The 144,179-nt window shown below is 34.2% G+C and overlaps 1 protein-coding gene and 1 pseudogene across 4 annotated transcripts in view; both read right to left on the bottom strand.

The window, feature by feature from the left end:
* Window positions 1–34,460: 34,460 nt before the first annotated feature.
* IBTK (inhibitor of Bruton tyrosine kinase) lies at window positions 34,461–124,146 on the bottom strand. Of its 3 annotated transcripts, none has more exons than XM_079146944.1 (29): window positions 122,854–124,146; window positions 116,391–117,082; window positions 110,784–110,880; window positions 109,599–109,723; window positions 104,941–105,051; window positions 103,566–103,736; window positions 101,683–101,800; window positions 101,414–101,594; window positions 99,190–99,313; window positions 94,652–94,829; window positions 92,725–92,899; window positions 90,966–91,565; window positions 90,063–90,149; window positions 89,165–89,247; window positions 89,042–89,079; window positions 88,592–88,688; window positions 79,863–79,964; window positions 77,683–77,800; window positions 75,678–75,738; window positions 71,375–71,496; window positions 69,169–69,281; window positions 65,740–65,843; window positions 64,139–64,302; window positions 62,310–62,402; window positions 61,603–61,749; window positions 48,929–49,078; window positions 41,056–41,127; window positions 40,488–40,620; window positions 34,461–39,712 (listed from the first exon to the last, which is right to left on the bottom strand). In XM_079146944.1, exons 2-29 carry the CDS (start codon window positions 116,709–116,711, stop codon window positions 39,581–39,583), a joined length of 4,017 nt encoding a protein of 1,338 aa, XP_079003070.1. In that variant the 5' UTR covers window positions 116,712–117,082; window positions 122,854–124,146; the 3' UTR covers window positions 34,461–39,580. The 3 variants fall into 3 exon arrangements, with proteins under 3 accessions (XP_079003070.1, XP_079003069.1, XP_079003071.1); XM_079146943.1 differs by having other exon boundaries at window positions 65,740–65,888; window positions 122,854–123,064; XM_079146945.1 differs by lacking the exon at window positions 41,056–41,127 and having other exon boundaries at window positions 65,740–65,888; window positions 122,854–123,068.
* Window positions 124,147–141,980: 17,834 nt separating this feature from the next.
* The window catches only part of LOC306666925 (eukaryotic translation initiation factor 2 subunit 3, X-linked-like), a 5,490-nt pseudogene continuing 3,291 nt past the window's right edge, over window positions 141,981–144,179 (bottom strand). Inside the window, exon 2 of the transcript in view lies at window positions 141,981–142,886. The product of the transcript in view is annotated as a eukaryotic translation initiation factor 2 subunit 3, X-linked-like (transcript). The remainder of the gene's footprint in view (window positions 142,887–144,179) is intronic.

The following is a 144,179-nucleotide window of genomic DNA, read 5'->3' as shown; positions in this document are numbered from 1 at the left end:
AACTGGGAGCATCGTAGAGGAGGCCGCTCAGCACAGTGCTTGGACTCGGAGCAACCACTGGGGCTCCAGGCGGCTGCCCAGAGGAGGAGCTGTGAGGAGAGCTGTTTGGACTCAGAGCAACCACTCCTGAACACCGGGGCCTGCCTGGAGGAGAAGGAGGAGCGCAGAGGAGCCCGGCAAGACGCTTGGACTCAGAGCAACTGCACCAGAGCTCCAGGCGGCTGCTCAGAGGAGGAGGTGAGTGGTGAGTTGTTTGGAATCAAAGGGACCGCTCCTGAACACCAGGGGGCTGCCTGGAGGAGGAGCGTGGTGGGTCGCTTAGTCACGGAGTGGCCACACCAGAGCTCCGGGGCAGCTGCCCGGAGGAGGCGTGCAGCAGGTCACTTGGACTCAGAGCGACCGCTCCTGAACACCTGGGGGGCTACCCAGAGGAGGAGGAGGAGGAACGGGGCGGGTCACTTGGACTCGGAATGACTGCCCAGGGCTATGGGCAGTTGGCGGGAGGAGGAGGTACGCAGTGAGTTGCTTGGACTCCTAGTGACCGCACCAGAACACCGGGTGGCTGTCTGGAGGAAGAGGTGTGCGGCAGGTCGCTGGGAATAGGAGCAATTGTATGGGGCTCCAGATGTCTGCTCAGAGGAGGGGCTGCATAGCCAGATGATTAGGTGCAGAGCAGGGTGCCAGGACCTAGGAGGCTTCTTGGTGGAAGAGCCGAACAGAGACACGCTGAGGGGTGGAGCGAAGGTTCCAGGACTGCGGGCAGATTCTCTGAGGAGGGGCAGCCTAAGGAGACTCCTCTGGGAAGGGCGAGGCTCCCAGGCCCAGGAGGTAGGTCCGGGCCCCTGGGAACGTTGCAGAGGAAGGCAGCCCAGCCCAGGCGGTAGCTGTAGATTGAGGGGAACCTCTAGGAGGGGAAACTGACCAGCGAGACCTCCACACCAAGTGAGACTTCCCTGACGGGTGAGGTTTCCCCACAAGGACGGTAAAACCAGAGACACAGGCCAAAACAAGCCATGCCTCACCCCGCAGCCTAGATCCCCTTTAGATGACCATTGGTCAACAAGTGGAGGTACCTCTGCCCACTAGCAGGGAATATACCCCACCTGAAGGCCACCACACCTAGAGAGGCAGCTTCCTTGTGAAGCACCGCATTATCAACTTCCTCCAAGACTTCAGCTTACTGAAGGCTAAAAAGGGATATACTCAGGGACATTATAAGTCAATAGAGGAAATCTGCAATATCTCAGCGGTCCACTGATACCTGAACAATATGAGAAAACAAGGGAAAAAAATGCCCCAAACAAATCTAGATGTTACATCAATGAAACCCAATGACAGTATGGAAGAAGAAATGATAGAAAAGGAGTTTAGAATGTACATAATTAAAATAATGAGGGAAGCAAACGAGGAGATGAAAGAGCAAATGCAGGCACTGAATGATGAGATGAAAGAGCAAATGCAGGCATTGAATGATCGCCCCAATCAACAGTTAAAAGGGCAAATACAGGAAGCAAAAGATCATTTCAATAAAGAGTTAGAGATATTGAAAAGAAACCAAACTGAAATCCTTGACATGAAGAAAACAATAAACCAAATTAAGAACTCCATAGAAAGCATATCCAATAGGATAGAACACCTGGAAGACAGAACCTCAGACATTGAAGACAAAGTATTTAACCTTGAAAACAAAGTTGAACAAATAGAGGAGATGGTAAGAAATCATGAACAGAATCTACAAGAACTATGGGATATCATGAAAAGGCCAAATTTAAGAGTTATTGGGATTGAGGAAGGCTTAGAGAAACAAATCAAAGGAATGAACAACCTATTCAATGAAATAATATCAGAAAATTTCCCAAATCTGAAGAATGAAATGGAAAAACAAGTTCAAGAGGCTTATAGGACTCCAAATAAACAAAATTACAACAGACCCACATCAAGACACATTATAATGAAAATACCTAACATACAAAAAAAAGAGAATTTTAAAGACTGTGAGAGAAAAGAACCAAATTACATTTAGGGGAAACCAATACAAATATCAGCAGATTTTTCAATCCAGACCCTGAAAGCTAGAAGGGCCTGAAACAACATTTTTCAAGCCCTGAAAGAAAATGGATGCCAACCAAGAATCTTATACCCAGCAAAACTTACCTTCAAATTTGACGATGAAATAAAATCCTTCCATGATAAACAAAAGCTAAAAGAATTTACAAAAAAAAAGCCAGCATTACAGAATATTCTCAGCAAAATATTCCATGAGGAAAAGATGAAAAACAAAGAAGCAAATCATCAAAGGGAGGAATTATCCTAAAGGAATTGTCAAATAAGGAGGAACCAAGTTGTGTCAAATAAATAAATAAATAAATAAATAAATAAATAAATAAAATAAAATGAACCAAATGACTGGGAAACCAAATCATATCTCAATAATAACCCTGAATGTTAATGGCCTGAATTCATCAATCAAAAGACATAGACTGGCAAATTGGATTAAAAAGAAAGATCCAACAATATTGTTGCCTGCAAGAGACTCACCTCATAGAGAAAGATACCCATAGACTAAAGGTGAAAGGATGGGAAAAAACATACCATGCACATGGACTCAGCAAAAAAGCTGGAGTATCCATCCTCATTTCAGATAATGTGGACTTCAAGCCAAAGTTAGTCAGAAGGGATAAAGAAGAACATTTCATACTGCTTAAGGGAAGCATAAATCAGCAAGATAAAACAATCATAAACATCTATGCCCCAAACAGTGGCTCATCCATGTATGTCAAAGAAATCGTTCTCAATTCCAGAAACCAAATAGAACATAACACAATAATACTAGGTGATTTTAACACGCCTATCTCACCACTGGACAGATCTTCCAAACAAAAATTGAACAAAGAAACCATAGATCTCAATAACACAATCAATAATCTAGACTTAACGGACATTTATAGAATATACCATCCAACCAAGAGCGAATACACTTTCTTCTCAGCAGCACATGAATCCTTCTCTAAAATAAACCATATATTATGCCACAAAGCTAATGTTAGCAAATACAAGAAGACAGAGATACTACCTTGTATTCTATCAGATCGTAATGGATTGAAGTTAGAAATAAATGAAAGAGTAAAAAACAGCAACTACTCTAACACCTGGAGATTAAACAATATGCTATTATATGATGAATGGATAACAGAAGATATTAGGAAGGAAATTTAAAAATTCTTAGAGGTAAATGAGAACAAAGAAACATCATATCACAATCTCTGGGACACTATGAAAGCAGTACTTAGAGGGAAAATTTATTTCATGGAGCCCATTTAATAAAAGAAGTAAAACTCAACAAATAAACGACCTAACACTACAGCTCAAAGCCCTAGAAAAAGAAGAGACTAGCACCAAAAGTAGTAGAAGACAGGAAATAGTTAAACTCAGAGCTGAAATCAACGAAATTGAAACAAACGAAATACAAAAAATTGACAAAATAAATAGTTGGTTCTTCGAAAAAATAAACAAAATTGATAAACCTTTAGGCACACTAACAAAGAGAAGATGAGAGAAAACCCAAATCACTAAAATTCGGAATGAACAAGGAAATATCACAACAGACACGATTGAAATACAAAACATAATTAGAAGCTATTTTGAAAATCTATACTCCAACAAAATAGAAAATTTTGAAGACATCAACAGGTTTCTAGAGACATATGAGTTACCTAAAATGAACGAGGAGGACATACACAATTTAAATGCACCAATTTCAAGTAATGAAATAGAAGTCATCAAAAGCCTACCAAAAAAGAAAAGTCCAGAACCAGATGGGTTCTCAGCCGAGTTCTAAAAAACCTTTAAAGAAGTGCTCATTCCAATACTCCTCAAAGTATTCCATGAAATAGAAGAGGAGGGAACCCTCCCAAACTCATTCTATGAAGCCAATATCACACTGATACCTAAACCAGACAGAGACACATCGAGGAAAGAAAATTTCAGACCAATATCCTTAATGAATATTGACGCAAAAATTCTCAACAAAATTTTAGCAAATCGCATACAAAAACATATTAAAAAGATAGTGCACCATGATCAAGTGGGTTTCATCCCAGGGATGCAAGGTTGGTTCAACATCAAGAAATCAATAAATGTAATTCACCATATCAATAGACTTCAAATCAAGAATCACATGATTATTTTGATAGATGCAGAAAAAGCATTTAAAAAATACAGCACCCCTTCATGCTCAAAACACTAGAAAAAATAGGGAGACTGGGAACATTCTTTAATATTGTAAAGGCCATCTATGCTAAGCCCATGGCCAATATCATTCTAAATGGTGAAAAACTGAAAGCATTCCCCCTAAAAACTAGAACAAGGCAGGGATGCCCTCTTTCACCACTTCTATTCAACATTGTTCTTGAGACTCTAGCCAGAGCAATTAGACAAACCAAGGAAATTAAAGGGATACGAATTGGAAAAGAAGAACTCAAACTATCCCTGTTCGCTGATAACATGATTATATATTTAGAGGAACCTGGAAATTCCACCAGAAAACTCTTAGAACTCATAAGTGAATTCAGTAAAGTAGCAGGTTACAAGATCAATGGCTCATAAATCCAATGCATTTTTATACATAACTGATGAATCTTCAGGAAGAGAAATTAGGAAAACTACCCCATTCACAACAGCATTGAAAAAAATAAAATACTTGGGAATCAATCTCACAAAAGAGGTGAAAGACCTCTACAATGAGAACTACAGAACACTAAAGAAAGAAATTAAAGAAAACCTTAGAAGATGGAAAGATCTGCCATGTTCTTGGATAGGCAGAATTAATATTGTCAAAATGGCCATACTACCTAAAGTGCTATACAGATTCAATGCAATTTCAATTAAAATCCCGATGACGTACCTTACAGAAATAGAGCAAGCAATTATGAAATTCATTTGGAAGAATAAAAAACCAAGAATAGCTAAAGCAATCCTCAGTAGAAAGAGCGAAGCAGTGGGTATTACAATACCAGATCTTCAACTCTACTACAAAGCAACAGTAACAAAAACGGCATGGTATTGGCACCAAAATAGACAAGTAGATCAATGGTACAGAATAGAGGACATGGACACAAACCCAAATAAATACAATTTTCTCATACTAGACAAAGGGGCCAAAAATATGCAATGGAGAAAAGATAGCCTCTTCAACAAATGGTGCTGGGAGAATTGGAAATCCATATGCAACAGAATGAAACTAAACCCATATCTCTCACCATGCACAAAACTCAACTCAAGATGGATCAAGGACTTTGGAATCAGACCAGAGACCCTGCATCTTATAAGAAAAAGTAGGACCAGATCTTCAATATGTCGGCTTAGGACCAGACTTCCTCAACAGGACTCCCATAGCACAAGAAATAAAAGCAAGAATCAATACTGGGATAGATTCAAAGTAAAAAGCTTTCTCTCAGCAAAGGAAACTATCAGCAATGCGAAGAAAGAGAGTACAGAGTGAGAGAATATCTTTGCCAATCATACTTCAGATAGAGCACTAATCTCCAGAATCTATAAAGAACTAAAAAAACTCTACACCAAGAATGCAAATAATCCAAATCGACTAAGGAAATAATCCAATGGGCTAAGGAAATGAATAGACACTTCACAGAAGAAGATCTACAAGCAATCAACAAACATATGGAAAAATGTTCAACATCTCTAGTAATAAGAGAAATGCCAACCAAAACCACCCTAAGATTCCATCTCACCCCAATTAGAATGGCAATTATCAAGAATACAACAACAACAGGTGTTGACAAGGATGTGGAGAGAAAGGTACACTCATACATTGCTGGTGGGGCTGCAAATTAGTGCAGCCACTCTGGAAAGCAGTGTGGAGATTCCTTAGAAAACTTGGAATGGACCCTCCATTTGACCCAGCTATCCCACTCTTTGGCCTATACCCAAAGGACTTAAAATCAGCATACTACAGAAATACAGCCACATCAATGTTCATAGCTGCTCAATTCACAATAGCCAGATTGTGGAACCAATCTAGATGTCCTTCAATTGATGAGTGGATAAAGAAACTGTGGTATATATATACAATGGAATATTACTCAGCCGTAAAGAATGATAAAATTATGGCATTTGCAGGCAAATGGATGAAATTGGAGGATATCATGCTAAGTGAGATAAGCCAATCTCAAAAATCCAAAGGACGAATGATATCGCTAATAAGTGGATGAGGACACATAATGGGGGATGGGAGGGGTTAGCGTTAGGGTTAGAGTTAGGGTTAGGGAGGGGGGCAAAAATGGAGGAAGGACGGACTGTATAAAGGGAAAAGAGGTGTGGGGGGAAGGGAAAAAATAACAGAATGAATCAAACAACATTATCCTATGTAAATTTATGATTACACAAATGGTATGCCTTTATGCCATGTACAAACTGAGAAACAACATGTATTCCCATTTGTTTACAATAAAAATAATAATAATAAAAAAGAAGCAGCCACCCTCCAACACTCCTTTACCTCCATTTATGCCCAGCAAACATTTTTATAAAATAATAAAGAGCACTTTACAATGTTTTAGATAAGAAATTTACTGTAAATAAAGAGTTAAGATGGTGGAATGAGACAGACATCATTACCCTATGTACATGTATGATTACGTGAATGGTATGAATCTATATTGTACACAACCATAGAAATGAAAAAGTGTACCCCATTTGTGTACAATGAATCAAAATGCAGTCTGTAATACTAAAGAACTTTAAAGAATAAAGAGTTTTAGAACTCCAAGAACATAAAAGACAACTTTCCAAGAGCCTAATAAAATTTCTGCCTATAAAGGAGTATGGTTTAAAGAACTAATGTTTAAATCACATTCTTTCCCTACATCCTAACTGATAAAGATCATTCATCCTTGACCAAGAAAATAAAACAAATTGTTCCATCTTCTTGTCACAAATTCACAAATCTACTTTTATCCATACCCATGTTCTTGTTCCCTTTTTTGATAAGGGAAGTGTCTCTGTGCCTATGAAATATCTCCTTTTCTCCTTTAGCCTTGACAAGGATGTTTTTCTTTCCTCTATTCTCCCATGGATCATTCTATCAGCACATGGTCATGCTCATGTTATCCTTTCTCAAAAAACAAATAGCAATAGCTAGGAAGCAAACTCCTCTCATGTCGGCCTGTATACCTAACTCACTGATCTCTTCCTAATGAAAAAATTTCTCAAATTTGTATCCACTAACAGTTTTCACTTTCTAACCCTCTTTTACCTTCAGCCATCTCCTATCAGTCTTTCATCCTACTCTCCACTTCTGCTCTTGAAGTCACATTAACAATCTGTATGTTGCATTTCCAAGGATCAGTCCTTATGTTACCCAAACTCCCAATAAATCACAAAGAGGTGACCACTCTTTTCTTCTTGAAGAATTTTTTTCTATGGGAGTTCATGGTTTTATTTTCCAGTTCCTTCTCTCTCTCTCTCTCTGTTTGCAGGCTCTTTCTTCCTTAGCCACATTTGTAAAGTTACAATGGCTCATAATTTGATCATCCTTCTCTACATTTTCTCTGTGAATTATTTAATCCAGTCTCATGATTGAAACACTACTTACATGCTAATGACTCAGGCAGGAGTTATCATTTAGGACTCTCATACTACATATAAATAAATATCAAACTCATCTTGCTCCAATTAGAATGGCTTTTATCAAGAACACAAACAACAATATGTGGGGAAAAAGGCATACTTTTACATTGCTGGTGGAGTTGCAAATTGGTGCAGCCACTCTGGAAAGCAATATGGAGAATCCTCAGAAAACTTGGAATGGACCCACCTGCTGACCCAGCTATCCCACTCCTCAGTTTATATCCAAAGGACCTAAAATCAGCAAACTACAGTAACACAGCCACATCAATGTTTATAGCAGCTCAGTTCACAATAGCCAGACTGTGGAACCAACCTAGATGCCCTTCAACAGATGAATGGATAAAGAAACTCTGGTGTTTATACACAAAGGAGTGCTATTCACCCATAAAGAAGAATACTATTATGGCATTTGAAAATAAATGGATGGGTTTCAACATGGCGGCCTAGAGGGTGGCTGCATTACGTGTTGCTCCAGAACTCAGGATTCAAGAGAGGAGATACTGAGATGCTTGGAACCAACTCAAAGTAGCCGGGTGACTCTCACCCCCTGGGGGGGCATCCCGGATGGGACGGGGGTCCCAGAACGCAGGAAACTTTGTGAAGTAGAACTGCCGGCGAGACGCCCCTCCCCCCGCTGGAGCGCCATAGTGGAGGCCGCTCGGCACAGCGCTGGGACTCGGAGCAGCCACTGGGGCTACGGCGGCTGGCCGGGGGAGGAGTGGCGGGGAGAACTGTGTGGACTCAGGACACCGGGGCCTGCCCTGAGGAGGAGGAGAGGAGCGTGGCCACTTGGATTCGGAGAGACTGCGCCAGAGCTGCAGGCGGTTGCCAGAGGAGAAGCCGCGCGGCGAGCTGTTTGGAATCAGAACGACGCTTCTGAACACCGGGGCCTGCCCTGAGGACGAGGAGGAAGAGGAGCGGCCGCTTGGATTCGGGTGACTATACGGGAACTACAGGCGGTTGCCAGAGAAGGGGCTGCGTGGCGAGCTGTTTGGACTCTGACCACTTCTGAACCCCGGGGCCTGCCCGGAGGAGTAGGAGAAGGAGGAGAAGGAGCGCGGCGGGTCCTTTGGACTCGCAGTGACTGCATTAGCGCTCCAGGCGGCTGCTCAGAGGAGAAGGCGAGTGGTGAGTTGTTTGGTCTTAAAGTGACAGCTCCTGAACACAGGGGGGCTGCCTGGAGGAGAAGCGTGGTGGGACGCTTGGTCTTGAGGGACCACACCAGAGCTCCGGGCGGTGCCCAGAGGACCCGTGCAGCGGGTCACGTGGATTCAGAGCCACTCAGAGGAACTGCTCCTGAACACCCGGGGGGTTATGTGGAGAAGGAGGAGGAACGGGCAGGGTCACTTCGACTCGGAGTGACTGATTGCCCCGGGCTACGGGTGGTTGGTGGGAGGAGGAGGCACGAAGTGAGTTTCTTGGACTCCTAGTGACCGCACCGGCATACTGGGCGGCTGTCTGGAGGAAGAGGCCTGTGGCGGGTCTCTGGGACTCAGAGCGATTGTTCGGGGCCACAGGTGGCTGCTCAGAGGAGGGGCCACGCAGCCAGGCGATTAGGTGCAGAACAGGGTCCCAGGATCTAGGAGGCTTCTGGGTGGAAGAGCCGCACAGAGGCTTAGGGCGGAGCGAAGGTTCCAGGCCTATGGGCAAATTCTCTGAGGAGGGGCAGCCTAAGGAGATTCATCTGCGAAGGGTGAGGCTCCCAGGCCCAGGAGGTAGGGCCGGGCCCCTGGAAACTTTGCAGAGGAAGGCAGCCCAGCCCAGGCAGTAGCTGTAAATTGAGGGGAACCTCTAGGAGGAAACTGACCAGCGAGACCTCCCCACCGGGTGAGTCTTCCCTGCTGGGTGAGGTTTCCCACAAGGACGGTAAAACCAGAGACTCAGGCCCAAACAGGCCTTGCCTCAGCCCACAGCCTAGGTCCCCTTTGGATGACCATTGGTCAACAAGTGGAGGCACCTCTGCCCACTAGCAGGGAATATACCCCACCTGAAGGCCACCACTCCTAGAGAGGCAGCTTCCTTGTGGAGCACCGCATTATCAACCTCCTCCAAGACTTCAGCCTACTGAAGGCTAAGAGGGGATATATATAGAAATCTTCAGGGTCATTGTAAATCAACAGAGGAAATCTGCAATATCTCAGCGGTCCACTGATATCTGAACAACATGAGAAAACAAGGAAAGAAAATGCTGCAAACAAATCTAGATGTTACATCAATAAAACCCAATGACAGCATGGCAGAAGAAATGACAGAAAAGGAGTTCAGAATGTACATAATTAAAATGATCAGAGAAGCAAACGAGGAGATGAAAGAGCAAATGCAAGCATTGAATGATGAGATGAAAGAGCAAATGCAAGCATTGATTGATCGCACCAATCGACAGTTAAAAGAGCAAATACAGGAAGCAAAAGATCATTTCAATAAAGAGTTAGAGATATTGAAAAAAAACCAAACAGAAATCCTTGACATGAAGGAAACAATAAACCAAATTAAGAACTCCATAGAAAGCATATCCAATAGGATAGAACACCTGGAAGACAGAACCTCAGACATTGAAGACAAAATATTTAACCTTGAAAACAAAGCTGAACAAACAGAGAAGATGGTAAGAAATCATGAACAGAATCTACAAGAACTATGGGATATCATGAAAAGGCCAAATTTAAGAATTATTGGGATTGAGGAAGGCCTAGTGAAACAAGCCAAAGGAATGAACAACCTATTCAATGAAATAATATCAGAAAATTTCCCAAATCTGAAGAATGAAATGGAAAATCAACTTCAAAAGGCTTATAGGACTCCAAATACACAAAATTACAACAGACCCACACCAAGGCACATTATAATGAAAATACCTAACATACAAAATAAAGACAGAATTTTAAAGGCTGTGAGAGAAAAGAACCAAATTACATTCAGGGGGAAACCAATACGCATATCAGCAGATTTTTCAATCCAGACCCTAAAAGCTAGAAAGTCCTGGAACAACATTTTTCAAGCCCTGAAAGAAAATGGATGCCAACCAAGAATCTTATACCCAGCAAAACTTACCTTCAAATTTGACGATGAAATAAAATCCTTCCATGATAAACAAAAGCTAAAAGAATTTACAAAAAGAAAGCCAGCATTACAGAACATTCTCAACAAAATATTCCATGAGGAAGAGATGAAAAACAAAGAAGCAAATCAGCAAAGGGAGGAATTATCCTAAAGGAATTGTCAAATAAAGGAGGAAACAAGTTGTGTCAAACAAATAAATAAACAAAATTTTAAAAATGAATCAAATGACCGGGAAACCAAATCATTTCTCTATAATAACCCTGAATGTTAATGGCCTGAATTCATCAATCAAAAGACATAGACTGGCAGACTGGATTAAAAAGAAAGATCCAACAATATGTTGCCTGCAAGAGACTCACCTCATAGAAAAAGATACCCATAGATTAAAGGTGAAAGGATGGGGAAAAACATACCATGCACATGGACTCAGCAAAAAAGCTGGAGTATCCATCCTCATTTCCGATAATGTGGACTTCAAGCCAAAGTTAGTCAGAAGGGATAAAGAAGGTCATTTCATACTGCTTAAGGGAAGCATAAATCAGCAAGATATAACAATCATAAACATCTATGCCCCAAACAGTGGCTCATCTATGTATGTCAAACAAATCCTTCTCAATTTCAGAAACCAAATAGACCACAACACAATAATACTAGGTGATTTTAACACGCCGCTCTCACCACTGGACAGATCTTCCAGACAAAAATTGAGCAAAGAAACTATAGATCTCAACAACACAATCAATAATTTAGACTTAACGGACATTTATAGAATATTCCATCCAACCAAGAGTGAATACACTTTCTTCTCAGCAGCACATGGATCCTTCTCTAAAATAGACCATATATTATGCCACAAAGCTAATGTTAGCAAATACAAGAAGATAGAGACACTAGCATGTATTCTATCACATCATAATGGATTGAAGTTAGAAATAAATGAAAGAGTAAAACACAGAAACTATTCCAACATCTGGAGATTAAACAATATGCTATTATATGATGAATGGATAACAGAAGATATTAGGAAGGAAATTAAAAAATTCTTAGAGGTAAATGAGAACAAAGAAACATCATATCAAAATCTCTGGGACACTATGAAAGCAGTACTTAGAGGGAAATTTATTTCCTGGAGCGCATTTAATAAAAGAAGTAAAACTCAACAAATAAACAACCTAACACTACAGCTCAAAGCCTTAGAAAAAGAAGAACAGAACAGCACCAAAAGTAGTAGAAGACAGGAAATAGTAAAACTCAGAGCTGAAATCAATGAAATTGAAACAAAAGAAACAATACAAAAAATTGACAAAATAAATAGTTGGTTCTTCGAAAAAATAAACAAAATTGATAAACCTGTAGCCACACTAACAAAGAGAAGACGAGAGAAAAGCCAAATCACTAAAATTCGGAATGAACAAGGAAATATCACAACAGACAGGATGGAAATACAAAACATAATTAGAAGCTATTTTGAAAATCTATACTCCAACAAAATAGAAAATTTCGAAGACATCAACAGGTTTCTAGAGACATATGAATTGCCTAAACTGAATGAGGAGGACATAAACAATTCAAATAGACCAATTTCAAGTACTGAAATAGAAGAAGTCATCAAAAGCCTACCAACAAAGAAAAGTCCGGGACCAGATGGGTTCTCAGCCGAGTTCTACAAAACCTTTAAGGAAGAGCTCATTCCAATACTTCTCAAAGTATTCCATAAAATAGAAGAGGAGGGAACCCTCCCAAACTCATTCTATGAAGCCAATATCACACTGATACCTAAACCAGACAGAGACTCATCAAGGAAAGAAAATTTCAGACCAATATCCTTAATGAACATCGATGCAAAAATTCTCAACAAAATTTTAGCAAATCGCATACAAAAACATATTAAAAAGATAGTGCACCATGATCAAGTGGGTTTCATCCCAGGGATGCAAGGTTGGTTCAACATCAGGAAATCAATAAACCTAATTCACCATATTAATAGACTTAAAGTCAAGAATCACATGATTATTTCAATAGATGCAGAAAAAGCATTTGATAAAATACAGCACCCCTTCATGCTCAAAACACTAGAAAAAATAGGGATAGTGGGAACATTCCTTAATATTGTAAAGGCCATTTATGCTAAGCCCATGGCTAATATCATTCTAAATGGTGAAAAACTGAAAGCATTCCCCCTAAAAACTGGAACAAGGCAGGGATGCCCTCTTTCACCACTTCTATTCAACATCGTTCTTGAGACTCTGGCCAGAGCAATTAGACAAACCAAAGAAATTAAAGGGATACGAATTGGAAAAGAAGAACTCAAACTATCCCTGTTCGCTGATGACATGATTATATATTTAGAGGAACCTGGAAATTCCACCAGAAAACTCTTAGAACTCATAAGTGATTTCAGTAAAGTAGCAGGTTACAAGATCAATGCCCATAAATCCAACGCATTTTTATACATAAGTGATGAATCTTCAGAAAGAGAAATTAGGAAAACTACCCCATTCACAATAGCCTCGAAGAAAATAAAATACTTGGGAATCAATCTCACAAAAGAGGTGAAAGACCTCTACAATGAGAACTATACAACACTAAAGAAAGAAATTAAAGAACACCTTAGAAGATGGAAAGATCTTCCATGTTCTTGGATAGGAAGAATTAATATTGTCAAAATGGCCATACTACCTAAAGTGCTATACAAAGTCAATGCAATTCCAATTAAAATCCCAATGACGTACCTTACAGAAATAGAGCAAGCAATTATGAAATTCATCTGGAAGAATAAGAAACCCAGAATAGCTAAAGCAATCCTTAGCAGGAAGAGTGAAACAGGGGGTATTGCAATACCAGATCTTCAACTCTACTACAAAGCAATAGTAACAAAAACGGCATGGTATTGGTACCAAAATAGAAAGGTAGATCAATGGTACAGAATAGAGGACACGGACACAAACCCAAATAAATACAATTTTCTCATACTAGACAAAGGGGCCAAAAATATGCAATGGAGAAAAGATAGCCTCTTCAACAAATGGTGCTGGGAGAATTGGAAATCCATATGCAACAGAATGAAACTAAACCCATATCTCTCACCATGCAGGAAACTAAACTCAAAATGGATTAAGGACCTCGGAATCAGACCAGAGACCCTGCAGATTATAGAAGAAAAAGTAGGTCCAAATCTTCACCTTGTTGGTCTAGGACCAGACTTCCTTAACAGGACTCCCATAGCACAAGAAATAAAAGCTAGAATCAACCACTGGGATAGATTCAAACTAAAAAGCTTTCTCTCAGCAAAGGAAACTATCAGCAATGCGAAGAAAGAGCCTACAGAGTGGGAGAATATCTTTGCCACTCATACTTCAGATAGAGCACTAATCTCCAGAATCTATAAAGAACTCAAAAAACTCTACTCCAAGAATTCAAACAGTCCAGTCAACAAATGGGCTAAGGAAATGAATAGACACTTCACAGAAGAAGATCTACAAGCAATCAACAAACATATGGAAAAATGTTCAACATCTCTAGTAATAAGAGAAATGCAAATCAAAACCACCCTAAGGTTCCATCTCACCCCAATTAGAATGGCGATTATCAAGAATACGAGCAACAACAGGTGTTGGCGAGGATGTGGGGAGAAAGGTACACTCATACACTGCTGGTGGGGCTGCAAATTAGTGCAGCCACTATGGAAAGCAGTGTGGAGATTCCTTAGAAAACTTGGAATGGAACCACCATTTGACCCAGCTATCCCACTCCTTGGCCTATACCCAAAGGACTTAAAATCTGCATACTACAGAAATACAGCCACATCAATGTTCATAGCTGCTCAATTCACAATAGCCAGACTGTGGAACCAACCTAGATGCCCTTCAATTGATGAATGGATAAAGAAACTGTGGTATATATATACTATGGAATATTACTCAGCCATAAAGAATGATAAAATTATGACATTTGCAGGCAAATGGATGAAATTGGAGAATATCATGCTAAGTGAGATAAGCCAATCTCAAAAAGCCAAAGGACGAATGATATCGCTAATAAGTGGAGGTTGACACATAATGGGGGGGAGGGAAGGGTTAGAGTTAGGGTTAGGGAGGGGGGCAAGTATGGAGGAAGGAACTACTGTATAGAGGGTAAAGAGGGGTGGGAGGGGTGGGGGGAAGGGAAAAAAATAACAGAATGAATCAAACAACATTGCTCTATGTAAATTTATGATTACACAAATGGTATGCCTTTACGCCATGTACAAACAGAGAAACAACATGTATCCCATTTGTTTACAATAAAAAAAAAAAAAAAAGAAAATAATATGAGGGAAAAAAAAAGAAAATAAATGGATGGAACTGGAGAATATCATGCTAAGTGAAATAAGCCAATCCCAAAAAACCAAAGGCCAAATGTTTTCCCTGATAAGTGGAGAATGATATATAATGGGGGTGGAGGATGAGAGAATAATGGGGTAACTTTAAAATATGTAGAAGGAAATGAGAGGGAGGGGGTATGAAAAATGGTGGAATGAGATAGACATCATTACCCTATGTAGAGGTATGTATGAATCTACATTGTGTACAACCATAGAAATGAAATGATGTACCCCATTTGTATACAATGAATCAAAATGCAGTCTGTAAAAAATTAAAAGCTAAATAAAAAAATTGAAAAAATATATATAAATATTTTCCTAAAAAGATTATACAGCTGAAATTTTATTCTTTTTTTGTCTTTAGAATAAAATTTAAAATTAAAAAAATCAAACTGTCATAAATATTACAGGAAAGTTATTAGCTTACACAACTGAAAAGTCAAGAGACGAGGTGGTTCTTGAGGCTCAATGATGTCATCAGGGGATCAGTTTCTTTTTACCTCTCTGTCCTACCTTTCACGTTATTAGCTTCATCCTCAAGCCAGTGTCCCCTCGTTGACAAAGTGATAGCAGCAGTCTCACACTTTATGTCCACAAATCATGACATTGAAAATGAGAAGGAAGATTGATTTCTGGTAGCTTTCTCAGTGTTCTGAATGTTTCACATGCCCAAATTTTTTACAATCTTACTCTTGATCTAATTCCTTCAGATAAGGCAATACCATGTGCAGAGTGGCTTAAATCTAAGTTCACTGAGACAGGAAGAATTATCCTGATTGAGATAAAACAATCAATATCAATTCTAATCTCCAAATGAGGAGTCAATTCCCTCCAAATAATACGGGTGCCACACAATGGCAATGGAAAAAAAGGGGCACCCATGAGAGGTAACTACTATCCCACATAGACCTTCAAAAGTTATGTACTTGATACCTTCATGGGAAATGACAAAACAAGAACTCTTTAATTCTCATCTGCCCAACTAAATCTGATTTATCCTTATCAGTAGTTGGCATCACTGTCACCTTGCTAAATACCAGAACTTAGAGATGATCATTGACTTTTCACTTTTCTTACCTCTTCATCTAATCCATCAATGAGTTCCATTAGTTCTATCTCCCAAATGTATGATAAAACTATTTCTCTGTCTGCTTCCACTAGAACTTCCTAGGTGTTTCTATCATGTAGATTTATTTTCTCTCTTTTCCTTGAATCCTAAAAAGAATTTCAGGCTGTTTTCTAACAATAATCAAAATCATTTTGAATATAAAGATTAATGGTGATACAAAAAGAAAAGTGACTAGAAAGTGATGAATAGTTTTAATATGCTTTTTCTCAAAAACTACACATAAGAAATCATATAGTTATTAAATTCAGTCACAACTAAAAGAAAAAGTGTGTTCAAATAATTTTGAACTTAGAAAGAATGGAAGTATGCAAATAATTAGCAAAAAATAAATATCAAATCCTGGAAATCTTTGTGAAAGCTAGGTTAATTTTATAAAGCTGTATCAACTGTTTTTATACTTTATATTTTTAACGTTTTGAAAAATATATTTAGAAATTCTTTGAAATACCTTGGATTCCTCAGAAATGGGATAGTTGTATGGTCACATTATTTAAAAATCCTCAATTGCTAGTTTGCTTTATGAAAACTTAATAGCATAATTATTTACCATTTTGATTTACTTTACCTTAGGTTGCTCTGAAAAGAAATATTCAAGTCTACTAGAGATGAAATTATAATTAAATAGATGAAATATGTTTTGAAATTTTATTGAATTTTTGAAATAACATAGTATGAAATTATGACAAAATTTAATTATAGTCCAATCTATTGTCTTTAACCTGAATTCCCCTGAGATTGAAAAAGAGTTATTATACAGTCTTCTCTTTTTTCTCACCTAACTATTCCCAAATGGATATCCTGTTCTGGAAAATGGAGGTACCACAGGATGTGTGCTCTGAGATTCCTTTGCCGATGGTAGAAAAGGGACTCCTTGGAAGAATATGGGCTAAAGGGAAATGGAAAAGGAGAAAATGAAGGAGAGAAAAGAAGGGCACCCCACCAGAAGCTCCAATACTTATAAATATAACCCCATGAACCTACCACAATAGGTGGGGAACAAACTTTGCTCTGCCCAAAGTCACATACAATCTTCTTGCATCTTTTATCATTTCTGTCAAGAAGAGATCTCATGTATGTAGTATTGTTCAAGGGTGCAAGTTTGGAAAAGAAGAGGCTCCTAGACATTGTGATGTGCCTGGAGCCCCAAGGCCCGAGAGCTCCACATTCTGATGGTAGTTTCCTATTTTTGTTTTGGAAAGAGAGGAGAGAATTAAAATCACGCCATTGAAAACATTCATTAGCTTAAAGTGCTCTTGGGGTTGGAAAAGAGGTAGCTGTGGAGATATAAAGGGATGTCTTTGGAATAGATTTCGGAAATACATTGACATGCACTGTGGTTAGAGGAATAGCAAATAATAAAAGAGCTAAGAATTACCCTGAGGCTTTTTTTTTTCCTTTGAGTAACTAAGTTTCTTTGAGTGTATGCCACTGGCTGAAAAACAGCCAAACAGTCAAGAAACGAGGGTAGGGTGTGGGGAACAGGAATTAAGAGTTCTGATTTTGTCTATGTTAGCTTTGCAGTATCTTTAGCAGTTCTAGTGAATGCAGACCTCAAGGGTTCCAGTGCCGCTCTTGGGCTGACCTATCCCTTTTCTCAGTGGAACACCACCACCATTCAATACTATCCCAGACCAGGCCTTCCCCTTCCTACCAGTCCTTTCCTCCAATCAGTTCAAGCTTTCTCCACTTCACTGCCCTGTTATTGTATCTGAATTCTCAAATCCAACCCACTTTTTCATTCCAGCCCCAACTCCCACTTGCCCCATGCCACCTGTAATCATTAGGATCAAAGAGTATGGTTGCATATCTGCTCTTGGGCCATACACATCTTAGCACAAGGTGCAACCCAACAGATGATCTTGTGGGGGTGGACTTTAAAAATTTCTTTTAAGTCTTTCCTTTTCGTATACTTCCAAAGCATTCTAGTACCATCACTATTATCTACAAACTACAATAATTATTATGTGATATCTGCCCCATACATTTGGTTACCTGGACTGTGCAAATGATGAGTGACAATAGGTAATTGTTGCCAAGGACCTAGCAGAGATCTGGTTAAGCAGAACTCCAATTAAGACATCAAAGTTAGTTCCCAAGTCTGAAAATATTTTGGCATCATCCAGTTCATCCCCATCCTTCCAGTTCAGGTTTTTCAGTTCAAGAAATCCAGCTTTGCCTAGTATTTCCTTTATCATTCTTTATCTCTTTCATGCTCTGAGGTAGTAGAAGTAGAAAAAGAAGGGTTATGTATATAACAGTTCATTTCTACCCACTTGAACATTCTAATCATTCTAATATAGTTTGGTGTTTGGAGCAGTTTCCTGTTCTGAAGACCCTCAAAATGGATCTCCAGTGAATGCCAAGGGTATACTGCATACATGATTAATGTTGCTTACAGAATGAAAAGAGAGGAGGCGAGGGTAAGTGATTAGAAATTGTTTCAATTTCTTCAGAAAAGGTTATTGGGATGAGAGGGTTTTCATTGGTATCAATACGGGGAGAGAAACACAGAGAAGGATGGAAAGGAAGATAAAAACTACATTGGATAGAAAAGTGCCTTAAGGTGAGGTGAAATCAATCAGAAGCAGCTCATGAGAAGGTAAGTATCGAGATAGTAGAGTCCATAGACAGAAATTTGAATTTCATGCCTGAAGTAACTGAGAAATCCTCAGAGCAAATATGACAAATTATAATTTAGTCTATTGGGCCAACCAGAGTCAGAAACACTCTCCCAAGTCTGTTCTCCAGACCTCACTTCCATAAGATGTTAATTTGTATTGCACAACGCAGTCTTCTGGTTTAGACAGAAACATTTCATTTTTTAGAAATTACTAAAAATATTTATAGTTTGACTAAGCTAATTTAAAACACACAGCAAGAGCATGCCATCCGTACGTTCTCTGGGCTGCAGCTGTGGGAGGGACTGCACGTCTCTAAGCTGACAATGGCTGGTCAGGAACACTCTATTAAAAGCAATTCTCTTCATTCATCATGACCATTGCATAGACACCATTGGACTTTTCTATTCATTAGGTAACTGTCTAGCACGAGGATGCAAGTATTTCCTGTCACATTTTCTGCAGACTGAATCTAAACTTTCCAGGCATTTTTGGCCTTAAGCAAGATCCTGAGATTATCTCTGGGTATTATACTTTTTTATCCTGACCCAGAAAAATATTTTACAACTTGCTTCCTAATCTAGGAAAAGTTTATTTTTACCCTTGCAAAAATCTAAAATTTTCCCTGAAAAACAAATATGATTAAATCTAACAATTGGGAAAATATTTTCTTTGTTGTTCTGAGGAAATTCAACATTTGGCTGAGGGCCACAGCCAGCCCAGCCATTTGGAATCACAGCCAAAGTATGAAGGTGATCACACTTACCCTGCACACCTGAAGCAGACAATTCTACATTTCTTCCAGGTCCTTCATTCCAAGCAGTAATTACTACTAGCTTCATTAGTATCTAAGAGACTAAAAAATGTCCTCAAATCTCCAGAAAAGGTCAGAAAAGGTAAAGTTTATCAATTCTATGTATAATGGAAAAACTCTTATTTTTCTGATTTAACTAGTAATACTTCTTCTGGAAAAATAATTTTTCATAAATTAGGAAGGGCATGCAAAGAAAAAATATTTTTTTCCTCCAGAATGTACATGGAGAAAAGGAAAAAGGAAGAGGGGAGGGGAAGGGAGGCCATTAGGAAATGAGAACAACCACTAATCACGTCTGTTCTGAAAGTTTCTCTAAGCAGATGTTGATTTCACATTCTGCATTTGATACACATATGTCTCCTGATAAAAGCAAAGGGAACAAAATTATGAAGGCCAACATTGTCATCACCATAAAGCAATATGCAAATTATGGTCTTAAAATAAGCCTCTCAGAGGCCTGGGTAGTTTCACCCACACAAAAGCAATTTCTTTGTCATCTTCTTACTGTTTAACTACACTAATCTCCAGTGAAGTGAGCAGGGGTTCTTACAAAGTGCAATGCTGTGAACCATGACATTTAACAGACGAGGCAGAGTCCTCTCCAGAAATGAGCCACCAGGCTGAGACTGGGCAGAAAATAGCCTGAAATGAGTCACACAACGTAAGGGCACAAAAGATGATTCACCAGGTCCCAAGGAAAATAACTAGGAGTGAGTGGCTCGCCTACCCAGGGAAACTCAGTCCCTATGGGCAGAGTTTATTGGTCTGCATCACACTGAACCCCGTCACTGAGCTGATGAGATGAAGTGACGGTGCAGGAAATGCTGTCTGGATGGGGTTGAGGGAGCAGCTCCTTTTGGGGTGGCAACTCTGCCATAGCTGCTTGTTTTCTGTTAAGGACCTCTGTGGCAGAGCAAGACATCTGCAGCAACTGCTCTGAAGTGTATGATGTGAAATGATTTATCCAGAAGGCTGCACAGCTGGCATCAGATAAAACATTTGGAATCATTTTAGTTGTATGTTACCTAGAGGCAGCATTCCCTCCCCAGAGCTAAATTTAAACCATGCCTGTCATTTCAGACCCTCTAATGAAATCTTTTTCTCACAGGATGTCTCTGTCTTGGAAATAGTATGTGATCCTCCTACAAAATGGAAGGGAATTTAAAACATGTAAATCACCTATTCTTCTAACTCCCTCTCCCTAAACATGGACACACAAACAACCTCCCTTTTAAGAAACAAATTTAGGACAGAAGTAGGAATGCACTGCAGTGATGAAGATGTGCTTTCCCAGATGGGGAAGGGGAGTGGGCCCAGTGCCTGCCAAAAGTCCACAAGTAGCAGGCTGACGCTGACTGACTCATGCCAAAGCCTCCATGGGATCATTCCCTCTGTCACCCTTGAGGAGAAGAGGGGCAGAAAATGTGATATTATAAATGTTCCCACAGAATCTCAGCTTTTCCTGGACTTAAGGGAACCACACCCTTCTGCTCACCATGCCAGAGTACAAAAAAGTTGATATGCCCTTAGGTTGCTAAAAATTTAGCAGAGAATATTCAGTGTGCATGCATGCAAGCAAGATGCAAGATTCAAGATTCAGTGGAAAAGTAGTGATAGTCTGATTGAATCAATTCAGCTCTATGATTGGCTATTAAATTTTAAAACTTTATGATATTGATGCAATTTAAAAGTAAAATCAATACTGTGATATTACTATCCTTATTTCAACCACAGATTCCAAAACTATTTTAAGAAATGAAAAATGAAGTATAAACAAAACCCAGGAAGAGTTCCAGTTTGAAGTCCAAACATTAACACTCTGATTTGGTAAATAAGGGTCTTGTTACATGCATTATAACCCGCAGTCACAAGAACACCACATTTAAACATTTCCCATATGTCTTGGTTTTGCATGGTGACAATGCCATGACTTACCATAGATCTTCACCTCACCTGGGATTGGTTAGCCTAAGAATTGGATGCTATTTTTAGGGTGTTAGGAAAGATGCCTAGGATTCTACCCCATTAGCCAGAGTGTTCACAAATGTCCATAAATGCAAGATAGAGTTAGCAGGCATTGTTATGCCTGAGTCACCTCCCTTCTCCCCATAGTGTGGCTATGAAAAGGCTAAATGGAGGCGTCCATATTCCTCTCTTAAGCTGAGCAGACAAGACATCAGGAGACATTATGAAGTTTCAATGACAATTGAGAAGTCTTTGTTCCATACCCAAAGTAGAAGACCCTCTGAATCCTTCCTTAGAGACTCCAAACTATCTCAATTACTTGGGCTCTTGAGTTTCCAGCATTTTCTATCAAGATCTTTTGTGAAAACCATGGCAGCCCCCATGAATTGTGAGATTACAGTACTCAAATAGTTAATGTTGCTAAAAAGCTGCCACTTGGCATTTTACAGGAGGTGGCATAAAGTAACTAGGGAAGAAAATGATTCTTCATGGGAAAACCTGATATTTTATATCATATATCACTTTGGGTGTCAGAATATTCTCTTCTTAAGTCACATAATCAATGCTCTGACCTTAATTAACACACATGCACACACACACACACAAAAAAAAAAAACACTGTAATCCTCACATAACTGATAGCATTAGTCTTCCTGGGGTTCTAACATATTTGCTTGAGGCACAACTCTTAAGCATAGTTCTCTAATATTTCCAGATCTTTTATTGAGATAGGAAACAGTTTTCCTTCTTTGAGAGCAATTTATAATACTGGCTGTGTCCTGAGGGTTTTCTGTGTTGGGAGGTTTTAGGCCTAGGCTATGCTTTCTACAAAGAAATCAGAGGAACCTAATATCTGTTAACAATGTGTAAGGAGGACAATTAGCTATTTCCTATGCCCCAGGCCCAGTCCAGATTCTCCTTTCATAAGAATGGCTTGTTTTAGAATATAACATGAAAAGTAATTCCCACTTGTGCCAGAGATGTTCAAAAAGCTTGTATTTATCTTAAAAATAACTTTGATTACAAACCACTATGATAAGGAACAGGTGTTTACAAGATTCTTATTGGAAGATCACAACCAAGGCAGGGAAGGCCATGGCATGACCAGCAAGCATACTGCTTGAAAAGCTTGGGTTTTACCTTGGTCCTAATTTCCAGCCCATGTGTTCAAAGCTGCATTTCTGCTGAAACATCACTTCCTGCTTTCTTGCAACATAATGATTGCTGTGGTTTGAATATGTACCCCTCAAGTTTACATGTAGGATGAACCCCAATGCAGCAAGCAGTGGGACCTTCAGGAGGTGATTAGATCTCTAGGTCTCTACCCTCACGAATGGACTAATCTAGTCATAGATTAATAGATTCAAGTGCTATTACAGAAATGGCTGTTATAAAAGTTCTCTCTCTGGCCCATTTCCTCTGTCTCACCAGGTGATGCCCTCCTTCAAATTAGGAAACAGCAAGAAGTCCTCACAACCTACCAGCACCATGTTTTTGGACTTCCCAGTCTCTCATTGTGAGCTAAATAAACCACTATTCTTTATAAACCAACCAGTTTCAAGTATTTTGTTATAGCAATGAGAAATGGACTAAGACAACATTTATTCAATATGCAAAACTAAATTAAAAATCATCTTCCTCTTAAATTAGCATATAATTTAATCTGCTAATTAAAACCCTGATGTTTCTAGCCACTATTGTCATTGTTAAAATGTAACCATTGTGATGTTTGATATTATATTATTATGTTCTCATTGAAATAACCTGTCAGAAATAAATTTCAAATTTAAAAATCATAAGGTCATTTGATCTAGTGAATGTCTCACTAAAGTTATCATTCACAACTACCTTACATTTTGTTTTTCCTATCAATTTATTGAAAAGCATGCATTAAATAGTATTCTACATTAATCCAAGATTTTGAAGTACTATTTATTCAGTCGATAAAAAATGGAAAATATTCCTATCAAATTGATTTTTATCTCTAGGAATAAAATAAGATAATATAAAGGCATTTGGGCTGCTCTGCATGTGTCTACATGCTTTCCCAATAGGTATTTTTGTGGGAATTTCCCACTAAGAGGAATAATACAATTAAGTTTTCCATGTGTGAAGTGGAGGTTCTGGTATACATTTCATTTCCAAGTAGGGAGAAGAAATATCCTGAGAATTATAGGACTACATCAGAATGGTTGTGAGAAACAGAATAAACATCTCAACCATTTAGTGGCTCTTATAGCTGTGACATTCCCATCCTCATGATTCTACTTATAAATTCTCTCCTCCTTCCTACTCTACAGAAAATAAAGACAGAATAATGTGCATGGTAAGTTTTGGGGCACACTTCTATCTGAAGATATGATTCTTACTGACATTTGTTCAATGCAAAGAGTGTAAGTCCAGGATCTGATGTTTCTAACACTGAAACAAGAATAGGAGTTTGAGTCACAGCTATGTGGGGCATAAAGAACATGGAGTTGGGCAACTGAAGAGCAGAGAGTTAACTCTACATGAAACACTCTTCTCAAGGCAAAAGGAAGGGATTCTGAATAAAACATTAATGCATGTGATCATTCACAATTGGGCGTGAACATTCACAATTACTGGAACACTAACTCAACCTACTGGTTCACTCCCAGTACCCTGAGGGTGCAAGAAGGGCCTGAAAAGAAAAGTAATTCACCATTTTTACTATCTTGAAAAAGGAATAAGAGAGTTACGTGGTCAGGAAAATTTTAAGACCCCAAACTTAAATTGGCATAACCTTGTTGGAGGATTACATGGAAATTACTTCAAAAGCTCATCTTTAAAGTCTTCTTTAAAGAAAAAGGGCAGTGACCATAAAGTACATTGCCATTCAGTAAACCCCTTTCCCCAAAGAAATAGAATTATTTCAGTCATCATATGTGGTTTGATTCCATCTAAGTATAATCTTACATTTCTTAGTAAATCAGCATCTTTGTTCTATAAAAAAAAAAAAAGTATAGTACTTTGCAGTCATTGCTTAATTGAAAACATGTGCAAGAGAGTCATAGTAAAGAAAAGGAAGTAAGATTTAGGATTCCTCAGGAAAAGGAAAGTTACTATTTTTTTCTTACTACTTTGACCCCTACTTTGATTTCTATTCTCTGCATTCTCTAGACCATTATCAGGTCTTCTGTGAATTAGAGTCTGTCCCAATTCCACAGATCTTTTGAGAGTCTATGCATTTTATCTGCCTCAGAAGCCCAAAACTACAGGATTTGGTAATAAGTTACAGTGACCAATATGGAATCCATTGACTCATAGATTCCCCCTGCTGAGACCACTCTCTGCCCAAATACCTTGAGTCTGCCTAATGTGCTGTTGCCCATTCCTTTCTCAATTTGGCCTTGTTTTCAGGATTGTGTCTCTGCCTAGGTGCTCCTTTAATTTTTTGGCATATAGTTGTTCTGCCCAGTAGACTCTTCACACTCAAAGATAAGGTGCTAATGGAATTAACAGAGATGAGGCCCTAATGGTTCTTGCCAACCAACATCTAAAGCCGGCCATCCCCTGATTCTTGACAAAATATGGACACATTCTTTGGGATCATGACTAATTTTCTGACTTCAGGATCACAAGTTCTCAATCTTTGTATCACAATTTACTCACTTGGCCTAAGGACTGTGTAACTTGTCTCCAAACTTGTGGCAATAATCCTTTCATGCTCTGTTTAAAACAGAACAAACAGAACTTTTTATTTTGAAATAAGTCTCACAAGAAGATGTAAAAAAAATAGTATAGAATCCTATGTAGACTTCAACCTACTTCCCCAAATGGCAATATCAAAAGTATAATTATAGTAATACCTGAAAGCCCACATTTATATGTAGTAGCACAATTCATAGCCAAATAATGGTTAGGTGTTCATTAATAGATAAATGGATAAAAAATGTGGTATATCTACACAATAGAGTTTTATTCAACCATAAAAGAGCATGAAATTATGTCATTTATAGGAAAATGGGTGAAACTGAAGAGTACCATGTTGAGTGAAGAGTCCTATTTTCTCTCACATGTAAAAGCTAGAGTGTAAAAATAAAAAAAAATAAAAAATAAAAAAAAAAACTCATGAAGGGAGATAAGTAAAGTATAAGAAGGGAATCAGAGGGAGGGAAGAAGGGAGGAAAAGGGGAGGAAATGGAAAATGAAATTAATCAAATTATGTACATATATGAATTCATCACAACAAATCCCACTATTTCATATAACCATAATGCACCAAAAAAGATAGCTATAGTACAATATTACAAATAGATCACAATATAAAGTAATAATAATATAGTATAATATCAAAACTAGGAAATTGGTACCAATATATTACTGATAACTTGACTACATACTTTACTGTTTTTGTTTTTTAGCCTATATTCCCTTCTGCATGTTTGTGCATATAGGTCTATGCAATTTTATACCATTTTCAGGTAATGACCATTACAATCAAGATACCAAACCATTCTATCATCATCAAAGAACTCGTTTGTTGTTACTTTTTTGTATTTCTTCTCCCTTCTCCCACTGGCCTTCTCCTCACTTCCTGTTTCTACCCTGATAACCACTAATCTGTTCTCCATCTCTATACTTTTCTTATTTTGAGAATATTATGTGAATAGAATCATACGGCATGTAATTTATTGACATTGACATTTCCACCAAGGGTAAGGTCCTTTGAGGTCTATCCAAGTAGCTGTCATGTATCAATAGTTTATCCCTTTTCACAAGCAAGTGTTCCCTTGTATGAATATATGAGAGTTTGTTCAGTTAAGTGTGGGAATGGAAGGATTATTGCCCCAATCTGGGAAACAAGTTACACAGTCTTCCAGCTAAGTAAATGAAGAGTAGCAGAGACTGAGAATTATTCACACATAATGTAAGAAATTTAGGTTGAAGAAGATTTTAATTGCTTTCAGTATTTTTCTATTAGAATTAAACATACCATAAACATTTATATACAGGTTTTGTGTGAATATAAAGTTTTAATTTTTCTAGCATGAATACGAAGAGTACAATCCTGGGTCATATGGTAAGTGCATGATCAATTTTATAAGAAACTGCCCAAGTACTTTCCAGAATAGTCACACCATTTTGCTTTTTCACCATCAAATGGAAGACCCAACTTTTCTACATCCTCACCAACATTTAATATTTTCACTATTTTTTCATTTTAGCCATTCTAGGAGGTGTATAATGGTAACTCACTGAAGTTTTATTTTGCATTTTTCTACAGGTTATTGTTGAACATCGTCTTGTGAGTTTGTCATCTGTAATCTTTTCTTATGGAGAAATATTAGTTGTCTTTTGCCTGTGTTGTAATCATTGTCATATTATGTTGTCCTTTATATATTTTAGATATAATCTAGTTTCTTTTTTTTAATTTTTAGTTCAATTTTATATAATCTAGTTTCTAACAACAGGGTATTTTATAGCACAAACATTTGAAAATTTATTGGTTTTCTAAATTTATAGAGAATGATTTTGATGTCATGTTTAGCTCTTACTTATAGAAGAAATTAAAAATGTATATTTGAATGTGCTTAAATCTGCAAAAAGAAATGTGGGGAACATGTGTTTGGAATATGAGGATTTGTACAGGGATAGAAGATGTGAATTTTCATCTTTTTACATTATTTGACTTTTAAACTATAGAAATACATTAATTTTAAAAATAGCATGCGCTTTGGAGTCAGATCAGTTTCAATATAAGCTTCACATATTAAGTATTGGAGCTTGGGAAAGTTAAATAAATTTCTCATCTGTAAAATTAAATGTAAACACAAATGTAAGACCTCAGCAATATTTGTATGAAGATAAATGAGATAATGTATGTGAAAATACTCAGTGTAGTAAATAGTAAATCAATTTTAGATCAAATTATGAATCATGAACCAAGGAAAAATGTGTATTTTAATATAAAATAGATTAAATTTTATTCAATTACAGTATAGCTGTCTTTGGTGATATACAGTTGTTTTTCTAGACTTCTATTGAAAAATTGTATTTTGCATTTGTGATTTGTTTCACCAATTAATACTGCTTTCATAAGCATTGTTTTATGTTTATAATATGCTGTTATTTACTTGAATTAGCAATATTTAGTACTCTGATTAGGTAAGAATTACTATTCCTAATGTTCAGGTAAGAATCCCAGAACTCAAAGCAGTACGATGACTTGCTAGTTTGTCTAACCCAGAGCTTTTATATCTAACTCTAATGCCAGTGTGATCCAGAATAATCTTCTGTAGAACGCCTACAGATGTTGATTAAACACAGGTGTCACTGGTTAAATGAATTTAATATAAACTCTAAAACAAAGCATGTTACAAACATCCCTTCTTTAAAGGTTGCAATACACATTAGCATATTAAAGGTTCCAAGAAGTTCTGCAAAGAGAAGTCTGTTTAACCTAGCATTTCGCAAATTAACTTAACCACAGGACTTTTTAGAAAACTGTAACACCATCAGTACTCCTCATAATTATCATTCCATAGAATACATTTTAAGGAAACCTGCACTGAGCATACTCTCTAGTCTATTTTAAAATGCTTGATGTTTCTGCAAACCATCTAACCCTGATATGAGTAGTACCAAAGTAGTTCACAAGAACTCTACAAATAGTTATATGGCATTGGAGCATGCTACCAATGAAAGTAATAAGCCCTATGCAAACTTGATGAAATTAAATGTATATATATTCCTTTAATCTCTAAAGATAACCCCAAAGGAGCTCTAAGTTTACACCAACCAGTTAGAGAAAAAGTGGCATTAAAGAGAACAAAGCTCCTCTTATTAATCTTGATTTTCACTTTGAATGGTATACTGTTCAAAAAATGTTAGATAATAAAGTCATCTGGGGTTTCCAATTAACTAATGCAAAATAAATGTTTTACATACACCAAAGAATACCTTTATGTTCTTGTGTTTCTACATGACTCTGAAAACATATTACAGTATATTATTCTCTACCACTTTCAGCTCAAATGTCAGTTCTATACTTTCTTTCCCCCATCCTTGAATTCTACCTTCTATAAAATAGCCATTTAAACAAATGCTTGGTAATAAGTGTGATGATCATCATTAACAAGAAAATACATTGTTACAGACAAATATCTAACATGAAATCATCATACATGCTTTTTTCCCTAAAAGTTTTCCATTTCTAATATGATTTGCCAAATGAGTCAAATACACTATTCTATTTTATAGTAACCACATCAGAGTAATGAGAAAACCTAGGCTGGTCCCTGCTGTTATTCTTAGAAGGAAAAGGAAAATTCACCTTTTCATTCCAGCTTCCTGGTATTTCCATTTTGCTGGCCTGGAAATAAAAGGGATACCAGAGTTTAACACTTGAATGTTTTTCTCTTTCTATTGATAAGTGCAATTAAATAATTTTTTGAAAGATATTTCTAAAGCCCATCAGTGACTTACCTGAGGTCAAGAATACAGGTAGCAAAGAGACTTTAGAAATGCAATAATTATAAATTCTTCATTTTCTCAAACAATGTATTAAGAAATGCTCAACTGAGTTAGAATAAGACAATCCTTTGACATTTTTAATAGAACCTTCTGTAATTTCTACCTATAAAAACATTAAGAGAGTCTGAACTAAGACACATAATGGCATCAGGCATACACTGTTATGAACTGAACTTAATAGGCTTTTATGTTCTTATTTTATTATTAAAGATTTTTCTTCAGTGAGGGTGAATGTTATTATTTCTTCTTTGATCTAAACCATTTAAAGTATACAAAATACATTTTTATAATATGCCAGAACACAAAGTCATACAATATACTTTTATAATATACCAGATCTTACCTCTTCCCAGAACTTCAACACACTGGAGCAGAGCAACAGTGAGCTTACTTTGAAGTTCATGATTTTGTTTAAAAGTGAAAAATTGTATTTTGACTTCTAACTTTTTAAGTTTTTAGTTTATTTGGGTCACAATTCAATGACAACAAAGAAAAAATAAATGAAAATCCAACATTATATGATTCTATTTATGTTAATCAGTTACCTTTCACTAAAAGGAGATATCCGAGATAATTAACATATAAACCAAAAATATTTGTTTTGGTTCATGGTTTTAGAGTTTCCAGTCCATGGTCCAGCAAGCATACCCATTGTTTTTAGGCCTCTAGGTTGGTTACTGGATGGCAATGGCTGAGCGAGTGGCAGAGCAAACTTTTGAACAATGACCTGGAAGCAAATAAGAGGAAGGGGATGGGATCTCTGAGGGCATGCCCTTTCTATGACCCAAGTGCCTCCCGCTGGGCCCTGACTTCTAAGGTTCCCCTACCTCAAAAGCAGCATCCTGGGAACCAAGCATTTAACACATAAGCCTTCAAGAAACATTCGACATCCAAACTACAGCACTGTTTAAACACTTACTCACCTAGCAACTTTTGATATTTTCATACAGAATACAAAAACTCTGTTACCTTCCTAAGCTAACAATTTTGATACAATTCACCATTTAAAATTTTAAATTAATATGCCATCTGCTGCTATGAATCTAAGATATTGCCTCATTCGGAAACTTTTACTAAAGCCTAAAAATTTGCACTTTAGAACACTCTATAACCTGTAAAAGACCTCTAATTTCTAATTTCAGAATTCTTCATGGATTCTTGTTTATATGATTTCAGAAAATTTGATGCCCAAATGATTCACAAAATTAAATCAGTTTTAGAAGTGTTCAGTAGAAATCACCTCAGCATTCATAATTCTTAACTGATTTTGTTAATATCCTACTTTGAGTCAATTTATTTACTGTTAGTTCATATAAGATTCAGCAATTAAAGTTTAATAGAAATGAGTTTATTCCAATATGCTGTAACTATATTGTATATTTTGATTATTTGTCAGAATATACAATTTACTTGCTTCTTCATATCATTAATGTATCCAAATAAATTCAAAAGTATAGCTTTAAAAGTCTGAAAACCACTTGAGTTATGAAATCAGATTTAATATATAAACGTTCTAAATGCTTATAATATATTCCACCATAGACTTTGCCTTAAAATACCTCGTAGGTAGAAGACAAGGTGAAGATAGATGCATTCTGAAGCAGAGGCTAATTTTGTGAAAGAAATGTGTTTTAATAATTAGAGCTTTCATGTTAACTACATTTAGGATATTTGCTTTACACAGTCAAATTTATATTGAGCAAGGATGCCTCGTTCTATAAAGTCAGTTATCTACTTACCACATTTTCTTGTTTAATGTAAAATTCTAAATTATTACAAAATATATTTGAAGGGCTCAAAAGTCAAACTTCACTGAAAAAAGATTCGAGCCAAAAACCATTCTCCCCTGATGTCAGTTCATAGCCAATCTCGTTAAGCTTTTAAACTCTTTCTCTGCTTTTGTTGTTTGATTTGGGTCTAGATGATTTTCTAGGAAGGTTATTTTTTGTTAACACTTTGGATTAAAGATTTTAACCAACCTCTGACAGCTCTATGAAAACTCAACAGTTTCTACCTTTCTAAACTGATCAGATAATCCAATTGTTCCCTTTGAGTTTGCCTTTCTGGAACCTGCCATCAATCCCAATTCACCTGGACAGGTTGCTCTCTGGGGATATGATAAAAACTTCCCCTTTGCTATTCACCTGGGAATGTCTGGTGCCTTTCTCTGGTCAGTGTTGGATACTTTGTTTCCTAAATATCATGGCTTCCTCTTCACTTATTTCATCATTTAGGCGTGTATTTTCCAATCACTTGAGAAAGGGTTTAAGGTAGGTTTATTAGAGATCCTGCTTTTGAAAAATAATCTACCTTTATACATAGTGGAGAGAGCACAGTAGGATATAAAGTTATAAATTGGAAATTAGTTTTCCTCCAAATCATGATGGCAATCCTCTAATTTCCATTACTGCTGTTAAAATGTGTGACATAATTTTGAAACCTGATTTTTTGTTGTTGCTTAATAACTGATGTTCTGAAAATTCTCCATGTTGGGTCTTCTTCTGGATCTTCTTTCCTTTATATGCTGGACCCCAGCGAGCGTTTTTATGTCGAAGATTTACATCCCTCAGTTCTAGAAATATTTTAAATTATTTAATAATTCCTTCTCTATCACTTTTTTCTATTCTTTTTAAAGAGAATAAAATGCTGTTAACTTTTGGATTGATAATTTAATGTTCTTATGTTTTGCTCAGATCATCCATCAGGTTTTCTTCTGTTAGATGAGGTTCAATTTTATTAACTTTTTGTTCATTTAAAAAAATTCAGTTATCACATTTGATTCCCCAAAAATTCGTTCTGGTTTTTATTGTTCTTCTTTTCAGAACATACATTTCTTTTTATAGACTCAAGTTTCCCATATTCATTTAAAGATATTAATCGTAGGTTTTTTGAAGTTTAATTCTGCTCTTTATATATCAGTTGCCAAGTGAGGTATTTTTTTGTTTGGTTTTGTTTTTTAAGAGGGATTTCTTTTTACATTGAAGGTTTCCCTCATACATATAGTGATCCTTGGCTGTCTACTCATATTTATGAGTTAGGTACCACAAAGTTGAAACTCTAGACAAGGAAAAGGGACGAGAATATCATTAAACTAGTGAACCTGACACTAAAGTGTCTAGAAACCAAGTAAATTTTTATTAGGAATATCGAAATACCAATGTGCTTCTTTCGGGTACTCGGTTTCTCTGTAGGATAGTCCAAACTCATGTCACAGTTGGTCAGCTTTCTGAATCTGGATGGGGTGGAGAGTCTGCAGTGACTGATAGTTCATCTACAACTGTTCATATACCCATAAAATAAAACCTCTGGAACAGTTTCTACAGAGTATCTCATGCTTCCTTTGTCGATGTGAATAAAGATGTTTTACATGCACATCTGACAACTACTTACATATCACAATAACACTGGTTTTGACATCTTGCCTTGACATGATACCTGGTGGCCCTGATTCTTGAGTCTTTATGGGGGTCAGATCTGCTCACTTCTCTTGGTTCCTTTATGCTATGCAGACACTTGATTTGACTTTACCAAGTGATCATTTTTTAACCATACACATTCTGTCTTCTCATACTGCAGATCAGTCTTATAAACATCTCTTAATGTGATGAAAGGTAAAGCTGCTTGCTTCTTGTTTTTCTTGTTGTTATGAGGTGATTTTTTGAGTCTAAAGATGTCTTGGCCATCTTAAAACTGGAAATCCTACTGCACACTACATTGTACTCCCAAAGCTTCTACGAAATAATAATATAATAAAGTTACACTACCTTCAAATCTTTCTTTAATCATTTCAATGTGCAGATTAAGGAAATGGAGATTCCCTTAATTTTTTCAGTATACCTTTCAAAAGATATCATGTATATTTCCCATCTATTTTAAATACCATTTACTTTTAAAAGAGTCTATCAAATTTTATGCTTTAGGAGTTCCAAGTGCATTCCAAATTGAGCTCCATAGCTAAAGCATAAGTATTTTGAAAAACATTTGCATTGTAAATTCACATTCAAAATGAGAATTCAAAATGCATTCAGTTCACTTTTCTATGCAAATTAAGCTGAAAGAAATTATAGTAGGTAAGGCACATACACATAATTAAATGTATAAAAGATGGGTAAATGAAGAGATTGTAAGAGAAAGTACCTGATTACTTGGCAACTGATAATGTGAAAATTTGACCCTACAATTTTTCCCACACCTTCTTAGTTTGAACCATTCAATTTTTATTTTCTAACAGATAATTTAGCTGGGGAAAAAAACAAAACTTAGTTTCTTAACAGAAGTTACCAATAATTAAGATTACTAAATTTTTTAAGGCACTCAAGGAATCTCAAAATCGTTTTTAGCTTTGCTAAATATTTGAAATGTAAGAAGTAAGCAATTCATAAATATCCCCCTTTTGCTATTAATTAATGAAAATTCCTATTAGGTGAAATAAATTTTAGGGTTTTAAATTTGTATAACAAATGTTTTCCACTCTTCATTACCAACAGCTACTATGCTATTCAAATTCTTTTCACACTAGAAAGCCTATACATATCTCTAGTCTTTTTTCTTTCACTTCAAAGAATATACTTTGACATCAGAATCACCCATGGTGGGGGGACTTGTTATAAGAGATTGCTGGGCTCCATTCAGTAAGTTTCTGATTCATTAGAACTGGTGTGGAGCCCAAGAATGTATTTCTCCCAAGTTCCTGGTTACATTAATTTTGTTAATCTGGGGACTCAACTGAGAACCACTGACATATGATTATCCTCAATTTTTTCCCCTTCAGTTAAAAATAAATAGCATTTCTCTCCTTTCCAACAAGTTTTACTTTTACTCTGTTCCATCTTCATCCCCATTCTGTCATCATTTCCTGTATTCCAGCATCCCTTTATATCTTGACTTCTTCCCTTCTCCCTTCTAGACATAAAAACCTCCACTTTTAAAAAATATAAAACAAGTGTCCCATCTAGTTACCATATTATGACTCTCATGCATTTGTACACTGCCAAATTTCTAGGTAGAACATTCTTGAACCAAAACCTCTATGTTATCTTTTTTTTCTCCATGATTCAGCTCAATCAGTTGAGTTCCAAAAAGGAAGCAGATGCATTTGCAAGTGGAGTAAACTTAAGACTCTCTAGAAGAATGTAGGAAGGATATAAAGAAACAACAATGTAGTAGTAAGCTGAGCTAGAAACAACAGGAGACCATTGCCATTTCTGGGTGTGAATGGATGAGGATGAGAACCTGGAAAGCTAAAGTATTGTGTGAAGATAGCTGTCTGGTAGAAGCGGTGACCTTCCCATGGGTGTGATTCACAGCAACATCGTGGAGGTGGGAAGCAGGCAAATACACACACACACATACACACACAAACACACACACAGTTTCATTCTTTTATTCCTGTCATTATGCCAATATTCTGCTAGTGCTCCAAAATTACTAAAATAACAAGGCACTGGGGGGAATGAGGTAGTTGATAAAGCCCTAAAGTCTAACCCCACAAGACATAGTATGGAAAAAAAAAAAAAAAAGTGGATAATAGATCTGAGGGGCAAATAGGATATATGCAGTTCACCTTTTTTTAAACATCTATTCTTATATTTAAGTAACAAATTTGTGTCCTCAACACAGTAAACAAAGTTCTATAAACTATTTATATATTTATAAGAGGTAGATTTCAATATTATTCTGTTTTTCTCATGTACATATGGAAAATTCTCCAGGACAGATTATATAAAACATGTCTCAATCAATTTAAAAGAATTGAAATAATACAAAATATGTTCTCCAAATTTAAAAAAATTGAGTTAGAAATCAACAACAAAGATATTTGGGGAAAATTCCTGAATGCTTAGAAACTAAATAATGTTTTTCAATATTCCAAGTTCAAAGAAATCACAATGAAATTAGAAAACCTTTTGAACTGAATGAAAATGAAAATAACATAAAATTTTACATGATGCAAGAGAAGCAGTGCTTAGAGAGAAAAAATGCCTATATTTGGGAAGACAGATCTCAAATCAGTAATCTAAATTTAAATATCTAGAAAAAAAATAGCAATATGAAGAAAGCTAAAAAGCAGAGAAAAAAGCAAACAACAAAGATCAGAGCAGAAAATGAAAGGAAACAGAAAAATAGTGAAAAACCAATGAACCCAAAGTTAGTTCTTTCAATAGATCAACATTGATAGTGATGATGAGAGAGAGAGAAACAGATTGTTAAAATTAAGAATGAAAGTGGGACCATGATCATCAATCTCACAGAAATACAAAGGAATATAAGGGAATACTATAAACAGCTTTATGCCAACAAACTAGACAGTTTATATGACTGGATAAATTCCTAGAAAGATAAATTATTAAAGATAACTCCAGAAGATACAGAAAATCTGAACAAACATAATATGTGAAGAAATAGAAATCAAATTAATGATTTAAAAAATTCCAAAGTCCTTATCCTGATGACTTCACTGGTTAATTCTATAAGTATTTAAATAAGAAATAATATCAATAATTAATAAATCCTTTGAGAGGAGTAAATATTTTTCAGTTCATTCCATGGGGCCAGTATTATACTGATGCCAATGTTGGAAAAAGATAGTCAAAACAAAATCACAGATCAAAATCTCTCATCATAATAGAAAAATCCTCAGTGAAGTACAGAAAACCAAACCCATTATCTTTTCCTGGGATGCTCCTAATGGTCTATTTCTTGACCTACTGGTAAATCACTGAGATAAATATTTATGTCTTTTGTCCTTATCTGTATTGTGGTTCAAGATTTTGAAAGACGTAAACATATACATATACAAGAATAAAAGAATACCTATGATCTTAAAGTTAAGTAATTTAGTAAAAGACAAAAATAGAAAAACAAAAATAATGGCAGAATGAGATAAGGTATGAAATGTTTAAGGTATAAAGTGTTATGAGGAAATGAGAATATAGTTGATCCATGCATACTATTGTTTTTGCTTTATTGTGAAGCATTATGGGGAGAGTAGACAAGAAACATATTCGTGAGAAATATCAGGTCAAGTTTGGCATCGCCATTATATGTATACAGGAAAAAAGAAACACCATGCTCTAAATGTAAAGGGAATAAACTTCAGGTTGTAGAACCATGCAAAGATGTTTTTGGAAGTAAGTTTAATTTGGTAGTTAATGAGTAAAACAGACTGGATCTAGGAGACAGATGGAAGAAGGGGTAGCAATTAATGGACTAATGTAATGATTCTCAATCACTTTCTCAATATTTAAGGAGTCAGTAAAATCAAAACTGTTTTTGTAATATGTTACTTGCCTTTTTAATCTCAATCTCTAAAGTTCTCAGAGGTTACATGACTTATATTGCAATAGACTGAATGTACAAGAAGAAATGAGAATCCAGAGGTCTTCTCTCAAATCAGATAGTAACAATCTAAATCTAAAAGTTTTTTTACTTGTGAAACAAATCCCACTCTCCTTACTCATTTTTTCTGTAAAATTATTATTTTCAATAAATAATGCTATGTATGTTAGCATGTGTTGGTTTATTATTTTTAAATGAATTAAATTTTAAAAGTCTTTCAATTGTGAATACATTCAACATGAATAGATGTAATCTATATAAACAAAAGTTCTTTGGGGTTCTCAATAATTTTTGAGTAAAAAGGGATCCTTAGCCAAAAAGAACCTGAGAATTTCCAAAAAGAAATAAGGACATAAAATACAGTAATAATATTAAGAAAAAATGGGAAAAATTAAAGATATGGAAAAGAGAGAATTGAACCCATAAAAGCAGGAATAGGTAAAGGAATGGGGAAAAGGCATTGAAGAAAGAAAATGAAATACCTGTACTTAAGACTGAGATACAATTTGATAGCTTATATGTATAGGTACAACCAGTATGTTTTGATATCTCCACATCATTGAAGCATCATCTCAAGTAAAAGACAGGCATTAGAATGAAGATTTTGAATCATGTGTCTCCAATTCCTCAGCTGAAGGTTGTTGTAGTTTTTGTTTGTTTTTCTGAAAACAGCTCTTATACTACCAAATTTGGAAGTTTCTAGTTACGTTTTTCCCAAGTTTTTCCTTAGTTTTGGCTAAATTGTTAATCAAGTGGCAATTTTAAAGAGGCAACTGACAGTAATTGTAGGGGAATCATACTAAAAAAGAATATCTCATCCTAAGTAGTCCCTTTCTCTGGAGTTTACTTTCTTCAATTTATTGAAAGAAGATAATATGCCTGCACTTAACCAGTAAGTTTCTTCAGATCTAACATTTTATGAAACAGTTATGAAACCCCATCCCAGGGAAAAAATACATATAACCTGCCCTCCAAGAGTTATAACCAACCCACCTATAACCAAAAGTTATATCTTTTTCAACTGATTCTGTTGTTCCTATATGAAGCAAGATTTTCTTAAAATTTGAAGTCATCTCTTTAGAATTTAAAGAGCCCTGGATCCCAGAATTTTGTCAATTTTTACTTTATCTTACTGGTAGTCTTCTTGATTTTACAAATTTTAAGCATAATCTGTTTCTAACATACTCTCACCCTGACACACTACAATCATCATCACCTTTCCAGGACTGAGTTCTATAGGGTTTTGGTCAGTCTTACAGACCTCTCCATTTCACTGATCATTTAAATTGGCCTTTGCTACTTCAATTCTATTCTTTCTTGAGGTTATGGGATCAGAGATGAATGAATTACTGCAAGAAGAATACTACTGTTAGAAAAAAAAAATTTCATCACTTTACAGCCTTATGTGGTAGTTACTACAGGTTGCTATACTCACAGAATCATTTACAAAGATGTATAGCTTTAAATTGCATGACTTTCACTTTACTAGTAAAAAATCTTCTTTTTCTAAATGAAATTTTATATAATAGCTGACTATTTAATACAGACCATGAAGTACAACTGTTCTGGTTAGTTTGTAAAGGATTAAAGCCTCATAGACTTGGTCAGTCTCTGTTCCTCCTTACATATCATCTAAAAAAGACCCCTGAGGGTACTTCCAGGCAGCATGAAAAACACCAAGAAAACCATCGGCTTATAACATCTTTAAATATTAAAGTTGCCAATATGCATGGAATATCAAAACTTCAAATGAAATAAATCAATTACATCAGAAGGCTTCTTTACTGCAACATAAATAAAACAAAAAATTCATTTTTTTGGAACAAAATTTTTCAAAGATTTATATTTGGAAACTGTCCTTTTTTAAGCAGTCTAAGAATGGATATAATATCAACTTAACATATACTGACTAGACATTAGTATAGAATATCAAGAGAATAATTAGTAATTCTTCCCATAAAAGATGTTAACATAGTATAAGATATTAAGCACACATTAGTAGTGAATGGATAAAGATTTTTTTTTTTTTTTTTTATTGCACATTTGCTTACATGTCTCTGCTTCTAGGTAGAGTTAAACCTGAAATACTGAGTAAGCTTCTGCTACTTTCTCATCAACTGAATTATAGCAACTAGTTGCCTATATGTTCCCCCAGGTTTACCTTCCAGAAACTAGAACATGAACCTTCCCAATTTGTCTACATAATGGAGCACAGAGTTAACATTAAGAAAAATTGAACACTCAAAAGCAAATCAAATAGCATACTGTAAAGAAAACAATTTTTACATCTGTACATATAACCCAGATTCACAGAACTTATTATACAATATTGTAAAGATAATTGTAAACCAACTCTCCTCCATTCTTGTGTGTGTAATCAAGGATTTGTTTTAGGAAATTTTAACACTTTGAGAAACTGATTCTTTCAATTAGTCTTTCACAATGTCCTCCCTCCGCATTCCACCCCCCCAAACAAACAAAAACCATCTACAATGACTCCAAATTTTACAAAGAAACTATTATCTTGGAGTAAACTGTTCAGAATAGTTAAGTGTTCTTATTTTCTTTCCACTGTAATCTATCACTTAAAGCAAAAGAAACAATGTACTCTACAAACAAATATGGCATTTGAGCAGGTCATGCTTAAAAGAGACATAAAACATTAACAGCTTGATGGAAAAGCAGTAAGAATAGAGTTAACTATTATAACAAACACAAAATTCTGGCCATTAATGGAGGATCAGAAACAACAACTGATGCTCTTACATTAAGCTCATCAATGCCATATTACAAAAGCAGAGTGACAACAAGTATGTGATAAAAAATTATCTCAAATGAAAAATTTATCTTAATGTATCACTCTTATATTTTATACTTCACTGAATAATCCTCTGTAAGATTATTCAGAAGAAACAATCCTATTTAACTTAGTAAGTTTTTCCTCTGAAGCATTTTCACAAAATTTTCTAAAATTACAATTGTGGTGAATTTCTTTTTAATCAAACAAATGCTATAAACTACAGTGAAGAAATTAGATCATTGTAAGCAATGATTGGCTACCAAATCTTTAAGAACTCTGTTCCACAGCATTGCTTTATGTTGTTATAGCAATCACAATTATGAAAAACGCATCTCAACTCCATAGTGAACTAGCAACCATGCTTATTCCACATAGGTACTGCCAGTGGTCCCTGCGGTGTCCTTTCAACAATGACAAACTCATCAGGGTTGCCAAATGCCTCATAGAAAACCAATAAATCTTGTATAGCACGCTCCTCAATCTGAAAGGAGGGGGAGAAGAAAAAGATTTGTTTTACTCCTTTAAGCATAAAATAAGCAAGATACATTAGTTTTTCAATTTCCTTTTAAGGAACTATCACTTTTCATGAACAAAATATAGGAGAATTAAATCAGGTATCTTATTATCACTTTGAGGCCTGAGTTAAAATAATCAGATATCCACTCTACTTGAATTTGACTCTTAAGCAGAAGGAAAAAAACTAAAAATAATTGTTGTAATTTATTCACTTTGTTTTATCCTGTGAGATACCTTCTGGTATTGTACTAGTCCTTTAAATCTTGCTTCTGAGCTCTTCAGTGCAAATATGGGTCCTGTCTGTTTTTAAGCCTAACTCTTTAGACTTTCAACAAGTTTACAGAATCTTAATATTCCTCAGGTAAATTATTTTTCTTAAGTTAGCCAGAGTGGTATCTGTTGCTTACAATCTAAGAACTCTTATTGATATAGAAGCCAAGAATATCAATAGCTACTATCAAATTCTCTTACTGGTCACTTTAAAATCCTCAGTCTCAAATATTACTAAAGCTAAAACTATGTGCTTTATCATGATTTACTGATTCTAAATTAATTATCTTGAATACCTTCAACTAATACTTAAATTATTAGATACTTCAGTGTAGTTTTACCTGGCTTTTACATTCTAATTTGGTAGATACATTTGTATCTGTTCAAACAAATATAATTTTCTTAAGACTCAAGGATGAAATGGAGTGTAGTTCTTCCCTAGGTTAAACTCTAATAGGTATGCTATATACCTGAATCAAAGCCAAGGGTTTTTCTCGACTTCTGATAAGAGCTGCCTCCTGTTGTAGCTCTTCTTCTACAATAGATGCAAAAGTGACGGGAGCTACCATGGAAGAAGTAGTCAGTGAAGAAGAGAGCCAGGGACTGTAAGAACAATAATAAGGAGTTTTATTCATCTTCCCCAAGTTTTGCCATACAAAATTTCTTCTGAAATACTCTTTAGCAATGCCACTTTTTTTGTTTTGTTTTTGTTTTTGTTTCCAAGTGAATACTAGATAAGGGGATCTGGAAGTTTTTGTAGAGATTATAGAATGATGACTAAAACAAAACAAAACAAAAAAAAGGATAATTATTATTTGGGATCAGTTTTATGTGAAATTTTGGAAAATTACACAAAGTGGGGATGGAGGAGAAGCAATATAACTAAAGAAACTGTGAAGCAGAGAGTATTCAGAAAATAATACATCCTGCTTAACACCACATTATTCTCAATTTCTTAACATTCTCTAAGAACATTAACTAATATTAACATTCTTTAAGTTCAGCTTTAGAGGCCCAAAAGTAATCAATTAACCTTACTTCGAACTGTCTAAAAGTGGTAAATCTGAAATATGGTTGCCTTCTGGTCCTGTGGTACCATGAACAGAGCATCTGCAAAAGAAATGCCAAAACTGAAGACTAAAGCTTCTAGTAGTATAAGTAAAACTGGTTATAATAGACATGGAAAAACTATAAGCTCCTAACTCAGGAGAGAAATTAATGTATGCCTACTTTAAAATTATAAGTAAACAAATAATTTATATTTATAAAATGTTGTATATACAGCAACGTAGAGAAAGATTGCAAAAAACGGTCTACTTTTTCTACTGAGAGTCATATAACAATAGTAATCCGACACATTAGGAAGTACAGAGAACTCTGTGAAGTATGTTTTGCATTAATAAAATTTTATGAATAAAAATTATAAATTAGTACTAACTTTCAAAACACATAGAAACCAGACAATTAGTAGTCAAATCTTGTGAATGACTAATATACTGTGATAAGCTAGGGATCATAAATAGAACAGGAACATAAGGCACAATCTCTAAGAGTTCATAAGGTGGATATGAAAACAATATATAAAATGGGATATAAAACAATGAAAAAGAATTTAAGATATAACAAATCAGTTCTACTGACTCCATGGACTAAAAAACCAAAATATTTTAACAGCTTGAGAGGGCCTGGAGGAGAAGAAAGAATTTGAGAAGATAATAAAAAAGAGGCACATGATGAGGGTGCTGGAAGCATTCTAGTAAGTGGAATACATCTTAAAAAGATACTATAGAGATTGACCAAATAGTGGATTTAAAAGCTACACAGGTCCCCAGAGATTCTCTAGATGAATCAAATGCCTTTCAGCAATGAGAAAATTGAGGCCTACATGAGCAAAATAAGGACTAAAAGGACTGACTTTCTGATTCATGTACACATATTTATTGGGCATGACTTAGGACTATGGTAGATGCTGAAAATCAGGCAGATTAAAACTCAGTCCCCTCCCCTTGAAAGATTCTAGCGGGAGAGATTTTAAAATATTGTATTTAAGCAGTGATAAAACAATGTGTGAGAGTAATGTAACTGGTTATCTATACTAATATGTACAAAGTACCAAAGATTCACAAGAGAGATTAACATAGTATGGAAGAGGGTATATGCTGATGATTTCATCAAAGAAATGGCATTAATGTTGAAGACAGCTACTCTACGACTTTGGTTATACAAATATACAGAATCTATAAAAATAAAGATTTTGAGGGTTTCTTCAAAGGCAGGCTACTCTTTTTAATAAACACAGAATGACAGGCACAAAAGTAAAAAAGAGGTTTTAAAGGAAAATAAAATTAAAAAGAAACAATAGGACCTGGAACACTGAAAGTTAAAATATTTAGACCTGATATGTGGGAAAACAAATTTATTGAGAACCTAAGTATTGTCATCTGTACTATTGCATTTAATCCTTCTGAATTTTTGTGAAGAAAGTATATGTTATTTCTATTAAACAGATTAGGAAACAAAGACTCAAAGAACCTTGTATCATCTCCCTGGATTGGATCAAGGAGCAAAGATATAATTCAAGTTCAAGTCTCTTTCACTCAGAGTATACTGTGTCTTCCATTATCACACAGCTGCCTTTACTGCCATGATTCCCCTTAGTCTGGAATGCATTCTACTTCAAATATCTGGAATACATTCCTTAAGGACTGGCTCAACATCACCTTTTTTCTCCTGCTATAGAACTCCAATCACTATCATAAAGCTCTGCATACTCTCATTATTGCTTACATGTTTGTCTTAACTGCTAGACTAGCCTTTCAGAGTGTAGGATTGTTTTGTTGTTCTTTGTACCTCTCTATCCAGCAGAATACCTAGTACACAGCTGATCATGAAAAACTAAGTGGAACGAAACAGCTACTCAGAGTTCTTTGGTTTCTTTGATATGGGATAAAACAAAAGTAGAATTTTGTTTTGATTTTTAAAGTTCTTTATTGCTTTAAATTACTGATAACTTTTTCTTCCAGGTATAGGTATAAAATACAAAATGAAGTGACAATATCTCTAGCTATAAGGTTTTTAGTTTTAACCAAGTTCTATGACTAGAAACCTACCAATTTACCTGGTACCTAAAAGAGAAATCCCCAGGACAAAGTAGAGGACAATTTCAATCCAGGGGGAAAATGAAGTCAAAGTGATTAACTGCTGTTGGGATAAACTTGTTATGCAAAATTTCCTTGGTAGGTCTTAAAGTCAGTCTAAGGATAGAGAACAAAGACTTTCTAGAGCATTAAAAAACAACACAGATAATGACTTAAGATGCTAAAATATCATCCCATTGTTCTGGGGATCAACAAAACATTCTGACACTTTTGAAGAAAAGCATAAATATTGTAGAACCAGTTATTATTTAATTTGTAAGTAAGAAGCAGCAGCTATAAACTTTATTGGAAAATGTTAAATTATTTTATACAGCCCTTATAAAATCAACCAGAACTTAAGTACAACTTATCAATGTAATGTTTTATAACTTATAAAAGCACTTTCATATAAACTATCTGATACAGCCTCAGAGTAAACATGTATAATAGATATTTCTATTCTCAATTGATATATGATGAGGTTCAGAGAGGGTTATACTGTTAGACTAAATTTCAAATCTGTTTCTTAAGACTATAATCCCAGAATTCTTTCCACTAATATTTTTTCAATGAATAATCCCATTAATTATAAATTTATCCAAAATAACTTAGGGGTCTCAAAATATCACCTTAAAAAGAAGCAAATAAAATAAATTGACAGTTTTAAAAAGTCAAAAACATTATAAGCTTTCAAAAAATAAATAGAATATTTTTAAGTTTTAGATATTAACAACAAAGGAACAGACATTCCAATAGACAATCTCTGTAAAATTTACCTCCCCAAAATAAAAAGTACCATAAAAAAGATTAAAATCTTTTTTGAAAAATTTTTTTTCCAACCAGATGGAATGGCACTTTTCTGTAATTCCAGCTATTATGAGCCTGAGGAAGAGATCACAAATTTTAGGCCAGTCTGGGCAACTTAGTAAGACCCTGTCTCAAAAATAAAATAAAAAGGGCTGGGGATATAGCTCACTAATAGAGCGCTTGCCTAGCATGTATGAGGTCCCAGGTTCAATCCCCAGTACTGCAAAAGAAAGAAAGAAACAAATAAACAAAAAAAAAACACTAAATAAGATTTTTGTTCAAACTGAAGAAAATTAACACTGTCAAATATAGACCTGATGAGAACTAAATTACTTTTTGCTCAATTTTTTAAATTATAATTGCATACTAGTTTGATTACAATAGTTCTAATATAAGATTAGTTGATATAATCATATAGCAATTTTGTTTCATAAGTAGTTTTTCTTACTAATTAAATCACAAGCTCACATTTCCTTGTCCAGAACTACATAAGAAGTTATCTTAAATGAAAGAAAAATTAGAGAAAACACATGAAATGAAAAATAACACTAAACAAATAGAAATTGTATAAATTCCCCTCTTCTACATTTTGATATCTCAAACAACACTGTCTTTCTTGCCCTGGCCTTGGAAAAGTCACTTTTTCTACAATTAAAATAAGAATGTATAATTTGTAGAATTTCTATAGATAGGCCACCCACCCATACCACCCCAACTTCCCAAAGGATCATAAACATTCCTATCTTCTTGCTTTAACTTCCACTATTTCCTCTGTTTATACTGCCCTTTTGCCTCTCCTTTTAAAAATTCTATCCCAAGTTCAAAAGCTTGTGACAAAAAAAAGGGATCGATCATTAAGTGATTTTTTTTTCCTATTATTACTCACATGGTCATAATATAATGATCACATATTTGGAACTGAATATAAAAAATGTTTATAAACTAAATGGCTCAAGCCCTTCTTCGATGAAATCATTCCTAACAATTCTAGTCCATGGTGGTCACTTTTTCTTCTCTGAATTGCTCATTTGGGATTAATCACATATCACTTTGTGACCTCCATAATACTGCTATATTGTATTATAATTTCATTCTTGTCTGTCATTTAACTTCTCTGTGTGCATATTTAGATTTATCAACTAGATTTCAAACACATTAAAGGCTGGGCCTGTGTTTTATATTTATATATACCCAACAGAAGCCAGTAAAACATGTGTTTCTATCAAATGTTCCATAATTTGGTGAATAAATATTTTACTTTGTAAGGAAATATAAAATACTGCAAAGTAACAGATTTATTTTGATTATGATTTATATACCTTCTATGAATAAAAAAATGAAACTTAAGCTATGTTTTCTTTTTGACAGTCATTATCCATGATCACCACAGCTATTTAAAACATTAGCTTTCATACCAAACACATATGGATACATGCTGATCCACACTCCAATTCAAACTTCCAAAGCAGTATATCTATAATGGCACATTTTTCACAATTAAGAGTCCTGATGTTATAGCACACTCTAGCGACCAACTATGAAACCACAGATTCTTAATATTTTGTGAGTTCCATGACAAATACTCATCTAAATAAAAATTTTAAATTTCAATGTACATTTTTAACACTTAAAATGGAAAATATTACAAAAACAATTTTCACATTTAAAATTTGCAACATCTGTGCAACATAACTCACTAAATCAGAAGCAAATATTATTTGAAATAGCTAGTTTTAATTTATTTATTAATTCAGTCATTCACCAAATGTTCATTGGGTCCTACATGATAGGAACCATTCTAAGTATTGGTGATACAATGACTGGCAAAGAAAGACATTTTCCTTGCTCTCATGGAACATATAATTACGTGTACAGACATAAAAATATCTGTAGTAAACAGTAAAGAATCACACTAATAATAATTGTGGAAGATACAATGAAGGAATGATATGAAAATATATAACAGGAACTTCAGCCAGTAAGTGAAGTTAGACTTCTCTAGAGTAAATGAATGAACAGAGTTCGCAAGAGGAGTCAGAGTCACTTAGTCAAAGGATAAGAAGGAAGAAAGAAGGAAATTGTATTTGAGAACAAAGAGAAGGCCAAGAAAGTTAGAACATAGAGATTGTGTTGCAAGAAAAAGCCAAAGAGGTTGACAAAAGTCAATTATATAAGTCTTAAAGGCTATATTAAAAATTCTGGCTTTTATCCGAAAACTAGAAAGCTCCATATTTTCAAAAGAACACACTGATTCAATATATTGGAAGAAAGGGAAAAGGACTATGTATGGCAAGACCAGTTGGGAAGGCTATTCTGGTAGCCCAGGTAAAAAAGCACAGTAGTATGAATAAAAGTAATGGTCTTGGATATAAAGTTTAGTATATGTATTAAAGAAATATATAAGAGTGAAAACTATCATGTCTTGATAAAAGACTAAATATTGGTGAGGAACACAGAGGTGTTAAATGATTTGCAAATGTTATTTACTGAGAAGTAAAAATCAGGAAGAATAGGTTGTTATATGTTTTGTCAACATTTTTGCTGGACTGTCATTTTATGAAAGGGGTATGAAGAAAACCTTAAGTTTGGTTCTGGACATCCAAATAGGATGGAAAGGTCAAAAAGACAATTGGATAACTAAATCTGAAGCTCAGATAGATAAGGGAAGGAGACATAATTATTTTGAGTCTTTTTTTTTTTTTTGCAGTACTGGGGATCGAACTCAGGGCCTTGCGCTTGCAAGGCAAGCACTCTACCAGCTGAGCTATCTCCCCAGCCCAAGTCTTTAGAATATATATGATAAACTAAACACAGGCTTATAAAACAGTATAGAGAGAACATAAAATGAGAAGATGACCTAATTAGAATTAATTCTAATTACTAGAATTAAACTTCTAGTAAGATGAATCATATAAAAAGTCTATGGTATTGGCCTGAACTCAGTCTAAACTGCTTTCAGTTTAATAGTCAGGCTAGAGGCCAGAATGAATTAAAAATGAGTGGGAATTGGCAGTTCTTTTGAGAAAACTGGTGATAAAGGAGGTGTGGGATTGGTATTTATAGGACAATTACTAGAATAAAGTTTGGAAGCTGAATGAGGGATTGATTATCCCACCCAGACCACAAGGGTGGAATCTGAGCATATTTAAACTCAAATGGAAATAAACCAGTCAAAAGGAACAGAATGGGGGCTGGGTTGTGGCTCACTGGTAGAATGCTTGCCTGGCATGTGTGGGACACTGGGTTCAGTTATTTATAGTACCACATATAAATAAGTAGATAAAATAAAGGTCCACTGACAACTAATAAAATATTTCTAAAAAGGGAAAGAATGGTGCCAGGCATAGTGGTGCATACTTGTAATCCCAGCAGCTCAGGAGGCTGAAACAGTAGGATACTAAGTTTGAAGACCTCAGCAACTTAGGGAGACCCTGTCTCAAAATAAAAAATAAAAAGGGCTAGGAATGTAGCTCAGTGGTAAAACACCCTGGGTTAAATTAAAAAAAAAAAAAAAGAAAAATGATGGTAAGGGATAATTAATAATCTAATGCTTCTGAAGTGGGAAGAAGTGAGATAAAATGTAAGTATAGTTCAGGCCTTAGATAGGAGGGATAACTTTTCTATTACAAAACAAGAAAGGAGAATAATATGAATACTACCAACAACAGGTTTCTGTGAGATATCACAGTAGAAAAATAAAGTTAAATGTCTATTTAAAAACAGTCTATAGGACATCACTTACACAACTTATTCTATCAATGGCACTGTGATATTTTTATATCAAAGACTTTCATATTCTATTTTTTTAATATTACAATAAATGTGGAAAATTAGACCTAGGGATTTTTTGGTATTTATTTTTTCTGAAATATATTTTTGAAACTAATATTTTTAATACACTGAAGATCATTAGCATGTTCACTACGACTGCCAAGTTACTTTGCTTTAATATAGATTCAAAAATATAGCTTCTTCTACCACCTCTTTCTAAATGAAGAATGCTCTTAAAATTTCCAACAAATTAAAAAAAAAAAGCAAAACACTTTTAACTATTTTTAAACCAGACTTCTTAATATTTGATAAGACAAAATGAAGAAATTGAATGATGAGTCTAATATACTTCCCCTTCATAATGCTTTATGGACTATTTATTTGCTTAAGCTTTTATCCTCTTTAGACTGTCAGTTCTATATGAGTAGGGGTAGGGGTTATATTGACTTTTCTCACCAATATGTAACTTTAGTAGTCAACGTAAAGTCTGATACAAAAAAAGGTAATCAATAAATATTTGCCACTTTTAAGACTATGTATATCTTACATAGCATCCAACATATTTATAAGCCTATCATAAACATAATTTTTACTTATAAAACTTTTATGTAAAAAGGCTGTTTTATATGTATACATTGGATACCAAAAACAGAGGAAAAAAACTGAAACTACCCCAAAGGTACAATAACAGATGCATGGATGAGTAGATTCTGGTATAACCATACAAAAAAAAATACTATTTAAAACATGGGTGAGTCTTGAAATAATTATGCTGAATGCTGAATAAAATATGAAAGATTATAAGAAAAGGCATATACTACATGGTTCCACTGATGAAAAACTTGAAAAAATACAAGCTAGTCTTTACCAAAAAGGTAAACTGGTAACTGGGGAAAGGGGTATGAGAAAAATTCTGAGAATGATTATTTTCATTATTTCAAATGTGGTGAGGATTTCACATATATGCACATATGTTAAAACTTCAAATTGTATACTTTAAATACAAGCAGTTTATTATAAACCAAATACCTCAGTAACTATTTAAAATTAAAAAAAAAGAGGAGGAGGGAGGGAATAGACATATTAATTTTAATTTTGAAAGTAATAAAACTGCCTCACAAATTTTTTATCCTTTCAGACCATAAAACCACCATAGAATAGTTTAAGGTAAATATATAATAGTTTTGTTTCATTACCTTACAACTTTTGGAGCCTGAGAATTTTCAGTTCCTTTAAAACAAACTTTTTTGACATGATCTCCTGAACTATGACCAATAACAGATTTTTTTTCTTCTAGTAAGAAATCCCGGAATGACTTGGATGAAACTGAATGTAGAGAAGATGCCCTGAAAAAGAAAGCAAAGATCATGTTAGAACATCCATTCTGTAAAATGGAATTGCTGGAATTTAATAGAAGATAATATAGAGAATATATATGTGGAAAAATTTTACAACCATATAGTTTTCAATATAATGTTGGATCCTTGCTATCAAATGTTAACCAGTCAAAACTATACTATAAGAAAAAGAAATCAATGGACAATACTAAAGATAAACCTACATTTTGAAAATAGCAATGATGACTGAAATACCTATTATAACTATGCCTCAGATAACAACAGCAGCAAAAATACACTCAGGAGAAATTAAAGAACTGGTGAATTCAGCAGAGGAAAAGAAATCAAAAAAGAACAAAATGGAATTTTGAGAACTGTAATATAATGTTGAAAACACAAAATTAGCCCTTGAATGGACTTTGTAGACTGAGGAGTCAATAGGCGTCATATAAATGAACAGAAATCACTGAATCTGAAACACAGAAGTGAGAGAAAGTCAGTCTTGAGGATTTTTTTATGGAATAGTAAAAGTACCTGAAGCAGAGGAAAGAGTGAGATGGCAGACAAAAATAGTTAAACAATAGCTAAAAAATTTTCCAAGTTTGGTAGAAGAAAAAAATTAAGAATCTGTTTTAGCAAATATCGAAGAAGATAAATGCAAAGAGAACCACACTTAGGGACATCATAGGCAAACAACTTGAAACTAAAGATAAAAAAAATCTTCATTAAAAGCGACCATGGAAGTATAACACAATACGAAAATGGCTAGCTTGTTTTGGAAATAATGAAGTTCAGAAACCTTCAGTGGAAGTGGAAAGACATCTTAAATGTGATGAAAGGAGGAAAAATGTCAATCCACCTTATATCCATGTGAGTGAGCTTAGAAAAGAACTCTGTGCAAGTCAAGTCTTAAAATTATTACAGTCCTGGACAAACCCTGAGTGCAGCATTGGGGGAAGCTTGAGCTACAGGGATGCAACTAACATTCTTGATATAGAGGAATTGTGAGAAAATAATTGTTTTTTGTTTTAAGTTGCTTTACAGGGACAATTTGTTATGCTGAATCCACATTTAGACATCATTTACCCTCAGTAAAACCTGAGACAATATGAAAAAATTTCCTTTACAGATTTGTATCAGAATCATAACCTACTAAGATATTCATATTAACAATATTCTTTCAAGTGAACTAATCTGACTTTGGCTTTATCACAAAAATTACCCCCAAACATACACATATACAGAACATAATAATCAAATACACATAACTTCAAATTCCCTTCCCACATCCTTTCTCCCCTCAAAAGCACACAAATCAGAGGTTTCAAGATGGCGGCCTAGAGAGTGGCTGCATTTCATGTTGCTCCAGGACTCAGGACTCAAAAGAGGAGATATTGAGACACTTGGGACCAACGCAAAGCAGCCGGGTGACTCTCACCCGTTGGGAAGGCGTCCCGGATGGGACGGTGGTCCCGGAACGCAGGAAACTTTGTGAAGTAGAGCTGCCGGCGAGAGACCCCTCCCCCCGCGGGAGCAGTGAACTCGGACAACTGGGAGCGCCGTAAAGGAGGCCGCTCAGCACAGCGCTGGGACTCGGAGCAACCACTGGGGCTCCGGCGGCTGCCCAGGGGAGGAGTGGCGAGGAGAACTGTGTGGACTCAGAACACCGGGGCCTGCCCTGAGGAGGAGGAGGAGGAACGTGGCCGCTTGAATTCGGAGTGACTGCACCAGACCTACAGGCGGGTGCCAGAGGAGGGGCTGCATGGCGAGCTGTTTGGACTCAGACCACTTCTGAACACCGGGGCCTACCCGGAGGAGTAGGAGGAGGAGGAGGAGGAGGAGCAGCGCGGCGGGTCCTTTGGACTCACAGTGACTGCATTAGCGCTCCAGGTGGCTGCTCAGAGGAGAAGGCGAGTGGTGAGTTGTTTGGACTTAAAGTGACAGCTCCTGAACACAGGGGGGCTGCCTGGAGGAGAAGCGTGGTAGGTCGCTTGGTCTTGAGTGGCCGCACCAGAGCTCCGGGCGGTTGCCCACAGGACCCGTGCAGCGGGTCACGTGGATTCAGAGCCACTCAGAGCGACCGCTCCTGAACACCCGGGGGGTTATCTGGAGAAGGAGGAGGAACGGGGAGGGTCACTTCGACTCGGAGTGATTGATTGCCCAGGGCTACGGGTGGTTGGTGGGAGGTGGAGGCATGCAGTGACTTTCTTGGACTCCTAGCGACCGCACCGGAATACTGGGCGGCAGTCTGGAGGAAGAGGCGTGTGGCGGGTCTCTGGGACTCAGAGCGATTGTACGGGGCCCCAGGTGGCTGCTCAGAGGAGGGGCCGCATAGCCAGGCGATTAGGTGCAGAGCAGGGTCCCAGGATGTAGGAGGCTTCTTGGTGGAAGAGCCCCACAGAGACACGCTTAGGGGCACAGCGAAGGTTCCAAGACTGTGGGCAGATTCTCTGAGGAGGGGCGGCCTAAGGAGATTCATCTGCGAAAGGTGAGGCTCCCAGGACCAGGAGGTAGGGCCGGGTCCCTGGGAACTTTGCAGAGGAAGGCAACCCAGCCCAGGCGATACCTGTAAATTGAGGGGAACCTCTAGGAGGGAACAGACCAGCGAGACCTCCCCACTGGGTGAGTCTTCCCTGCCGGGTGAGGTTTCCCCACAAGGACGGTAAAACCAGAGACTCAGGCCCAAACAGGCCTTGCCTCAGCCCGCAGCCTAGGTCCCCTTTGGATGACCACTGGTCAACAAGTGGAGGCACCTCTGCCCACTAGCAGGGATTATACCCCACCTGAAGGCCACCACTCCTAGAGAGGCAGTTTCCTTGTGGAGCACCGCATTATCAACTTCCTCCAAGACTTCAGCCTACTGAAGGCTAAAGGGGGATATATATAGAAATCTTCAGGGACATTGTAAGTCAATAGAGGAAATATGCAATATATCAACGGTCCACTGATACCTGAACAATATGAGAAAACAAGGAAAGAAAATGCTGCAAACAAATCTAGATGTTACATCAATAAAACCCAATGACAGCATGGCAGAAGAAATGACAGAAAAGGAGTTCAGAATGTACATAATTAAAATGATCAGAGAAGCAAACGATGAGATGAAAGAGCAAATGCATGCACTGAATGATGAGATGAAAGAGCAAATGCAGGCATTGAATGATCGCATCAATCAACAATTAAAAGAGCAAATACAGGAAGCAAAAGATCATTTCAATAAAGAGTTAGAGATATTGAAAAAAAAACAAACAGAAATCCTTGACATGAAGGAAACAATAAACCAAATTAAGAATTCCATAGAAAGCATATCCAATAGGATAGAACACCTGGAAGACAGAACCTCAGACATTGAAGACAAAATATTTAACCTTGAAAATAAAGTTGAACAAACAGAGAAGATGGTAAGAAATCATGAACAGAATCTACAAGAACTATGGGATATCATGAAAAGGCCAAATTTAAGAATTATTGGGATTGAGGAAGGCCTAGAGAAACAAGCCAAAGGAATGAACAATTTATTCAATGAAATAATATCAGAAAATTTCCCAAATCTGAAGAATGAAATGGAAAATCAACTTCAAAAGGCTTATAGGACTCCAAATACACAAAATTACAACAGACCCACACCAAGGCACATTATAATGAAAATACCTAACATACAAAATAAACACAGAATTTTAAAGGCTGGGAGAGAAAAGAACCAAATTACATTCAGGGGGAAACCAATACGGATATCAGCAGATTTTTCAATCCAGACCCTAAAAGCTAGAAGGGCCTAGAACAACATTTTTCATGCCCTGAAAGAAAATGGATGCCAACCAAGAATCTTATACCCCACAAAACTTACCTTCAAATTTGACGATGAAATAAAATCCTTCCATGATAAACAAAAGCTAAAAGAATTTCCAAAAAGAAAGCCAGCATTACAGAACATTCTCAGCAAAATATTCCATGAGGAAGAGATGAAAAACAAAGAAGCAAATCAGCAAGGGGAGGAATTATCTTAAAGGAATTGTCAAATAAAGGAGGAAACAAGTTGTGTCAAACAAATAAATAAATAAAATTTAAAAAATGAACCAAATGACCGGGAAACCAAATCATATCTCTATAAAAACCCTGAATGTTAATGGCCTGAATTCATCAATCAAAAGACATAGACTGGCAGATTGGATTAAAAAGAAAGATCCAACAATATGTTGCCTGCAAGAGACTCACCTCATAGAAAAAGATACCCATAGACTAAAGGTGAAAGGATGGGGAAAAACATACCATGCATATGGACTCAGCAAAAAAGCTGGAGTATCCATTCTCATTTCAGATAATGTAGACTTCAAGCCAAAGTTAGTCAGAAGGGATAAAGAAGGTCATTTCATACTGCTTAAGGGAAGCATAAATCAGCAAGATATAACAATCATAAACATCTATGCCCCAAACAGTGCCTCATCCATGTATGTCAAACAAATCTTCTCAATTTCAGAAACCAAATAGACCATAACACAATAATACTAGGTGATTTTAACACGCCTCTCTCACCACTGGACAGATCTTCCAGACAAAAATTGAACAAAGAAACCATAGATCTCAATAACACAATCAATAATTTAGACTTAACGGACATTTATAGAATATACCATCCAACCAAGAGCGAATACACTTTCTTCTCAGCAGCACATGGATCCTTCTCTAAAATAGACCATATATTATGCCACAAAGCTAATGTGAGCAAATACAAGAAGATAGAGACACTACCATGTATTCTATCAGATCATAATGGATTGAAGTTAGAAATAAATGAAAGAGTAAAACACAGAAACTATTCCAACATCTGGAGATTAAACAATATGCTATTATATGATGAGTGGATAACAGAAGATATTAGGAAGGAAATTAAAACATTCTTAGAGGTAAATGAGAACAAAGAAACATCATATCAAAATCTCTGGGACACTATGAAAGCAGTATTTAGAGGGAAATTTATTTCATGGAGCGCATTTAATAAAAGAAGAAAAACTCAACAAATAAACGACCTAACACTACAGCTCAAAGCCCTAGAAAAAGAAGAACAGAACAGCACCAAAAGTAGTAGAAGACAGGAAATAGTTAAACTCAGAACTGAAATCAATGAAATTGAAACAAAAGAAACAATACAAAAAATTGACAAAATAAATAGTTGGTTCTTCGAAAAAATAAACAAAATTGATAAACCTTTAGCCACACTAACAAAGAGAAGAAGAGAGAAAACCCAAATCACTAAAATTCGGAATGAACAAGGAAATATCACAACAGACACGATTGAAATACAAAACATAATTAGAAGCTATTTTGAAAATCTATACTCCAACAAAATAGAAAATTTCGAAGACATTTCTAGAGACATATGAATTGCCTGAACTGAACGAGGAGGACATAAACAATTTAAATAGACCAATTTCAAGTACTGAAATAGAAGAAGTCATGAAAAGCCTACCAACAAAGAAAAGTCCGGGACCAGATGGGTTCTCAGCCGAGTTCTACAAAACCTTTAAAGAAGAGCTCATTCCAATACTTCTCAAAGTATTCCATAAAATAGGAGGGAACCCTCCCAAACTCATTCTATGAAGCCAATATCACACTGATACCTAAACCACACAGAGACTCATCAAGGAAAGAAAATTTCAGACCAATATCCTTAATGAACATCGACTCAAAAATTCTCAATAAAATTTTAGCAAATCGCATACAAAAACATATTAAAAAGATAGTGCACCATGATCAAGTGGGTTTCATCCCAGGGATGCAAGGTTGGTTCAACATCAGGAAATCAATAAACCTAATTCACCATATTAATAGACTTAAAGTCAAGAATCACATGATTATTTCAATAGATGCAGAAAAAGCATTTGATAAAATACAGCACCCCTTCATGCTCAAAACACTAGAAAAAATAGGGATAGTGGGAACATTCCTTAACATTGTAAAGGCCATTTATGCTAAGCCCATGGCTAATATCATTCTAAATGGTGAAAAACTGAAAGCATTCCCCCTAAAAACTGGAACAAGGCAGGGATGCCCTCTTTCACCACTTCTATTTAACATCGTTCTTGAGACACTGGCCAGAGCAATTAGACAAACCAAAGAAATTAAAGGGATATGAATTGGAAAAGAAGAACTCAAACTATCCCTGTTCGCTGGTAACATGATTATATATTTAGAGGAACCTGGAAATTCCACCAGAAAACTCTTAGAACTCATAAGTGAATTCAGTAAAGTAGCAGGTTACAAGATCAATGCCCATAAATCCAACGCATTTTTATACATAAGTGATGAATCTTCAGAAAGAGAAATTAGGAAAACTACCCCATTCACAATAGCCTCGAAAAAAATAAAATACTTGGGAATCAATCTCACAAAAGAGGTGAAAGACCTCTACAATGAGAACTATACAACACTAAAGAAAAAAATTAAAGAACACCTTAGAAGATGGAAAGATCTTCCATGTTCTTGGATAGGAAGAATTAATATTGTCAAAATGGCCATACTACCTAAAGTGCTATACAAATTCAATGCAATTCCAATTAAAATCCCAATGACGTACCTTACAGAAATAGAGCAAGCAATTATGAAATTCATCTGGAAGAATAAGAAACCCAGAATAGCTAAAGCAATCCTTAGCAGGAAGAGTGAAATACGGGGTATCGCAATACCAGATCTTCAACTCTACTACAAAGCAATAGTAACAAAAACGGCATAGTATTGGTACCAAAATAGACAGGTAGATCAATGGTACAGAATAGAGGACACGGACACAAACCCAAATAAATACAATTTTCTCATACTAGACAAAGGTGCCAAAAATATGCAATGGAGAAAAGATAGCCTCTTCAACAAATGGTGCTGGGAGAATTGGAAATCCATATGCAACAGAATGAAACTAAACCCATATCTCTCACCATGCACGAAACTAAACTCAAAATGGATTAAGGACCTCGGAATCAGACCAGAAACCCTGCAGATTATAGAAGAAAAAGTAGGTCCAAATCTTCACCTTGTGTCTAGGATCAGACTTCCTTAACAGGACTCCTATAGCACAAGAAATAAAAGCTAGAATCAACCACTGGGATAGATTCACTAAAAAGCTTTCTCTCAGCAAAGGAAACTATCAGCAATGCAAAGAAAGAGCCTACAGAGTGGGAGAATATCTTTGCCAATCATACTTCAGATAGAGCACTAATCTCCAGAATCTATAAAGAACTAAAAAAACTCTACTCCAAGAATTCAAATAATCCAGTCGACAAATGGGCTAAGGAAATGAATAGACACTTCACAGAAGAAGATCTACAAGCAATCAACAAACATATGGAAAAATGCTCAACATCTCTAGTAATAAGAGAAATGCAAATCAAAACCACCCTAAGATTCCATCTCACCCCAATTAGAGTGGCGATTCTCAAGAATACGAGCAACAACAGGTGTTGGCGAGGATGTGGGGAGAAAGGTACACTCATACATTGCTGGTGGGGCTGCAAATTAGTGCAGCCACTCTGGAAAGCAGTGTGGATATTCCTTAGAAAACTTGGAATGGACCCTCCATTTGACCCAGCTATTCCACTCCATGGCCTATACCCAAAGGACTTAAAATCAGCATACTACAGAGATACAGCCACATCAACGTTCATAGCGGCTCAATTCACAATAGCCAGACTGTGGAACCAACCTAGATGCCCTTCAATTGATGAGTGGATAAAGAAACTGTGGTATATATATACAATGGAATATTACTCAGCCATAAAGAATGATAAAATTATGGCATTTGCAGGCAAATGGATGAAATTGGAGAATATCATGCTAAGTGAGATAAGCCAATCTCAAAAAGCCAAAGGACGAATGATATCGCTAATAAGAGCAGGATGACACATAATGGGGGGGAGGGAAGGGTTAGTGTTAGGGTTAGAGTTAGGGTTAGGGAGGGGGGCAAGTATGGAGGAAGGAAGTACTGTATAGAGGGTAAAGAGGGGTGGGAGGAAGTGAAAAAATAACAATGAATCAAACGACATTACTCCATGTAAATTTATGATTACACAAATGGTATGCCTTTATGCCATGTACAAACAGAGAAACAACATGTATCCCATTTGTTTTCAATAAAAAAAATAAAAATAAAAATAAATAAAAAAAAAAAAGTTAATTCCCCGTTAAAAAAAAAAAACAAAAAAGCACACAAATTTGAAAGGTGATTATGATATAAATTATGGTGTGTATCATTAATTGTTGGGAACATTGCTGGCAAATATTCTTACTAGAAAATTCCCTGAGTGTTTCCTATAACTCATTTTTCTAAATACAGAAATACTATAACTATCACTATTGAAAAGCACAAGTTGTCAAATTCATTCTAGTGATTAATTTGGGGACTCCCACATATAATAGATTTTTTGTCCTACATGTTCTTTTTTAAGAAGTTACTTAAGATAAAAGCTCTCTAAGAATAAATATAGGTAAGACTGCTTATAAAATATTTATTAAACTCACATAATCATTAATTTCACATAGTGATTAATTAGAAAATGTGGTATGAACAATTCTTTTAATAAATTCCACTGTTCTTTCCACTGATTATGCCATAATTTGCGTCTCTGATTTCCTGCAATTTTACTTTCCTAACTCATAGATATGGGCTATTTTCCATTGGAGTAGCCACAGAAACTTCATGGAAAAATATTTGTAGACATTTATATCCACATGAAAATTAACAAAAAATGTACTTCTCAGCTGAAGCAGCCCTGAAATTTTTGCTTTAATGAATTAAATTTTTGGCTCAAAAAGGCTGAATAATTGAAAACTATTCTCTATATGTTAGCTAGTGCTCAATGGAATTTAGAACAATTTGTTCATACATCAAGCCAGGCCATGAAGATTGCATTCTTCCACTCAAGATGACTGGTAAGAAATGTATTACTTCTCCAAGTAAAACACTTGAAGGTGAAAAGTGGCCAAATCCCATACACACTTGATGTTCTCACATTAGATTTAACATTCAAATGGTTAGAACTTCATTCCAATGCAAAAATCAATTGTCTTTAATACTTTACACTGCCACATCTAATTGCAGGCAACAAAAATAAAACTATAATTGGGAATTAATATACTAGGTGAAACAATGTGTAAACAGACTAGCAAAAATTCTACCAGAACCATAAACAGATTTAGAGGGCTAATTTGTGATCTGCAAATGATGAACTGAACATTAATTTAAGATATAATATAAAAATATCTCAAAGAAATAAATTCTCATTAGATGATGATGATGTATCTGAGAAATATTAAAAAACACTATAATCATGAAGACAATCTATAAACACCATCTACAAATCAAATTAGAATGCTAATTTCAGATTAATTGTTTACTTTTTTAAAGTAGAAAAAGTGTAAATTCTTTCAGTTATTTTTAAACTAAGGTGTACAAGGGATGTTTTCAGGAATTTCCAGCATATATTACATGTATGCTACTCAGGTACTTTGTGTACCTGAGTAAAAATCAAGTTACTATTATAAAGAATACTGTGGTTGCTTCATAATTTTAAACATAATTCTATACATAATTAATATAAAATTATAATAATTTCTAATCATACAAACCAGCATACATTATATCTATTCAACAATTAAGAGTTCAATTTAAAATTCCTTGCAGTTTTTGTAGAAATTTCACAAAGAAAATTATGAATTCCCAGCACTACAAAAAATAGTAGGAAGAAAGAAAATTAAGAACCTGATACTTATTTCAATTTATATTAAACATGTCTCAATGTTCCTATATATCAAATATTAACTATTTAATGTGAATTTGGTCTTTAAATTTATAATAAATGTTTTCTGATTTGTGCCATTAACTTTGTATAAAATCTAACAACAAATTGTACATGTACATTTATTCTAAATATATACTTATATTTACATATACATTTTTACATATATATTTATTTTACAAGTTCCTTCAGTTCACTGTTCAATGAGTATAAATAAAAACAATACATATATTCAAAAGAATTTTGTAGAAATCAACTATAAAAGATTCTTAAACAAAAATGTAGTATTATAAAAATGCATAAATTATTAATTTTATGACAATCCAGACACTTCTCACCTTTATAATTCAAAATAAAATTGCAATGTGCCATAAAATTCATAACTCATTTGTGTTTAAATTTTCCAATGAGGTTTTCATAAAATAAATGTATAATAAACATTATTTAGATTTAATAGTTGCCAAATATATCTCAATGAAAAGTATGCTGATTATGTGTTGGGCCAAATTTCATGGCATTTTTCTTCCTATATTCCTAGACTTCTTAATATTGTCATAGCAGACTCCTTTTAAAAGTTAGTGCCTTCAGGGACTCTGAGCTCATATTGCCAATAATTACTGGGGAAAGATTTTGCCTACATTTGAACATTAAAGTCTGAAGTTTCAGAAAACTAACTATTCTTCCCTTTAATACTTTTTCCTGAAATACATAAACTGACGAGAAAAGCAATCGGAAAGGTATAAGCCCATCTAGCCAAAAAGAATAAGATATTAGGAGATGACAAATTAAAAATAACATGTTTTTGGAGGATAGCAAAGAGGCAGAGTGGTAACAGGTACAGTAGAGTGGGAATAAAAAGAAGCCTGTCATCATTTAGGTGATAGTATTATGGAAAGATCAATAGCCTGGAAAAGCTCATACATTGTATTAAATTATGAATTAAGTACATGGCTAAAAATGTGAAAACTGGTTTTAAAGTTTATTTGTGGTATGATTGAGAATACCAGATATCCTAATTTCGTGTAGTCACATGACTGCACTCCTATACCTTAGGAAAAGGAAAATCTGATTTAAAAACACTAGTAAAATAGAAAGGCAGAAGAAAACTGTTTGCTGTGTACAAGTTCATACAATAAATAATAAAGTGAGTAAAAATCTATGCCAATGATGAGAACTTCAGTCTCTGCCCTAAACTACTTACCCTGATCCGCTTCCAAAATGCTGGCAACCAAACATATATATACATATTACCAACCAAAAATTAAATCTGTTCTTTAAAAAAACTGACATGACCCAGAGGCATGGTGGCACAGGTCTATAATCCTAGTGACTTGGGAGGCTGAAGCAGTAGGATGGCAAGTTTAAAAGCCACCCTCAGTAACTCAGCAAGACCAACTCAAAATAAAAAATAAAAAAGACTAGGATGTGGCTCAGTGGGTTAAGTGCCCCTGAGTTCAATCTCCCATATCCCATCCTCTGCAAAAAAAATCGAAATATCAGAACATGAGGAATAAAGAAAACTCTTTACTTTTTGCTTTTAAATAAGGACATCAATTGATGGCACAGCTAAAACAACATTACAAAGCCAAAAGCTTCCAAATGTAGTGCTCTCAAATTACAATAATTTTAGTATGTTAGTAGTTATTTCAATAATATTTTTTCCCTCTTGGTATTTCCCATACTTTTGTTTGGGGAAAATACAACTTGATGTTGTTAACAGTTATACCATAAAACCTACAAAGACAATGAACAAATTGTCTTATTACCAGAAACTAGAAGAGTGCCTTGCATGTGGAAGATGTTTAAGAAATATTGATAAATTAAAAGAGTTCTGCTAAGACCATTTTTTCAAGTGTTCTTCTCAGTTTTCTTCTACTTCAGTATTCACATTTTTGTTTTTACTTTCTTTTGTCAGTAACTGTACGTTAGACCTCCTAGTGGCTCTGACTGACATTCTGTTAGTTCCATCAGTAACACTCAAAATCGAATGGCATTCCCCTTCAGTAGGAAAAATATTCCCTCTTACAAACAGAATAATGTGATATTAGAATCACTGAAGGGATTTCCCCAAACTAAGGGTGGCTACCAAGATCCTCCTCAATCCCTACAAAAGGAATTGGGTTCTACTTCTTCCTTGCCCGTCACACTACTTATGTAAGTACTTCTCTAAATTGGTTTCCAGATATTCTGATATGGTCAACAAAGAAAAAGAAGGATGGAAGAGAAGCAGAGTACGACCTATTTTACACATCTCAAAATTGCCATTTGAACTCTTTAGAGATTACTTCTATTAATGCTGCCACCCTGGGTAAATTACAATAGAGAAAATGTAAATAATGTAATGTTAACAGCACTGTTTAAAAAGTGACAACAAGCTTTGTGTAACTATGTAAAGATATTTATGATACATACAAAAGAACAAAGAAATTAGGGTACTAAAAATAAAGTTTGCTTTTATGAAAATGTCCTATGGTATATTTTATATCTTAATATAAAATGAAAAAGTAAACTTATTTTAAGTCACTTTGGCAAGAGATGCTAAACAGAATAACAAGAAGAAATTATATTCACAATGAAAACTACATCCATATTTGAAAATTGTGATACAATGTCAATAAATCAAAAATTAAAACAAACACCCTGCTCCCATTTTTAACTTAAATGCAAAGAACGAAATGAAATATCTGCCAATAAAAGCAGGGAAAAACTCACTGATATAAGCTAATTTTAATAAAAGCAATAGCATACCATGCAGTCACTGGTTTGGGGACTTTGGAAGGAGTGGTTTTAAAAACTGTTTCCATGCTACTCGTTCCTGAATTGTTTTCTTTGGTAGTCAATGCAATCATTTTTCGTTGCTTCTGAGAAAGTTTAACTCCAGGAGAAACCATTTTGCTGAAGATTAAATTAAATCAATTAGTTTCTTTCACTGATCCTGAGAAAGTTTAATATCATGATAAATATTTTTGCTAGAAAGTAAACCAATTAGCATGAATTTCTTTAATGAAAGTTAGAGATAATGATGTTTTCTATTTATTTGGTGTGATTTTACTACTGGATCAACATGTTCACAAAGTTTCAACAGTGGCAATATCAATTTATACTATTAATCATTAAGTAATAGTTATAATTGACTCATCCTACATATCATACTTTGCAAGGAGAATTTCCATTACAAGGCTTAAATCTTTGGCTTTTCTTCAGGAACAGACCACATGATCATTTGAGAGGCTGGTTTCAAGCATGTGATACTGTTTTATATAACAGCCAGTCTATCAACTTAGTTCAATATTTACACAGATTTAAGAAATATAATATAGGTTAAATTACCTAGAAAAGGGCTTATAACTATTACATCAAAGGCAGAAAAATAATAGGAACGATCCAGTGGATCTTTCCAATTTGGGGGGCAGAAATATAACATGTTTTTTCTTTTTTTATGATTTTTAACCAACCCTAAATTTGACTTAGGTGTAGCTCCGCATTTTTGTCTACTTTCTTCTATTTCCATGATCGTTCTGAGATCCACGACAGGAGGGCTGACAGGACTAAAAGAAATTTAAAAATTACTGTATGAAAGCATTCATTTACCTCAACCCCAACTTCAATGAAACTATAAATTATATGTAGATTGATAATGAAAGTATAATTCAGAATTATTTAACCAAATGACAACAAAATTCTTATTATTAGTATTAACAAAAACAGGTACTTTCTAGAAAATTTTAGGAATATTCAACAATATTGAAAACCCATGAGAAGTAGCTATACAATAATTAAAAAAACTACAATCTTTACAGTTTCTAATCTAAATGAAATTTAAGATATAGCTAAAAATAAGTAATATTACTATATACTGAAGAATAACCTATTTATTTCCTTTCAAAAATAAATTTTATTTCTTTATATATTATATTTCTTTCTTTATTTCCACTAGGTAATACTTCAGAATGATGTGGAAATGTTTATATATGTATTAATATTAAAAATATTGAGCAATTAATATTGCTAGGCACTTTGTTAATGGGCACTACACTGAAACAGACAGGCTAGTTATATTGTTGACTTTACACCAAGCTATTTTTAAAACATGTTTAGTAAAATATTCTAACATCAGCAATTAGAAAAGATTTCTAGATATCCCCACAAATTGTTATGTTCCAATTTATTTACTTAGAATGGCAAAACACTTGAGACTAATTTCTGAACTACCCTTAGACCATGAAGCAACATAAACTGAAACATTACACACTTTGTTCCAAATGTACATAACAGAGCATATTTCAAAAAGATTACACAAATGCATAGAGTGATAATATAATCAATAAGTCACTTGACAGTTTTAGCCTGTTATCAACCAAAGTAGTTATATAAAGATGAAGCACAAAGTCTATAGCTCTACAAAAGAGTAAACACTGCATTCTATTTACAAATACTCCATCTGACATCTAAATGAAAGAAAAATATGCATATAATAGATAAATGGATAGCATAACATTCAATAAATATCCTCAGACTATTAACAGTGATCAGTACATTTTGAGAGATATTAAATATCCAGTAAGGTGCATAATAATATATTTTGTGAGATTTTAAAATACCCCTTAAGGTGCTCTATTATGCATGTATGGAACAAAGATTCTGGTATTCCAGTTAACACTGCATCACAGTCTAAAGGTAGCTCAGAAAGCATAAAGTAAGCCTACAAATTAAAAAAAAAAAAAAAAAAAAAGTTTTCCTGAAGGAAAATGGGCTTCTTTGAATTTTGTTTTTGTCTTGGTTTTTAAGTTTTTAACTGACATATAAAAAGTACACATATTTATGGAATACCATGTGACCATTCAATACACATATATATTATGAAAGGTTGAAATAAAAGTAAAATTGCCCCCTCGAATATTTATCATGTCTTTATGGTGAAAACATTCAAAATCTTTTCTTTCAGTTCTTTTTTTTTTAAAAATAAGCAGCATATTACCTATAGTTATCCTATTGTGCAACAGAACACCAGAACTTCTTTCTTCTCTGACTTAGTACCTTACTCATGAATCAATCTTTCCACATTGTTACCTTCCTTCTTAAGTGGGAGTTTTAATTAATATACACTAACAAAGTAAAAATATGCTACCATATACTGACAATAATATAAGGACAACTATATTTTGCTTGGGCGGGGGATAATCCTATTATATTAATTAGCAATTAGTATTTTTAAAATTTTTTTCATTTGATTAAAAATGAATGATAGTTCTCAGTGAGATATAAAACAAAATGAAAATTCTACCTGAAAGAGCCAGCAACCCAGCTGGAAGAACCTGTTGTATCAATTTTGTTACTGGGAATGGGCTGTGGAGTAGATACTTTAAGTATTGATGATTTTTCCCATGGTTTTACATCTTCCCTAGAAGATGTAGAAGTTGTACCATTAAGATATGGTTTAACTTTCCCCTAGGGGAAGGAAAAAAAAATTTTAAGTTAATAAAAGTAAATACTTAGTTCAGTAGCAAATGTGTAGTTGATTCTTAACAAATATTAGTTACATTATAGAAAATCTTATGACAATAAACCATCTAACATTTTCAATTACAATCTTCTACAGGTTAATGCTTTAACCAATTCTCAAACTATATCATTAATTATACCCTGATGATAATGAGCTTGGAGAATAATTTTCAGGGATACACATTTGCCTATTAAATTTCTATTTACACAAAGAGTAAACAAAAATATTAACTTTGTACAGTAAGATATGAAGCAAGAATTTTAAATTAATGTCCACAACTTCAGACATGAAACAAAATGAAAATTTGGTATAAATGTCATATAGATAGTCACTCTGAATATAAAGTACTCTGAATAAAATTAAAGTCAAATAATACTGATATTTCAAAAGGGACCCCACTGCTATTATAACAGGTCAAGTAAGTTATTAAAACAGTATCTCTATGGCCAGGATAAATTCTTCTATTATTATAAAACATTCACAATATGTCTTCTACATTTCAGACGAATTTTGTTTGAATAACATTTCCCCCAAACATTAACCCTACATTAAAATAAAGAAATCAATCCTTGTGGCTTAAAATAAGACAGGGTAGAAAACATAAGTTCCCATTGCCATAGGAATTCCTAAAAGGTATGATTTCTTTTTTAAAGCAATACTGGGGATTGAAACTAGTGTCTTGCATGTGCTAGGCAAGTGCTCTACCACTAAGCTACAACTCCACACCTACAATATGCTTTAGGGATGTACAGGGATTAAAGAAAAATGAGTCTGTCTCAATAAACCAGACATTTTCCTTCCCTATAGATTAGAAATTATGGAATAAAATGTCAGAATGTTTGAAAAATGCCCTTCTCAGAGATACCCAGACTAGGAATCCTGCAGCTTAATGTTAATTATGCTAGACTAGAAGAACTGAATCATTCTAGCTTGTTTTGCTCTAGTTGATACCATGAAAGGGACTGGCAGAATTTGAATTAAGACTTATTTTCAAATCACTTTTTCTTTGATAATTTTTACCTTGTGTTCACTGACACTTCACAAAATACAATTCAGTAATTCAGCTACAAATATATTTTTCACTGTCTACACAGTTACTATATTTTATATCATTATATTTTATATCAATACTATATTTTACTTGTAAAAGATTAGAGATAACATTCATAATGGGTTTGAAACAGCCACTGAAATCTCTAAACTAGAAGATTTACATAAATTTGAGAAACTAACACTACATATATTGTATTAATTTTATCTTCTTATAAATCAACCAGAACAGCATTTCAATGTTCGAGCAAAATAATGAAAAACTAAAGGTAAACTATATACAGACCTAAAAACTAAAGATTAAGGAAACAGTGCTTAAAAATAAAACTAACCTCAATCTTATCTGAATGAAATCCTGCTGTGAAATCAGGGGACTGTAAATCTCTAGGACTACCCACACCTGCATAGCTTCCTTCAGAATCTGATGTCAATAGTTCTGGAAGAGATTCCACAGAATTGGTCTTACCAGACTTTAATAATCCTAAAGTGAGAAGTTAAACAAAACAAAACCAAAAAAATCTTTAAACACATAGCATTAAACATATATGCATTACACTCAGTCAAATAGAGAGTTAAAAGTTTCCATTTATCCAGAATTTATAAAAAATAAATTATATTCCCCACACCAAAATCTTATCACTCAAGCTAATTGGAGAAAGATATTAGTTTAAGTGGAAAAAAATAAAATGAAAGAGGTCATAAAACAATAGTTTTATTCATTATGATTACATGCCAATTATGCAATGAAACTGAGGAAGACAGTTTTTTGGGATCTGCTCTGAAGCAACGATCAAGGAACGTTTTTTCCCCCAAAAGAAAAAAGGGAAGAAGAAATTAAGGAACTCCAGACTCCTCTCCTTTCTCTTTCTCTCCCTGTAAAGAAGTCTCTGCATTCATGCAGAAAAGGACTAGCTTCAGTCTGTGTCACAGGAAGCACTGTGGCCTTTTTGCCTATCCTTTAGTGAGCAGACGAGCCCAGTAGCAGAGGTTCCTAGGGAAAGTGATTATAATGTTTGAGAGTTGGTGGTTTTTTTCCCCATAAAAAAAATCTCTTCTAATGGAAGTATTTTAAATTATTTTATCTCCTGAAATAAAAATGTTATGAAATTTATATAACACTTCTTATGTAACCTAGGGTGGCCTAAATGCCTGCCTTTGTTTCATACTTGATATCCAGCTTCATTAGCATAGTACTCATTTCAAATACAAACAGAATAAATTAAATTTTTGCTTAATTTCAGGTGATCATTAAAACATTTCAAATTTTTTAGAATCCGGATGAAGCATCAAAATAAATTTAAAAATAAAGATTATCTCAATTGTAAAGCTGTACAATTGATTTAAAAATAAATAAAACGTACTATCTCTTATACACTAAGTACTTTCACATTGAAAGTAAATCAACTTGACAAGCTATTTGCTTCTTTTGCTGTTATCACTGCTAAAATATTGGAAATAACATTCTAACTTTCCCCCACTATAATTTGAATATTTTTGGAAATTTTTCATCTAACAGAGTACATTTAAGCCAATTAGAAATAAACCCAGACAATCAACTGGATGACTTAAGTGGCCAACAATTATTTTTAGTCAAAAACACTCACAGGATATCAATCATGTAACTTTAAGCATCAACACGTATGCCTTCACACAACTGTCTTCAATTTGCAACATACTCTAATTTTTTTCCACAATTAGGTCTACTGCTTAAATTTATTCTTTTAACCATTATCAGCTTTGGCTACAGAAAGAATGGTACAGCAGGAAAATCATAGTACTGGAATCAAGAAATTAAATTCTATTTCTTTTGCCACTACCTCAAATCACTTAAGTTTTCTGAGTTTTAAAGTAAGGAACATAAATTATTTCATTACTATGGTCTCTCAGTTCTGACATTCTACAATTCTAACACATGTGCTAACAATAACATTATTAAAAGCAATCAAATAGCTGCCTTTTTCATGTCATTTAGGTGACTGGGAAATCATTAATTTAATGACTATTTATTTATCCTTCCTTCCATCTACCCAAGCCTCTCTCTAAGGGATAGAGATAACTCACAACAGAAAATACAAAACTACAGTTTTACATCTGTAAAGGTCTTCACACATGTGTTTTCCATTTACTATGTCTCCTGCTTACTACCTTCAGTGCTTCATAAGCCAACTTAGGTATATTATCTATACTTCTTATATCTTTTATTGATCTAAAACAATTATTGTTGACATTTATCCCCTGTGAGCTTTATTAACATTCCAAGTACCTCATTTGTAATAGCTAATTTTTAAAAACTCCTTTATCCTGCACAACACTATCTTTTCCTACGAAACAAGGCTTGTCTTTTTACTTTTCAGGGCTATCAAAAGTACTGTTGACAGAAATTATACCAGGTATGTCTTAGTGCTATAGATAGACACACCTATTGTTTTCAAAAGCCATATACTATCATCTCATTATTTTAATGTCACATCTTAAATTTTATCTAGACAAACTGTTGAAAATTTAGATAAATCTAGATCAGATGAACCTAGAATGTGCAGTGGTCAATAATATAACTGGCCTAAGTTCTGGGGAAAAAAAATGTGAAACAAGGTATGGGGGATACTGTTCTACTTGAGGCTAAAGAGACATAAATAAGCAAAAGCAATGTTAAACTTGAGAGAACACTGGATTATTTTAAAACAATTAACAAAAAAGGCTACAAAACAAGACTATAAAACAATTTTGAATACTCATGGAAATCTGGATATAGAAAATAATACTAAATAATACTAGTGAATTAATGTTAACTGTCTTAGGTATAATAATAATATGGTTTTATAGAAAATGCTTTTATTCTTGGAAGATTCACATTAAAAGTATTTATGGAAATATATCATGTCTAAAACTCTAAGTGCATCAGTACAAAAAAAGTATTATTAATCACACACACACAAATGTGTGTATATAGGTGTTAATGGTACTTTTCTTTCATCTTTTCAGTAAGTTGAAAGATTTCCAAATAAAAAATTGAGAAAAGAATTTTAGAAAAACTATATCACCTTTTATTTTAAAACCATATAATTCCTAGATTTAAAATGTGCTACATTCTACTAGATTATAATCTATTTATGCACATAAATTTCATCTCAGTTGGAGCACTAACATATTTGAAATGAATCAACATGTGATCTCTGTCATTTGTCGCCCATACTAACCCTCTATGCCACTGAATAGAATGGTCTTTCTAAAAACATAGATTTTATTAAATCATACCCTGTTTTAAAAATTCATCAACAGTCACCCATAGGCATTAGAATAAAATACCAAATTCCTTAGTTTGACAAAGAAGATCCTCTAAAATCTGACCCTATCCAACCTATCTCTTATGTGCACACACGCCACATGGCTAAGTCATGTTGAACTATATGTATACAAAATGGCTTGGGAACATACTGTTCCCTTTGCTTAGTATGTCCATCTGCCTCCTTTTCTTGGTTAACTTCTCTTCATGTTCAAGTTCCAACTGTGACATCACTTTCCTCTAACAAGTTTTCCTTGATTTCAGACTCATTGGAATGCCTTTTCTGTGCTGCCAGAGCAAACTTCAGAGTACTTAACACAATATACTATAATTTTGTAGCCTCTGTAAGGCCTATTTTCTATATAAGTAACCCCAGCAAATAGCATATAACAGTACTTAATAATGCCAAATGATTAAGTTATGAACAGAGACATCGAAGACCAGAATTGGAAATATATGCTAAAACACTTTCACTGACCTGTAGATGGTGGACTCTGAATAATATCTGAGAGGTTATAACCTCCAGAACTATCTGAACGCTTACGTGGCTTCTTTTTAGCTTTTGTTTTTGCCTTTTTAAACATGGTTTCCCTAGGAAAAAGCACACATAAAAGTGGCAATGAATTTGAGATGAAACAGTGCATGAACTATGCATTTTAACCAACAGAAAACAGAAACCATGAGAAACATAAGCAAGCTCTAGTTACATTCATCTATGTAGATCTGAGTAAATTACTTAATTCACTGGGTCTGTGATATTATTATTCTAATCCTGGCATTTCTGTGAAAATTTAAAAAAAGATGGTAAAAAGGAAAATACTTGGAAAAGTAAAACTCTAGCTTTTGCCACAATAACCACTGAAAATTGTAGCTATCGCTATATACTTTTGAGCCAAAGGCCTCAGAAAGTGCCACAAAGAGACCATGAACAGAGGCAGGCCAAGACACAACCACCACCGTGGGTGCTTCACCAAATACGCCAAGTTCACATCAGACATGATCCAAGAGGTGTGTGGCTTTGCTGAGTATGAGCAGTGCTCCAAGGTCACCAAGGACAACAAGTCTTCAAGTTCACCAAAAAAGGGTGGGACACACATCTGTGCCAAGAGGTAATAAGAGCTGAAAACATCCTGGCCACTATGAAGGAAACTGCTGTCAAGGACTGAGACCACTCTCCTCACTATGCATAATAAAACCTTTACAAACAAAAAAAGTAGAACACTGTTCACATTTATTCATACTTTATTATTAACCATGATCTTGAACCAGAAATATCTGGTGACAATCTGTTAAAATTTTCAGAAAATGCTTTATTCCCTAAATTAAGTACTATTCGGAAAAATATCTTTAGGGTCCACAATTGTCCTATTTTACCAAAAAATTATAGATCTCATATATTTTATCCACTTACAAGGTCAGCAATGAAGTGTTACTCTGTATAGGATAATGAGTTATTTATACAAATGTTAACAAATTTATTGTAACTTTTAATATAACACATCTGAGTCAGATATCCATAAACTTCTAGTATCCCAAATGCTACCAAATACTAGAAAAAGAATTTAAGAAGAATGAAAAAAAGAATACCTCTAGAACCAAGAACCATTTTTCAGTGAGGTACACAGTGGCTATATAAGTAAATGACCTGAACACCCAAAGATTTCATAACAAGTTATTTTACTAAGCAGAGGGAAAGTAATTCTGTAACAAGTTAATAAGTTAGCCTAAAACACTGATTAGAAATTCTGTTCAGAGCTAGTCAAGTCAGGCTATTATATGGGATTAAATAGAACTGGAATGTTTTGTTGAGGGACTCCCAAATGTCAGTCACTGTTGGCTTAAAATCTACTGAAATAGGTTCCTAGAGAGGAATCTTTTGAAAATAGTACATCATCTCTGGCTGGTACAGTCTTCTCTGGAACATCTCTAGTTCAATCTCTCCAAAGGTAAATCTCTAGTCTTCTACCAAAATGGCAGAAGGCAACTTGGCTAAATGGGACCTCAGGATGGATTAGGGATATAAATCTCCTTAAATTCAAGCATTCACCCTATTCTTCATAAATCTGATACAACTAATTCTTCAGCATTTCCAGAATTATTTTAGTTTTTCTGTCATTCCTCTTCAACAACCACTTTCCAGATTCCAAAACTCAACATAACCTGAAGACGGTTTGCTCCTTTCTTAGTCTCTCTGCTATAGTTTAATACACCCTTTTAAATTCCTTTACTGTAATCTCAGCAGACTGGGAGGTAGTTAAGATTAATGATGCAGGAGAATCGAGAGTTCAAAGCCGACCTCAGCTATGCGAGGCACAAAGCAACTCAGTGAGACCCTGTCTCTAAATAAAATACAAAATAGAACTGGGGATGTGGTTCAGTAGTTGAGTGCCCCTGAGTTCAAGTTCAATCCCGGGCACAAAAAAAAAAAAAATAAAAGATTGATTTACTTATTTGACCCAATATGCTTAAAGTGAAGCCTATACTCTTTTTATATTTATACTTTATATATTTGTTATGACTTGCAAAGATTAATTGTATTTATTTTGCATTTTCCAAGACTAAGAAAGAGCATAAATTTTTCAATTTCTTCTTCTAAAATATCAATATAAAAATGTCAAGTATCCAAGACTCGGGGAGGAAAAAGAAGAAGAGGAAGGACAGAAAATAAAATAAAAACAGCTTACGAATAATTTTGTTCCATATTTATTTCTTCATTCAAAAAGATGTCTCCATCTTCTATTTCCAAATAGCTAATATCTGGTCCATCCTGATAAGGTGTAATGATTCGTCTATCCATTGCTGGAATCTGTAGAATTAACCAAGTTATTTTTAAATACAAAGTTTTTTAAAATTTAAAAAATAAATATACTCATGATTTTGGTATGTGCTAACATTAACTAGAAAAAATTCAGAATGCCCAGTGGCTTCCTAAATTTCCCAAAGGAAGAAAACTGTGACTTGCTTCATTAATAAGTATATTTCATACAACTGTCAAAAATACTTAGAAAAAAGCTTTATTTGTACTACTAAATACAGATTAATCCATTTCTTCTTTTTGTGAACATCCTTATATATATCTTTTGAGCATTTTAAATAAACATTTATTTATTTTATTAAAGCATTACAATTATACGTAATATGTGGGTTCCTTTTGACAAAATTATTAACATACGAGGAATTAATTAACGTACAAGGAATTTGATTTCAATCCCCCTTCCCTCTTCCTGCCCCTTTTCCTCCCTCTTCTCTCTCTATTGATCTTGCTTTCACTCCCTTATTTATTTTCAATTGGTACTTTCTACATATACATAAAGGAGATATTCCCTTTGGTACATAAATGTATGTACCAAATATTCCCTTTGGTATATATTCCCTTTGGTATATATTCCCTTTGGTATATAAATGTATATAACACAATTCTATTAGATTCATTCCATGTTTCTCTTTCTTTGCTTTCCTCCCTCCCTCATTCTCCTACTTCTACTCCACTGATCTTCCTTGCATCTTTATACTGATTTTCTTATCCCACTACCTTCTTTCTTATTTTGCTTTAGCTTCCACATATGAGAAAACATTCAACCCTTGATTTCTGAGTCTAGCTTATTTTACTTAGCATGATTTTCTTCATTTGTATCCATTTAGTAGCAAACGACACTAATTCATTCTTTTTAGCTGAGTAAAATGCCACTGTGTAAATATGTCATATTTTCTTCAACCATTCTTCTACTGACGGGTATCTGGGTTGAGTCCATAATTTGCCTATTGTGAATAATGCTGTTATAAACATTGTAATACTATATCACTACATTATACTGCTTTCAGTGCGTTTGGATAAATACTGAGGAGATAGCTGGGTCATATGGTGGTTCCATTCCTAGTTTTTCAAGGAATATTCACAGTGCTTTCCAAAGCAGTTATACTAATTTGCAGTTCCTCCAACAATGTACAAGTGTACCTTTTTCCCCGCATCCTTGGCAGCATTTATTATTATTCATATTCTCAATAATTTCCATCTAACTAGAGTGACATGAAACCTTAGTATTTGGTTTTTACAAACCTTGATTTGTATTTCCCTAATTGCTAAACATTTTTTCATGTATTTGGTGGCCATTTGTGTTTCTTCTTTTGAAAATTTTGTTTAGTTCTTTTGATTATTTATTGACTGGGTTATTTGTTTTTATTAGCATTGAGTTGATGTTGGATTTGGGTTTGTCATATATAGCCTTTATAATATTGAGGTAAGTTCCTTCCTTCTATCCCTAATTTCTCCAGCATTTTTCACATGAATGGTTGCTGTATTTTATCAAAGGTCTTTCCTATGTCTGTTGAGATGATCGTATGGTTCTTGTTCTTAATTCTATTTGTGTGGTGAATTACACTTATTAATTTGCATGTGTTGAAGTAACCATGAAACCCTGGGATGAGGCCCACTTGGTCATGGTGTATTATATTAGTATGTTTTTGAATGTAGTTTCCTAATATTTTATTTAGGATTTTTTGCATTTGTTCATAAGAAAAATTGTTCTATATTTCTTTTCTAGATGTGTCTTTGATTTTGGTATCAGGGTTATATTACCATCACAGAATGTAATTAGGAATGTTCCTTCTCTTTCAATTTCATGGAACAATATGAGAAACACCTGTGTTAGTTCTTATTTAAAGATCTGGTGGAACTCAGCTGAGAATCCAACTGGTCCTGTGCTTTACTTTGTTGGTAGGCTTTTAATTGCAGTTTCAATTTCATTACTTAATACTGGTTTGTTCCAATTTTCTGTATCTTCCTGATTCAATATGGGTAGGTCATAAGTGTCTAGAAATTTGACAATGTCTTCTAGATTTTGCAGTTTATTGGAGTACACATTTTCAAAAGTTTCCAATGATCCTGTGGATTTCAGATGTGCTTGTGGTGATATCTCTTTTCATCTCTAATTTTGTTGATATGGGTCTTTTTCTTTCTTTTGGTTAGTTTGGCTAAGGGTTTATCAATCTTATGGATCTTTTTGAAGAACCAACTCTTTGTTGCATTGATTCTTGTATTGTTCTTTTACACTTGATTTCATTAATTTCTGCTCTGATTTTTATTATTTCTTGTCTTCTACTGATTTGGGGGTTAGCTTGTTCTTTTTCTTGAGGTAGAACATATGCTTATTATTGGGTCTCTCTACTTTTATGATGTGCACTCAATGCAATAATTTTTCCTATTGGTACTGGTTTCATATTGTCCCTGAGATTTTGACATGTTGTATCTTTGTTTTCAGTTGTTTCTAAGAATTTCTTGATTTCTTCTCTCATTTCTTCTTTAATCCATTCTTCACTTAAAATTGTATTGTTTAATCTCCATGTATTTATGTGGTTTCTATTATTTTTCTTGCTGTTTAGTTCTAGGTTCATTCCATTAAGGTCTGACAGGATACATGGGATTAAATCAATTTTTTTATATATGTTAAGACTTACACTGTAACCTAGAATATGGTCTATTATGGAGAATATTCCATGAACTGCTGAGAAGGTTAATTCAGCTGTTTAGGGATGAAATATTCTGTAGCTATCCACTAGGTCCATTTGATTTATAGTAGTACTTAGGTTGAATATATCTTTATTGATTTTATGCTTTGTTGACCTATTGGTGATAGGGGTGCACTGAAATCACATAGTATTATTGTATTAGGATCTATATAGAATTTAATGTCAAAGACTATTTCTTTTTTTTTAATACGAATGGGTGTGTTGACACTTGGGGCATGTATATTTACTATTGTTTAATCTTCTTGTTGGCTTGTTCGATTACCAGAATGTAGTGGCCTTCTTTGTCTCCTCTTTAACTTTTGCTTGAAATCATCTTTTTCAAATAGGAGACTAGCTACTCCAGTTTGTTTACAAACTCTGTTTGCATAGTATATTTTTTCCATCCTTTTACCTTCAGCCTGTGAGAGTCTCTTGCAAACAGCATATAGTTGGCTCTTGTTTTCTGATCCATTCTGCAAATCTATGTATGAGGAGTTGAGATCATTTATATTCAGTGTGATTATGGATATATAGTTTACTGCCATTTTTATTTACTATTATGATTAATTCTGTCCTGCTTCTCATTTAGATGATTGTCTTCTATTGTTCTTCATCTATTTGCGAGTTTGAGGATTTGTTTGGGGGTTCCTCTGTGTGCAGTTTACCTTTGAGAATTCTTTGTAGTGCTCGCTTGGTTGTCATGAAATTCTTTGAGTTATCCTTGACATGGAAAATTTTATTTCTCCATGGAATATGAGAGTTTTGCACAGTACAGCAATCTCAGCTGATAATTGTTTTTGGAGTTTGGAATATCTCATTTCAGGCCCTTCTTGCTTTTCATGTCAGAAGTAAGCCTTATTGGTTTGCTGCTAAATGTGACCTGATGTTTCTCTCTTGCAGCTTTTAATATGATGGTAGGTGTTCTGATTATGATGTATCTTGGAGAATTTCTCTTCTCATCAGTTCTATCTGTGGTTCTATTTGCTTCCTGTATGTGGATGTTTATCTCCTTTTTGATATAGGGAAAGTTTTCTGTGATTTATCTCATTGAAAATGTTCTTAAGGTCTTTAGCTTATTATCTCCATGTTCTCTTTTATCTCCATGATTCTCAGATTTGGTCTCTTGATGTTGTCCCAAAGTTCCAGTGTGTTGGGACTGTGTTCTATTATTTTTTCCTCTTTATTGTATTCTACTCAAATTCATGTATCCTTTCTTTAAGGTGTGAGGTTCTGTCTTCAAGCACTGAAGTTCTATTTTCTATGCAATCTAACTGTTGATGATGATTTCAAGTAAATATTTGACAATGTCTTTCATTTCCAGAAGTTCTGACTAGTTTCTTTTCAATATTTCTATTTTCCTATTTCTAAAAGATCCTAATCAGAATTACTTAGAAAATTATTTCATTGAGAAGTATAAACTTATGTACTTTGGATGGTTATATTATAGCCACTAAAATCTTCAATGGAAAAAAATAACCTTACCATTTTTCTGTAAAATACAGAAAGATCCTTCAAAACATCATCACTTAAAACATCAAGAGACCTAAAAGACAACAAATGTAATTCTACCTTAATACTCAAATGACTTAATACTTGTCAAGATTTTCAATTATATAGAGATATTATATATTGCCAAATAAGTAAAAGTTATTTTTCAAGCTTTATATGTACTAGTTGCTACAGATTCTTTTTGGAAATGGGTACAGTTATGCATTATATACCTTAAGTAAACAACAAACATATTAGACAAATATCTTCAATAAATCTCAAGCAACTCTTATGAACAGGTGTACAAAGAATCTTTTCTATCATAACAAAATAGCAAATACTCATTTTACAACCTTCATTTTCCAGAAATTATAATTAAATGCAGAAGGAGTACTATATTGAGAGAATGCTGAGTTAAGTATCTGGATTCTTTCTAGAATTATCACTTCTACCAATTCACTGCATGATCTTGAGCAACTTACTTTTCTTTTCTGTACCTTAGTATCTTCAGCTGTACTCCAGACAAATCTCGAGAATTTCTCAGGTTTCAAATAGGTATTTTTAATATATCAGTGAAAATTTAAATCAAAGTTTACATTCTAATACACACACACTAAAAAAAAAAAACTATTTCTGCAATCAGAACAAAACAACTTGTGTATTCAAATCTGTACCTTACCAGCTGTCAACACTTTGGAAATATATGATACATTAATTTGTGATGCTAAGTCAATTTTGGTGCAGCCCTCAGTTTCCTAACATATCTTCACATACTACTTATATTTCTAGCAAACACATGCCTGATTAAGTTAATTTTGCACAAATTTTTGTTTAATGCAAGGTGTGCATGTCTCCTCATGTTAAGTTATATAAATAGAGACATCACCACAGCGGGTGCTGTCCTTAAGTGGCTCAGCTGACACATTTCTCTCAACCTAGTACCTGAATGATAGTGACACCATTTCCCAATACAATAATTAAGATAGAGTTAATGTTTGTTTTACTTTTTTGGTTGACTCTTATCTGATGAACAAAATGAGCTTATTTGAATATATAGGTTAATAAATTGATATGAACAGAACTACTAAAGTAATAGTAATGTCAGCAATGGAATTAAATTTAGCTTGAAATTCTAGCCAGGTTTGACACGCAGATATCAAATACATTTTAAAATGACATTGTCGAATATCTCGAAACATTAATGTGCATTCAAAAGCATTTTTCACAAACAAATAAAGACTTAAATAGCAAAAGAATTTTCTCTAAATTGAATCCTAACTGGCAATTGCTAAGAATCTATTAGTGATTCACTTCAAAAAACCAGAACACTTTATTTCAATCATGTTTTAGAATTAAGTTTCATTAATCATGTTTTTTAATTAATTTAAGATCATTCTGACTTTGAAAACTAAGTTATTAAAAAGTTGTAACCATTTATAACAAATATAGAGATCAAAATTTTCTCAATTCTTTCCCAAAAATAAAAGAAAAATATTGCCTGGGTTTTTCCTTTTGCAATTCAAGGACATTAACAGAATCTATTTCATAAGATTTTCATGAAAATGAAATAAATTAATCTATATAACACATTCAGAAAACCTCCTGGTACACAGGACACACTAAGTATTAGTTTTTATTTTAAGGACTATTGAAAGCAGATGATAAAGTTTTAAACTACAAACTGACAATAAGGCTTCTAATCTTAAATATTTATGTTCACCAGATATAGCCTCGTTTTTCTCATTAATAATTTTATAAGTAAAAAATATTTTGATCTTATATTTTTAAAACAATGCATTATTTTTTAATTAAAAAAACTGCTAAAATGTTGACAAATTTCCAAATACCTGTAATTCAAAAATGTCTGTGATTCCTAACTCATTAGCATTTTCAAATCTTTCCAAGTAAACATTATTCACTTTTAAATTACTAACATGTCTTCTATTATATATAAACACCCATTTTTGCAAAAGTCATGGAATATGCACACTGAACCAACCTTGCTTCAAGTAAAGCTGCCATATTCAGTCCTATAAACTGTAAACAAGACAGTTTCAGTTGTTCAGCATTATACAATGCTGCAAATTCCAGGAGCATAGCAGCATTCTTAAGGGTAACTACAAAGAAAGAAAAGATTTACAAAATTACATGAAAGGAATGTTACTACAAACAAATAAATACACTTAAATTTAAGGTTTGAACATTCAAAACAAAGAAAACAAAGTTTGTTTTGATTTGTTTTACCAAAAAATACACTGGGAAAAATATAAAATTTAACTTCCACCAAAATATACTGAAGTAGTTTCAAAAGATTGGTTATAAGGAAAAATAAACTCACAGAAAACAAAATTTTAAGCAAAACAAAATATGAAAGCACTGGTGCCACCTAAAAACAAACATAAAAATTGATAATCTTCCATCTAATAATTTTTTTTATTTTTAACTTTCATTAATGAATAACTTTTCTTTACATTTGTATAGCAAAGCAGTTATTCCCTTTTCTATAAAAGTAAAAATGATATTAAGACTAAGAGAAACTGATGAAATAATTCTGTAAAATGTATTAAGTAGACTTATCTATCAGAATATTGGTATATGTATACATTTAGAAAATACATCTAAATCTTACCATATTATTCATGCTAGTGCTGAATCTAATATGTTCAGTGAAAGATTCTGGATTTAGTTATAATGCTAGGAACTTTATATATGAAGTATCCTGTTCTGACCAGAATATTCTACCTACAAAGCATCTAACTTTAGCTTCCCGAACCTCTCTATTCTTTTCCTTAGTTACTCTGATTTGCAGCCATCAGATGAACACAGGTGCTTTCTACATCTGGCCTCTTCCATGCTTTTTTCTTCTTTCTCCCTTATACTCTGTTGAAAGTTGAAACAGCAGTCAATAATGGTCTCTGCTCCACCTGACTAACCTTTCAACCAACAATCAAACTATTTCACATCTCTCAGAAATAAAATTGGAGCATATAAAAACTTCTCTGAAATTATTTAATTGGGAACAAAGATTGACCAATGATCAAAGACCAAACTTATATGGAACACATTTTTTGCTAGGTTCTAGGAATATCAAGGAATTCACAAAGGAAACTATGCAGAACAGGGGTCAAGAAAGAACAGCCACAGAAGGTCAGAAAAGTCAATTGAACAAGTGAAAATATCACCTATGTGTATATCTTATACCTACTATATGCTGTGTTCTTTATTTTAATGTATTTTTCTCTTCTTACTATTAAAAACAGATCAAGGCTATTGTTTTCTTTTTGATAACCAAGAATATGGTCCACAATGCTCAAGAAAAGTAAGCAAATAAGAACAGAGTTAAGAAAACACCTAGCAAGTACAAAGTAGAAAAGTTTAACTCCGTTCATACTTATTAGACCAGCAAGGTAGCAAAACAAATATAAAATTAGAAAGTAATAAAATCTTGCATATCGGGCTAAGAAAATTCAACCTGCATTCTAGAGAAAGCAATTAAAAATATCTAAACAAAGAGAAAACATAATTACTTCCTATGAAAAGATTAAAGAAAATAGAAGGGAGAAAAGCATTTTAAAGACTTCTATGATACTACATAGAAGGGATAATTAACAGTGACCTCAACTAGCATAGTGACAGTAAGAATAAAAAGGTGAGGGAAATGTAAAAATGTAGTATTTGTAGCTTTCATAGTTGAAACAATCTGGGCATAAGGAACAAATAACAAATAATTTTGCATTTCAAAGTTGGAGTATTCAGGAGAATAGTCATGAAATTAACTGAAATAATGAACAGAAAAAAGTTTGAGAGATAAACTTGGTTGATACATTAATAGAAGAATCATGTAAAAATTCCATACAGTATAAAACAAATAGTTAAAATCTATAACCAAGAACAGCAAAAGGGTAAAAACTTTCAAACTCTCATTCCTAAAATTTCAAAATAAATTTGACACTATCCTTTTTATTCATGATTTTATGACATTTCAATAAAAATTAACATATTTCAATTCAAAGATATGCATATTGTGTCACATATTTCTGAGATGAGAATGTACTTACAAATAATAATAATTTAAATGTTTTGATACTTTTCAAGGTACTTTTAAAAAGATCTGAACATAAAGGGTTATAGTTATTCTTCAATCTGAAAACATTAATTTTCTAATTTAAAATTACTCACGGTTTTCAGTTAATGCTACTTCACAAATATCTTTCAATCGAGTTATAAGAAGCTGATCAGCCACCACAAGAACACTACAAATAAAATCCACATTTTGAGATTCTAAAAAGAAAAAGAAAACAAGCATTACTCTGTTACTCTATAACATTATACCATTCTAGGCGGAAAAAGGAATTAAGACATCAGGAAAGAGAATCATGATTACTTTCCATATGCTGAAACAAGAATTACAATAAACAGCAAAAAGATTAAAAATGTCAACGTTTTAGGTTAAAACTAAAAAAAATACATCAAAATGACTTGGCTCACATGGGACCACAAAATGTTTAACTACTATTAAACGGCTACCATAATAACTGACTTGTTTATAATCTCTTATGTTATTAGAGAAAGTCAAATCTCCACATCATACTTAAAACAAATTTACCATTTAACAGCACTTTAAAAAAAAACCTGCCAGGTGTAGTGGTGCACACCTATAATCCCTGAAACTCAGGAGGCTAAGGCAGGAGGATCCCAAGTTCAAGGCTAGCCTCAGCAACTAATCAAGACCCTCAGCAACTTTACCAAGACCCCATCTTAATACTACCGATAGGCTATACAATGCTCCTAGGTCACGGCCAAACAACAGAAACAAGGAGAAAGGTGGGGGGGCAATGGGAGGAATGTCCCTAACAACATAGGAAGAAAAAAAGGGAGTAAAATGGATTAAGAAAGAATAGCAAATGGATTTTTAAAATGGAGGAAGGATGGTCATTGGAAATGATAATCTAAGAACTTTTGAAAATCCTTTCCTCCATAAAAGCAATGAGAAGACTACCAACACTTATCTAAACCAACTTTATCAAAATTCTAGAAATCAGTCAAAGGCTTGCAATTATTGAGTATGTTTACTCAGGAAAAGATTGAATTTTGGTGAGAACAGTGACATTTGGGACATTGTAGCTTTTCCTATTCAAATCCTCCTTTCCTTTCCTACTACAGGTTGAGCATCCCTATTCAAAATCCAAATTTTTTTGAGTACCTACAAGGCACCAAAAATTTGAAAATTTCACAGGTCATAGTCAAAACAGAAATAATGTTTATAAAAAAATACTGCAAAAATTATTTCAGGTTATCTATTAGAGGTATATAAGAAACATAAGTGAATTGCAGGTTTAGACTTTGGTTCCATCTCAAAAGATATCTCATTATATATACACATATTCCAAAAATTTTTAAATGACACAATAAAAAACACATACAGTCCCAAGCATTTTAGATAAATGATACTCGACCAGGACCGAAAACCAACAGATCCACAATTATAGTGCAAATGAGCAGCCTAGTAGCCACTGGAGAAAACAAGAGTGGTTATGAAGCAACATTTTCAAAGGACTACCAATATTTTGACCTGTCAGTTCTTCCCTGGAAATTCAACAAGAACAGCTTATCTTTATTTGACCAGACTTAAAGTTTCCCTAGTGAGATCAACTTTTTCCTTTCAGATCAGCAACAATCATTTAATACTGAGGCTACCTGAGATAACAGATGGAGCAAATAAGCAGCAGAAAGAAAAAACATTTAACAAGAAATACTAGGGAACAGAATGTTGTTAGACAGAATGCTTATATCCCACTCAAAATTCATATGGTGAAATCCTAATCCCCAGTGTTGTATTTGAAAACAGGGACTCTAAGAAAGTAATTTAAGGTTAAATAAGACTATAAGCCTAATTCAACAGGCTTTAGTATCCTTCTAAGAGGAGAGTATAGAGACCTTGCTTACTCTCTTTCCACACATATGCATTAAGAAATGGCCATGTGAAGACATAGCAAGGGGCAATACATGTAAGCCTGGAAAAGAGCCCTTATCCAAAACCAGTCTTGTCGGAACATGCTCTAGAACACCTAGCCTCCAAAACCATGAGAAAATGAGTATATGTTATTTAAGCCACTTGGTTTGTTCGTTTTGTCTGTAAGAGGTTTTGAAAATTCTAAAATATTTCTGTGAATCTAGCTAAGCACAAGTAGAGAGCTAAGAACATACCCAGCACAGACTTTATAAGGTCCTAACTCTTACCTCCGGCTTACATAGAGCCTCTGTATAAGAGGAAATAAAGGGAGTTGTAAACTGCCTGCCAGAACAATGACAAGTCCCCAACACATAAAAGCTAGAAGATTTATTATTTCCAGATATTTACAGAAATTTCTCTCAAATTATTAGCTGTTCACTAACCTAACCAAGCAGTGACTTCAGTGCTCACAGAGGATGAATACAGAAATTACAGAATTAGTTCAGGGAAGTTGTTGAATTTAAATAAATAAAAACCTGTGGATGGGAGAGAAATCTTATCTCCATAGCTGCTACACTATATTATTTAATGTCCAGTTTTAAACAAAACTTTATGAAAGATACAAAGATGCAATGAAAAGATTCAAGTATAATCCATATGCAAGAAAAAAGTAGCCAAAGAAACTGTCCCCGAGGAAGTCAAAACTCCGGATTTATTAAATAGACTTTAAATCACCTATTTTAAACATGTCTGAAGAACTAAAAGAAAACCTGCCTAAAAAAACTAAAGAATGAAGATAATGTCCTGTAAAATCTAGACTATCAATAAAGAGAAGTTAAAAGTCATTAGAGATTATCTAATAAAGGAACAGAAAAAAAAAATGAGCAAAACCCGAAAGTCCTATAGAGTACAACTAGGCGTACCAAGATATCAAAGTCCCAGAAGAAAAAAATGAGAGAAAGGGCAGAAAGAATATTAAGCAATAATGACTGAAAACTTTCCAAACTTGATTTTTTAAAAAATGAATCTACACATCCAAAAAGCACAACAAACTCCAAGTAAGATATATTCAAAGGTATTAACATCTAGACAAAATAAACTGTTAACAAACTAACTTCAAAGAATCTTGAGATCTGCAGAGGAGAAACAACTAATCACATGTAAAGGATCCTCAATGAGATTAAAATCTGATTTTTTATCAGAAACCATGGAGACCAGAAGGCAATGGTATGGCATATTCATAATAGAAAAACAAAAAGACAGTCATCCAAGAATTTCATTATCTAGCAAAACCATCCTTCAAGAATGAAGAAATTGAGATGTTCACAGATTAATAACAACAAAAAAGGAGAATCTATCTCTAGGTAATCTGCTCTACCAAGAAATGCTAAAACGAAATAATTCAAACTGAACTAAAAAAGTGGACTTGAGGAATAGATAATACAAATCCATAAAGAACACCAATAAACCTAACTATGCAAATAAAAAGACAGTATAAAGTAACTTTTTTCATAACATTTTTTCCAAACACATAAAACAATAACAAATCTGTATGAATGGGCATATGATATACAAAGCTATAATATGAATGACAATAGCACAAAGAGGTAGGAAGGAATGGGAGCTATAAAGGAACAACATTTTTAAAATAATTCCAAAATTAAGTTAGCATTAATACAAATAGGATTGTTTTAACTTATTAATATTAATAAGATACAGTCCCCAGAGTAACTGTTAAAAAACAACTTTAAAAAATATGGTAAATGAAACTACAAGAGAATCTCAAAAGCACAGGAGAAAATACCCATTTGACACAAAAGAAGTCAGTAATGAAGAAATAGAAGATCTCCAATCAATAATCTTCCATTTTAAGAAACTAGAAAAGAGAAAAGTAAATCAACACAGCAAGCAGAAAGAAAAAAATAATAATAAAAATTACGCTGGGATCAACAAAACATATTCAAACAAAACTCAAAATTGTTTTTTGGGGAAAAATAATAAAAATTGACAAGCTTTCAGGAGAATGATCAATAAAAAATTAGAGAGAAGACTTAAATTACTAAAATCAGCAATGAAAGAGGTGACTTGATAAACCAACCAGAAATAAAAAAGGTTAACAGAACACTACAAACTATGAAAATATTTATATGCTAACAGAGCAAAAACCTAGACAAAATGGGCAAATTTGTAGAAAACACATTACTTAAATTGACTCAATATAATAATTGAACAGACCTCAATAAATAAAGGGATTAAATTAGTAATTAAAAAACTGCAGAATGAAAAATGCAAAATCAGATTGCTTCACTGATGAATTCAACCAAATGTTTAACAAATGAACACCAATTGTTCCCAAATTCTTCAAAAAGTATGTTAGAACAACTTACAATTCATTCAACGATGCCAACATTGTACTGATACTAAAGTCGAACAAAAACATTACAGAAAAAGTAAGACTAATCCCCATTTTATCATTAAAGACACAAAATAATGCTAAACCGAATCTAGTAACATAAAAAAGAATTATACATGATTAAGTAGAATATTCCCAGAATGAAAGATTCTACATTAAAAAAATCAACCAATATAATAAACAAAAATGGAGTTAAAGGACAAAAAAAGTGATATAGTCATCTCAAGAGACACAGAAAAGCATTTAATAAAGTTCCAAATCCTTCCATGATAAAACCACTCAAAACAGGAATAGAAAAGATCCTCCCCAACTTGATAAACAATTACCAAAAAAAATAAATAAATAAAAAAAATCTCACAACTAACATCATAATAATGGTGAAAGATTCAATGCTTTCCTCCTTAGATTAGGAACAACACAAGGATAGCATCCAAACAACACTGTATAAAAGGTTCTTATAGTCAGGACAGTTAAGCAGGAAAAAATAAATAAAAGGCATCCAGATTGTAAAGGAAGAAGTAAAACCATCTCTATCTGCAGATAACATGATCCTGTATAAAGGAAATCCTAAGAAATACACTTAAAACTATCAGAACTAGTAAAAGAATTCAGCAAGGTTATAAGACACAAGATCAATGTATATAAATTCAATTTCTATCTCAGGCAGTAGCAAAGAACAATCCAAAAATGAAATTATGAAATCATTTCAATTTAAAAATAGCAGCAAAAAGAATACTTGGGAATAATTTTAACAAAGGAAGCACAAGGCTTGTACGTTGAAAATTATTTTAAAAATCACTGACAAAAGTTAAAGACAAAAAATGGAAAGACAGCCATGTTCCTTGTATTCATGGATTATAATAAAACATCATAAGATGGTAAGAATCTGCAAACTGATTTACAGATTCATCACCATCGCCATTAAAATCTACTTCTTTTGTAGAAATTAACAAGGTAAACCTAAAATTCATATGAAAATGTCAGGATCCAAAATAACCAAAACAATCCTGAAACGGAATATAGGAAGAGGAATCACATTTCCCAAATTCAAAACTTATTACTTAGCAATGGTAATCAAGACAGTGTAGTACTGGCCAAAAGAGAGACAAATGTATCAATGGAACAGGACTGAGAGACAAGAAATAAAATTTTACATTTACAATCAACTGATTTTTGATAAAAATGTCAAAACAATTCAATGGGGAAATAAAAACCTATTTAATAAATGATACTATAGCAACCAAATAAACAAATGTAAAAGAAGAAAGCTGGACCTTTAGACCACAACACAAAACAATTAACATTAACTCAATTACAACAGTGGTTACCTAGGGCCAGGGTGGGAGATATGCAGAACACTACAAATTATACTATAATTAATTAAGTTCTAGAGATCTATAGGTCTGCTAGGTGACTAGTTTATTAATAATAATGTGTTGTACACTTGAAATTTGTCAAGAAAGATCTTAAGTGTTTTGCCCCTGCCAAAAAAAGTTAACTATTTAAGGTGATACATATATTTTTAGCTTAATTATGGTGATCATTTCACAATGTATACATACATCAAAACATCACCTTGTATATCCTGAATAGACACGATTCACATTTGTAAATTATACCTCAATAAAGCTGGGGGGAAAATTAAACAAAATTAATCAAAGACTCAAATGTGAGAGACACAATTATAAAACTCTTAAGAGGAAAATGCAGGAAGTAACTGTCATGACTCAGATTTGACAATGCATTCTCAGACACGACAATAAAAGCATGAGTACCAAGTAAAAGCAGGTAATCTGGACTTCAACAAAATTAAAATTATATTTTAAAGGACACTATCAATAAAATGAAAATATGACCCAGAGAATAAGAATAGAATATACAGATAAGGGACTTCTACCCAGAACTTTCAAAACATAATAAAAAATAAGCCAGGCACAGTGGCACACAACTGTAATCCTGACAACTCAGGAGGCTGGAGCAAAAGGATCACAAGTTCAAGTCAGTCTAAGCACCTTAGCAAGTGATACCCTAAGCAGCTGAGACTCTGTCTCAAAATAAAAAATAAAAGGCCTTGGAATGTGACTCAGCAGTTAAGCACCCCTGTTCAATTCCTAGAACCAAAAAAAAAAAAAAAAAACTAATTCAAATAAAAATGGTACAAAAATTTTAAATGGTTTTTCAAAGATGACATGCAAATGGTCATAAAACACATGAAAAGATGTTCAACATCAATAGAGAAATGCAAATCAAGATCACAATATTATACTACTTCACACCCACTACAATAGTTATAAGAAAGCAAACATTAACAAGTATTGGAAAGGACGTGGAGAAAAAATAACATAAAAGATATGACCCAGCATTTCTACTTCTAGGTATATGTTCAAGAAAAACGAAAAACACAGGCCCACAGAAATGATTCCTAATAACTAAAAAGTGAAAATAATTCAAATGTCCATCAACTGATGAATAGATAAAGGTGGTATATCTACAAAAAGGATATTATTTGACAATAGAAAATATGACATGCTAGTATATGCTGTAACATAGATGAGTCTTGAAAACATTATGCTAAGTAAAAGAAGTTAAACACAGAAAGACACATGCTTCATTTTATTTATATGAAATGTCCAGAAAAGGCATAGAGACAGAGAAAGAAAGTAGATTAGTCATTACCAGGGACCAGGTTGTGGGTGAATGGAAAAGTGTATCTGCTTACTGGACATAGGGTTTCTTTATTGAGGTAAGGAAAATGCACTAGAATTAGAAAATGCTAAGAGCTACACCATTTTGAAATATACTAAAAAACTATTTAGAAGTGTGAACTTTATGGCATGTAAATAATATCTAAATTTTTTTAAAAAAACAACAGAAATAGAGAAAAAATACCAGTGTCTCAGCTATCCTCTCCAAGTACACAAATCTTTAGAAAGCTTATCTTCATTTAAATACTACCTCCTTCACATGCACTGTCCAGATTTCCCCACGTTTAGATACCAGTTTCTCAAAAATGTACCTACTTTAGAACATTAGTCTGTTTTAATTACACTTGTTTTCTTACGTGGTTGCATTTTACACTAGATTGTAAGTTTCTTAAAAATAATCCAATCAAAATGGGCTAAAGAACTGAAGACCCATCACAGAAGAAATACAATCAACAAAAAATATATGAAAAATGTTAATCAACTCTAGCAATTAGAGAAATGCAAATAAAAAGTACTCTAAGAATTCATCCAACTCCAGTCAGAATGGCAATGATCAAGAACAAGCAATAATAAGTGTTGGCAAGGATGTGGAGGAAAAGGTACATTCACACATTGCTAGTGGGACTGCAAATTGGAAAAGTAGTATGGAGATTCCTCAAAAAACTTGGAATGGAACCACCATGTGATCCAACTATTACACTCCTCGATTTATACCCAAAGGACTTAAAATCAGCATACTACAGTGACACAGCCACATAAATATTTATAGCAGCTCAATTAACAATAGTTAAACTATGTAACCAACCTACATGCCCTTCAACAGATGAATGGATAAAGAAAATGTGATATATATATACATATATATATACACACACACATACACACACACACACACACACAATTACTCAGTCTTAAAGAATAAAATTATGGCATTTGTAGGTAAATGGATGAAACTAGAGAATATCATGCTAAGTGAAATAAGCCAATCCTCAAAAACCAAAGGCTAAATGTTTTCTCTGATAAGAGGATACTTATCCACAGTGCATAGGAATTAGGAGGGGGAGAGGAATTGGGAGGGGGAGAGAAGAATGAAGGAACTTTGGACTGTGCAGAGGGGAGGGCAGGGGGGGCAATGGGAATGGGAAGGACGGTAGAATGAGACACATTATTACCCTATATACACTGCCGGTGGGACTGCATCATTTACGCTAGAGGAATGAGAAGTTATGCTCCATTTGTGTACGATGTGTCAAAATGCATTCTACTGTCATGTATAACTTATTAGAACAAATTTTTAAAAAATAAAGGCAGGAACTTTCAATTTTTTTTCCTTACTATACTATACAGCTGGGGCTAAAAAACTACTGGTAAAATAATACCACAGAACACTCAATACTACTCCAACAACTAAAGACATCTGTTGTTGCACAATTAAAATATGATGTTTAGCTTGACAAAGTATATAAATGAAGTCTCTTCATAAATTCTGGCTCAATTCTTCCTCTAATTCTTTCATTTCTGATGTTATTACGGGGGGGGCGGGGAGGCAAGAAAGAACTTAAGTAGGGAACTTGTCAAGACTACATTCTCTGTTCTCCATTGATCTCAATCACAGAAGTAGCTGGAAATGCAACTGTTACATCTAATAGAAAACCCAGTTACTTTCTATTTAAGTCTACCTCCATCCATATGCTACTCAACATTACATACAATTCTGCTTATTCTAAATCAAGCCTCTAATGACATCTTATTTCAAATAGATCAAAATTAAGATTCATGTTTATTTTACCATTATTCCCTTATATATGATCTAAAATTTCCTAACTCTATTAAGTACCTTTTATCACCACAGCTTCATCAGTATAGAGGTAGTCCAAAATAACCTTCAGTATGTCTGAATGTATTGGCATTTCCAGAGCTGCACAACTGGAAGCCTAAGTAAAATAAGATAAAATAAAGGAAAATAATTAATTTTAAACAATAAAGTTCTATTATATTCTAATTTGAGTTATTTGATATGAAAAACTCTACATAAGCAATCACATCAAAAGCAAAAAAATAAATAAAATCTATAAAACACAAAGCTAAAATGTTCAATAGTCAATATTAAAACAAAAACTGAACAAAGAAATTTCAGAAAACAAGGAACACACTAGCATTCCTAACACATTTCTAGATAAAAACAACAATATTTTGATTTAAAAAAAAAAACTTTTATCAACAATTTTAACTTCTAAGTGTAAAGAATTTTAGTTATTTGCCTAGGCACTTTCTATTTAAGTCTTACCTCAATCCATGAGCTACTCAGCATACTATGAAAATATTCTAAAAGAGAAAAAGGTTGGTGCAATAAGAATAGTGAAATAATACTAAAACAAATAAATCAGCAGTTAACAAAAAGTATACATACCAAGTCTAGCACAAAGAACACATTTATGACAAGGAAATTCCTTTCCATCCACTGATTTCATGGTCACATCACACAGAAATGAACTGCAAAATAAAAATAAAAAAATTTTTATTGAAACAAGAGTGACTTTTTTTTTACATTATTTAGCAAATAAAATATATCAAAGAATGTGGCTTAACTTTAGATTTTCTTTTGATAAAGGTGGCAGAGAATTAAAATTTTGTGGATATGCATATAAATAAAGGACTTCATTTCCCTCCACCTCAGGAAAAACAAGTCTTAGAAAAAAGATAACATTTAAATGGAAACTAAGTATAAATAAATATTCAAAACAGATTTTCTCCTGATTTTCCTTTTTTATTCCATGCAAGGTGTTAACAAGAGTTAAGCAACATCACATATAAAGTTCTTTAATTCAATTATTTGTACCTATTTTGTGCCAAGCAGTCTAGACACCTACAGTTACTTCTTCTCCAAAACTTTTCACCTACATATACTTAACAAGAAACTTTTGATAACAAATATATTTAGAGTAGCATATTTATTCATGGAAAAAAGTATACTAAAGGAAATAATCATCATAATAATGGAAATATGCAGTTTGGTTTTTAAGTCTACATCAAATACTACTAACAACAAGATATAAAATTCAAGGAAAAAAAAATGAGTTAAAAATTCCTCTCTACATTAGAGTGAACTCCTTCAATGTCTTATTGAGCAGTTAATGTTTTATCCATTAACTCAATAGCTCCCCAAAATTTCCAAAAATGAAGAAAACTAGAAAAGGTACGAGGATATCTACCTATAAATTTTGCTTCATATATAGGTAAGACCTTTCATTTCCACACTTATGCACCAAAATCTAGACATGAAAATTTATCTTCATTATCTAACTTACCATTTTTTCTGATTTAGTTTCAGCTTATTACCAGTTTTCTTAGCAATAACATTTATTTTTTCATTTTCAAATCTGACTCCATCTAACCTATCAAGAAAAGATAAAAATTAAAAACGAGTGAATATACTCCCTACCAAGATTAATAAACATACAAAACTCCAACAAATTAGTTCATATCTGAACATAATTATATCACCACTTAGAAAAGCATCTCAACAAACCCCACTATAAGATTGTAAAAATCATTTTTTCTTTTAATTAGAATTAAACATTAAATATCATTATTAACAGAAAACAAGTCAAAGACGCAGCACTAAGTCCTTCAGCATTTTTAAATAGAAAATACCATATATACTCCTCCCCTGCACACAACCCTCAATTAAGGTTATTCTGTTGCAAGTAACAAAAAGGCCTTAAAATAGAGAATACCAAAGAATATGATTTATAATCTGACAAATACTGTCAGGCACTTTACATGTGCTATAGGAAAAAATTTTACCAGCAATATGAGGTGAAATTACCCTACTATATATTGAAATCATGAGGTACAAGCAAACTATTAAATTTGCCCCACCAGTAATCCACTAATAATAGACTAAGAAGCATAATTTTATAGGTATTTCCAATTCCCAAGATCTTTCCAGCACACCATATTGCTTGCCACTGCAGATCCCTGTTACAGATCCACACCATGGAGGACTGAAATCCTCTAATAGCCTTCCTATTCTTCATGCCCACACCAAGGAGTCCCACAGAGATAACTCTAACAGAAATCAGAGAACACATAAATGAACCTCTCCCAAAAAAGGAGTTGGAGCAGTAGGGATAAGAAAACAAAAATGAAAAGATTAAAATATTTAAACTGGGAACTTTGGTACAAGAACAGATATTAAGGAGTCATACCTACTACTTAGATTACTGAGGCCAAATTTCTTTGCAACATTTTGCAACATTCTTACAGGATCATCTTCCCCAGTACTTTTTCCTTTTTTAGATTTAGGTTTGCTCTTTTGCCTTTCACTAATTGTATGAGCTTGATTACTTCTGTAAACTTCAAATGCTGTCTTCTGATTATCATCTTCATGGCAATTTATTTTATTCACATGAGAATTCAGAGTACACTGATATTCTTCTGGTTTTTTGTTTAAGGTTATTCTTGGCTTGAAGCCATGAGTTAAAAAGTCACAAGTGTCTGTATATATGAATTGTAAAAGGTATTCAAACAACTCGGGATGAACTTTCTCTACTACAAAGAGATGGCACCCTGCAGAATCTTCATCTTTCTGGTAAATATCTGTAAATTCTGAAGTAGTACTATCTGAAAGAAACAATTTCTGAAAAAAGTCAGAACGCACTGCCAGAATATATTTATGTGCAGGAAAGATTCTATTGCCAACTTGAAATGTTACATCATGGATGTTGTCCATTTCATCTGCTTCCCTCAACAGTTTGCCAAATTCTTCAGAAAAGGATGAGGAGCACACAGTTGGAATTTCATAAAGGCTAGAAGTAGAACAAAAATAATTTTTACTTTGAAGAAAATGGGGAGAAAAAAGCACCCCTGTCTGATTCCCTTGAAAATCAAATGTTTTATTAGTTACTAAACTTAGAAAATTTTAAATTTGGTGTTTCCTAAAATATCACAAAGTCTTAGAAATTATATCAACCTTAATTCTTTTCTATTCCTTTTTCTATTTGTATTTTTCTCTCATACTAAAACAAGAATTAATTTTTCCTCTGAAATCTATGATCTCTATTGCTACAATGAAATGCTACATAATATAAATTCAAGTGGATGTTTCTTAGAAAGTTTTTAAATTACTGAACATAACTAAAAACATTCAAAAATGAGTAAAGAGTACTTTCTCAAAGTTTTCCTCTCTCAAACATCTTTTATTTTACAAGCAAAGAAACACAAATCGAAAACTAAGTGAACACTTCAAGTCCCAAATCAAAGAATATGTCACACATTCAAGTCAAAATAAAAACTAAGATATATAATCAGTTTGTAATTCTGGTTCTTTCAGTACTATATCAATGCAATCACATATTTCCAATTTACCTTTCAACTTTCCTGATTTGACTGAGGTTTCCCAGGAGATGAGACTTTCAAGCTAAAACTAGGGCAGGCCTGAGCAAACCAGAATGGATGACCACCCTACTTCCAAAACTACTTTCTTAAACAATACCCTTGGTGTTTATCTTAATCTATCTGTCTATTAATGGGATGTAGAAGATTTGCAGTGGGATTCTATGCTATAGATGTTTCCATTTCACCTCTTACTTTGTCAAAAATTTTCACAAACTGCTAAGACATAGTTATAAAACATTTCTCAGAACGTGAGAATCAAGAACACAACATTAAGTACTAAAGACAAATTAGGCAAGTGCATATGTATGTGTATGTGTGTGTGTGTGTGCGTGTGTGTGTGTGTGTATCTTCATTTTCAGTATTAGTTTACAAACTAAAGGGAATACTCATCATTCCTAACCAGTATTAACAAATTCCACCTTTGGACTGTCCTGGTAACATGTTTGTCTAAGGTCTCTACAGGACCTGAAAACAGAAATTCAATTGAATGTGTACTGGGAGCTAATGAAAACAAAAGAAAACCCAGTGATTATTCCTTCTAAAAATGAAATTTAATAAATACAAGTATACCTTGTTTTAGGATCTGACTGCAGGATTGCAAAGTTGCATCCACTTGGATCTGTGCTGACACTAACGGCTCTATGAGCAAAAGTAAGTTTCTCGAGTCGAATTCTTTCATACACACTATTTATATCAGAAACATAAGACCCATCTGATGAGGTATTATGCAGGTTTGATAAAATGTCTGCCAAAAAAAAAACACGCTACCATTAATCAAGGCTTTACAGAAACTATATAGGAGTACAAAGAATAAAAAAACAATTGGAAAAATATGGAATATCTTTCTCATATATTAAGTATTTTGAAACATTACATCCCCTCTTCAACACATTTTACATCAAATATTTGTTGTACTACAAAGATAATTTTTAGTGAGTCAATTCTTAATTGGTCATGATTTCATTTCTTTGAACAAACTCATCCTTCATATTGCAAACAAAATTCTTTCAAAAGGCATCTCTAGATATTATAGCTTTTAAAAGTCTTCAACCTTCATTTAAACTATATACTCAGTGACTTCATAATCTGCCTATTTACTTTTTCCTTTTCCTTTTTTTTTGGCATTTATTCAGCAAATATCTAAATGACTACACTATACTGCTGTGATACAGTGATCATCTATCTGTAGTAACACAGTAGTGATCAAGATAGACATGTCCCTACCTTCAGTAAGAAAAAGACATTAAACAAGAATGTACCATTAAAAGTCAACAAATCAAAGCTATGAAAGAACAAAGTATATAGTGCTTACATAGAGAAAATCTGCATATGAATCTAGCTGAAATGTGAAGAAATTATAGAGATAAAGAATCTGTATTATTTTAGATCCAAAAAATGAATGAATGATATAGACTGAGGTGGTAGCAATTGATCTAGAGAGAAATAAAAAGATTTCAAAAGCATTTGAGATAGAAGTAACAAAATTCAGTGACGGGTTCGATGTGCAGGAGAGGAAATAAGGAATGTCAAAGATAACAATTTACCAAAACAGAAAACACTGAAAAACTGACATGGGAGCATGAGGTCATGAACTCAGATTCATAAATATTGACTAACATGCACTCTGAGAATTTTCAATATTTACAAGTGCTCTGGTTACCCTCTCAAATTCACTCTGTCTTAGGGGAGCTCTACTAATCTTCCCCTAACACTTTCTTTTTTTTTTTTTTTTTTTCCAATTTCTAGATTCTTAAGAAACTTACATGCATACAAGCATCTATCTCAGAACCATATATATATAAACTTATGAGTGCCTGAGAACAGCAACTCACATTTTCACATCAATAAAACTTCCAGCCAGGAGCAGTATGTAGCACATGCCTATAATCCCAGTGACTTGGGAGGCTGAGGAACAGAAAGATTGCAAGTTCAAAGCCAGTCTCAGCAATTACCGAGGCCCGAAGCAACTCAGTGAGACCCTATCTCAAAATAAAATTAAAAAGGGCTGAGGATGTGGCTCAGTGGTTAAAGCCACTGGGTTCAATTGGTGATATCTAAAAAAAAAACTTCTCCCTGTCTGTGCTATCTGTGGCACACAGGAAATATACTTTAAATGTTAATAGATTTGAATAATCTATAAATAAGTAAAATACAAAAAAATTATTCAAAATTCATCCCTTTATGGCTTTATGATTTTAAGAACATTTATAATTTTCTGAGCAATAATAAATGTTTATTGCATATGTTTTTAGCCTATAATAACTAATTTATTCATTCAACAGATGACTTAATGAGAAATTACAATGTTCTAGGAAATAAGACAAATTCTAAAGATACAGTAGAATATCCATGGGCCTTATCATTACTGAACTTACAGTCCAATAGGAAACAAGCATTAAGAAACAAATCACAGATATTACATAAATGCCTAAGGGTAAAACCTAATAATACTTAATTGAAAGGTACTTTCAAGTGCCGCCCACATATATAAACTAACCTTTCTTTTCAGAACTCTTTCTTTTTTCTTCAAACCATTTCCCTCTAAATCCTTCTCCATCCTGTGTGACAAACAAAATTTCATTTCTATTTAATGCAATATCAGAAATGAAGACCTGACGTGGATAGGCCCATCGACACTGCTTCAGAGAACTGCTGACTGATCTCCAGCAAAATACCTAAAATAAAAACAAATCACACCAGAATATAAAGCAATACAGCAGCTAAACAACGAAAATCTGAAGCCAAGAAACAATATTGTCAAAATAAAAGCTCTAAATAGTATGTCTTAATGCTCATTCTTCCACAGAATAGATACTACAAAAGTCAAGCTGATTTTAAAGAACTTTATTTCAGGAAAATATATTAAGCAAACATGAAACATTAAAAATTACTTCAGAGGCACTCCTCTTAAGAAGAAATACTTTTCAGTATTATTTATTGGGGACAAACAGATCTGCTACAAAGGAATAGAAAAACAAAATCTAAAACGTTAGAACAAATCAGCATACTACAGTGACACAGTCACATCGATGTTTATAGCAGCTCAATTAACAATAGCTAAACTATGGAACCAACCTACACGCTCTTCAACAGATGAATGGATAAAGAAAATGTAGTATATACACAATATGGAATATTATTCAGCCTTAAAGGAGAATAAAAGTACGGCATTTGTAGGTAAATGAATGGAACTAGAGAATATAATGCTAAGTGAAATAAGCCAATCCCCCAAAATCAAAGGCCAAATGTTTTCTCTTATAAGTGGATGCTGATCCATGGGTGGGGTGGCGGGGAAATGAAGGAACTTTGGAATTGTGCAGAGGGGAGTGAGAAGAGGGGTGGGGCAGTGTGGATGGGGAGGATGGTAGAATAAGAAAGACATTATTACCCTATATACATGTATGATTACACTACTGGTGTGACTGCACCATTTACAACCAGAGGAATGAGAAATTATGCTCCATTTGTGTACAATGTGTCAAAATGCATTCTACTATAATGTATAACCAATTAGATAGAACAAATAAAAAAATCTTTTAAAAAAAGTTAAAACCCAAATGTCAGGTTTACTATATCCATCTATTTACAAGATTGAAAATCCAAACTTAACTCTCAAAAAATAGTAGATGTATGAGTAACTCAGACAAGTAACTCAAACACAATCTCAGACAGAAAAATCGCCAAAAGAGTGTAATGGTTTCAAATGATCCTGGCAAACCCAGAGGTCCTGAGAGGAGGATCAGGGACTATTGATAAGAGATGGAGAGAATAAGGAAAAATAGTTGGCTCCCTAATCCAACTTTATCCAGGGAAGCAACTCTTTGATCTGTTCATATGCTGGCATTCCACGTATGATTGATTTTTATGACTAATTCCCTCATCATCAAATTCTAAAAACTGAAGTACAAATGGTAACTACCAAGATCACTCAAAAGTTATTTACATGAAAAAAATCTAGCTCCCTACTTTAAAATTATCAATGACAGTAATTTATACCTACAATGAACCAGAGATGAAGTTTTATGATTAATTCTTCAATTTCCAAAATATCCAATTTTATAGCACTTTTTAAGACAGAAAACATTCCTATTTTGTTTTTATTTTATAAGCAAAAAAGAGAGTAAAGTATCTGAATATTTTTAGCCAAAGAAAAAAAATTTTAGTGTTATCAATGTATATTTTTAAACATTATTTTTAATTTAAACACTTTTACGTTTTATTATATTTAAATTTAAAATATATAATATATAATCAATGAATATTTAAGTATACATTTAAACAAATTGAAAATATATTTCAAACTAACTGTCTTATTAGAGAAATGTACTGCTATATTTGTACAGGGAAGTAAAATTTTTTTTTCTTTTTTTTTTATTGTAAACAAATGGGATACATGCCATTTGTGTAATCATAAATTTACATAGGGTAATGTTGTTTGATTCATTCTGTTATTTTTCCCTTCCCCCCACCCCTCCCACCCCTCTTTTCCCTCTATACAGTCCGTCCTTCCTCCATTCTTGCCCCCCTCCCTAACCCTAACTCTAACCCTAACACTAACCCTTCCCTCCCCCCATTATGTATCCTCATCCACTTATTAGAGATATCATTCAACCTTTGGTTTTTTGAGATTGGCTTATCTCACTTAGCATGATATTCTCCAATTTCATTCATTTGCCTGCAAATGCCATCATTTTATCATCTTTATGGCTGAGTAATATTCCATTGTGTATATATACCACAGTTTCTTTATCCATTCATCAACTGAAGGACATCTAGGTTGGTTCCACAATCTGGCTATTGTGAATTGAGCAGCTATGAACATTGATGTGGCTGTATCCCTGAAGTATGCTGATTTTAAGTCCTTTGGGTATAGGCCAAGGAGTGGGACAGCTGGGTCAAATGGTGGTTCCATTCCAAGCTTTCTAAGGAATCTCCACACGGCTTTCCAGAGTGGCTGCACTAATTTGCAGCCCCACCAGCAATGTATGAGTGTACCTTTCTCCCCACATCCTCGCCAACACCTGTTGTTGCTTGTATTCTTGATAATCGCCATTCTAATTGGGGTGAGATGAAATCTTAGGGTGGTTTTGATTTGCATTTCTCTTATTACTAGAGATGTTGAACTTTTTTCCATATGTTTGTTGATTGCTTGTAGATCTTCTCCTGTGAAGTGTCTATTCATTTCCTTAGCCCATTTGTTGATTGGATTATTTGCATTCTTGGTGTAGAGTTTTTTGAGTTCTTTATAGATTCTGGAGATTAGTGCTCTATCTGAAGTATGATTGGCAAAGATTTTCTCCCACTCTGTAGGCTCTTTCTTCGCATTGCTGATAGTTTCCTTTGCTGAGAGAAAGCTTTTTAGTTTGAATCTATCCCAGTTATTGATTCTTGCTTTTATTTCTTGTGCTGTGGGAGTCCTGTTGAGGAAGTCTGGTCCTAAGCCGACAGGTTGAAGATCTGGACCTACTTTTTCTTCTATAATTTGCAGGGTCTCTGGTCTGATTCCGAGGTCCTTATCCATTTTGAGTTTAGTTTCATGCATGGTGACAGATATGGGTTTAGTTTCATTCTGTTGCATATGGATTTCCAATTATCCCAGCACCATTTGTTGAAGAGGCTATCTTTTCTCCATTGCATATTTTTGGCACCTTTGTCTAATATGAGAAAATTGTATTTATTTGGGTTTGTGTCCGTGTCCTCTATTCTGTACCACTGATCTACCTTTCTATTTTGGTACCAATACCATGCCGTTTTTGTTACTATTGCTTTGTAGTAGAGTTGAAGATCTGGTATTGCGATACCCCCTGTTTCACTCTTCCTGCTAAGGATTGCTTTAGCTATTCTGGGTTTCTTATTCTTCCAGATGAATTTCATAATTGCTTGCTCTATTTCTGTAAGGTACATCATTGAGATTTTAATTGGAATTGCATTGAATCTGTATAGCACTTTAGGCCATTTTTGACCATATTAATTCTTCCTATCCAAGAACATGGGAGATCTTTCCATCTTCTAAGGTTTTCTTTAATTTCTTTCTTTAGTGTTCTGTAGTTCTCATTGTAGAGGTCTTTCACCTCTTTTGTGAGAATGATTCCCAAGTATTTTATTTTTTTCGAGGCTATTGTGAATGGGGTAGTTTTCCTGATTGTTCTTTCCAAAGATTCATCACTTATGTATAAAAATGCATTAGATTTATGTGCATTGATCTTATATCCCGCTACTTTACTGAATTCACTTATGAGTTCTAAAAGTTTTCTGGTAGAATTTCCTGGTTCCTCTAAGTATATAATCATATCATCAGCAAATAGGGATAGTTTGAGTTCTTCTTTTCCTATTCCTATCCCTTTAATTTCTGTGGTCTGTCTAATTGCTCTGGCTAGAGTTTCAAGGACAATATTGAATAGAAGTGGTGAAAGAGGGCATCCCTGCCTTGTTCCAGTTTTTAGGGGGAATGCTTTCAGTTTTTCACCATTTAGAATGATATTAGCCATGGGCTTAGCATAGATGGCCTAATTTACAATGTTAAGGAATGATCCCACTATCCCTAAATTAAAAGTAAGAGGTGAGATTCTTTTTATATAATGATCTGAAAATATGCTAGCTTTTATATACATAATGTGAATAGTTATAATCTATGCTCTTATATAATGTGAACATTTGTATAAAACTAAATGAGGGAAAATTTTCCAATTATGCCCAAAATTTGCAATACTGGTGGCTGAATCTTTACTTTTTAAGAGTAGTTATGTGACATCCCTTATCTATGCCATTCAACACCATTTATCAATACTCAGTGTGCATACCTACTAATTCAAAATTCTTTATCTCATTTTAAGAACAATAAATGAAATTTTGTCTTACAGTTCAATGCTAATACTAGGAACATTAGATTAAATGTTGTCATACTTGGATGTCAAAAATAAGTAAGGAAGTCAACAGAAATCTTTACTGACATGGCAAAACATTTTCAAACTGTTAGGTCTCCTATAACTGTCAAATGAGCTTGATACTATTACACTTTTATATAAATATACTCACCCTTCCAGCTCCATCCATTGCAAGAATGCAGATTTTTTGACCCCCATTTTCTTTCAAATGTTCGGGATCAACCTTATATTCCATACAACCCCCAGACACAAGAACCTTTTTCAAGTTTAGTTGTCTGGGTGGAAAAGAAAAAATTTCTAAATTAATATGTTCTCTAAAATAAACATGGTTAACTTTAAAGATATAACTAATCAGATAATAATAAATAGACCATTATTATGTAAGATGAAGTAAAATGATCTGGTCTCTGGCATCCCTAGTCTCTCCTTTCTAATAAGGTGCTGGTAGACTTCAGTCAAGTCCTTCCCTCTCTAAACCTCTACTCATATACACATTAAATACTTAAACCCATTTGCTAATGCACACATTCACTCAGAGTTTAAGTAAGGCTAGGATCTCCTGTATGTATTCATGTTTGAATAGAAAAATACTTAAAATTCAAAATGAGGGGTTGGGGTTATGTGGTTCAATGATACAGTACTTGTCTAGCATGCTCAAGGCCCTGAGTTTGATCCCCAGCACTGCAAAAAAAAAGTTCAAAATGAGCGATGCTTAATTTTAAATTAATTCTAAAAAGACACACCTACCTTGAACCTTTTCACTACTGTTAATTAAGAACTTATCCATGAGCCACACACTTCATTATATCTGTATATCTGATGTGCACACCATCATCATGAAAACTGCCTGCTGCTACCCCAATGACTATCCTCCCTTTCAAACAGTTTACCTGCATTTAAAAAAATTCTTTTCAAAATTACTATGTCCTAATAATCTGCAACAAAAGAACTGTCTCAGTGAAAACTAGGATATATTTATGTAACTTGATGTTACAAGGGCAGGTTTTATAAATGTTAACTAAAAATACTACCTAATATGCCACAAATCACCTCATCATCAGGAAAAAACCTAGTCAGTTTAAAGAAACACGTATGTTCATATTTTCATGTTTTTCTTAATGAAATATGACCAACAATTAATGTCAAAGTAACTTTTTATGTATTATACAGAGAAGATAAATTATGACAAACTGATGTTTGACATTTTCTGCTCATGAGTTAACAAGTGTGGTATCTGTTTAAGTTACCACCTATTTACATGAACAAAAATATATTTTGTTGCATTTAAATTTAAATCCCTAATTGCCCTAAAATTATATGGCTATTCTCTAGAACTCTTGCCCACAACTGCTTCCATTAATGGAGCTATATTCTTCCAAGAATCTGTTGCATTTGTGTAAAGACTTATTTCTATACTTTTATTTATTACTATAATTGTACAATATTTCATCATCTAACTAAAATATTAGTCTAAAAATATTTCCCATATAAGTTGAATACTTTGGAATGACACAATAAATATGAGCAGCAACACAATGCTATCCGATATGAATTAATCAACTACAAGAGACTGAAAAGTGAAAATACAGGATTCTGCGTTTATATTACTTAATGGTTATTTTTAAGCACTTAACTCCTTCCACCATTCAAAATGAAAAAAAAAAAAAAAATCACAGGTTAAAAACATTATGAGTATGGTTTATAATCTAAATAAAACTCCAACTGGAAAAAGCATCCTTGCTTAAAACGTTGTGATTCCTTATTCTAACTTTTTGTTTATCTACCCAACTACTAGTTTACTGCATGTTACTGAAATGTAATAACAGATATAAATACAAAGATAAAATTAGATAAAACGGGCTGGGGATAAGGCTCAGTTGGTAGAGTGCTTGCCTTGCAAGCACAAGGCCCTGGGTTCAAATCCTCAGAACCAAAAAAAAAAAATTAGATAAAACACTGAGCATTGATAGAGGACTTGTGGTATACAATCATGTTTTACAAAATATAAGTGAATAACATAAACGGCTACAGATGAACCAATGATGATAGTAGCACAAACCAAGAATTAGAACAAACCAAGAATTATGATTAATACAGTTCTGTGCACCAGAAGCATTAAAAAAGAAAAAAGTAATGTCATATTTAAACACAAGCTAAATGTAACTTAGAAATACTGGTTTACAACTTAAAAAAAATTTTTGCATATAATCACTGGATCCTTGTCAAAAGACAAAGATTATCAAAGGCAAAAATTCCTTACTTTTCCTTTCAATTTTTTTCACTTAAAATTTACAGAGCATAGCATAAAAGTGACACTCCAATATTTGCTGGGAGAGTTGATATGAAACATAAAGATTTGTTTCTTCTACACATACTTAGATGCCAACTTTTTGCACTGATAGTCTGCAAGTAGATAAATATCTCCCCTTGTGGTAACACAGACTGTGGCTCCATCACTTGCAGCAACCAAAGATAGAGTGATATCCTTATGATGAAGGGCAGAGACTTGACGAGGAACAGTTACATACTTTTCTCCATTGGGATCTAGTAAACATCCTAAGAAATTACAGAAATAAAGAAATCATAAATTATCTGTTTTAAGCCTTCATTTATTTCTTAAATATTGTCATGAAATATTTCTTACCCAGTTGTCCACCATTTAGTCCCATAGTATAAACAGCTTCTCTAGTCCACAGCACTGTATGAAATCTGCCTGCTGCTACACCAATGATTGTCCTTCCCTTAAGATGTTTTGCCTGCATCTGTTCAAAAAGACAAAAGAGACTGCATTTTACTACGTATCTATGATCTAGTACAATTTTTCAATGACCCAGTAGACCAGGGTAGCAAATATACATGGCATACTTAATATTACCACCCTCTCAAGTGCTAATGGCAGTTATTGCTAAAAGATTTTTTAGCACTCATACAGATATTCGAACCCTTCTCACAACATAACATTCTCATGCAGCACTTTCTATCAGCAGCAGATTTAACAGAAAATTAGAATGGTATAAAAATCAAATCATTAAACCTTTGGGTATTTACTTTTTTCTAATAAGCAATATGCAAAATAGGCATTAGCAAAAAGCATGGTATTTTTTTAATTTGACCCTTACAGAGTCTTTCTAACAGTAGCACTATTTACATTTTGGGCCAGATGATTCTCTGTTGAGAGGGATCATCCTGTATACTGTAGGATAGTTAGAAGCATCCCGACTCCATGCACTAAATGTCTGTACTGTGAGCACACTCCTATTTTAACAACTAAAAGTCTCCAGACATTGCCAGACAGCCCCTGGGAATCAAAACTGCCTCCAGTTGAGAATATCAGACATATGTATCAACTCACAGCTACAAGGTAGTAATACAATGAGAAAAAAATGGGAATAAAATCTATTTGCCATTCCTAGAGAAGTCTATAAAATGATTAAATATCCACAAATTCCACAGATGGGGAAAACAGATCATCCAAAAATAGCAAATTGAAGACTACTCCCAAATATTTTGAAATAATTCCTATTAACTCATTAGCCATTCAGAATAGGAAGGTGTTGGATTCAAATACTTAATAAAAATTTGTATATCTAGTAAGAATTCTAAATCAAGAAAATTAAACTGCTGAAGAATTTTAACATTTGAAATGCAAAATTGTATGAGCTGAAAACACATTTGTTATGGGTAATGATTCTAATAACATTGGAGTTTAGAGCAACTAGTCCCAGTGCTATATGCTGGGTTGCTGAAGGTGAGGAAAGGGCATCTTCTGGCGGTGGTTGTACAGATGGAAGTGGAAAGTGGAACAAAGAATGGTGGGTTATGGACTCATGTTTCCTAACATCAACTTATCAGGCATGACATCTGTGAGAGGCAGATTTAGTGAAGCAGATAAAACTTAGGTTTCTTAGTGCCTCACTTGCATAGGCCCATGTTGTATTGATAAAGTCATATTCTTTTCTTAAGGAATACCTAAAACTTGTTTGAAGTTTCAAATCTAAAAAATCTAGGGATGAGGGTGTAGCTCACTGAGAGCACATGCCTAGCACAAGAGGCTGGGTTTAATTCACAAAACAAACACACACACACACAAAATGAAAACCAAAAAAAAAAAAAAAAAAAAAAAAAACCACCACAAATAAAAGCAAACAAGCCCAAAACAACAACAACAAAAATCTAGTTCTTCCTCTGCTTATGAATACTTAAAAGCTGAATCTAAGGTAGTTTGGTGGCTAATCTACCAAGTACCTGATTTCCCTAGTGTTTTCTTTCTTCATCCAAACAAATAAAAATTTGCAAAATGCTTAATTTCTTTTTAATGGGAGATATATATATATGTACACACACACACACACACACACACAACAGCACAAAGCTTAATTTATCCTTAACAGGATACACACACAACAGTGAAGATGAAGTTAAAGAAGTAAAAAAGTTACTCTGTCAATACATTACATCTTAATGCCCACGTAAGTTTTACAGCAAAAAGTCAAATATCACCTTATTATTTAAAAAAGAGAAGATTACCTGTCTGGGTACATTACAACTGGAAGGTGGAGGAACAATTCCTAATTGATGAAAAATATTTAGACCGAATGTGTAAACACATCCATCTTCAGTTAATACAACAGTATGATCATTAGCAGCTGCCACTTGGGAACAATTATGACCACTCAGTCCTTCCACAAGCCTGGGAACCTATAAAATAAACTTTATTATATTGACCATTTATACAAAAATACAATTAGAATCTGATAATACTTTATCTAAAATGTTATAACTCACATGACAGTATCTAACATAAGTAAACTTTAAATTTCAGCAAAGGGCAGATAAATTTAAAATCATACAGTCATTAGTTTAAAAACAAAATACATAAGCCCAGCAAGAAATTTCAATAAAATAATTAAATTCAATAAATAATTTTTAAGCCCTCACCATATACAAAGTACAGATTTGTTGGCTATGAATAAAGGGAACTCTTCAAAGTAATCAATGGAATATTGAAGAAAAAAACAAAATAAAGGAATCACTGCTTCCCCTTCAGTGAGTAACCAAACATACAATATCATATTCCTTCAGAGTTATCTGTCCTGGGTTCAAATCTTCTGCCACTTACTAGCTCTTTGATCTTAATCAAATTTTTAACTTCTCTGTGCCTCAAAATCCCTCACATGAAAACAAAGTAAACAACCTGTAAGTGCTTGCTTTATTATATAAGTTTTATCATCTTACATAAAAATGAAGATAATAGTGCCTATACTTCACAGGGATATTGTGGGACTTAAAGAAATACTAATGGATAAAAAAATAAAATAAATGATGCCTAGAAGCAATAAATTCTCCCCCAAAAACAGAAGTTACCATTAAATCTTTCTCTCCTTAAAGCATCCTTTGATAGATAATAAATATACTAGTAGTCCTCTTAAAAAATATATCCTAAAAATAACTGAGTGAGTTAATTTTCTGATATGTTTCTTCCAATAAGCACCAAGTTTCAATAGCAAAAAATAAAATCTTGTGGTTGTAAAATGAAAAATTTTCAATTATTGATAGTTTCATTAGAAATATAAAATAAATAAAAGCCTGCACTGCTCCAGATAGTGTTTTAACATTAGTCTGCCCTCTTACATTTCAACCCTGGTAATAATCATAAAGCTTATTTATTTACTCTTCTGATTTAATATCTGCTGTAAGAAAAATATTTTCCTTTGATACTTTTGCTTTGTATCCAAGTACTGAAACACTACATACTAGAAACTAACTGATTTTTTTAGAACCTATTATCATTTGGCATATTATTTTCTCTTATGGTTAGGGGAAAAAACTGAGTTAACTGAAACTTCCAATTTATCAAAGTTTTACTGAAGTTATCTGATCTGTAAAATGACATTTCAATTACCAAGCAAGTCTGTTCATCTCCATGGCCTAAACGCCCTCCAGGACCATGACCACAGGTATAAACATGACCTTTCTGAGACAGAAACACTGAATGAAATTTACAAAGCACCACCTAAGGAAAAACAAGAAAATACCATTAATCTTCTCTGAATAAAATATCCTGTATTTTATAAAAGATAAAGAATATTGCCAATCATTTAAACTGGATGATGGGTATGGGGGATTCAATATACCATTCCACTTAAAATTTTCTAAAAAAAGTTAAAAATAGGCTTTATTTTAAATTATCTAAAATAGTTGAAATTGGAAAAGAACAAAGAAAACAATTAAGTTATGCATTATCTACAGAAGAAATTCAGTGAAAGAAAAATGTTAACTTTTAAGTCTTTGATTACAAAAAGTAATGGTTCTTTGTTTCTAATTTCATGAAATACCAAATAGCAAGAAATGAACAGAGTGCAAAACAAAGCATAAAAATTAACAAACAACCATATATAATTAATAAAAATAGTAGAAATGTCTAAGAAGTATTTTTAAAATAACAATGGCCTAAGTATATCCTTTTCATATTTCTAGTATTATCTAATATAACTTTAATATTACATGGTGTAAAATAATTTATATTTATTTTTAATTTCTTCTCTTTCCTACTTTGTTTTTCCTTATCTACCTCGTTCCTAATACCCTGCCTGTACCTAAAACTCATTTACACATTCAAATATTCCAGAAGTCAAGGACACTGAAATGGTTGAACTATACCATCAGGAGGCAAAAACAGGAAACCAACAGCAAATATGCGTGTACTTACATACCTAACCCCCAGGCCACATTTTTCTATTTTTTCTTTAATATTTTTTAGTCGACAATGGACCTTTATTTATTTATATGTGGTGCTGAGAATCAAACCCAGTACCTCACACATGCTAGGCAAGTGCTCTACCACTGAGCCACAACCCCAGTCCTCTATTTTTCAATACATCTAATATTCATTATATTCACTCTACCTTAATATTATTTAAAGTATCTTTTATTTTTCTTTTAAAAAATAATTTGTATTTACTTTTCTTCAGATATAAAGAAATAAAGAAAGTTTAAAATCATTTTCCAGAAAGTTAAGGTCCCTTGGAAAGTAAGAAAATTGTAAGCTGAACTATATTTCCATATCCTTAGACCACTCAGAAAGTTATATAAACTTAATACACCTGTCAATAAAAAGTGATACAAAGGTCATTATCTCTGGCTGGGGATATAGCTCAGCTGGTAGAGTGCTTGTCTCACAAGCACAAGGCCCTGGGTTCAATCCCCAGCACCACCAAAAAAAAAAAAAAAAAGTCACTATCTCATCTAGCTATACCACAAATATCTTAAAAGAAAATCTAAAATTCAAATTTGGACTTATTTATATAAGTTAAAATTTGTAAGAGAAAAATCATTTTGAGTCAGAAATAAAATATTTTAATTTTATATTAGAATGTCATTATACAAATTTTGACTTCTATTAAACCACTAGTAATAACAGAAAAGTTAAGACCTCCAACTTTAAAGCATCTTAATTTTTAAATAAAACAACTAATCATGGCTTTTCACTTTAATAATCCGTAGAATAATCTCTGTCCCATAGTAGTTAAGTTATTGGGTACTATACTATAGAACCCATCCTTGTTCTGTGACTAATGGGACTATATAATTGACATTCTGCAAATGTCCCCATCTTGCTTCCTCCTCCCTGAATGAAATTCATAGTTTCTTTCTCTGAAACCCACCCACAGTGCTTGCCTTACCACGTGCTGTGGTAAATAAAATCCGTTTGACCCTCAGTCTCTTCACAAAATAATCCTACTTCCTTGCACTAACTGAAAAGTGGCTTTCTTTTTGGGTTTATTTTTCTACCCACAACAATGTTAAATGGAATATTCTCAATTCTTCCATATTACATATATTTTAAGAACAGAAGATACAATCAGCCTCTCAGTACTCTAATGGTACCATTATTCCTTCACTCTTGTGTAAAACTCCCTACTTTCTAACAACTCATGAAATCTGGCCATATCACAAATTAACTCAGGAAGGAAAAAAGCATGTATCTTTCTCATGCCCCAAATCTGATCCATCATTGTTGGTTAGCAAAAAATTACCATTTTAAGAAGGATTTTGAAGACCTGCTCAAGGCAATGTCTGCTGGAGGCTCCTAACTACATTAGGGCAGACACCCCTGCTCTAATTGATCACCTCTTTCATCTCCCTCACATTCACTATAAACTTCAATACCAGGCTTATAATTCTTACCCATCCAAGTCCTTTTGTTACGCTAAATTTCTTCCAGGTCTATGTGCATGGCCTACCAGAGGAAACTAAGCTTTTTATGACACTACTATACACTAATTCTCAAATTACTTTTCATTTTTATTCTGGTCTCTCAAGATTTAATATTCTCTAGTTTAACTGTTCTATTTTTTATTATTTTTGGTTGGTAATATGATTCATTAACTTATGACTTTCAGTTTAAAAAACTGTGAATTCTGTAGTGTTCTATAGAGGCCTAAGGGACAGTAGTCATACAATTCATATAATTTGTCATTCAAACATTTTTGAGAATGAAAGGGAATGATATTAACAATTACACTAGGAAAACAATCAAAAACCAAATCTTTCCTAGGCAAAGCAGGCAAACACAGTTAAAGTAGTTCACCTAAATGCATACATTTAGTCTCAGTGGCTTGGGAGGCTGAGGCAGGAGGATCACAAGTTCAAACTCAGCTGCAACAATTTAGCAAGACTCTAAGCTACTTAGGAAGACCTGTCTCAAAATAAAAAATAAAATTAAAAAAAGGGTTGGGATTTGGCTTAGAGGTAAAGCACCTCTGGGTTCAATCCCTAGTACCCCCCCCCCCCCAAAAAAAAAAGCTGTCTTTTTCTCCTTATTTTCTCCTCTCTCCTCTCCCTTCTATCCTCTCCCAGGTTTGAACCCAGGGGTGTTTTACCACTGAGCCACACCCCAGCCCTTTTTATTTTTTATTTTGAGACAGGGTGTTGCTAAGTTGCTGAGGGCCTCACTAAATTGCTGAAATCCGCCTCAAATTTTCAATTCTCCTGCCTTAACTGGGATTACAGGCCTGTGCCATCGCACCAGTCCAAAGTAGTTCTAAAAACAGAGTTCAATATCAAACCATGAGCTAAATATTTGTATGAGACACATGAACATTAGGTAAAAGTTGAAGTGTGTCAGTACCGTATTAATTGTAAGAATTCTAAAATCCTAATTTGTAATAACAGTCGTTTTAAGAACATCAAAATGCAGAATAAACAATTAGAAAGCAGTGGGGAAAATGAATGACCTTACAGTTTTAAAAGATTTTAAAAGCCCTTATATTCCAAGGCACAGAGTTTGGATTTTATACATAATTAGCTTTGTTTCTTAAAGATACTATTCTAAAACAAAATTAACAGAGGATGAAAATGAATGAAGTTAAGGAGTCAAGTTAGGACACTTGTCACTATCCAAGAATAAACTTAGAAATGGCTTGGCAGCTGGGTTCATGCATTAAAGGATCAGTCCTCAGCTAGGTGCTACTGTAAGGTGGCAGAAACCTTTAACAGGTAGGGCATGGTGGAAGATTTTAATCACAGAGGACATGCTTCAAAGAAGGACTACCAGTCCCCTCTCCAGCTCTCTCTCTTCTCTCTTTGCTTCCCAGTCACTGCGAGGTAAGCTGCTTTCTCCACCACACAGTCCCTACCATGCTATGCTACCTCATCTCAGGCCCAAAAGTAACAGGGCCAAGTGGCCATGAACTGGAACCTCCACAACTATGAGCCAAAATAAACTTCTCCTCTCTGAAGTTGATCATCTTAAGTATTTTGTCAAAATAACAAAGCTGACAAACCCAGTTCATGGGACAGAGATGAACTGTATAGATATGTTCTGAGGTATAATCTGTAGGATTTAGAAACTGAAATTTACAGCATTAAAAATTAAGTAGAGAAAGTTTAAGAGTGGCCAAAATAACATTTCAGACATTAAATTTAAATACCTTAAATGGCTGCCCAAAGTACAATTAAAATGAAGCTCAAGAAAAAGTCTGAGGTTAAAGGTATAAATTATACACACACACAAACACACACACGCAAATACATATACAATGCTATAGAGAGAGCATGCTAACAGTAGCAGAATCCTACTTTCATAGGAAAGTATAATATATCATCCAACAGGACATAAGACCAAAAACCTTTAAAATTATATCAATTAAACTTGTACAATTACTTACATATAAAAACTTAGGTGTTCAGTTATCAAAAATAACACTGAATGTCAAAGTCACTTAAAAAGTAACTTGAAGAATTCAAATTTTTGTTAAATGTAAACAAACACTAGAAAATTAACAGAGGTTCTACCTTCTTAAAATTAAATTCATTAGCATCTTCTAATTTCTAACATTCCTTGCACAAACACCTCATATTTGCAGGGTAGTTTTTGCAGTCTAAATATGACTAATGCTAACAAAATCAAAACCATAATTAGTAAAGTTTCATTGATAAATTTCTTCATTAAAATGTTATTAAACCTTCAATGAAATTAACAAATCCATAGATAAACTATCAAATACAAAACAAGTTCTTTTTAATCTCCAAAAGTACACAAATTGTACTTCAAAATACCTGCTTGATGTAAATACCACTCCTAGAGAACAGATCCACCAACTCTGGATGATGTTTGCTATTCTGACTTCCATGACCCAGAGTAAAATTTGTATTATCTCCCCAAGTGTAGACATCTGTAGGGTCTAAAATGAAAATTAGTTTTTATACGCTTTATTTTAAAACAAATACCAGTTTAGTTTATAAACACACAAGACTAATTTACCTAAAATGAGTATTGACAAAAGCTAATGTAACAACCAATACTTTTAAAATTATGAATCTGCTAATATATTGCATAATTCTAGAAAACTGCAGAAATCTGAAAACCCAAACTGCAGTGCAAACCTGTTTCAGTATAAGTAATCAAATGCCTTTTTCTTGTTTTCTTAGCAGTTTAAGTTAAAATGTAAATGAGTAAACCATCACCTGTCATATCTACTTAGTTTCCATGAAAATAACATATTATTTTGTTTCCATGAAAATAACATATTATTTTAAGTGTAAGAGTTATTAATCATGCATACAAAGGCTCTAAATGAAGCAAATGTGATATTGCCACATCTACAGAAACTTTAACTTTGAATAGTTTGCTCTTAATAGATATAATTGTACTTGTGACTAGGGTAGGATACCAATGAAGTGGGAGAAAGCTTAATCATAGCTAAGTTTATGATATAAATCTTCATTTTCATTTCAGAAGGCTGAGAAAGTCCCAGAGTGGAATTATAACTGTTACCTGAAATATAGTTTCCAAGGTAAAAATAAAAATGAAGAATGCATCCTTACTTAGCTTAGATGAAAACTATACACCACTTAAATCTCTTTTTCTTTTCTACTAATTCTCATTTCTAAATCCCAAAGAGCATTCATTTTTACCTGTACCTCAAATGCTGACATTGTTTTCTAGGCGTACATTAATTACTTTATAACATTAATTACTTTATAATAGCTACAATTCTAATTGCCTTCCCATTTTAGGTTGCATTTTTATTCTCATAGGCATTGATATGAACTGAAATTGAAAAATGCATAATAAAACAAAGTGTTCTGAAAATAAAACCAAAAATATAATACATAAAACCATCATATACCTAAGTACTAGTTCTTTGCAGACATCCACACACAAATAAATCTTTCCCATTATATTAGCAAGAAATTTTCTAAGCTGTACCTTAATGGAATATATTTATAGTATTTTCTTACCAGTATTCTTGAATACCACGTGAGTTGGTCTATCCTTCATTAGAAGATCCAAAGCTGACAAGCCTTCTTTATCTTGAATATACAGACTAACACCATGCTATAAAAAGAAACACACACACATTTTCTGTTTGCCTATAATTAGTACTTTCCTATTCTAAAGAATTGAAAAGTAAGATGATCAATCCCATAAATACATTGAAAAAACAAAAGTAAGCATTTAGTAGCAATCTCATATTCACACACATTTCTGTCACGGAAGAAAACTGAGAAAAATCACCAGATTTTTTTCTTCACCAGAAAATGTGAAGAAATAAAATAACACTTTAATCTAGATAAACTAGATGTGACAGTTTTACAAGGTAAATGCCAAAAAATTTGCATCTCTAGTGTTCACTAAAGGCCCAAAGGTTTGGTCCTCATCCTGTGCATTACTGGGAGGTGCCAGATCCTTTAAGTGGGGCCTGATGGGAAGTCTTAGGTCACTGGGGGCGTGATTTTAAAGGAGATTATAGGATGCTGGTTTCTTCCTCTTGTGCTTTCTGATGGCTATGGGTGAGCAGTCTGCTCCACTACATGCCTGCCATTATATACTGTGCTGTATCAGTCATGGTATAAAATTTCCAATAATGTGAGCCAAAAATAAACTTTTCCTCTTTGTAAATTGAGTTATATCAGGTATTTTCTAACTATAATAGAAAAGACTAACAGTAAGATAGGCCTGATTGTCTAGAAGGTGCTACTGCTGTGACTATATCTGTATGGGTATAAATGTTTACACAAACATGTAAGAGTGTAAAAGAGCCATATTCTATTTCTTTTACAGGTAAGGGTTGCAAAGATTCCAAGGCTGTAGCAGCACAATACTTACCTTTGGATTTACCATTTATAATCTGATCATCTATGCCCCATCTCTTTTTGCTGGAATTCGATTACATCTATTACTGACATTAAGAGAATATATCCTTCTATATCCATTTGTACAATATATATTTTGTCTCTCTACTTGAATTTTTATAGCAGTAATTGCAGTCTTTTATAAGTCACATATAGATTACAAATTTTATATATATTTAAAATGTGTGTATGTGTTTTTTAAGGAGAAACAAAGTAGATATCTAATTTTTATCTCCACAATTCAAATGTGAAATTGAATATTTTTGTCTCACTTATTTAGTACAGCACACCTAAACTCAATCAGCACACTTCTACCTTTTAATTGGGATGGAAAAGAAGACAGAACAATTAAATTCAGATTATTGTCACTTCATTTGTTTTTTAAATATACAATGTACTCCTTTCCAAGAATAACTTATTTGCTGACAGTTTTATATGGCTTTTAACAATTATTCAGACTTATCTATTTTACATGATGTGTTTCATTACTGCCTGTTCAGTTTATCTGGACAGTCATAAGCTAAAATGAACCATGTAGAAGTGACTGTCTAATATCTTAATAAATTTAAAACTGTACTCTGCCCACAACTTTCAGAAAAAGATACAATAAGTCCTTGTGGGAGAACCTAAGGTTGACCTTTACAAGGGTAAGAAGGGTAGATACTGAGGCAGAGTGTTGCAAACTATGAATTTGACAAGTGAGGAGTTATAACTTAGATCCCTAGAGGGCTTTTTTTGCCAGTTTTATAAATTTGTCCTGAGTTTTATATATGCCAACTGAACCTTATTAAGACTAAAGATATTTGCAATATCCTAAGCAGCCCAAATTGCATAAAGGACTAGAGATTTTTGTTTTTTAGCTCCTTAGTGAACTTTAATACTTTCTAAAATATTTATCTTAAACTATAAAGGTAGAAGTACCTAGGTGTAGTCTTTTCCACTTAAAGATCAATTTTTTATATATGTCCAAAATGGTGGGTAAAGTCATTTACTAAGTAACATCTGAGTTTATACCAGAGTTATAAGCCTGAGCATTTCATGACAATACTCTACAAGCAGCACCTGGACTCTAAACACAACTATTTCACTACAAAACAGTGGTACCACTACTGGAGATGACTGTCAGGAAATAACAAAAAACTGTTTATTTGAAATGTATTACCCAAAAGCAGAACATAAAAGACTTGCAGGCTGGTAATTTCCTTGCGAAGTTCGAGAAAGTAGTAGTGACAAACCAGGGGAGTAAATCAAAAAAGGAGGAAAGATCAGTACAAGGATGTGTTATCAAGTAGCCACTAAGCAGATCAGTGCATTATTTGCTAGGATGTTTTGGGAGCCTTATACAATATGTCAAAATAATTAGTTATCCAATCAACAGATAAGAGAAGGGAACATTTACCACTGGCTCTACTCTCTATTACCCAGGAATTGCTCTACACGAACTTAAACTTTCATACTTTGGTAGTCATGGATGTGTGCCAAGCTCTGGGGCATAAAATAAGAGGTATGCAGTATGTACCAGAAACAAGATTTAGATTATACCCACCCAAAGCTGCTAGAAGCCTATTCAAAACTGGTCACTAAAGCTGTGGCTGAAGTTCAAGCCAATAATGACATGAAGAAGTTCAGCAGAGTATCTAATGCACCAATCTTTTGAACTGATTAAAGCCAAGCTGAATGAGTTTAATATAGCTCTCCAGCTACTCCTGACCATATACTGCCAAGAAAGTCAAGATCCTGAGAATATGTAATTTATATAATGGTAAAACAGGGATGTATTCTCCTCTACTTCTTTCAAAGCTACTCTTCAATGCTTTGATAGTACTTTTGGAACTGGATGCACTTCTACTACAGAAACAGAAAAGTTAGCAGTCTCTGATATTCTAATGACATGATTTTAATTTCAAAAACTAGAAACTGGTTCTGCTAATTATACCTGGAGGTGGGGGGAGGACAAAATTTCAGATTAATTAATCAGTTTACATTTATTCTATTTTAGTTTGAGAAGTTTTATTTAAAATTTAACAGTTAATTGGGATGTTTTGGATCACGACCTGAACCTCTATTCTGAGAGGTATTCTATGTTCTTCTAGTATCCTTTTAAATCTTTTTGCTTATGTTACCAGAGTCGGTTCCCACTGCATGCAAAAAGAACACTAATACACCAGCATTTATTAGGCACTTTTCTATTTGTTCATTGAATTGCTTGACTGTGGTCTATTTCCCCCTACACTATGAAAACTCAAAGAAGGAACTCTGCCTTGTTTCCTGCAACATCCCTAGTGCCTAGATTATTGCCTGACATATTATCAGACATTCCAAATAATTTGCTCCAAATTGAGTAAAGCATTTAATCCATAAAACCTTACAACTCTAGTGATTCTGATTTACTAATGGGAAAAAAATATCACAGCAAGTTCTTTCAGAATAGTAAGAAAAACACCAGGGCTGGGGGTGGGGTGAGGGGAACAATGGTAAACTGACAACAGATAAAGCAGAACACTGTAAGCATTAAGTCTCTGCCAGCACGAATCTCATAACAGAATGAGGGAGCCAAAGAAAAGCTACATAAGATATGCTATCCCTACAGCAGTTTTTTTATAGGCAACAAGTTTCTGCTAAGGTTTTGTATCTTTGGCAATCAGGAACTTACAGTATGAGTCTATATTTATACAATTTATTTTGGCACTTAAAATTTTTGTAGCTATGAATTTTTATCAAATGCAAATTCACTTGAAATGCCTATGTGTGTATAATTTTTTCCTGCTAATTCACAACAGCTGAAGTGCTATAGTTGGCATCAGAAGTGGGAGAGACATGAAGGCCCCTTTGATGAAGCACTATCATGGCATCCTGTCTAATTACAGTAGTGTTGCAAGGCCAAAGGAAACAAGGATGTGCTGAAAAAAATGCAGATGGCTTCCAATATGAGAATACTAAATAGTTTAAAGAGGCTTTTGTGAATATATTTTACCAGTGGAATTCACTGATAGACATTTATCACTGCTTGGTAAGGCTCTAATGATGAGAAAGAGAGTAAAACTAAGGCAAGGGGGCAACGCACAACTTTTTGGCAAGTCCACAACCATTTCAAACTAAAGCTCCAAATCCTGATGCATGAATGGCAAACCCTTGAATAACAGAAAACCCAAGAACAGTCATCCAATATTTCAGCAAAAAAAAGAGAAAAAAAGTCAAGGTTTTACAAGGTAAAAAAAGTAAAAGCAAAGCTGATTGATGCTTTAACTCTTACTAACCTAGCTTTCCCTATTAAGAGATTATAAGAGAATTAAGTAAACAGCCAAGGATTTTAGATATAAGGAATTTACTGTATTATCAATAAACTTAAGAAAAGCCTTTTCTTTACTGATGTTTCCTAGGAAAAAAACAAGGAAGGTGCTATTACTATTTACTGTTACTTATTCTTTTTTATAGATAAAACTGAGGTCCAAGGTTCAGGAACTTAGCAAACATGATTCAGTAAGTAGTAGACCTAGACAATTTAGCTCCAAAGAAGGAAAATTATTAATATACATTAAAAACATCTGACACAAGTAAATTTTACTACACAAAAGCTATTATGTAAGTAATTTTTTAAAACTCAAAATGAGATGAAGAGACTAAAGCTTCTCAACTGACTACAAGTTGCTTGAGGACAGGAGCTATTCTTTTCTAGGGCCTGTGCAAACATGACAAAATGTCTCTACACAAAACAAAACTGTTAAATTTACAATTCATGGCTTCTAATTGTGAGTTTTTAATTTGCATTCATCAGCAAAGTGACATTGAGGGGTACCTCAAAATACTTCATCATTTGGCAATTTGCATGACAAACCTAGACTTGTCTACAAAAAATGGGAAATTTCATAAAATTAAAATGATTTTAATTATCCATTTTTAAGAAATATAAACATTTTATCCCAACTAAATGAACACACTACTCAAAAACATAGTCCCTAAGTGATGTCCAAAAACCAATGCCCTTTGAAAGTAGTTAATAACATAGTTACTTAAAAGTAAACAACTTTTTTTTTTAAATACCAGAAGATTATCATTAAAAAAAAATTTACTTGGGATACCATTAGACTTGGGTAACTGTAATATAAGTTCCTATGTAAGCAAGTCAAAGTTAACATAAACAGTAAAATGAAATTAGATACATTACCAATCAGAAACTACCAACTAACCTCTAATTGGAGTCTTTCCATTATAACCAATTAAATGTAGTTCCTCTACCTTCTGCATTAGCCTGTAAAACTCACTGGTAATGTTTCTGCATCAGGGCACTGTAAACCACTATGGTTTTAAGTGCTATCTGATTCATGTTTCATTTTTTGCTCAATAGTGTTTATTTTATCTATAGTTTTTCTTTTAACAACCATGTTATTGACTAAATCACAAAATGTGAGTTATTTCAAAACAATACTTGATATACACAAACTGGCCAATAATTCCTTATATATCAAGTTTTGATGTATGTTTAAAATTTTATAAAATAGATCCATAAAAATCCATAAAATCTTAAATATCCATAAGTATAAATTTTTAAAAAGGATTGATGGGATTTTAATTTCAGAGACAAATTATAGCAGTAAGAGATAAACAAGTATAGAAACAAATGCAAATATTTCTTAGAAAATGGGATATATGAAAAAGATTAAGAAAAACATATGCCTGACTAGTAACAGTTGTAAAAAAACAAATGACACTTACCTTCAAGAGAGACCAAACACAATCAATATGTCCATAAAAAATGCTTCTGTGCAATGCTGTCCAGCCTGACTCCTTGTCTTTTACCAGTGGATCCACTCCTTTCTCAATAAGCCAATCTAACACTCCTTTCTTTCCACAGGAAGAAACAAGGTGGAGGGCATTCCTGCCAAAGGCATCTTTGATAGTTGTAGCATTATAACAATGACTGGAAAGAAAAGCCTTAATCTGCTTTTCACTTCCTTTTGTTACAACAGAAAGAACATCCAAAGCATGCTTCAGGGATTGACATTTTGAGGTGCAGTCAGGGATAGGAGAATTCATCCTAATTGTTTTTACACAGCTTACTTGCTCAGAATAGTCACTTAAGACTAATTATTAAAAATGAAAAAAACCAGGACACGAAGATGCTTTTCAGGAAGAAAGAAAATAAATGACCCTTTTTGGATTATAATTTAAATCCTCATGGCAACAGTATAAAACTATATATATCTTTGTATAATCTTTTTGGCACTTAAATCAGAAAAAGTTATAAATAACTCTATAAAGGTCATATCAAATACAAGTTCTTCATTTAAAAAAAGTTCCACAGTTTATAAATTATTTCTGGAGTCAAGCACCAAGGGGGAGTGAGGAGGGGAACTCCCCCTCCACACTGTCTGATCCTTTTAAAAATCCATAATTGCGAGGGTGACCTATAAGAGAAGGAAAAATAAAAAGTAAAATACAAAATCTCTTGGTCATTCTCCTGAAACACTTGCAACTCCCTTCATATTTAAATTTCCTTAATTTCTATTAAAATGAAAGACTTTTCAAATCTATATTTATACCAGTGTACTTACCTCCTTTTTTCCATTCTCATGGTCATGGTTAAGGTTAAACTCTATGTCTATACCTGGAGTCAAGAACCGTCATTCTTCCTCTCCAGTATTTTTATGTTCTTACAATTTATGTCCCTAAAAGCTATAAACATATTTAAATCTACCATCTTTATGACAATAACGACTAAAACCTTTAACTCCAAAAATTGCCTCATTGTTACCATCAATACCACACCAGGACTAGTACTCATCAGTTACTCAGTTTTTACAAAGTGGCAGGCGCTGTACCCATTGATAACATTGTTTTCTCTTCCTGAAAGGTTCTTCACTACAGAAGATAAATAAGGATATTAGGACAACTAGATAGCTATTTGGAAAAAAAAAAAAAAAAGAAGAAGTTCAGACACTTACTTTATACCTTATGCCAATATAAATTCTAGATGGCATAAAGAGAAAAAAATTAAATCATAAAAGCACTAGGTGAAAACAGGAGACTATGTTTTATAATTGCAAGTACCTAAGTATGATGTGAAGTCCAAAAGTAAAAAACCAAAAATGAATAAATAGTTTAAACACTACATTAAAAAGTTAAGACAAATGGGAAAAAAATCTTCCTTAACATATAGTCTCTACAAATCTTCCTTAATACATAGTCTTTGGGAGAACAAAAAAAAGAAAAGTGTAAGACTACTCAGAGATAAACACATGAATTTACTATATGTACAGGGGAAACTCCTCTGCATCAAATACAAATATGAAATATCCCAAATCTGTTTTCCACTCTCACTTCAAATCACATGAAGATTCTGAAATCTGAGATTTAACTAGTGCTCTCTTCTTAACTATTCTGATTCCTCATCTGGAAATGAAAGTATTGAACTAGTTGATTACTAATTCTTTCTAATTTCAGGTCTCTTTCTGTATGTTTTTAAACTTAATATAGTCCTTATAAAAATCACCCCCCCTTAAATGTTGATTGGAACAAAAATGACAAAGAAAAAGAAACCAAAGCCTCAAGTAGTTTAAAATGTTAAAACTGAAAAGAATGACATATGGCAGAAGTCACACGTAGTTAATTTCACTCTTTTGAGGCCCTAAAACCCCACCATCTTTATATTTTCAGTGTACACATAACACCTGAAAGGAACTTTTTATTGGTGAATCACTCAAACCTCACAGGAAAGAATTAAGATAGAACAGAAGAGAGTTCCCTCATTTGTTACTTTATATACCTTCAACATTTAAAAAGGGGAAAAAGGAATATTAAATAAAAATAATCATACTATACTATCATATCTGTATATTCATATGTAGACAGAAGTATATAGATAACACTATGAATATAAAAATAAAAGTGATCAAAAGTTAGGGTTTCCTAGAGTCCTACATATTTGAATTCAAATAAAAGAAAGTGGGCTGTTATTAGTTATGTAACACTAAAAATTACATCATCTTTTCAATTCTTTATTCTTCTTCTGAAAACCATAATAATAAATGAAAATGCCTATCATAATGTCTGGCACTAACTACGCCTTCAACAAATGGTGACTTTCACTACTATAAATCCTTCAAAAACAAAAAGTTAAGAAGTTTTAATCCCAAAATTCATGTTTGAGTTTCAATATCACTGCCACCTGTAAAATTCTCCAATGAAATCATCCTTAATAAAAAGTTAGTAATGGCCTCCAAATAGCCAAATACTTTTAGATACTTTCAGTTCTCATCGTATTTGCTTTCCCTGCTTTTAAGTCTTTAATACCAGATTCTCTCCAGGAGTCTAGAAAGGTATCCTGAAAGGGGAGGAAGTCAAACAAATAAACATGGACTCTCTCCCTACCCTGACCTTCAAATCCTCAGCTTCTCTCAATGTTTAATCTTTAGTCCTCTTTTTCTACTACATATTCTCCCTAGATAATTTCAACTCTTCCCTACATACTTATAATCTTTAAAACTCTTTTTAATCCAATCCTACATACTTATAATTCCTGAATCTGTCCTGCTCACACATTTCTTCAAAATTCTAGGCCCATATTCCTAATCCTATTGTAAATCTTATTTATGTATTTTTAAAAATGATTTTTGAAGAGTAAAAAACTCTTCAAAATAATTATTTATTAACTAATACACGCTAGATATTACATATCAGAGATGTTAAGTAAGCAACCCAAATCATACTACTAATAATGAGGGAGTTAGAATTCAAATGCATATCCGTTTAATGACAAATCCATGCTATTTCTGTTACAATACACTACCTTCTCCAGTGATATCCACAAGTAACAAAACATTAGAAATAAAAAAATAAACTATGCCTATACATTTTTTGAGATAAAAAAACAGGTTCAGGGATAATATTTAGGTGAATATATAGCTAGTTTAGTAACTGTATTGAATGAACAAAATTTATTATCTGTTACACAATTCCTACCATCAAAGGGTCATAGTTTGATAAAGGAGACCCATTCTATTTAAACAAATAATAAAAATATATCATTATAAACCTGTAATCAAATAAGTGATGCATATGAATGAAGAGTAGAGAAGAGGAAAACAGAAAAAGACTTCCTACAGGTGTATAAATAAATGTTAAAAGATGAATTGGGGTTTGCCTGATAAATTCAAGGAGGGACCATTTCTCAAAACAGAATAGTACACATAAAAGATTAGAAGCATCTTCATCCATTCTAAAAATTCCAAATAATTCTAAAGTCAGAAAGGAGTAAGACCTAATATATACAAGTATGGGTCAGATTTTGAACAGTTTCATGTGTTTTTCATGGGGATAAAGAAAGTAGGCAATTCAAAGATACAAACAGAATCTTGAATTGACAAGATATGGTGATAACACTCAGGTTTCTGGCTTGGATTAATGGCCAGCAAAGAAGAGGAGTAACGGGCAAATACTTTGGAAATCAGAAAAATAAAATAAACCGAAGCAAAGGAACAAACAAAATTAAAGATGAAAATTTATTATATACATGATGAATTGCTGAAGAGAAATTGAGTTAGCAAAGTATATAGGCAATTATTCAACCTTGAAGACTGTTCTACCACAAAGATTTTAGCCAGTTGAAGGTTAGCCCTGAACAAGGGCTCACAACTTTACTTATCCTTGGTTAACAGCTCAGTTATCTTCCTAAAACATGAATCAGATCATGCTATTCCCTAACATATCCAAGACCAAAATGAACCTATACTCATGTCTCATGTGTTAAGAATAGCCTTAGGACCTCAGGAAGATTTCGGTTACACCTGGGGATCATGCACCATATCAAATTCAAATAACTAAGCTAGCAACTAGGTACAACACTTAACTAGATAAGGGACCATGGGCACATAACTTAATTTTTCTAGGCTTCAGTGCTTTTATTTGTAAGGAGATAACAACTATTTATCTCCTAACTTGTTTTGAAAATTAAATGAGACAAATCACTCATTTTGTAAGCACCCAAAAAAAGTTAAGGAAAAAAAAGAAATGGAACATTTTGGTAAAAAGATGATAAAATGCCATAACTGTATTAAGGTCCTTTTTTTTTTTTTTTTTTAGATGCTAAAGTCTGGCATTTATTTCAAATTTTTACTTTGAAGTGGTTTTATCTTTTTTTTAAGGTCCGTTTTGATTGGAATGCTTTTCACCTAAATCTTTATAAGGTTAACACTTCTGTGTGGCTTACAAACATAATACTTGGAGCTTTTGAACACATATATAGCTTTATATAAATTAAATTACCCTGATTTCAGTCTCATTATTTCCCCTATAAATATGAATACCTTCATTTCAAAATGAGGAAATAAGTAGTTGCCTATCCCAAATCACAACAACAGATAGACAGATACTGCCTATTTCACCCTATCAAAATGCAGGGAAATAGAATTCTTCAATGAAAAGTAGTACAGAGCAGAAGGAAAAAACTATCATAATTTTGGATTGTAAATATTGGGTTGCTACAACTGAAACCTTGGGCAAGGACAACCTTAAAATCCCTAACTCTCAATTTCTTCATTAGTGAAATGACAATAATGACCTGCCTGGTAAGTGTATACCCGGCCTTCATATAAAGATTTTAAGCTTATCTTAAGGACAAGAAGAGAAGAAATGTGATACTTATTTCCCACAAAATATGTGTTCAGTAAGTAGGTTTACTGGCTTAAAGTGGTCTTTAAAGCCAAAATATCTTCCCCATAATTGTGTGTGCGTGTGTGTATATATATAAAATTAAAATAAATGTTATAAGTCAGGTTTCTGACTCATAACTAAGGATTTTAAAACATTTTCTGTAAGCCCTAAAATTAGATTTTAAAATACAAGCACAATTTAGCAAATTAATAATTTAGATTTTTAATATTTTATTCTACAGTTTTCTCATATCTTTGGGGACAAGAGATAGAAACTTCAGTTCAATTCTTTACCAGTGAAATATCTAGTTTTGCATTAGAGAAATCTCCTAAATAATAGGGGAAAAGTATAAATAAATGTGGCAAAGAATCATTCCTCTTTTGATAATGGCAAGTTAGTTTTGTATCATTTATAATAGTTAATCAAGTAAACTGAGTTTCTTCATTCAAAGGTACATTCACATATAGAATACTGAATTTACAGTCCAGTTGAGTCAAAATTGAATATGCATTCTGAAAAGAACTAAGTATACTGAAAGTCCCTAATACACATTAATTTTTTAATAGAACACATCCATTTTTCATCTTTTTCTCGAACTATAGTGTGATTAAAGTTTTGCAAATACCTGTACTGCATTTTTTTTTTTTTTTTAAGAAAACACTCTTCTCTATCCTCACCTACCTTACTCCAGATTCTGAAACAAAAATCAAGGAATTCAAAATAGTAAAGCGAGAAAAGATCGAAAAAACCCAGTGACTGCACAATATAAGCACATAAGCACTATCCACTAATAAAGTCACATCCCTTCAGTACTTCTGCTATATCAAGTTCAAATGCCCCATTTCGAAGCCTAAGAAAAAAGGTGCTACTGAATCTCAGCTTCCTGAAAACACAGCTTCGGGCTAACATAACTGAAGTTCTAGAACTATGTTGGAAAAAAGGCGATGAGGCCTATGTTCGTATCGGAACAACGCTTCTGGTACCTGAAACCTAAGAACAAACGCTCTCTCCCTGTCTCCTGCACTTCTCAAACAAGCAGTAGTTCCTTTTTTAACACAGCCGTCAATTCCCACTTAACTCCACGACCTGCTCTCCGACAGTCCCCAGAGTGAACTCAAACTTTGGAACTCCACCAAGGGGGTAAGAGGCAAGGCGCCACCAGGAATGGTTTCCAATCCGGGGCTCAGAGAAGTGACACCAGACAACTATCGGAACTAGGAATGCCACAACGTTGGAGGGCGTGTCAGGCAGAATTGCAACGTAGCAAGTGGCCTGAACAGGCCATTCATTAGCTGAGGGGGGCGGTGGAGAGACGACACCCGGCCACTGAGTCCGCCCGCGCCGGCTCACAGGAACCTCGGCGGCCTTTGCGCCGCCGAGTCCCCTCCCCGTGGTCGACTCGCGCCACCGGTGTCTGCGGTCACCCGCACCCTCCGGAAGGCGAGGGCTCTCCCAGGCCCGGTAGCTGGCGGGACGCCGTGACCTCAGCCCGCTGAGCAGCGTCGGGCCGCGCGGAGCCCTCCCTCACCAGTCGCTAGATGAAACTGCACCGCTGGTCTCCACGGGGTCGGCGCACAGCCACACAGGAACTCATCCTCAGTGAAAGCAGCCGGAGAAACCGAACGGCGCCAGGAGGTGCCGGTCCCCAGACCCGGGTCAGCTCCGGAGGCGGCTGCAGCTACAGCCGCAACTAGGGGCACCGGGAAGGTGGGCAGGGAGAAAGGGTCGGAGGGGGCGGGACCCTGGAACAAAACGGGCGTTGATTGGCTGGGCCTCGTGTATGCCTCGCGGCCATTGGCTGGTGCCTGCCCAGAAGGCCTAGCGTGGCAGCACCCCAACTGTGGCCTTTCCCTGGCGCCCCGGAGGAGCTTGACCCTGCCGGCCTTGGGGCCCCGGGCGCAGGCAGAGGGCGGGGAAAGGCCGGCACAGTGGATTCTAGGCCAGCAGCGGTGAGGAAGTGTTCCCCTCGAGCTCAGCTATTGCTCATATAGAAAAGTCTCTTTCCCGCCAGCTCATAAGGGAGGATAAACCCGGGTGGAGAAAATACAGGGAGACCTGGCCGCGTGCGTTGGGCACCTGATCGCCACGCACAGAATTTCCTATTGTAACCTTAGCAGTGGGTCACTGGAAAACCAAAGGCGTCGTCTCCCCGAGACAGCCTGGCCACGCAGATTTGCTAGTGCACCCGGATTATCCCAGTCACTTCCTTAGCCAGAAGGCGTCAGCCGTCCTATAGCGCCACTTGTGCGACCAGGTGCTGACCTAGGTCATGCCACCCAGTGCCTAATGCCAGGCTTATAGGAACCTTTTTCCCCCCTTAACTCTGAATGTAAGGGCCTTTTTTAAAGTTGCTTAGTGAAAACTATTAGAAAGGACAGCCAATAACCAATATCGAATGGGAAATATACTGCTGTCTAATGCCTAATACACTAGGCACTCAGTAAACATTTGTTCAAGGAGGGGTAGTATGACTCAAAACAAACAATAGGAGTCAGCAATTGGCCAAACCTCTGCCACGTTGTGTATTGTATGAGCCTCTTAGTCTCACTCATCTATTAAAAGCAGTTGGACTAGATATCTTCTTCCTACTTTATAACCTTTGTGGAAGGCTAGTTACTAGCTCGAACCTACACAACTGATGAAGGAGCAAGGGAAACTAATTGGGATCCAACTTTCCTGCTTCCCTTCCCAGTTGTTTCTTTTTTCCCCTACTTCCTATTTTGGCAAATAACAAAAACCAATCTAATGTAAAAACTGAGTGATTTTGAAAGTAAGCTGTATATGATGACTTCATAGTCATAAATAAGGAAGCCAGCAGTGGCAAACAAAGCTAATAATGTAAATAAAAGCACGGACCTGAGTTCAAAACGTTTATCTGTCTCTTACTGGTATTTGGGCAAGTTAATTGATTTTTCTGAAATCTCATTTTCCTCATTTGCAGAGTGAGAACAACGATGCATTTTGGGATAGTTAAAATGCAATTATAGAGATATATAGCACTAGCAGAGAGCCTAGCACACAATAACACTTCGTAAACATTGCTACTTTTATAAATATTTTCTTAGTTGAATGACTATGCATCATTCATTTAAAAATTGATAAGTTTCAGTCACTAAAGCACTGGAGGATCCAATAATGAACAAATAGACTCAGATAACCCTAAATGTAAAAATAAATTGCAACTTTTGAAGTGTACTATGACAGATTTCATCTGACTTTCCAAAGAACTGTCACATGAATTAACATCAGAAGAATGATCAGGAGATAACTAGGTGAAAGAGGAAATAAAGAATATTTGAGGCCAAGAAATGTGGAATTGTTCCTGTTTGCCCTGGAAAATAAAGTACTTTCAAAGGTGGTGTTATTTGCAGTGCAGAATAATGAAATAGTAAGAAAACTACAAATGAAATACAGCTAAATAAAAAAATGTACATGTGTTTAGGAGAGAAGAAATCAAAATTGATCATTTTTGTTTGCTTTAAAAAATGTGTTTAAAAAGTCAAAGTTTGGAAAAATAATTCACTAGAATTTATAGATTAGACTTAACAGAAGAAATAAAACTGGAGAGATGGCTTTGAGATGGTGATTGAGAAGGGGCAAGTAGAATAATAATCCAGGCATTAGGAGTGGAGCAGAAAATTTAAACCACATAGCATCTGCAATAAACTCCCTAGATGTCATATTTTTCAAACCCATCCTTCAGAATCAAAAATGCTACTTCCTCATTATATGACTGTGCTGTCTTTCAAGTGGCATGGGATAAGGAATTACAGAGCTGCCCCTATTCAGTTAGTGGCAGAAGACATGATAGTAGGATTTAGAGATAAACCCAAACCTGATTAGGTTCTACAAAAGAATGGTTATTATACATGGAGGGCAGCAGTACAACTGACTTCCTGGAAATGCCCGAAACCTTATTGTTTAATTTCTTCTCCAGACCATCTTCCACAGGAGAATACTTGCTGACTATGACTTCCTGATGCACATCTTAGCTTTGCCATTAGGGAAGGTTAACACTGAGACATCTACCTCAAGCACAAAAATTCCAGGATCCTGATGATTCATATTGACTTGGGGTTAGGAGAACAGTCAAGTATATCATGATTGACAATCTCTGTTGAATTCATATGAATGAAATACAGTAAGGAGTAATTCTCCCAAAGAAGGCAGGGTGTAGCAATCAGACAAAACAATAGTCTAACAATAGGTTGTTTATGTACTCTTGGAACCAAGGGATATGGTTTCAGTTACATTCTTCTATGTAGTGAATATCCTTCAAATCCTTCCTCCAAAAGTCCCACCTCCTCACAAATCTCTGAGGTCTTCGGTAATGGCTTTTCCTAACAGCATTCCCCCTACACTACACTACTTCTATAACTTATGTGCCACGCTTTTTTAAAAATTTATTAGTTTTACATGTGGGTCCAGTGAAAACAAAGACTCTAGAGATAAATTGCCTGATTACAAACTTTTACTCCTTATTCACTATGAGACCTTTGGCAAGTTACATAACTAGTTCTAGACCTAATGTGCTCATCTCTGAAATGGAATTAATATACTTCTTTCATTAAGTTCTTATGAAGTTTAAATGAGAACATATGTGTAAAGCTCTTAGCATTTGGTCTTTTGGATGGATCATTTCCAAGTGTCTGAACTGTGGGATGGGGAGAAACCAGGAATGACCCACAAGATGGCAGTGTTTGAATATAACTTAAGAACTGCATATGTTTGAAAGCATAGTCTACCAAAAATTTTTAGAAATTCAAGGCAAATTCAAAGCCTGCATGAAACAAGTAAAAGTTTGTGAGAAATTGATCCTATCAACTAGGTAGGCTTAGCAGTCTGTTATAATCAGAACCCTCTGACCTTCCCAAACTCTCCCCTTTACTATGTGTAGTAGTCCTTTCTCACCCCATCTTATATAGAGTTCCCTGCCTACTTAGCTAAGTAATTAAATACAACTAGTACCATTTGGAAGAGAGGAATAAGGAGAAAGTGGAAAAGGAGGAATAGAAGAAGAAAAGTAAGTTAGTTTGATACACACTGGAGTCTTCTTCATGGCACAAATCTGTAGAAGTGACAGAAAAGAGGGACTTTAAATAATTCCATAAATGCATTGGTAAACAAGAAGTTGAGGCACTGATCACCTAGAGCCTATGAGGATTCCTTGAAAAATAAGAGTCAGGATATGCCCCAACAACCAGAAGACAAGGCTGCTACCAAAAGATAAACAGTAAAGCACAAATAATCTTTCACATCCAGAGATGACAAGAGTCCAGACTATGAAGGATCACAGCAAGAACAGGTAAACCAATTAAGCTTCTTCATACCCCATCCCACAATAGCACCAGCAGCATCTGTACTGACCTGTAAGAATACAGGCCCTTGTGTTTAATAGATAGGACAATCACCCGTGTGACTGGTGAAACTTGGAAAAATCAGGAAACCCCTGTATGTAAAACATTAGGTACTAGCTCTTCCTTTTGACTGTATGTTCCCGCCCCTTATTCATATCCCTGAAGGGAGACACATATTCAGAAAGCAACAGCAGGTCTTTTTCCTGCCCCCAAGGAGAACATGCAATAGACACACAACCTTTTCTATAAACTAATTTTTTTTTAATCTCCAATACACAGATGGGCACGAAACCAAAATCACCAAGCAAAGCCAACACCCTGAAAGACAAATCTAAAGAAGTTCAGTAAACCTCAGGTTAGAAAAATACAAAGTTAAGAAAAAAATACAAAGTTAATTGTGCCTACATAAATCATACCTGAATTGCTGAATAACAAAAATAGAAATTGAATAATAATAATTTGAACCATCACAGATTTCACATCATGAACTATGAGGACCTAATGTCACCTTGTCTTCAACTGAGAAAACATCCCTCAATAATGAAGACAAGATGAAGACATTTTCATAGAAACATAAACTAAAGAAATCAGTCATTATGAAAACTGCCATGTAAGAGATGATCTGAAGAAGGTTCTTTTAGCCTGAAGGGAATGTTCTCAAATAGAAACTTGAAATTTCAGGAAGGGGGGAATAACATGAGAAATGAATATATTTGAAGAACTACAGTAGGTCCTCATTAGTCACAAATTTCTTATTTGCATATTCTCCTATTTGCTAAAATGCATTTGTGACCCCCAAATCAATACCATTTTTCACGGTCACTCGGGATCATGTGCAGAAGAGCCAAATATCTGAATTGCCCAAAACAAACCTGCCAAACACATTCCCAGCACAGGGTAAACAGAGTGTTTCAGCTCTCTATATTATAAATAAGAGTCTTTTCATGGTCTTTTTGTGCTTTTTGTTGGTGACTCCACCATTTAAAGTGACCCTCAAGGGTAGCACTGAAATGTGAATGCTCCTAGGTATAATGAATGATGATTTGAAAAAATGACTCAGGTATACATTGTCTAAAGAGACTCACTTTAAATATAGAGAAACAAATATATTGAAAATAAACAAATTGCCAGGCACAGGGGAGCATGCCTGTAAATCCAGCAACTTGGGGGATGCTGAGGAAGGAGGATTGCAAGTTCAAGGACAGCCTCAGTAACTTAATGAGACCCTGTCATAAAATTAAAATTTAAAAAGGTAAAGTTCAGTGGTAAAATATCCCTGGATTCAATCTCCAGTACCCCAAAAATGTAAATATATTTTTAAAAGATATATCATAGCATTATAAAACTGAACTAGTTGCTATAATAGCGAAAAAAAAGACTTTGAGACAAAAAGTATTGAAAGAGATAAAGAGATATGTTACATCATGATAAATGTTAATTATTCAAGAAGAAATAATGTGAATGTGCCTAATCATAAATATGTATGTGCCTGATAATTAAACTTTGAAATACATGAAGCAAAAATTGACTAAACTAAAAGGATAAATAGACGATACCATAATCACAGCTGGATATTTTAATACCTTTCTCTTTTTCTCAGCAAGAGATAGTTCAACTTTTTTAAAAATCAGAAATAAATGTCAATAAACCTAATTCATCACATAAATAGAATTAACTACAAAAATCCCATAGTCATTTCAATAGACTCCAGAGAAAGGCTTCAACAAAGTTTAACGCTCAATCATCATAAAAACACTGAAGAAACTAGAGAGAGAAACTTGCCTCATCTCATAAAACATATATAAGACAAACCCAAAACCATCATCACATTGAATGAAAAAAAAAAAAACTGAAAGCATTTCCTTCAAAATCCAGAACAGGAAAATTATATCACCTCTTGCTCTTCTGTTTAATATAGTACTAGAAATCCTAGCTAGAATAATTAGGCAAGAGAATGAAATAAAAGTAATAAAAATAGAAAAGGAAGAAATTAAAATATCACTGTTCCCAGATGATGTAAACCTGTACTTAGAAGATCCAAAAAGCCACACCAGAGACAGATGTCAGACACCGAGCATGCCCTTGCTGGGAGTCTGGTACAGGCATTTTGAATTATTCCTGAGGGCATGGCCACCATCATTGGAAGGGTGGCTCCCCCTTCCTGAGATACCTACAAGAGGCTGGAAGCCCTTTGACCTTTGAGGTACCTCTATTTATTCACTTACATTCTACACCCTTCCCCATCCTCTTTGTTCACCACTAGAAATACTGTAACACTAGAAATACTGTAAATAATAATCAAACTCATCCTGTTTATTACAATAATGTTAAAGTCTTTATAGGGGCTACCTGGTTCAGGGCTGCATTTTCTTTGTATTGGGTGCTGCTAATGTTGACCTTCCCTCCAAAGGAGAAGTACTAGAAAACTTCAGGGTCACAATAAGCCTGCGGGGGGGAAATTTAGTACCTCAGATCTTCATTGCGAGAGGGGAATATACAGAAACAATATGAAAAAAACAGGGGAAGAAAGTGTCCCTAACAAACCAAGATGCTATTTTGATAGAATCCAATGATAGCATGGCAGTAGAAATGACAGAAAAAGTTTAGAATCTGCATAATTAAAATGATCTGTGAAGCAAAAGACAAGATAAGAGAGCAAATGCAGGCAATGCATGCACACTCCAATACACAGTTAAAAGAGAAAATGCAGGAAGCAAAAGGACACTTTAATAAAGACACAGAGATTCTGGGGAAAAAAAAACAAACAGAAATACTTGAAATGAAAGAAACAATAAACCAAATTAAAAACTCAAAAGAAAGCATCATCAACAGAATAGATCACATGGCAGACAGAATCTCAGACAATGAAGACAAAATATTTAATCTTGAAAATAAAGTTGAACAAACTGAGAAGATGTTAAGAAGTCATGAAGGGACCCTGCAAGAATTATGGGATATCATGAAAAGACTGAATTTAAAGAATTATTGGGATTGAGGAAGGCACAGAGATACAAACCAAAGGCATGAACAACATGTTCAATGAAATAATATCAGAAAATTTCCCAAACCTGAAAAATGAAATGGAAAGTCAAATACAAGAGGCTTACAGAACACCAGGTGCACAAAATTAAAACAGATCCACAACAAGGCACATTATAATGAAAATACCTCACATACAAAATAAAGAAAGGATTTTAAAAACTGTGAGAGAAAAGCATCAATTACTTATAAGGGAAAACCAATATGGATATCAGCAGATTTCTCAGCCCAGACCCTAAAAGCAAGAAGGGCCTGGAACAATATATTTCAAGCTCTGAAAGAACAGGGGTGCCAACCAAGAATCTTATACCCAGCAAAACTTACCTTCAGATTTGATGATGAAATAAAATCTTTCCATGATAAACAAAAGTTAAAAGAATTTACAAATAGAAATCCTGCACTACAGAACATTCTCAGCAAAATATTTCGTGAAGAGGAAGTGAAAAACAATACAAGTCAGCAAAGGGAGGATCTACCCTATAGGAAAAGCCAATCAAAGGGTAACCAAGTCAAGTTAAATACCAAAAATAAGCCAAAATGACCAGGAATGCAAATCATATCACAATAATAATCCTGAATGTTAATGGCCTAAACTCAATAATCAGAAGACATAGACTGACAGGTTGAATTAAAAGCCTTCAAGAGACCCATATCATAGAAAAAGACATCCACAGACTAAAGGTGAAATGATGGGGAAATATATACCATGCACATAGACCCAGTAAAAAAGCAGGGATCTCCATCCTCATATCAGATAAAGTGGACTTCAAACCTAAGTTAGTCAGAAGGGATAAAGAAGGACATTTCATACTGCTTAAGGGAAGCATAAGTCAGCAAGAGATAACAATCATAAATATTTATGCCCCAATGGAGCATCTATGTACATCAAACAAACACTTCTCAATTTTAAGAATCAAATAGACCAAAACACAGTAATAGCGGGGGACTTTAACACACCATTCTCACCACTGGATAGATACTTCAAACAAAAACTGAACCAGAAACTATTGAACTAAATAATTCGTAATGGACATTTACAGAGTATTTCACCCATTATCGAATGAATATATTTTCTTCTCAGCAACTCATGGATCCTTCTCCAAAACAGACCATATGCTATGCCACAAAGAAGCCATTAGTAAATAGAAAAAAATAGAGATACTACCTTGTATTCTATCAGACCATAATGGAATCCAATTAGAAATCAACAATAAAATAACAAACAAAAACTACTCCTATACCTGGAGACTAAATAATATGCTATTGAATGATGCAATGATAGCAGAAGACATCAGGGAAGAAATAAAAAAATTCTTAGAGGTTAATGAGAACAACAACACAACATATCAAAACCTCTGGGACACTCTGAAAGCAGTACTAAGAGGAAAGTTCATTGCATTGAGCTCATACATTAAAAAAATAAAAGTCAACAACTAAATGGCCTAACATTACATCTCAAAGCCCTAGAAAAAAAATAGACCAACACCAAAAATAGTAGAAGACAGGAAATAATTAAAATCAGAGCTGAAATCAATGAAATTGAAACAAGAGAAACAATTCAAAAAATTGACAAAACAAAAAGTTGGTTCTTTGAAAAAATAAACAGAATTGATAAACCCTTAGCCACATAACAAAGAGAAGAGAGAAAACTCAAATTCTAGAATTTGTGATGAAAAAGGAAAGATCACAACAGACACCAATGAAATACATAACATAATTAGAAGTTACTTTGAAAATCTATACTTCAACAAAGTAGAAAATATTGAAGATATTGACAAATTTTTAGAGACATATGAACCTACCAAACTGAATCAGGAAGACATACACAATCTAAACAGTTCAATTTCAAGCACCAAAATAGAAGAAGTCATCAAAACCCTACTAACCAAGAAAATCCCAGGACCAGATGGATTCTCAGCCGAATTCTACAAGATCTTTAAAGAAGAACTAATACCAATACTCCTCAAGGTGTTCCAGGAAATAGAAAAGGAAGGAGCCCTTCCAACCTCATTCTATAAAGCTAGTATCACTCTGATACCAAAACCAAAGACTCATCAAGGAAGGAAAATTTTAGACCAATATACCTGATGAACATAGGTTCAAAAATCCTTAACAAGATACTGGCAAATAGCATACAAAAATATATTAAAAAGATAGTGCACCATGATCAAGTGGGGCCTATCCCAGGGATGCAAGGTTGGTTCAACATCCAAAAATCAATAAATGTAATTCATCACATCAATAGACTTAAAGTTAAGAATTACATGATTGTTTCAATAGATGCTGAGAAAGCATTAGATAAAATACAGCACCCCTTCAGGCTTAAAACACTAGAAAAAATAGGAATAGTAGGAACATACTCAACATTGTAAAGGCTATCTACGCTAAGCCCACTGCCAACATCTTCTTAATGGAGAAAAACTGAAAGCATTCCCTCTAAAACCTGGAACAAGGCAGCCATGCTCCCTTTTACCACTTCTATTCAACATCATCCTTGAAACACTAGCCAGAATAATTAGACCAAGGAAATTAAAGGGATACAAGTAGGAAATAAACTCAAGCTGTCACTATTTGCTGATGACATGATTCTATATTTAGAAGATCCAAAAAACTCCACTAGAAAACTTCTAGAACTAATAAATGAGTTCAGCAAAGTAGCAGGATATAAAATCAATATGCATAAATCTAATGCATTTCTATTCATAAGTGATGAATCCTCTGAAAGAGAAGTTAGGAAAACCCCTCCATTCACAATAGCCTCAAAAAGAAATAAAATACTTGGGAATCAATCCAACAAAAAGATTTCATTGTAGAAAGACTTCTACAATGAAAACTACAGAACACCAAAGAAAGAAAGTGAAGAAAGCCTTCAAAGATGGAAAGATCTCCCATGTTCTTGGATAGGCAGAATTAATATTGTCAAAAGGGCCATTCTACCAAAGGTGCTATACAGATTCAATGTGATTCCAATTAAAATCCCAATAACATTCCTCATAGAAATAGAGAAAGCAATCATGAACTTCATCTGGAAGAATAAGAGACCTTGAATAGCCAAAACAATCCTGAGCAGGAAAAGTGAAGCAGGAGGTGTCACAATACCACACATTCTATTTCTTACTATTCTATAGGTAATAGTAACAAAAACGACATGGTATTGGCACCAAAATAGACAGGTAGACCAATGGTGCAGAATAGAAGACACAGAGACAAACCCACATAAATACAGTCATCTCATACTAGACAAAGGAGCCAAAACACACAATGAAGAAAAGATAGCCTGTTCAACAAATGGTGCTGGCAAAACTGGAAATCCATATGCAGTAAAATGAAATTAAACCTCTATCACTCATCCTGCACAAAACTCAACTCAAAATAGATCAAGGACTTAGGAATTAGACCAGAAACCCTGCACCAAATAGAAGACAAAGTAGGCCTGAATCTTCATCACGTTGGCTTAGGATCAGACTTCCTTAACAAGACTCCCAAAGCACAAGAAATTAAAGCAAGAATCAATAAATGGGATGGACTCAAACTAAAAAGCTTTTACTCAGTAAAGGATATAGTCAATAATGTGAAAAGAGAGCCTACCAAATGGGAGAAAATCTTTTCCACATGCACTTCAGATAGAGAACTTATCTCCAAAATTTATGAAGAACTCACAAAACTTTATGCCCAAAACACAAAGAACCCAATCAATAAATGGGCTAAGGAAATGGGTCGACACTTTACAGAAGAAGACATACAGGCGATTAATAAATATATGAAAACAGTGTTCAATATCTCTAGTAAATAGAGAAATGCAAATTAAAACAACTCTAAGATTTCATCTTACTCCAATTAGAATGGCTATTATCAAGAACACAAACAATAATAGATGTTGACATGAATGTGGGGGGAAAGGCACACTTTTACATTGCTGGTGGAGTTGCAAATTGGTGCAACCACTCTGGAAAGCAGTGTGGAGAATCCTCAGGAAACTTGGAATGGACCAAACCTTTTGACCCAGTTATTCCACTCCTTGATTTATACCCAAAGGACTTAAAATTAGCATGCTATAGTAACGCAGCCACATCAATGTTTATAGCAGCTCAATTCACAATAGCTAGATTGTGAAACCAACCTAGATACCCTTCAACAGAGGAGTGTATAAAGAAACTGTGGTATAGATGCACAATGGAATATTATTCAGCCATAAAGAAGAATAGTATTATGGCATTTGCAAATAAATGAATGGAACTGGAGAATATTATGCTAAGTGAAATAAGCCAATCCCAAAAAACCAAAGGCTGAATGTTTTCCCTAATAAGTGGATGATGCTATATAATGGGGGTAGGGGGTGGGGAGTGAAAGAAGAATGGAGGAACTTTAGATTATGTAGAAGGAAATGAGAGGGAGGTGGGGTATGAAAAATTGTGGAATGAGCCAGACATCATTACCCCTATGTACATGTATGATTACAAGAATGATATGAATCTACATCATGTACAACCATAGAAACGAAATGTTGTATCCCATTTGTGTACAGTGAATCAAAATGCAGCCTGTAAAAAAATTTAAAACAAATCAATAATTTAAAACAAAAACAAAAAGCTCCACCAGAAGACAGAGTTGAAAAACATTTAGCAAAGTAGCAGGTTACAAATTCAACATATATAAATCGATAGCTTTCCTAAACACCAATAATGAATCTCCTGAGAAAGAAATCAGGAAAAAATTCCATTCATTATAGCCTCAAAAAATAAAATAAAATACCTAGGGAAAAATCTAACCAGGAAAGTGAAAGACCTCTATATTGAAAAGTATAGAACACTGAAGAAAGAAATTGAAAAAGACAATAGAAGATAGAAAATGCTTCCCATGTTCATGGATAGGCAGAATTAATATTATTAAAAATGACTATATTACCAAAAGCAATATACATATTCGATGCAAAGTCCATCAGAATACCAATGATATTCTTCACAGAACTAGAAAAAGAGCCCTAAAATTAATTTGGAAATATAAAGACCCAGAATATCCAAAGCAATTCTAAGCCAAAACAATGCTGGAGGCATCACAATAACTGACTTCAAATTATACTGCACAGCTATACTTGAAAAAAGAAAAAAAAAAACTTCTTGGTACTTGACATAAATAAAAACATATAGACCAATAGAACAGAACAGAAGACATACCCATACAGATTCAGGTTATCTTAAAAAAGACAAAAATTAACAAATGCTGACAAGGATGTGGAGAAAGAACTCTGATACAGTGGTAGTGGAATATAAATTTAGTATAACCATTGTGGAGGGTCCTCAAAAAACTGAAACTAGAACTACTATATAATCCAGCTTACTCCAATACTGGGCATACACATAAAAGAAATGAAATCAGTACATATCAAAGAGATACATGCACTTCTATGTTTATTGTAGCACTCACTATTCACATTAGCCAGGATGCGGAATCAAGCAAGGTACCATCAATAGAAAAATGGGTAAAGAAATGTGGTATGTATGCACAATGGAATATTATTCAACCATGAAAAAATGAAGTCCTTGTGGCATCATGGATGAAACTTGATGTTATGTTAAATAACATAAAGCAGGCACAGAAAGATAAATACTACATGTTCTCACTCATATGTGCAAGCTAAAATAGTTGATTTCTTGGAAGTTGACATTCAGATACAGATCTCTAGAGGCTATGAATGGAAAGTAGGAGGGGAATAGAGTGACAGTAACATATACCAAAATGCAATTAGGAAGAATAAGTTCTAGTGTTCTGTAGAAAAGAGAAGCTCAAAGATTCGCAAAACAGAAAAATGGTAACTGTTTAAGGAGACAGAAACACTAATTACCCTGATTTCATCATTATACATTGTACACATGTATCAAATAATCACACTATATTCCATAAATATGTATGATTATTATGTGTCAATTGTTGTTTTAATTTTTAAAATATTTTTAAATGAAAAAGATAAAATTCAAAGAGGTTAAATGACTTGGTGAAGGACACAGGAACTAGTAAAAATTCCTCACCTCACATCAGAGGCAGAGTAAACCTGCTGCCCTCTCTAATACTAACACATTAGCTGAGAGATGAGCGAGCCCTGGGGAATTTCCTCTAATCACCCCACATTAGCTGAATAGCAGATTGCCTTCTACTTCTCAAATCCCATTGCACTTGCCATCTGTAAAATTCACTTGAGCTTTTCCTCATATTTTGCCTTGTCTTGTTTTAAAGTGTTTAATAAGCAAATGGGTGAGTGGTGTGCATGTGTGTGTGAACGCATGCTAATTCCCTAATTATGTGGCATGAGTATTCTAAACAGGAATCTAGAGTTATATTCTCACAAAATTTAGCATGGAATCATTCTGATAAATGTTAATTTTGTTTGAATCTAATTAAAGAAGACGATAACACAGAAAGTACAGACTTTGACCCCAGGAAGAAAGACAGAGGTAAGAAAAATTTTAGAGGAAGTAGGCAAGGTACCTTTTTGCCCTATTAGTCTATCACCTTCATTTGGCCATACTTTTTCCAACAATCTTAATTCCCTCATCTTTCTCTTTGCATATGCTCATTTTAACCATAACTCTGAATCAATCTAAAAGTCAGCCTTCTTCATTTCTTACATTAGTGAGGTGAGAGACAAAGTTACAGACAATAGCAAGAGTATCTTAGACTTGCTCAGATAGTACAGTAGTCAGATGGAAAAGTCCAAAGGTAAAACTGGTTTCAAATAAGGTTTGATCTTGTGCGGAAGACCAAGTTTCTTTTTGTCTTTCCACTCTACCTTTTTTCTCAGGCTTGACCTCATTCTTAGGACAGGCCCTGATGATCTGAAGATGCCTGTTAGCAAATTCTTCTGCATTCATATCCAGCAGGGAAAAGCAAAAATGTGTCCTGGTGTTCATGATAAAAGTCCCCAGTCTTGTGCCCACCTTCTGGTCAGGGAAACAGAATAAAATAAACTTAAACTCAACCATATGTTCCTCATTGGAACAGAAAATAGAATTAATTTCCCTAGAATCACATGGTTCTGCAAATAGAAATTAGTAGTTATTTGAAAGAGGGAAAGAGATATCAGAGAAATAAGTAATGCATATCCTCTACTTACCTGCGTCTTAACTGATAGGTGTTAATAGAAGAAATCAAGCAATCATGTGGAATTCACCAATGAAAATTCATGATCTCCAATGTCTGCAGGATTATATTATTTTCCTCCTTCACTTTAAACTCTCCATGCAGTGCTTTTCCCCAGTTTATTATCTTGATAAAATATCTCTTTTCATAAAACCGGGGGAAAAAAAAGCCAACCTCACCTAAACGGAGGCCATATGACTATAGCCTCGTTTTACTCCCCTCACAAGCCAAGCACTTGAAGTCTACATACAATGTAAACCATGACAATGTGAGTCAGGAACAAGGTCACTGTGCAACACCCAAAATATTGGCCATCTCCCACACCTAGCTAATATGAGTGTATCAATCTTCTGTGTAGTCTACCTCCCCTGTAGATGAGATGTGTATTGAGATATTCAAATAAAGAATTGCCCTTACCTTTTGATAATGAATAAACCTCTGTTTCCTTAGACTTTCTCCAAAACTACCTACCTGAAGTTCAGATCCTATAAATAGTTTCCCTGTAACACCTTCTTATTAAAACACCCTGTTCCTTTATGATGAACATTCTCCCTTGTTGCCATTAGTAACAAAACTGACTTATTCAACTAAAGGCATGTTCCTGGTGGTCTTTGGAGAGTATTGGCAGTCCTTACTACCTTACTATATAGATTGAAGTACCCATTTAAATATATAGAAGTGTCTTTAATTTTTCTTCTAAATTTTTCAAATATCCTCAAAATGGTGTTCCCTGCCTCTAGTCTTATTTCCTCCAATCCATAACAGAATCCTCACTGGAGTCATCTTCCTAAAAAGATCCGATTGTGTCACCCCATACCCCCATATTTCTAAGAATAAATTCCAGGTATATCAGCCTGGACTGTGACACCCTCCTTTATTGGTTTCCCATTCACAAGTCCTGTCTTATCAATCATCACTTTTCACTCCAGTTCCATGTACCATTCTTGGTGAATTTGCTTGCAACTCTCCAAAACCTCTTTTCTAAAGTCTGTTATGTCTTTTGGACCTCTTCTGATTATGGGAAACTTCATTGAACTTATACTTGTTTTTTAAAAGACTTAGCTGAAGCATATTTGTCTCTGAGAAGTCATCATGAAAATTCCAGTCACTGATTCGCATTTATGTTTTAAATAGTATGTATTAACGGGTACTATATTTACTTATATGTTTTCCCTAGGATGGACATTTTGAGGTCCAGAATATTTTCTTATTAATTTTGATATCCCCTGTCTGTGAATCTTACCCAAGGTTCTCCTGCAGTGTTCCAAAAGGGAGATTGTGGATTGAAGAGTTCTTCTTTTACAATGTCTGTGAATGAAATTAGGGCAGAGGGGTTAGCTTGCTCAAGGATTGAGGACTGGGCTGGGGATATAGCTCAGTCAGTAGAGTGCTTGCCTTGCAAGCCCAAGGCCCTGAGTTCAAATCCCCAGCACCGCAAAAAAAAAAAAAAAAAAAAAAAAAAAAAAAAAAGGATTGAGGACTGCTTTGTGGGTGGGGCCCAGAGATGATTAATGTTTTGAAATATTGGACATTCTGCCACAAAGAATCCTTTCAAAGAATAGTCTCACCCAAAATGCCAATAGCACTATAGGCAATAAAACATAAAGGAGAAAAATGCCAATAGCTTATCCATTAAGAAATACCTTAGGTTCTCCATATGCTTTTGTTTAGGGATGAATATATTAATGTACATGAATAAGGAAAGAAAAACAAGGAGGAATAAATTAATGAATACATGAAGGGGGGAAAGCAGCACCAATGCTGCATTTAGAGATACAAGTATACCCTAACAGGAGGCACCAACAGGAAACTCATACTTTGCCAACTTAAAAATTTGCCCTGATCATATTTTCTTCTCTTTTGCCCCAGAGCTGAAAGTACAAGATACAACCTGAGTTGAGAGAACTAATTAAATTCTTTTTAAAAATTAAGATAACTGGAATGGGGGGGGGGGGGACAAAATCAGGCTATCTAGATGTGAAGTGGCAGGGGGGCATTTCTATAGACTTCTCAGACCACATGGTCTGTGACACTTACCTCATCATTTTTCAAAACAAGAGCTCATAGTTCTGACTTGAACTCATATTCAATCATTTAACCTAGGGCCCATTACTTTCAGTTTATTGTTGCTGCAAATTAAAATCCACAGGGAGCAGATATGCACTGTAGTTTTATTTGCCGATGTTAAGTATAGTGTGACTCACATCCTCCCTTCAGGGGAATCTGAGCTAGGTAAGACTTTTCCAGAGCTCAACTTTTCATGGAATAACTTTATCATTAAAGACATATGCATTGAATCAAAAACTAATTGAATCAAAACTGGATAATTTAATCTGGAATTTCAGACCCATTTACTGCATAAATAATTGACACCAACTGTCTTTCTTGCAAGGATACCAACAGTTTCTGGGTCCCAATGCAATCATTTCTAATTTCAATGGCACCATTTTAAATTTCCTCAATCTATTTATATACCCAATGACATAAAGAAGATGTCAGTGTAATACTACCGCATAACTTTTGGCTGATGGCCATGATATGAACTGCATTTCAAAAAATAACAGGCATTCTTTTAAAAAAAGTTTAAAAAACTTTTATTCATAATTTACAATGAATATTTTTCTAGATTTCTAAGTTTATTGGAAAAAGTATCAGAAAAAAATCATATCATAAGAATGATGTTGAGGGACTTCATTCATTTTTATGAACTATAGACCCAGCACATCCCCAACTCCAAGTGTTCTGGTTCCTCATTCCTGTTTAAAAGAAGAAAGGGGGAAATACTTACTTCCTTTTCTAACATTCTTTTGGGACCTATTAAATTGGGAATTGTTCCATACTGGTATTAATGCAGCTAATGTTCAGTGAGGCACTGAAATATCCTTTCAGAGATAATACTTTAATTCACTAGATTGACTAGCAAATACAGTGGGTGAAATGTTCCAGAAACTCTCAGTAATTCAAGAGGGAGAGATAAACATTGCCTAGAGTTCTTTCATTTATATGATTGTCATGGAATAAAATACCTTATAAAGATCAGTTACTCAGATCCTACCTTACAGGAAACTGTTATCTTTACCTGTAAGCAAAGCCAATCAGCACTAGCTGAATGGACTCAAGAATTACATGGAATTCAATGAAACATAGCTATTGAGTATATTGCATACATAGGCACTCTGACAGCCACTTCAGAGGATCAAAACAATAACAACAACTTAAAATCTAGTATAGTGAATAAGATAGATTCATAAGTATCAAAAATGGTAAAGAGAAATATTGCTATAGAAGATAGACTATGGAATTATGGAACTACAAATGAGAGAGAATGCAGTCAGTTGAGAGAATCAGGAAGAACTTCTAAATGAGGTTATTTGTGAAGCAATTAAGAACTGAACAGGATTTTGTGGAGCACCTATTATTTCCACTATGGTCAATATAGATAAAAATTGTGGAAGACTGGAATGAATCAAAGGGATGACTGTATGACTTCAATGGGAAGCTATGTGTTTAGCTGATTCTATTTGGTTACTGGGTCTTTCATTGTCCTTGAACTATTAAATTATAGGTAAGTCACAGCAATGCAGATAACTCATGTTCACAGGCACACAGGCATGCAAATTAATTTTATAACATAGAAGTATGACTGCTTTCCCTACCTTTATTCTTATAATAAGCAAATTTTATACTTATTTATAAATTAATTTTCTTGCTGATTATTTTAGTCCATTTTGTATTGCTAAAACAGAATACTTGAGACTGGATAATTTATAAGCAATAAAAATGTATTCCTTACAGTTCTGGATACTGAGAAGTCCAGAATTAAAGCATCTGCATCTGCCAAGGAGCTTCTTGCTGTATCCCATGGTGGAAGATGGAAGATTAATATAATAAAAGAGAGGAAGAGAGAGATTTTGAATAATTCTCCTATGAATCAGTTATAGTATCTTATAACTTCTCTTATTAGTTAATTAATGAACTATATAAACTTTTTTTATTTTTTACAGACTGCATTTTGATTCACTGTACACAAATGGGGTACATCATTTCGTTTCTATGGTTGTGCACAGTGTAGATTATATAAACTTTTTGACATGCATTCATGTTATATTTGTATGAAGGTCATGATTATATCTTATTTCAAATATTTTTCCTTAATACAAACACATTTCATCTATATATAATTCTCAAGTATTTATTAATATCTTTTCATTTTTCCCCTTCTTTGAGCAATATAATACACCTGAAAATCTGTATAGAATACATGGAAATTTGAAGGTTGAAATGAAAGGTAAGATTAGGATTCTGTGAGTTCCATAATCTTTCCTACCTAATATTCAAACCAAGGATAATTGGAACCAAAGCTTTGAATATGGAGATTGTTCTTTAGTCTTTGGTTTTTAAATGAAAATGAAACCTTTACTTGAAAAAATATAGCTACATGTAATATATAAACATTTCATATTTATGTTTTATATAACACAAGTATTTAATATTTATAAATATATTTGTATATAAAATATAAAGATATACATATATATATACATATAAACATGTATTTATCTACCTATTCATTTATAATCATCCCATTAGGGAATGAGACTTTTATGTGTCATTTGAAAACCTCCTCTGCATTCCAGAACCTTGAGCACTGATTTTCTAGTCTGCAGGTATAGCTGTTGCACCTTGCCTTGATGTCATGTGATCCATCTGTCAGTGTTGGTCTTCTGCTGTTCTGCTATTGATAATACATGAGATTACAGAATTTTCTGGTCCAGTCTCTACTCAAGACTTATATAGATCTTCTTCCAGAAGGTCTAGTAGCAGTCCCTCCCCTCCCCATTACTTATTCATGTTTGGCCCAGACACTTCAGGTAGACTGGGTTCCTAAGTGGTCAGTCGCACTCCCAAATTCTCTCCCACTAAGGTCTCTGCTCACAGAGACATGATGTCCAATCAGACTTCTCTCTCTTTCCTGGTGGAGCTTCGAATACCTATGCTTCCTCTTACCCCAATACACAGGAATCACTTTGCCCTTTTTAAAAAAATATAGAGAGTTATAATACCTCTACAGACCTGGATTGTAGACCATGAAGACACAAATATGTGTTATGTTCATCCCTATCAATCATGTTCTGTTTAGTATTCCAAGTATAAAAATTCCCATGAGAATACTACCACCTGCAACACCTCCCTTAAGGTCATCAACTTCACAACCAGGTTTGTTGACATCAAATGACCTAATAACAATAAGTCAGAGTTCTGAAGTAAAGTCTCTTGGGGGTACTGTTATTTTCTTTACTATGTACTCACAGATGACTTCAATATTGTCTTTCAGGTAAGCAGAAATTGGAATAATAGAAGCTCCTTCTGCTACTGTACCTTGTACAAATGCAAGGATCTGTTCATACTGTTCTTTATTTAGTCTGACTTTCTTTTACCAAATCAATTTTATTCTGTAGAATCAAAATATGCTAGTTTCATGATTTCTATAGCAGTGAGGTGTTTAGAAGTCTGAGGCTGAGGGCAAAATTCATTACCACCTATCAAAAGAAGAGCTGCATCCATCACTGCTGCACCATTCAGCATAGTAGCCATCAAAATATTGTGACCAGGACAGTCAACAAAGGAAACATGTCTGACTAATTTGAAGTGCCCTTTGTTCCCTGGAACACCTATAGGAAACTCATCTGGTGTGCCACTTCCACATGACCTATAACATTCTGGCAGAGGACAAGTTGGGTCATCAAGTTTATAAGTCTTAGCATTAGCATATCCAAGCTTGATTGTAATGTTTCTTTCTAGTTCATTTTTGAACCTGACAGTGTGAACTCCAGAAAAGGCTTTTACAGCTGTAAATTTCCCATGAGCTACACGACCAATTGTACCTATGTTAATTGTAGTTTGTCTGCTGATAACTTCATGTGATAGTGGCGTCAACTTGGTAACATCCAAGGTGGCGAGACCCAGATGAGAAAGGTGCACCTGCTCAAGAGTCACTTCGGCCTTCCCCCCACCCCCGATTGGTTTATGCCTAAAATGTAACACTCATTGGAAAACATGTTAAACCAAGTGATTCTAGATAACCAACAGAGATCTTTCCAGTCCTTATTTTTGTGGGATTTTGTTGGTTGACTGGTTGTACTGCTGGGGATTGAACCTAGGGTCTACGAGGCAAGTGCTCTACCACTGAATTGTACCCCCAGTCCTGTTTATTTCTTAACTACTTTATTGTTGTGATTATGAAATAGATTCTAACCTTAGTAATCTTTGGACTTTGCAAGAGATTAGAAGGTAAAAGATGTTAGAAAGCAAAGGGTGAGTCCTTTTAATTTTTAACACATTTTCCATGTCCCTATACTCTTCCTGGTACTGTGCTTTTAAATTTTTATTTATTTATGATTTTGCTCCATAAGAGATTCTGTTACAGCACAGATAGTATTTTTTAAAACTTCCAGTGTTGAGAAGTAGGCCTATTAAATAAAAGTACCTGGGACTGGGGATGTGGCTCAGTGATAGAGTGCTTGTGTAGCATGCGCAAGGCCTTGGGTGCAGTCCCCAGCACCACACACATACACACACAAAATGTATCTCAATGAGTTTTGGTAGTCTGATAATATGCTTTAGTTTGATTTTCTTAAATTTACATTGAGGTGAAATTTCATGCCAACCATCATATTGTGCTCTTTTGGACACTGAAGCTGCCTTGAAGAATTTTTGAAGCTGTGGGGTAGTAGGCTGTTATTTGTTAGTGAGTTTTGAGGAAACATATTAATGTTACACACTTGATTGACTTTGAAGGGGTTGTGATGTATCACAAGAAACCCATTTAAATAAAGTCCACATAAGGTTCTAAATTTAGCAATTTAAAAAAAATTTTTTTTTTCATGAGGATAAGGAGGATAGTAATACAAGAGACCATTGGTACTGTAGAGTTCCCAGATTCTGTCTCATAAGATGCATGTCCTTTTGCCTCTTAATTACATCTACAAAGATCCATTAAATGTTAAATAAGAAAAGTAGATACTCTTTTGGATGTATAGACATCCATCTTTTTGTTATTTTGAAGTGGGGTGAGGGCACAAAGCCCAAACTCCAACATCTGTACCCACTCACTGCAACAAAATTGCCAAGAGCAGAGGCTACACATTAGTGGGCAGATTTCAAGAAGAAGATGCACTCAGTAGGGCCACTCTTCTATCTCACTATTGGGTCTCATTATTCTTCTTTTAAGAGCAGCACAAAATTGTGCCTTATAGGTTACTAGAAAGATTGAGAACTAAAGAGTACCAGAATAAAACAGAGGAAAACTCTTTTTTACTACATG

This window comes from Sciurus vulgaris (genome assembly GCF_902686455.1).
Source record: "Sciurus vulgaris genome assembly, chromosome: 7".
In the NCBI taxonomy this organism is placed as follows: Eukaryota; Metazoa; Chordata; class Mammalia; order Rodentia; family Sciuridae; genus Sciurus; species Sciurus vulgaris.
This window is presented reverse-complemented; position numbering and strand designations above follow the sequence as displayed.

Excerpts from the sequence above, each read along its gene's own strand:
- IBTK (XM_079146943.1), bottom strand. The coding sequence starts at position 116,711 with ATGAATTCTCCTATCCCTGACTGCACCTCAAAATGTCAATCCCTGAAG. Across the intron at positions 91,566-92,724 it reads CAGTCAGATCCTAAAACAAG|CCTTTATGAAATTCCAACTG; the intron begins GTATACTTGTAT and ends TTCTACTTCTAG. Across the intron at positions 71,497-75,677 it reads CTGTATTTTACAGAAAAATG|ATTCCAGCAATGGATAGACG; the intron begins GTAAGGTTATTT and ends TTAATTCTACAG.